The following is a 144,179-nucleotide window of genomic DNA, read 5'->3' on the forward strand; positions in this document are numbered from 1 at the left end:
CAGGGCTCCTCAGGACAAGAGACATGGAGCTCCTGGAGTGAGTCCAGTGGAGGGTACATAGAGGATTAAGGGACTGGAGCCTCTCTCTTATGAGAAAAGGCTGAAGGAGCAGGGCCTGTTCAGCCTCTAAGAGAGATGACTGAGAGGGAACCTCATTTATGTATATAAATATCTATGGGAGGGTGCCAAGAGGATGGACCAGGCTCTTCTCAGTGGTACCAAGCAATAGCACAAAGGCAATGGGCAGGAACTGATGCACAGAAGTTCCACCTGAACATGATGAAGAACTGTTGTGTGGGTGCCCATGCACTGGAACAGACTGCTCAGACAGGATGTGGAGTCTTTCTTAGTGCAGGAATTCCAGAACTGTCTGGATGCAATCCTGTGCTCTGGGATGACCCTGCTTGAGCAGGGGAGTTGGACCAGATGACCCACTGTGGTGCCTTCCAGCCCAACCCATTCTGGTGTTCTGTGACTGGTGCCAACTTCTCTTGGGGCATTTCCACCATGACCAGCATTCAGGACAAGGTGGTGCCACTACTGGGGATGGTGTCCCTGCCACAGGCATGCATCCTCCTGGCTCTGCACAGCTGGTGACAGCTTGTCTGTCATCCATGTGATATGGGGAAATTAAATGTCCCATGGCAGTTTGCTGCTGTCAGCAGGAAAACCAATTGGTCAGTCTTATTTTTAGTGTCTGCTGTGCTCCAGGCTTATGAAGCCTGCTGGGTGTGTGCCAGTCATGTCTGGCAGATGCCTGGAGCTCCCCAAAACACTGAATTTTCCCAAGTTTCATTGAAAATTGGGCAGAGGAAAGAATTTCTTGGCTGTACAAAGAGCCTCAAGATGAGCTTAGACCTTAGCAGACTTGAGAAAACCACAAGTGAACCACAGCATGACCCAGTTTCAGAAAAAGGGTTGGTCTTGAACCTGCTGTGGGGACCAAATCCAGAGGAAGTCAGGTTTCATTTTGTTTGTCATGGTGCTCCTGACCTCTTTTGGACAATGAAGTACTGCACAGGACTTACATTTTACCTGACAATTTAATATGCCTTTATTACTTGGACGATTTTTTTTGTCTTTCTATGCATGCTTCCATATTCTCTGATTACATCATATGTCCTAGATGACCCATGCCTCAGAAATTCAGCTTTCTCAAGGCTGATGCATAATGAATCTTTCATCCTCGCTGACAAAATATGTTGCATTGATTTGTCAAGGCATTCCTTTTGCTACATTTTAAACTATATATTATGTTGTAATTTATTGCCTGGCCACTCTTTATTCATGCACAGACAGCTCACATGCATTTTGCATCCTATTTATAGATTTATTGATAACAGTAATCCAGCAGCATGCCAGAATGCAAGATAAATACAGCCGAATATAATTTGAGAAAATATTAAGTGCTTTTAGAACCCTAAGATTTGCATCTTCCTTGTGTCTCATCATGTAATTTGTTATTCAGGGCAAGAGAGCTTTCCAGTAATGGGAAATTGCATGTATCTTCAAATAGAGAAAATGCCAATATTTGCCTTCTTCAATAGTTCATTTCACAAAGCAAAATGAGAAGAGCATGTATTTTGCTGAACCCCATAATCCCAAATCTGGGTGAAAATGGGCCTCTTACTTTTGCAAAAAATATAGGGATAGAATTATTATTACCTGTTTTTGAAGTAAAATTACTCTCAGAGAATTAAAACAATATTTCAGACAGGATATAAATATCATAGTCAAGAAAATGTAATTTTTAAAGAAATACCAATCTGCTTAATAGACTAATCCAGCATTCAAATCTAGTGATGCTGTATCAAAAGAAATATATTACAACAAATATTTCAGATCCTATCCCAGAATGTTGTGGTTTATTATTTTAAATTTACCAATTTGGCTTCAAGTACCTGGTAAATACAGTCTTCCTAAAGTCTAAAATGTCAATATTTAGAAACTCCTGCCAAGGACTCTTCCAACATTCCTGTGTTGTCTAAATACCAGAAAAGGCAGGAAATCCAGTTTCCATTTCACAAATTTCACTTTTAGATCTCTGCATCATGTGAGCATCACTTACCAAACAGGAATTTGGAATTGAGGGAATATTTTGTAATTGTTCTTTGTTTTGACAGTGATCCCACATCAGAGAACAAGCCACTAGGGCAGGCTTCACATTTGCAATGAAATTGAGCATAACAGCATGATTCACTGGAAATGAAAGTTCATATAGAATTGTTGCTTCCTGCTGAGATAATCTTTGTTAACAGATTTCCTTTCCTATTACTTTATATTCATGGATTATTATTTCCCAGCCTTCAGCAGAATGAGCAGAATACAGTTCCTTTAGCTGTCTGTCTGCTATTGTTTCCTGATCACCTCCCACATGCCATGAAAATGTGCCTTAGTGACTACATAACGCACATAGGTAGATTCTGGCTCTTTTGTAATTTGCAGCTATTGAGAATATTTATCACCACAGGAAATATCAAAGCAGCACCAGAAAGACTTTTAGACTGAGCTCATAAGGGTGGCTCTTTGTTCTCATCAATGGAGAAAACAGCCTGATTAATGTAAGAACATGGCTTTAATACAAAGCCTTTTTTGACTCTACAGAATAAAAACTTCTTGCTGGAATGAATTTATTCCAAGCACTGAGAGTGACTCTGCTATGAGTACCCAGCACAGCATCCGTCTGCTGCAGGTACTGCCTCTCCCTGTGTCATACTGTCACCACTGTAAGCAGCAGAACAGAAATTCGATCTGCTGGGAAAGACTGTGGAGGGAAACTTTTCTTCTGGAAAACATTTTCCAGAGTCTCAGGGCAGTACAAAGTTGCTGGTTTTCAGATGTGTTTCAGTCCCATCTATTGCAGAAGGTGTTGGTAAGTGAAGAAAGAGGTTTCCATAGCGTTTTAGAGATACATCCCTGTTGCTCAGAATCTTGGTGGGCCTTTTTTTTGGTTGCTGGTTTGTTGGGGGGTTGTTTGGTTTTGGGATTTTTGTTTGGTTTTGGTTTTTGGTTTTGTTTTTTTCCCCAGGGTGTATGTGCTAAGCAATTCCTGCAGTCTTGGTCTGTAGACAGCTTAGCCAGGCATGCTGAAATCTGACTACACAAAGAGTCTAGAAAAATATCTGTTCTAGCACTTTCTCCCACATTTCCATTATCTTTGTACCCGACCTTGGGCTGGTCATTTATCTTCTGTCTGCTGCCTTTGTACAAAACAAGCTTCCTTCCATCATTCTGAGACTAAAGCCACCCAAGTGTATCCTTCTGTATCTTCAGGTTTGGCGACTGAGGAAGTTCCACCCACAGTACCTCCCCCTGAGGCATAATTCCTGCCTCTTCTCTGTGTCTGCCCCGACAGATTTGCTGACCAAAAGCTGTTTGCTGAGTTTTTAATCTAAAAACTCTCTTTTAGTCCCTGAAATCAATGTCATTTGAGTCAGTGCTCGCTAGTGATCCTCCTTAAAAGAAATCTACCATTAGTTTAAGCTCATTTAGGCTGTTTGATTGAGAGAAATTAGAAAGTAACCATGAGTATTTCACATAAAGATTTCTGTAGCTTCCCCCCTCCCTTCCAAAAAAGCAGAAGATGGAAGTAGAAACCTCAGCTGACAAAACTCAAGTAGGAAGAAGATGCAAATGCACTGATTTAATCATTAATATCATTTAGTTCATTGGAAGGAAGGAGTGGGTACTAGAGGTTATTATTTAGATAAATGACCCAAAAGACAAGCATAAAAAAGACAGATATTCTGAGTGAAAGCAGAAACCCATTTCCCCAATCCATTAGCATTTTTAGTTTTAAACTATAAGAAGATTATCTAATATGTTGTACAAGGATGACTGAAAAAATGCAATCAGATAACTTTCTTGCTATTAAAAGGAAGAGGTAAATTGCAACTTAAATGAGCTTTTAAATTAATGTTTTGTGCCCATCATAGTTTTAAAAAGACTATTGTAAATCGGAATAGCACCACTGATCAAATTCCCACATTATGGCAATTTGCATTTTTCATACAAAGTTTATATAATCAAAGCTTCTGTGCCAAGAATTGTCTCTGTGGGAGACTTAGTGCTAAACACCAACCTTATCTAATGAACACTTGTATTGTCATTTAGAAGGCAGTTTTCATCAAAAAACTTTAAATACGTACCAAGGGATCCTTCTCCCTCTGTTCTTTCTCCTTTGTTGTTAATTACTTAGCTTTCACATCCCGGTTGGAATTCTGTTCCCTGAAGATCAGTCTTTATTAGCTATTTCTTTAATTCTGACAAGGCAACTTCAAAAAAAAAGAATACTTAGGATTGATGCTCCAGAATAAATACCTGGGAAGGCTTGAATTCAACAAACAAATTTCCTAAACTTCACAGGTAATGTTACTTTGTTAAAGTCACCTTTTACCTGTTTGTTTATTTACTTATGAGAGTGAAGACAGTGACAAGATGTCTTGGATTTTGCAACCAAAAAAATGTTTATTCTATTCCATCTGTTGAAACCCTGTTGGGGAGATTTTTCTTTGTCTGTTGTAACTCCAGAAGGGAGGGGGTAACTGCCTTCTCTGATAATGAGCCAGCTGTTAAAACTGGATGGGGCATTGTTTCTTATCTCTGTTCATTGTTCCACTACCCCCATGGGGATCTCTTCTGTTAATGGGCCATTAAAGCTCACCAATGACACGACACATTACATCATCCCATTGTGAGATGCTCCACCCAGGGAGGAGGAGCCAAACCATTTCCACCTAGATAAAAGGAGCCACAAGTGTCACCAGACATTCAGTGTTCCCATGGGAGTCCCAAAGGAAGACTGGACTCATCTCTGGACCCTTGGCTCCACAAGCACCATCTCTGCTTCCAGCAGGACCACATCTGCCACGCCAGAGGGCTTACTTTTGGACTGTTTCCAACACCCTGACCAACAGGGTGTCAGGTTGAATTTCTCACTGTGTCAGGGTTTTCTAGGATTTCTTGTTTGTTTGCTTGCTTATTCTTTTGTACTGCAACATTTGTATTTTTTAATATCCCTAGTAAAGAACTGCTATACCTATTCCCAAAATCTTTGCCTGACAGCCTTTTAATTGCAAATTTATAATAATTTGGAAAGGGGAGTGGGGGGGCTTACATTCCAAGGGAGACTCCAATCTTCCCTGGCAGATACCTGTCTATCTAAACCAAGACACAAGAGTAGGTGCTGTGCCACTGACACAGGAGCAGTGGCAGCAGTAGCAGTGTTCAGTGCACAGAGTATCTGTCTTTTTTATGTTTGTGTACAGATATTCATCCCCTGTCTCTGGTACATGGTGTAAGGTGATCGTTTCCAGAGACAACCTGCAGCAGCTTTTTCAGCTCAGTGGGGTGCTCCTAGCTTTTAACAAAAGTCTTACCGCATTTTTCTTGAGGCTTTGCTAAACATACAAATTATGATGTGTATCTGAGCCAAAAACAATGAAGCATTTGGAGGTCTCTCCAGGGTGTTAGCAACCTTGTACTGAAACAATGATATCAATTTATACATTTTGGCTGCCATTCTAGATTTTTATCCCAGTTCTTATAAAGCATGATGTTATTATGTATAATATAGTATTGATTTAAGGTACAGTTCCTGATCAGGAGCTCTACTTACAGGACCATAAGTGGAGTGCAGCAGTGGACTGTGCCTGCCACATCTCTGATTACAGACTGTTCTCTCAAAGTACTTTGAAATGATCTAAGCCTGATAGACAACCGAGTTCTCCCTCAGAGAACAGACACCAGACAGACACCTGCAGCTGAACCAGTCTCCTTGCTCTCTGTTTATAGTCGAACGGAGAGAAATAATGGCTTTTAGAGAGAAAAAAAACCCCACCCTGATCTAATTCATCTTAGGCTTCTACATCAGGACAAGATGATCAGCGCCTTAGACTCCCCTAGCCCCAGGTGAAAAGGCTGCCTTCATGGCTTAGCTGCAGGCAGTGGCCTTGGAGATACCTCATGAGGTGACTCATGCAAAGGTCATGGCAGCAAAACAAAACCAGACTCATGTGACCTTAAGTAACCCCTTGTTTGCACAGTTTGTGTCTGGCAGTAGCTAAAACTAGGTACCACCCTAATCTACTGCTTCACTTGATGACTTCCCTTTCAAGTGATTGCCACCTTTCAAACCTGCAGTTTTGCAGCTACTTTAGGTCAACCTCAATCTGCCACGAATTTGTCCAGGTAATGCATTTCCCCATGTTAACAGCAGGAGTCATGGCATAATGCACCAAATTCAAGATCTGATCAGAATAAAACTAAAAAGCTTTAAAATTGGACTGTCCTAATTTTGTGATTCAGCTACACAAAGTGGTGGCTAGCTGTGGTAAAGGGAAGAGAACTTCTTCCAGTAGCAGCACAGAGCAAGATCACTCAAAGTCAGTTATGAAACTACACTATTAGCAGGTTACAGAAATTACTGTGCCAGAGTTATTTGCCATGCTGCTTTAAGGGAGAATTCATTATTCAACACCTACAGCTGGCCCTTCTGTTGCCCAATCTGAATCAGGTTTTGAAACACAGGTGAAAACAAGAACAATTACAAAACCCATTTTTGGAAAGGGTTCATCTTCTTTGCTCTCCTGAATAATTTTCAAAAAGCAAAGCACACTAACAAGTAAGTTAATGTTAAGAAAAAAGCCTACACATCTATGTGTGTGTGTGTCTAGTGAGCTGGCTTAGTCTGTTCAGCTTGAATTTTTGTTTCCTCAGTGGAAATTTCCTCCTTGTTTACTGGTGGCAAAGGTAAGAAATCTATTTTTAGGACAACCCACATTTGTCTCGATGCACTTCCAGAATGGCAGTGTTAAGCTTACTGCATCCTATTCCTCTAAGTAATCATGGGAAAACACACACATAAAATGAGGCACATGTTAGTATCATTTAGAATTTTATGATTACAGAAATCAGCTGAAGAGACAGTTTTATTCTTCATCTTATAATTGCAGTTGTAAATTCTTAAGTGCAGGTGTGTTATTTTCATTAACTGTTTAAATAAATCCTCACAAGGTGGGGCCTTGATCCGTGATGGGAGACTCCTGCAGTCCTGTAATGAAGAAGAAACAAAATAACAACAATTAATAACTGTGCCCTTGCTTCTAAGGCATGTCAAGGTGTTGGTTTGAATTCTGAGCTCTTTAATTAGTCCTGAATCCTGCACATGAGTTGTTCCAGTTCTAAGATCTGTTACCTTTGTGGTGACACTTCTGCCTGGTTTTGAGCTCTGCAGATGAAAGAGGAAGCTTGAAGGGAAGAGAAGCATATCACCAATTTGACCATATATATTTTTTTCCTTTTTCTTTTCCTAGTAGAGAAGATAGTTAATGCACATTAATGCATGGCACTAGTAGTGATGATGATATCTGTCTGTGGATGAGCTGCCCATATGCAGGACTTGTTTTCTTCTCTGTTATTCACAGAAGGAGAACAACACCAGCTATGTGATCTTAATGTTCCCTTTCTTGGTAAATTGATCGTGGCTTGTTCCTGTTTCAACTTGGGCAGTGAAAGAAACTTGATCTACACAGGACCAATGACCAGACATAACTGAGTTTCAGTCCTGATGTACTAACATCCTCTTTGTAGCCTTGGGCAGGTCACTCGATCTTTGAATTTTACAGCTTCACATTTTGTTATGCAAATTAATTATAAAGATGTTGTGGTGTTAACCTGAGCCACATTAGTGGTGGGAGAACTGTTTAGATGTTCCTCATACAGGATGGTGAAGAGGAAGTTGTGCTAGGCAAGAAGTGTTTTTAGAGATACATCTGAGCAGCAAAATTCAGATACTGAACCTAATCTGAGTGTCCTAAAGATGAGAGAGTATCAAGATTTGGGGTTCACTATGGCATTGACTATTTTTTAACTCACAGGATTGAGCAGTTGACCTGTTTTGTTACAGAGTTGAAATTTCTTATTTTCCATATCTTTTACATGCCTAATTTCAATTGCTTTTTCCCATCAGCAAGAAAGGTCATTGTCATTAAGAGACAAATAACGCAAATTGGATGCATTCAATTTGCATGCTTGAATATTCGAATGAACACACTTCCCATTTTTCTTCCCAAGGACTGGCCTCTCAGTCAAACAGAATTTATTCTACTCTTAGCTGAAAGTGAACTTCTATACAATAATGATGGCTGGGAGTCACAGGGCACCTGACATATTTTAGCTAATTGTGATTCCAGATATTTGATGGCAGACAGAAAACCTGTGGCCGGATTTCACAAGAATGAAAAATTAGAAGTCAGCCTAGATTCCAGTTTTTGTGTAGAAACAGAGGTGATTAAGTGGAATTATTATACTTGTTCAAGGCCAACATCAAAAATAGTTTTAAAGACTCGTGTATAAGATTGATGTTATCAGCAGCCTCTTGATGCAGACTGGGAATGTAGCCATGGAACAATCCCAACCTCCAGCAATAAGGAAGCAAATTCAAGGTCACTTGTAAGCTGAGATGCTTTATATAGCACATCTTAATGCTTGCTTACATTCTGGACTGACCAGAGGTTCTTGCAGTACCAGGGATTGTCCTTTTATTAGGTAATCACTATGAGTGATTATCAGATGAGAGAAACCTTGCCATCATTATCTGTGATGGACAATACACCATTATTCTGCAATAGAATTAAAAAGTATCACCACACTTTATTCTTTAGTAACTAGATAGGGTGAGATCCAGTATTGCTCTCCAGTTCCTTCAAAAATAATTACACACTAAAAATTGTAATACATCAAAATTTAATTACACTAAAAGTGCTTACTAATGTTTTGTTATTACTCTGTTTAATCTTGGCATCTGCATGCCATCGATTAATTTATTTCAGTAAAAACTATAGGTCACATTGTGGAATTCTTATTATATTTCTATGTAGTCAAAACTCCCATTTTTTACCAGAGCATAGTTTAAGTGAAGACATTGATTTGAGCTGCATGTTCTTGTGCATCCAGTGATCCATCTAACAGGGGAAGACAATGGAGGTAATGCTTTAGTTCGTGTATATTTCAGATTTGTATATAATATTTTTTTCAGTTTATAACACTCCAGCTTATTAGTTCTTGTATTACATTAAGCTGCTATTTAAATATTTTGTCCATTTTTAAATAAAGAATTTATTTGGGGCACAAACTTTAATGCTCCTCTTAAGGAAATAAAATATAAACTGCAGAATAAAATGATAAACTGAAGAGGCACTGCATAACAAAATGATAAATTAAAGAGGCCCTCCAACAGTAATTAACCGATATTTTTCTTTCTATATATATATACTCACACAAACTCACATGAAAGAACAATATAAGCTGCTGCTTCATTCTAAAGGCAAAAATTCTGTTTTCAGAAAAGTCACTAGATCATGATTTTGTTAAAAAAAAAAAGCTCATACCCATACCTTTCTTGAAGTTAACTCATTTGGCTCTTGTAAAGAAATTCTCTGGAGGACACTACCCAATGATCTCCTCTGTACGAGCTTATTTTCGTACTATAGCAAAGTAACTATATTTTGAAGAATTTTAGATTAAAACAAGCACACACGTCACACATAGATACATAAATACACAGACCCACACTATGTAAGTGTGCATATGATATATAAATTCATTCAATTATTTGAAAATGTACATGTTGAAATCTACTGCATGAGTGAGTCTTTGAAGAAACTCTTAAAAAATGCAATAAACTTGTCCTGCTGGCATTCTGCATACATATTTCTTATTCCATAGCCCAGGGCAGGAAGAATTGTGTGAAAATTATTGGTCTGTAGTTATACCTTGACTCATAAATCCTTTATGAGGATTGTGATTACAGAGCAAAAGGACAATATAGTTTCTCACAACTTCTTTTACTCTCAGTACTACAAATGGCATTGGCCAAGCAGAAAAACATATTTGTGATTGTTTTCCATGTACATTGTAGCCCACAAGCATTTCTCCCTGCAACAGTGATGGGCTGGAGTAGCTCTTTGTGCTCAGTTTACATCACTTCTTCTGATATGTGAACGCAGAATGAACTGGCTCAGAGAATTAATTCTGATAATTTTTTTTATTTTTGCTCAGTTATTTTCCCTAGGTCTGATCAGCCACATATGGCTGTGTCAGTGCTGCTGAGAGGTAGTGGGAATAAACTGAACAAGAACAGTGGACATGATCAATCAGCACTGCAGCCCAAAAAGTACTTGCCTGAGTACTTTTACAAAGTGCTTAAATGAAATGCTAAATTGGGTTTTTCAGAGGCTCTATGGTGATTATTAGCCTGCAGTAATATAAAAATCAATTAGATGTAGGGAACTTGGAGTTGTACAGTGTCTGCTGCAGGATTAATTCACAAGTGCCAAATTATGTGAAAATTTTAGGACTTGAATAGACAAAATAGTTTTTGATTCAGATATTCTATAAGGTGCTTTAAGCCTCAGAGAAGGAATCTGAGACTTCCTGCAGAGCTGTTTGACAGGAAAGGTAATGTTCCTCAAGCCTGGCATGACTCAAGGTCCAATGAAAAAATATGAAGGGCTGCATCAGCAGTTCCTGCTGTGTGGTGATGGTGTTAAATATGGGAGACAGTGGTGAGGATGCAAGACAGAGGAAGGCAAGGAGTATGGCTGGAATTTCATCTCGCAGGGAGCTGCTGCTGTTTTGCTGTGGGCTGTGGGGTGAAGAGAACCTGGAAAGATGATGAGCTCACTTATGTGCTATCTCTGTCACTACAACAAAAAATCCAAATGTATGTCATAGCCCATAGTGTTATTTAGGACAAGAGCAATGTTCAATAATTAATTCCCTAAGAGGTTTGATAGCAGCCTGAATGCATTCCAGACTAAATATCACTTTGGTAACAGAGTTGAAGTAGGGAGAAGATCTGTCTGAGAGAGGCAGGTTGTTTTCTTACTTCATTGATGATACTCAGGTGTTAATACACAATGAGACAGCAAATAGGTCTGAAAGTATATTCTAATTATGCTAATTTAGGGGCAGGTGACTATAAATGGACCAAAGGGTGCTGTGGGCTAAGATTTAAAGGCAGGGATGATATCAGGTTAGCACATGCCCAGAGTCCTGGCACTTGGATACCCCCAGTGATGACAGGACAGAGTGTGGGGTAGGGACATGGGCTGTCAGGCTACAGAAACAGCATAGACATGACTGCATAAATAGCAAAGCTGTAACATGCTATGCAGCATTAATGACACTGCAATGAAAACTACATCCTCTGCCATACTTTACCAGTGACTACAAACTGCAGAGTTATTTCGCATGGCTTGTTGTTTTTAATATTTGGGGTGAAGTGACCCTATTTGTATTCAGGTTTTCCCATGTGCCTTATAGTGACTTCTAATGTACTCTTTTAATTTATGTTTATCTATTGGCAAATTAAAAACAATGCAAAAATATTGTTTCTGTAAAAGTAAGTAAGTTTTGAATTATCAACACACATGATGTAAAACAGTATGAATACATGCTATGAAACTTTGTTCACTTTGTACTATCTCTACAATTTAAATAGGTGATTACTCACAGAGCAAGATGAAATATGTGGACAGTAGTCTTTAGAAAAACCTTGGATTCAGAGATTTTGTAGGACAGCCACATGCTTTTCTGTACGTTGTGTAGATTGACCTTTCTTCTTGCCCAGGCCAAGGGCTACAACTCAATAAAATGGGGGGGGAAAAAAATAAAGGGGCACAGTGTGATAGTGATTTTCAAAGGGGTGAAATGGAATGAGGCTGTGTCAGGGGAAGTTCAGACTGGACTTCAGTTAGGAAAAGGTTCTCCACTGAGAGGGTGGTTGGCCACTGAAACAGGTTTCCCAGAGAAGTGGTCATGGCACTAATCTTGTCAGAGCTGAGAATATCTAGACGTTGCCCTTAGTCACGTGGTTTAGTTCCAGGTAGTCCTACAAGGAGCAGGGAGTTGGGCTTCACAATCCTTATGGGTGCCTTTCAACTCAAGAGATTCTGGCATTCTGTGGAACACACCAAATGTAAAATGTGGTCAGATATCACATATGTGCCTTGTAGCACAGACAGAGATGGAGTATCAGCATGCAGTTTCTCTGCAGTTGCAGTCACTGGCAGGGTATCATTTGAGTTGAATGTATGGCGTACAGGACCTAAAATTAGAAAGATGAAAAAATTTTAAAGAGTTGGATGAATCACAACCTATTCCTTGCTCTGTCCTCCCACCTTCAAGTGAAATGAAATCTCTGGAGTCCTCCATTCAAATACTTACATATACCCAAGTGACTAGAGATGGCTTTTGCTTTTATATGAGGGCCAGAGGACTATATATTATCCCAGGGGCTGAGGATCCTGCCATTTTTTTCTTTCGTACTTGCAGGTGTAATTACTGTAATGTAGTGTCTACTTGAGAAAGGAAATTAAACTCTCAAGAACAAATTAGCTAATTTCACATTAATGGCATGATTTTTTGTTAAAAGGCCTGCTAGAGCTGAGTCCAGTTTCTGAAAATAAGAATTGTCTTATATTAAAAAAATAACTTGCTCCCTTGATGTCAGCATTTTCTGCTAGACCACTGGTGGAATGGATGAGTGCCATGTCTTCTGTGGATCAATTACTGGACACTGGAGCTCTATGAGGAGTGTAGCCTTTGATGAGATAACTGCATAAAAGTCTCTTAGTCAGGAGATGACAGCTGACAGACCTTTTTGGTTTTCCAGCCTTTGGTGGCTTTTACAATGGCAATAATCTTCTACAGCAACGAGTAACTGGCAGATGCTGTAAAAGTGCATTTTATGTATGACTGTTGCAGGAAGGAATACCTGCTGAAATTTATTTGCTGTGTCCTTGAACAACATTGAATTCTCCAGATTAGGTGGTGCCTGTGGAGCAAACCTATTCATTTTGCTAATGAGACAGAGGAGGAAGATAAAGATTTAAAAAATGCCTGGCATCATATTTTATTAGTCACCCAATATAATTATTGACAGGGATCGAGGATGTTAAGTTCCAGAAAAGGACTACTTATTATCTTAACACTCCTGGGATGCATTAAACACATTTGAATTTAATTAGAAAGGAGTATCCATGATTTAAGAATAAATCTTGCACCTATTAATTTAAGAAATTAAGATGATTAATTTCCTTTAAAATTTCTAGCATTTTGGATAAAAGTCCTTCATAAAAGGTGCATGGCTTACTTTCAAAGACTAAATTTATACAATGTGATTTTTGTCACCCAGACTGAAAAACGGTTGTAGTTAATACTGGATAGATTTTTGAAATGCTTTCCATGTGGTATTTAACAGTACAAGCATCTTAGTCATGATGAGTCAGATGCTGAATTTAGAGAGAAAAAATAAAATTATTTAACTAATACCACATCTTTTTTTTACTATTGTTTAGGGATTGCACAGTGCAACCTCTCTTCTCCAAAAATGGTAAAATTCCATTTCTCAAAACTATGTAACTAACAAAAAATAACCTGAGGATAGTTCAGAGTGAGCACAGATGGCCCAGGAGATTAATGATTTAATTTTTTTTAAAGGATGATGATTACAGCCATGTTAAGTAGTCAGGAACTGATCATATGGGTGGATATTTGCAATTTTGTCATTTATAATACAGCTAATGCATGATCACATCTTTTGGAATCAATAGCAGATTGGCAGACTCAGATATCTAATGCGAGATGCTGCCTGGCCCACAAATCAAAGGAGAATATTTTGAAAGTAGAGAGAAACACTGGAAAGTAACAAGGTAAATGATCAGCAAATCTTGTGGGGCAAGCACAGGGGCAGACCCTGCAGCCCATGCTCTGTGTTGTGTAGATGTAATGTGGTGCTGTGTACACAACAAACCAAAATGCAGCAGGGCCTGAGGTCATCTAAAATGGGACCATGTGGGCACTTCAAGTGGGAACTAAACAGAGGCTGAAGAGAAAGCACAGGAGTGAAGAAAGCATCTCTTCTGGAAGAACAGAATTGTTTGTGACACTTGGGTTTCAGAGACACATTTGGTGCTATTATTCAGCCAGTGGTAAAACAACATTAAAGCTTCTAATGATTATTTGCTAACACAAATAATTTTGACTTCACTCTCGGATAACTCTTTTAATCCCCTTATGGTGTTGCCATGGAACCAACCCATGATATTGGCAAGCTCCTCTTACATACGGGCAAACATAATACTTGCAACCAGTAAAATAATTATTTCATGCACTTAGTACATCAGGAACTTTCTAAAGATGAGGAAAAAAAAGTAAGAAAAACTTAAAAAACCCCGACAGAGATGGTAATGATTTTTTTTTCAAAAGCATGTATTTATTGTGGTCAACACATCACTGCTAATGCTCCTGGCAGATAACACAAAAATGCTGGCAAATTCTGGAAATAGGAGTGGTAAATTACAAAGATGAGCTAATCATACAGAGCAATCCGAAATGTTTGGAAAGCAGAAAACAAAAGAGGCTTGAATTCATTTAAAAGCCCATGAATACACCAGGAACAAGGGGCTGAGGTCCTTTCTATAGAACCACGGCTCTGTCTGCAGGGCAGTGATTCAGGAAAAAAATTACAGATTGCTGCTGGTTGGTAGGAGTGAAGTTAAGAGGTAACCACTATTTTCTATGTCAAGAAAATGATTGCTATAGCATTTGGATTAAAATGTCCCTGAAATTGGCTTTACTCTCTGTAAAGGAAGTAAGTGGACATGACAATCAAAACCACAAGGCAGCCTTTTAGGCACAGCCAGGCCTCTGACAGCAAGAAGACAAGAGTAGATACAACTGTCTTCAATTCCACATTCCATTTACTTCTGGGAAGTAATCATGTTATCTTCATAAAGTAATCATCACAGATTCACCTCTGAATTTGTGTGCTGTTTTCCTCTGTAATGATTAAATGGTCTGTAACAAAGAGCATAAAATAAGAAGGTGATTTAACATCTGTTCATAGAATTGCTGAGACTGAGCCTAGGATACTGCATTCAGTTCTTGTGTCTGCATTTTAATAAGTAGGTTAAAAGTTTGGAGACAATTCAGGGATGAAAAAAAAAAGAGTTCACGGTTGAGAAAAATCTTCAAAGGGTAAATTTACTTAGAGTAAATCTTTTTAACTGACTGAAAAGGAGATTTTGAGGAGAATTGTGATTAGCAGGAATTAAATATTGAGCACACCATAAGTAGAAGTAATGAATTTTCACTCTTTTCATCCATCTGCTCTAGCTGAACTCCTTTCAGAGGCTGATTGAGTCTAACACTAATTTCTGGGCTAAAATCAGACATAGACTGGTGAAACGGACACTTTTTAAAAAAATTGGTTTAGTTCTTTGATTTTTCTGTAACAATATTGACCCAGACAGCATTTCCAGAATTTTACCAATAAATACCTATTTGAAGAATCAGCCCAAACAGCCATGGATACACAGCAATGAATAGATGCCCCTGGCCTTGCACATGTCTGCATAGCAGGTGAACTTTGGCATGCAGATGCAGCTGCATATCCTTGAATATTACCTTTCAGTTTATTTAAAATCAAGTTTAAGCTGCAATGTGGTGTGAGTTTTGCTTTGTTTTGATTTGAGGAGTGCTTTGAATGCTCCCAATGGGACACAAAAGGCCCATTAAGGGTGAATGGAGGCAAAATGAGCTTTCAGCCACTTCATGATGCCTAGATATGGAAGAGAAACTGTTCTAGCTTCATGATGTGACTTATGCTTCCTTTACTTGACAGCACTGAACTCCTGCAGAGTTCATGCCTCTCACTGTAATCAACTGCAGGTTTCTGATTCTAGGCTTCTATCAGTGAAGGAAACTTAAGTACTAGAAGGGATTTTATTCATTACTAAATCCAGTTCATTGTTATTGAAAGCAATCTCACTTATTTTTTTTACAAGTGGACCAAGCTTTAAGTCAAAAACATTGCAGATTTTTACTAAAATGATAATTTTAAAAGCTTGTTCAAAATGGTAATAGTTTGGTTGTGCTTTATTCTTCTTTTTGGGGGGAGTATATATTCATCAATACATTTATTACTATATATGTATATCTATATAAATCCAGCACATACCTATGTGAGTCTATACTAAACTAGTTTATATCATCTTTTTTTACACTGACAATGTAACTTTTAATTTAAATTTCTTCCCCCTGGCTGTTTCAAAAATTAAAAATATATCTAGTGCTACATTACAGAATTTAGCTGGGGAGTTTTGATTGCGTTGATGCAATGAAAATACAGGCTGGAAATATTTGGAACCAAAAAAAACCCTTCTTTTTGTTCTTAAAAAAAAAAAAAAAGCAAAGAAGTAAAAAGTATAAGTTATGAATAGAACTGAAATGTCAGTCAGCAACATTTTAAGCTGAATCCAGATCCAAGACTGATTGAGCTGGATTTCTAAAGTTCTAATGCAATTCTTGCTGTGCTTTAGCTTACCAAACTTAAGACACTGAAAAAATCACCCAATAAATAAACTTAATGTACATAATTATAAGAGTATTATGTTTCTTTTATACTGTGATCAAGATATTTTAACTTTTGAATCTTTCTTTTTGTCTTCCATAATTGGCTTCTGAGTATAAATTGCTGGATCTCATCCGTGGCATGTGAGTACCCAAAGTTCTCTTAAAAGTCAGTGGTCATTCTTGGAACCATACTAAAGTGGGCTTTGGGCTTCAATCCGACCAATTCTTAGGTAATATCTTGAATATAAGTATGTAAGTAGTCATATTAACTGAGAGAATAACTTCCTATTTTCTGTTTAGTCCAAGCTTCATTTGCCTGAAGGATGATTTGAAAAGAAAAGAAAGTATCACCTATTCAAATGCTGTAAGATAAATTTAGACTTAAAGGCATGGTGCCAATTTCGCATTTACTGTTGAAGAGTACTTTAAAATCCATTGGAAAATTCTGAGGAAACCTTCCTAGAGAAACAGTTCTAACTTTAGAAACTTCCATCTAAATCAAATTACTTTTATTAGCTTGAATATCCCAACATTTTTATCTGGAAAATCTCAGAGGTAACAGTGTGCACATAAAACCCTCCTTGGGAATTCAGGGTACCAGATACTTACTGGGTCATCCTGAAGCTGAAAAATGGTGTTAAAACTATGCTGAAAAGCAATAAACTGAGCAAAATCCCATAAATCTTCTCAACTTTTACTCTGAGGGGTTAGGCACCACCAAATGTAAGTTTGAAGGAAGTCTGGTTTTTATTATTGCTTTTGTGTGTGTATCTGTCCCTCACCAGTATGAGAAAGTTTTCTATTTACACCTAAATCACACATAGCTTACACCTAGACCACATCCCTTAGGGTTACTGAGGAGGTCCTAAGAATGGCTGAGGACAGTCCCTCCAGCACTGTCTCATTTTGTCTGGGATAAGGATGGAAAACCCCTAGAGGTCTTTTAACCACTCTCTGGTGCAAGGTACCACAGACTTGCTTTGGTAGTTTTATATCTAGTATCCTTCAAACCATTACTTCTGTACTCCCATCAGATCAATGCATGCATCTGTCAGCCTTCTCATCAGTTTGCAAGAGCTGCCTACTTTAGACTGAATTGCTTTTGGTATAAATAGATTTTGCTGTGGTGGCTACTCTGACCTTCCTTTATGATGCAGATACCTCAGAACTGAGCAGTAATTTCTGCAAGAAAGGATTGAAGCTATTTCCACCCCTCCCCTGCCTTTTCAGCAAATGTGTGTTGTTTCTGATGATTCATCTGCTAGAACTGGAAGAAAGAAGTTGACAGTCCACAGTATGAGACAAATTATGTACTATATCTCCTCCTTAGGTTTACTTCAAATTTAGTAGAATAAAAAGAACACATATTGTCCAAGTGGGAGTGGCAGCTTCAGGTCTTCTAATTCTTAATTTCTATAAGCTATAAAAATACAGTTAATTTTCCTTTCAATCTTCCAGTGTTTAATATGTCTGCAGACGAAGTTAGAAATGCTTGAAATGCTGTTTCTTGACAGTGGGTGAGTCATTGCTCAGGTAGCTCAGGAACTAACCCTCACCTCAGACTTGGACTGCTGGCTGAGTCTCTGGTTGTTCCCGTTTTTCCTCTTTGACTGGGCCATCTGGTCTCCCTAGATCTTAGAGCAGGTTTGCTCTGGTGACAGCATTTCTCTCTTCATCACAAATCCAGTGAAGGCCTAACACTCAGTTCCTAACAGCCTGGCTCCAATACCATTGCCATTTATTGTGTGGGTCTTTTATATAAGATGATGAAAGCTGGGGTCCTGTCTGTTCTATTCCAATATTTCTATAAGCAGCTCTAAGAGAATTTAGTTTCCCTGAGGTCAGGTTTGTACATGCCAGACAGTTGTCTTTTCTTGCCAGCTGTGTTTGTTATATTAAAAGATATTTTGTCTACCTATAACCTTCAGTTACACTGTTCAGTTTAGACCAGCTCCTGAGCAGAGAACAGCAGTAGCCTAATTCTAGTCAAAGTTAGAACTAGGCTTGAACTAGAAGCCTAATTCTTTGTCAAATTCATCTTGGAAACTAGGGACACTTTCATCACTTTCAGCATCTGAAGAAGAAAAAGAGACTGAAGTTAAATGGGAGCAGGCGAATAAAAAAACCCCAGACAAGTAATAATATCAGACAGAATCAAGTGCTGTACAGAAAACAGCTTAAAGTAGGACAGCTTTTCCCAAGGAGCAGCTCAAAGACTGTGCTCCGTGCTCCTTCAACTCTGCTTTTATTGGTATTCTGTTGAAGAGCCTCAGTGAACACCTTAAGTCTCCCTCCTTGAGCAGTGAGCTTCAAGACTAGAGCGCACAGGAACATTTCCAGCCTGTCACACCCATGCTACAATTGTGTCTGTGAATACCTTGTCTGTATCTTCACAGATAGCAAAAGAACAAGGGTGGAACTCTGGCCATACTGAAGCTGCAGAAACTTCTGGATCCATTCAGGACTACAAGAAATACATTAGTCAAAGATTACTTTTTCTAACTTTAAAAATTCATAAATACTTTACCATCTGCTTTTAACCAAGAAAATGGGCAGAGGCTGGGGAATTAATATCATCGGAATTATAATTGGCATTGACAACATGTATAATGTATCAGTAGTTGTAAATAAGCCGAAAATGATGATCCTTATTTTTGAAATTTCTTTAGAGTAATGATACATATTTGGATTGAAATATAAGTTTCATTTGCTAAACCACAATTTATAATTTATAGCATGTCCTAGATTAGCAGTCTTTTGTGCATATTTAGACAATTGATATACTCGCAAATTCAGAAAAAAGGAAGATTGCCCATGAATGTAGAGGGAACAGGGAATAATGGGGAGATTGTGCCTTCTCGCCACAGCACTTGGCAAAAACCAGAAAAAGCAGAAATCAGCAATGACAAAAACCTGCTCCAGGGAAATGGAGTACAAGTTATGACTGAAGTTTTAAGTATAGTCTTATAAACTAAAAATTCTGATGGTTTACATTGTTGAGTTTGAGGAGGATCAACTCGAGTCGAACAGCCCCGGCTTCCTCATGTTGCCCTGACGGATTCAGTGGCGGTGGTGGCAGTCCGGCTCCCCGAGGGGGGAGCTGAACCCCCGGCCACACCCGTCTCTGAGGAGTCCCTGGGCTGCTCCAGGTGGCTCTCGCAAGTGACCCCCGGGGCCCAGACTGCTCTGCCGACTCCTCTCACTGGGGAATTCCCTGTGGTCTGCAGCTCTCCCCATGCCCACCACTGCCTCCTGCCCTGCTTTCCCCCAGGAGCCTCCTGTCCCGCCGCTCAGTGTCCCTTCTTCCCCGTCCCCCGCTCCCTGTCCCCCAGGACACACAGGGGCTCTCTGTCCCTGCCAGTCTCCTCAGGGGCACAAACGGCCGGCCTGTTTCCACAGGATAAGAGGACATAGTCTTAAGGTGCGCCACGGGAAGTTCAGGTTGGACATTAGGAGGAAATTCTCCACTGAGAAGAGCGATTAGATAGTGAAACGTGCTGCCCAGGGAGGTGGGGGAGTCGCCGTTCCTGGGACTGTTTAAGGAAAGACGACGTGGTAGTTAGTGCCAGAGTCTAGTTGACGCGGTGGTGTTCGGTCGTAGGCTGGACTCGATGATCTCGGGGGATTCCCCTGCCTGAACAATTCCGTGATTCCGTAACCCCGGCCCTGCCGGTAAACTCAGCCTCGCCCCTCCCCGCTCCCAAGCCCCGCCCCTGCCCCGCCCCACTGCCCTGCCGGCCCTTGCCCCGCCCCATCCCGCCCCCGCCCCTCCCTCTCCTCCTTTAGCCCCGCCCCTGGGCGTGACTTCGCCCGCCGTTCACCTTCTCCTAGGCCACGCCTCCCGCGGTCTGGCCCCGCCCACCCCTTTGCCCGCCCCCGTCGGGGTCGCTGCGCGGTGACGCAGCAGGAGGAGCTGAGGCGGCGCTTCCCGCCCTTCCTCCTCCTCCTCCTCCTCCGCGCCCGCCGGACGGGGACAGAGCGGCGGCGCCGGGGCCCGTCAGCCGCTGTCGGGGGCCCGGGGGAGCAGCCGGGCTGCCTCCGGCCATGGTGGCCCGCTCGTCGCCGGCGGGGCAGGAGCAGGCGCGGCGGCGGCGGCCGCCATTGCTCGCGGGGGCCGCGGTACTATGAAGGATGGAAGCGGACGAGGTGACGATCCGGGAGCAGAACTTCCACAGCCAAGTGCGGGAGTACACGGTAGGTGCCGCCGTGCCCCGCGGACCTTCCCTGACCTGTCACTGCTCTGTGCCCGTCACTGCACTGTGCCCCAGCCTTGTCCCCGGGCACCGGCGCGTTGTCCCGCTCCCTCCCGCTGTCCTTGCCTGCCCCTCTCCCCTGTGTCCGGAGGGACTCGGGGGCCTGTCTCGGGTGGACTGGAAGGTGAGTGCACCTTCTCTGAGGTGCCGCGAGAGCTGGGGGATCCCAGCGCTGACCCCCTGGAGGGTTTTCATCTCCTTTTGCCTTCAGCGAAAGATGGAGATGCTCTGCATGCATGCAGGACATTGGTGTGCTCCATAGGCGTGCTCTCGGAACAGGTACCGGTGCAGCAACCTCGTGAGCAGTGCTCACCTTCAGTAAGAGATGACTGCGAGGGGACACAATTTATGTGTACAAGTATCTACAGGGGAGGTGCCAAGAGGCTGGAGCAGGCTCTTCTCAGTGGTGCCAACCACCAGGAGATGAGGCAATGGGCAGAAACTGATGCGCAGGAAGCTCTACCTGAACATGAGGAAGAACTTCTTTACTGTGCAGGTGACCGTGCACTGGAACACATCGCCCAGAGGAGCTGTGGAGTCTCCGTTCTTGGAGTTATCCAAGAACGTCTGAATCCTGTCCTGTGTGCTTTGGAATGACCCTGTTTGATCAGGGAGGTTGGACCAGATGGCCCACTCTGGTCCCTTCCACCTGTCACACATTCTGGGATTCTATGAACACCTCAGCCCTCAGGTGCAGCCTTGTTACCGTCAGGTGTGCGTGGGATTGCATGGTGTCATTTGTCATGCTGGGATTCTCCTGCCCTGCTGGGCTGTTTGCGGTGCTGTGTGTAACTTTGGTGTTCTCCCTCGTGCCCCGTGCTCTCCCAGCGGAGCACACGGCAGTGCCTGTGCTGTCCCGTCTCCCTCAGCCCTCGGTAGGCAAGTGCAGCACTACACCTTACGTGCAGACAGAGCAGTTGCAGTTTCCTCTCTGACAGCCTCGTAATTGTTCTCAGGACTATTCAAAACTGATGGAGGTGTTTTGATGGGGCTCATGTCTCTCCTACTTAAATTCCAGGAAGGAAATACAGGCTGGACAAGGGAGACGCAGTGCTGTGTCCTGTGTACATGCTGTCCTGGCTCAGCAAGGGAATTGTGTTTTCTTTACCATCCCTGTTGTGTGGGGGGAAAAATCAATTTCTTGATTTAAAATAAGATTTCATAATTTAGCTTTAAGTGTTTTGTAGCCTTGTTGGGAGACTCTAAAATACCACGGTTAAGTGATTTATGTAGTGCTGTGGCTGGGTCAGGTGATAACAGTCTTGCTTGGAATGTGTTAATTACTCTTTTATAGTGTATGAATTCATGTTAAGACCTTTCTTGTGAAATATTCTATTTCTGGGATGTTTTCTTCTGAAGAGTGCAAAATAAGCCTGTATGAGGAGAACAGCTACTTTAAGGGATTTTTTGGAATGTCTTGTCTTTGGGCATGGATATAGTGTATGTCCTGGAAGCCATGACTAGTGTAGGGCCACAAAAAGTAAAATGCTTCTTTGTAAAGAAGGCTCTAAGTATTATCTTAATTGTATTTATGGTATGAAAACATGAATGTGTGTACAAATCTTTCTTTTCCCTCATGTCTGTTTTTCCATTTGTATTCCATTGTGTGCTAATTATTTCCTACTTACTTTCACCAGAGTTGCTCTGATAAATTGGATGCTACATATTGTGGTTTCATTCATTAGGAAACACAGATTTCTGAGTCTGAAGGAATGGCTGTGTGCAGCCTCTCTGGGAACCATTAGAAATAGTGGAGTCTATTAAATTCTTAAAGAACTAGTTCATCTCTTCTCCAAAGTTAGAGGGACTTTTTCAGCCTCTCAAGAGCAATTGGTAAATCTTCCTACTGGTGTAGGTATATGAGAAATCACACAGGACATCAGTAACTCATATTTTAGAGGTGCAGTGTTGTTTTGTTTGGACAGTGGACTCAGAATATTCTTGCTCTTGAAACTTGACTTTGATCTTAATGTTGATCACAGGCCACCTTTGTTATTGTTTAATCAGTGGGAATAATAATAACAATTTTGCCTTTGAAATCATACACTGGTACAGTTGTGATCTTGTCTTTAATTTGTGTTGCAACACCACAAGATTTTATGAGCGCATAAAGTGCTGCCACCCCCAGCTGAGTGTGCAGCCTCCTGTGGCTCCCACGTGGCTGCAGGAGAATATTGCAAGTATGAGTGCATTTGTGGTTAGTCTGAGCATGCTGGAGCACACAGAGTATGTTCCTTACATGTGCAATTATGTTAACATCCTGCCCTTGCTGCTCATGGAGTTAAATGGTGAATAGAATTTCTTAAAATATGCAAGTAGGCAGTTGTTGTGTGGGTAGTGGGTGTAATCATCAGCCCCTCAGCTGGAGCAGGGAACGTGTTCCACTCTGACACATGCATTAAACCTTGATTCTAGCTGCAGGTGGGCTGGGGGCAGCAGAGCAGTTCAAAAAGGCATTTGACATTACAAGACGTAGTGGCTTTAAATTGAGATAGGGTAGGTTTAGATTAGGTATTGGGGAGAAATTCACTACTGTGAGGGTGGTGAGGCACTGGCACAGGTTGCCTAGAGAAGTTGTGGATGCCCCATTCCCTGGTAGTGTTCCAGGCCAGTTTGGATGGGGCTTTGAGGTACTGGTGTAGTGGAAGGTGTCTCTGCCCCTGGGACAGATGGGGGTTAGAAACAGGTGATATTTAAGGTCCCTTCCAACCCAAACCATCCCATTCCAGTTTGTTGTGGAATATTACAGTGGAAGAGACTCTATGTCTGTTAGGAGCAAGAGAAATTTATGTTGTCTTTTAGAAGTGTCTTTGAAGAGCTAGTTGTGTGGCACAGTCTTTACTGGAAGCTAAAATGATACGTTCATGAGAGAAGAGAAATCAAAGTAAGCTGATGTAGTTAAAAAGAAAATCCTTTTCACTTTTCTCTTACAAATTTTCTTTGAATACATACAGAATTCCTATATTGTGCTTTCTGATGGAATCTTAAGGGCACACTGAGTTTAGCTTCAGTGTAATGCTCTATTTCTGTTTCATATGTTCTCTGAACTGGCAAGCTACAAAGTTTTCCATAAATTCAAGGCTTGTTATCCTTTTGCTGGTGGTGCCTGTCTCTTTCTGCAGGTGCCAACTTCTGCTAATTCCATCTTCAAAAAACAAATATTTCTGGCACATGTTTATAGATTGAGCAAGGGTAGTAAAAGATTATTTAAAAAAAAAATGCATCCTTCATCTGCTTTTGAGGTGACTCAGTAGTTTAATGCTTAATTTAACTCAGGCCTGTTTGCTCTTGACCTCATTTGGAGTGTCTGTACAGCACCTGTTTTTCAAGAGGGTGCCTGTTTGCAACAAAATAATCTGCCTTGTGTTTTGTTGCTTCATGAGGATGATCTGTGCTGCTAGAAGGTGGTTAACTCCTTAGTCAGGCATGGCTCTAGTTTTGGCAGGGCCCTTCAAACATGAATCTGCTCTATAGAGGATCTGTTGTTTTGAACAGTTGTTGAAAACAGCAAGACTCAGACTCGGTCTGAGTCTGAACTTTAAAATTCAGATGCAATGAAGTAAATGTGAGACTGTGAACTGGTGACCTAGTGTAAGGGATGTGGCACAGCCAGGAGTTTTTTTGGAGTCACTGAGATCCTTGACTTCAACAAAGCCAGAGCCATCCTCAGTTCTGGCTAAAAGGGACATCATTCTGAAAAGCAGCTTTAATTGATCGCAAAGTACAGAAAAGGGTTTGTGTTCTGTACTTGATCAGTATTCATATGGAAGAGTGGCAAAAGCAGGACAATATTCTGTGTACTTTATCCTTCTTGATCCTTTAGATTCATTTATAATTTGCTGAGATCTTGCACATCCGTGGAAAATATTTGAACTTCTAGGGAACTGCTTTTCCCTTGGGTCCTGTTATTATTCCTGTTTATAAAGTGTTCCATGTTCCACTGATATTGTTGTGAACTGTTTATTTCAAATGTAAATGGAGCAAGTGCAATGGTTGAGCCTCTTTGTCGTCCCCTGGGTTTACTTTTTGAGAATATTAACTTCCTTTTTTTCCAATTTGAGTCTCTAGTCTGCAAATTGTTTTGTGTTTTCCACTTAAAAAATGTAGGCTTTTGAGTATGTAAAAATATACATGTACACCTGGTTATGAGGGTTCCTTGGCAAAATAAATACACTGTGCTTGCATTTTTAGTGTGGGGAAAACTGTGGAAGAACACAACAGAACTACTAGGTTCTACTGTTAGCACCATAGAACTATTAGTTGGAAAGCTTAAGAATAAACATAGTATATTTGGAAATAACTTCATTATATTAAATATGTAATGAAAAAAATCAGTGCTGGTAGAATAAGCTCAAATACAAAAGTGTTATTATAACAAAATTTTAAGTGTTTCATGCAAGTTCAGGCAGATATTGAAACTGGTGTAATGAGAAGTTTTATGTTAAATGTGATATGTGTCTGTTTGAAGGACTAAATGTTTTCAGGGATGTAGGCTTCAGATGCTAAATATTCTGAGAAACTTAGTTTCTTTATTTCTTCTACTATTTCAGTGTGGCTGCTGCTGGTGTTTGTCCTCTGTAAGGCTGTGAAATGAGGGAGCTGGTTTGAGCACTTGGCTTCTATTGGTAGCGGGCTTTGTTTGTGACCCGATGTGCATCCTTAAAAAACTGAGATTTTTCACAGGCCCTTCTTTCTGCCAGCAGTGATGATATTCTGGTAGTGGGCCAGGAAGAAAGTGCTGATTAGAGGCCTGGGTGATCTGTAAGAACAAACTTGTTACAAATACTGATTTTGTTGTTGTTGTTGTTTTGTTTTGTTTTTGTATGCTTATGCAAGTTTATAGTTTATTAAAAAGAATTATGCCTTTCAGTTTTTTTTTACCTGTACACTGAAAACTTGAGGACTACTTTATATCTTAAATGGCTTCTTTTATTTCAGAAAATAACTTTGCCTGGATTTCTCAGTACTGCTTGTTTTTTCTTTTTTCCCTTACATATTTTAGGACAGATTTGTGACTGAATAAATGAGTAAAGTAGCAGTGATGTGAGGCATAAAGCTGAAAGATTGGTGCATATTTAACATAATTAAGTATATAAAATATTGGCATAATTCTGTCATGCTAAAAGTATACCTTTACTTGTAAACATGGGTGCTGTAGTGAACTTTGAGAAGTGATGAATCATCTTCTGGCTGTTGGTCCTAGGGAATCAGCACTGTGCATCCATCTGGAATCAATAAGCATCTCAAAATACTTGGCATAGACAGTGGAGAGAGATACTTATTCCCCAAATAGAAACAGCTTTTGGAGAGTTCCACTATTTCTGTTTACATAAAATAAGCATGGAAGGCTGAAGTGTAAAAATTTGCAATTAGTTACAGTTGAGAATAATTCCTTTTGAGTTACTGGTGTGTTTCTTTGCAGGAGCAGTTGACCAGAAGGGTAGAAAACTTCATGGAGGATACAAGCATATGTTTAAGAAAATTTCGTTACAAGGTGTAATTAGACTTGAGAAAATCTAATGAAAAGCAGAAGAACTGACAGCAAACAAAGCAGCTTTTCTTAATGTGACCAAAACCAAACAAATCCTTGGGTTTTGTTTGAGGGACTGGTAAGATGGCAGGGTGTAACTGGGAGATGGGAGGGCTGTAATAACAGCTCAGTCTTTGCTGTGAGGAGGTTGCCGAATGTTCCTGAGTTTATTAGCACAAGACCCTCTGGAAATAGGTATTTTCAGAGAAATTGAAGAGGGTTGAGAGGTGGGTAAACAGGTGACCAGAGTAGCAGAGGAGATGGTGGTAAAGTCGAAGTGGAGAGGGGATCTGAAGCATGTTACCTGTGACGTTATGATAAAAAATTCAGAGCGCAGTTCTGTAGACATAGATGGAATTTTGGGTTAAGGAAGACAAAAGAAAACATTCTATTCACTGTAAGTTTACTGGTTGTATTTGAAGATTATGCAAGTGTTTTTTTCTTTTCTTTCTTCTAAAATGAATTGCTTTCTCCTTTCCTGTCTTTAAGCCTTTTCTGTTTGGTTTGGTATTTATCCTCATTTAGGATGGCAGTGATAACTTTTGTTGAGAAAGTCTTAACTTCTGCATCACTCTCTACTGCTGTGCTCCGTCCCTTACTTCCAACACCACTGACTCTTTCCTGTGTCCGTGTGCCGTCACATGGCTTGGGGCACTGCCTTCTTAGGAACAATCATCGTCAGGAATTTATACAACTTCTAACACAGGAAGAGGACAGACTTTGAAAGTTGTGACTGGAGTTTGTTTTTATGCATCTAATGACAAACAGCCTTGGTTGTTGCATCACGCTGAAGGGTGAGCACAGAGCCAGGTAGAGGTGACCTGGAACAAGCTGCTGCTCTAACCCCCTGATTAGGAATTCATGTGACTGGTGAGATTGCTTCACGCTTTCAGCAGCTTTGACCTGTGCTCTTTGGGACCCAACTGACTCCCTGAAAGATGGTTTTAAAACTCATGCTGCATGGTGAATATTCATGTACAATAGTGTTGCTCCCCACACAGAAGTTTCTAGCTCTTTGATTAGCTGGCTATGTTAAAAGTTTCTAACTACCATCAACATGATTTCAAGAGAGAGCCCTGTGCTTTCTACTGTTCTAATATTTGAACACTTGGATAATTTTTGATTAACTGGAAAATACTCTACAGAACTATGTTTCAGTTTCTCTATTTCCAAATCATGTGTGCTCTTACAGTAGGTGGTATGTGTATTGATGGCATCAAAGTCTGCATATTGCTGGGTTAATGTACAGAAGCAGTGTATGTGTGTGATATTTTTTCCCCCTTTACCTTCTTTTGTGGTTTCCAGGATAGGCTTCACAACTGTCATCAAAACATGGTGCTTCAGCTTTACGGTTGATTTTAAATGCCTTTTTAGGGCTTGATCATCAGTTTTTCCATTATCTATCTGTGATTTCTATTTTTAATGTATTTAAGGGAAAAAAATGATGCTGAAGAGTTTTAGTTGAATTTGACAATAGGAACAAATCTAAAATACTTGCTGAGTTTCAGACTATTTTAACTTACATCCAGTAAAGAGTCTGCATAATTGCTGAGAATTATGGAAACATACAGCTATTGCAGTTTGTTTGTGTTTGGGGGGGCGGGGGGGTGTGCCACTTAAAAATGCTCCGGGATATATGTGTGAGAAGACAAGGAGGAGTATTTTTATGTGTTGGGATGAGAACGTTTATTAGCTCTGTCTTCTAAGATCTTCTGCATCTTGTGCTGAAAATTAATATTAGTCAAAGAAGCTGCCTTAAATAAATAGTTTACCAAGTCTGTATTAATGAGACTTTTGAGGTTGTTTTTTCAGAAATTAATTTTTAATGTTATGACTCTGGAGGTTTAGTATAACCGGTTATTATAGCCTGACTTTCTGGTATTGAATAATGCCTCGTTCAGGAACAGAATGTTAGAATGATCTAGGTTGGTTGGATCTATTGTGTTAATTCTAGGGAGTGATTTTAAATATCACACCTATGCTGAAACATTTTTGACTGAAGGGCTCTAGAAGCTGGTTTTTATCTTCAGCAGAATTTCTAGCACACAGAATATTTTTTTGAGTGTTTCTTACTTTCTGTTGGATCCTGGATGTTTTTTCTAGATGAACCAGTCTAGGCACCTGCCTCTGAACCATTTATTATCTCTTCATGACTTAGGAATCAAAAAAAAGTCGGTCAACTGCTTGCAAATGTTTTAAGCCAGGGAGGAGTCCTGAGAAGAGTCTGTATATGGGGGGGTAATCATAGGTATGGAGGGCAGTGTTACTGAGCAAAATTAAACTGTAATCATAGACAGTCATAGGACATATTTGATATTTTCTCATAAGATTAAATTTACTGTGTCATGCCAAGTGTATAAGACTGGCTAGTTTAGAGTGAACTAAATCTAACCACAGCAGAGTTAATGTCTTATTTGAGAAAAATGAGATTTCCAGGGCGGATGATACAATGAATGCCAAGGTCAAACTGAGATCATAGATAGAATTTTCAGTTTTCTTTAGTGTGCTTTGTTGGTTGTAGGTCACTTTCTATTGACACATCCAAAACAGGTGGGAGCCTTGTTTGCTTTTTAGATGTCAGTGGGATAATTGAGTTATTAGAAATAGACCAAGCAGAACTGCTTGTCTCCGCCTGTATTTTCCTACTGTTTATTCCTACCATCTTTTCTATGAGTAAACAAAAGCAGTTGCCAAATGGGACAGTAGGAGGAAGCTTTTTACTTGCCTTGGGGTATTTTAATGCACATTAAAATGCTTCAGCATCATTAGAGCAGTAAGAGATGGAAGTATAATGCTGTGTTTGTTGTTTTCTATTACAGAAATTAAAACCAAGAAGTGCAGCACTATTATTTTCTGGAGATAGTAATCACAGGCAAAATACCGGCTGTTTAATTTTCAACACTTAAACATGTAAATAGACCTATTCTACATGGTGATATTACCCAGAGTTATCTCTGCCTTCTTTTTTCTTTGCTCTTTTTTCTGCTTAGGGAAAAGGACACATTCTGTAAGGTAACATCTAGAAGTGGAGATGTTCTTTGTTACATCTGTAGCATTGTTTTGTGTACCATTTGCATAGAAATGCTTGTGGATGTAATAGCAGTAACTTCATTTTAATACTGACACAGCTGCTTCATTTTAAAGTTATTTCCTTTCTTCCCGTACTCTTTGGAGCTACTTTTTAGAGTTTCTTGATCTTTCATTTCATACATGGCATGGTAAAACACTGTTTGCTGCTTGTCTTTTGCTCCTCCAGAGCAAACAGATTTTCCCTGTTCCACATGCTAGTATGCAATCAAGTTGGAGGAAACAATCACTTACTTGCTTTGATGCTTTTTAAGTGGAAATGGATCTGTGTTGAATCTGTGTTTCATGCTTGGAAGCGTGGTAGGTTAAAGAACATTACTAAGGTGTGGGGCTTCTCTCTGTGAAGGAGTTCTGTGGGGGTTCCTTGCTGTTAAAAGTTGTTGTTTGGCTCTTTCACAGTGGGAGGATATCCCTGACACAGTCCTACAGAGGCCTGTACTTACAGTTAATAAACACATTCATAAATGACCTGGAGAAGGGTATAAATTATGAAGTGATTAAGTTTGTAATGGTGCTTATTTAGTCAGGGAAGTAGAAAACAAGGCTGAGTGGACTCCAGGCTCCTGCTCAGGGGAGGCTCAGCTGTGGTATCAGACTGCTTAGGGCTTATAAACCTCCAGGAATGGAGATTGTGCAGCCTTGCTGGGCAACTGGTTCCACTGCTTGGCTCTCCTCATGGAGAGGATTTCTTCTCACCTCCAGTTTCATCCTCCCACTGCCAGCAGGTCAAGAGCTCAGCTGTCTTTTTAACGCCCTCCTCACAGGTGCTGGCAAGCTGCTGTCAGGTCGTCCTGAAGCCTTGTTTGACCTCAGGCTGGACATGCTGAGGTCCTTCAGCCTGTCTGCACCAGGCCATGTTCCAGCCTCTGACTATTAGTGATCATCCTTTCTGCAATTACCAACATGTCTCCTATGCTGGTGGCTCAAAACTAGACACAGCAACTGCGTGTGACAAGGTGACTGCTACTTGGAGAGAGAGAATTACTTCCCATGGTTATTGGCTTTGCTTCAGGTAATACAGCCAGGGATGGTCTTCGAGGTGTGTGCCACCAGGGCACACTGACTGAGAGCTAATGAACAGTTACTGGACAAGGCACCTATGTGCTTTTTTCCTAACAGCTCCCTCACAACAGATGGGAATAATTCCATGCTATATAAATAGAATCCTGTGCATAAAAATGCAGCTTTTAATTTACGCACACACAAAAGTTGTAGAAGGTGGTTGAATCTTGTTTGTAAGAGGGAAAAAAAGAGAAATCTTACACATTTTGAGCATAGTCTTTCTTAGCATGGGAGTGTAGCTCTTACACTTGCAAGAAAAGATGATGCTTTCCCAATCTGAGGCATGAATTTCAGTGCCAGAGTTTTAAGGATCATCCACACGGACAAATTAATGTCAGCTGATCTTTAGTAATTGTCAGTGGGATAACTGCAACGTAATTTGACCTAGTTCAGACTGTTCCTGCTCGTGTTGAATGCCGGACCCTTCAGTGCTGGCCCCTTAGAGGCACATAGTATGCAGATAATCTCTAGCTCCCTTCTCACAGGAGCTGAGAACTGTGTGGTACAGATCCAAAAGGATGATGTGGATTATTCTTGGATGACTTTGGATGAGAGATCCAAAGGTATGACACTGTGGAAGAGTTGATTACAAGAGACCTAAGAATGTAGTGCAGTATGCCTCCAGAAGCAGCCTCTCCTGGTGTGTAATCTAAGCAGGAGCAGAAGGCACTTCTTTTCCTGAATAAAGATTAAGGGCTTCAGGGGAAGACAGGTTTCTTTTTGATTATCCTACCACAGGTTGTAATTAGTCCATGGGAAGAGATGTAAATGAATTATATGCTTCAGATTTGAAGACTTCTTAGCATTTCGTCTGTTAAAAAGGAGTCCCGGGATGTGGCACAGAATCCATGTGTCGTGTTCTCAATTACTGAGTGGTGTGGAGGGGACATGCAGACAAAGACATTAAAAATTATTAAGAATTGCTTCGGTTGACTGTTTGGCTATAACCATAGACAAGTCTCGGACTCCTTGTAATTTCTTTTATATTTTGGTCCACCTGGTCGTACACGGGCTGAGTGCGTTTCCCCTGTAAGGTCAGAATGTACCCAAATTATGTTTAAAGTAGCTTCTCAGTCTAGTTATGGCAACAGATCTACAACTGCTTTGTCCCTCAAATGAATTTGGAAAGAATTTAAGGAAATAAACTTTAAGACTGAAAGGTATTATTTCTTGTGAAGTAGGGGATGTCAGAAATCCTTATTCATCACAGTTGGGTACATTCTCTGCACAGTGTCTTGGTTGTCTCCCCAAGTAAAACCTAGAAAAACTTCATTTGAGCTCTGCTGAAAAACTCCATGCAGAGAACTTGGGGATGTGAGGAATACAGCTTGTCCTAGATTTGCTGTATTTGCAGCATCCATTTGTCAGCTGTTATTGTAGAGATGGATGATGGTATTAATCACTGCTTTTTGGTTGGAAACAACTTGCAATATAATTTGGATTTAATATTGTATTCCAGTGTTGCCTCCAATGCTGACACACACAGTAGTTTCTGAAGGAAAGATGGAATTTACAGAATATAGGCTCTTTTAAATTTTTCTTTTTACTGAAGGCATCAATGTAGTTTAGTGTATGGTGTTCTTTTGTGAGTACTGCCCTATTTCAGTATGACTACCTGTGCTTTTTAGTAAGTGATTAGAAATGGAATTGACAGATGATTGTATGTAGTAGCGTGGCATTAAGGTGTGTTTTTTTCTAAAAAAAGAAAAGATACGGTGACAAGCTTGACCCCTAAACCCAAGTTTGTACTGAAACTTGAGAGCTGCTCTGCTGTAAGAGGTTGGGGAGGACAGTGCTTATGGATCCAGTGACAGGAGGTTAATGCTGAGTTACCAGCCTGATTCTCAGGTGACTGTGGAGAAGCATTTTCAGTGCAGCAAGAAGGGCTGAGTGCTGTTACATACAGCGGTGAATTCTTACCTGGGGTGCTGCGCACAAGCCCAGCCACTCATAATTGAGAAACATGAACTGAAACTACAGCAAATACAAACAAGGCTGAATTTTTTTTTTCCCTAATACAAAAATATCCTGAAACAGACAGCAGTATGAGGAGTAAGAACCCAGGGTTGCAGTGTTGACAGGACAGTGGAGCCTATTCTTCAGCTATCATAGGCAACACATTCCTTTTCCCCAGCTTAACTGAGTTCCACTCTAAAAATAGTTGGGATGCTGACTTGAGCTATTTCCTTTAGAAAGCTATTCAGAATGTATGGTTAGAAACAGTTCAGGGTCAGAGGTTTCACTGAGTGTAAATTGAGACTGCAGTAATATTTCTGAGTTTGCTGTTTAACTTGTTTTGGTCAGTATGAAGGACTTTTAATTTGACTTATTTTTTAAGATCATAAAACTTTCACTTACTAGAATTTATTCATTTTCTTGGCAATAATTTGAAAATTCTGTGAGTTTTCAGTAATAATCAGCTTTATCAAACATTTATGAAGTTGTTCTCAAATCTGATAGAAGTAGGGAGAGAATTACACCAGGATGTAGAGTTACCCCTTATTTCCAGGTTGCAGAGTAGCTGTTACCTAAAACCAGCATTTGACAGTTTGTGTTACTGGACAGCTTTTGTCTGCTCTGCCCTCAAAATACCTCCGATATCTCAGTGGTGCCTTGCAAGTACAGACTCACATTTTCATTGTAGCCTTGCTGTCACGGATAGAATAAAGATCATCTGTTCTATTTGAAGGTGTAAACAAGATTGCAGTAATTTTTATTCATTTTAAATAAAATTAAACCAAAAATGAGCTTAACTATGTTTTTCTTTTATGCAGGTTACACTGTGTTACATGCATCTGACAGATTTCTAAAGAATTCAGTTGCCCTGTATATGTGATACCTGATTTTCAAAAGTGGGTGCCTAAAATTAGATGTCTCTAGCTGTGGCCTTGGTCTAGTTTTCAGAGGAACTAGAAGCTTAGAGAAGGATTCTCTTTCAGCACTGGCATTGCATTTTCCAGTACTGACGGGACAAGCTGTGTCAGAGCACTCTGAAAAATCAAGGCTGTTCTCAGTTTGTTTTGTTCTTCCTGTTTCAAAAATACACCAACTTTTTTTTTTAATTGAATCTCAATAACATTCTTTAGAATTACCTATTTAAAGGACTGAATTCTTTATCCAAACCTTTTCTTTGAGGCATCCTTAAGAAAGTTGGAGCAGTAAGCTCTATTTCAGATTAAAGACTGGAATTCAGAGATCTAGTTATAAAATTTCATTTTCAGTGCCTGTTTTTTGGGTGTTGCTGCTGTGTGTTTCCTGCACAGAGGCACCTGGAAGCCACCCAAATGCTATACTCTGACACTTGGTTATAATTGTTTTTTTTTAAATCTAAAATGTCTGACTACACCAGAAAAATAACCTTTTCAGTTTATCAGAATTTCTTAGGAAGTGAATAATACATTATTCTCCACCGTGATTTGCTGATTTGGATGCAGTATTGTTATTTAGATGCAGATTTATCAGGGCTAGCATCACTACGTTCACTTTCACTTCTCCCTTTCTCTTTGCATAGCCTTTCTACTCTTGATTTTTTTAAGACCGTGAGCCTTAAAGGCTACAAATCTAGGGATGATAGCTTAAAGAAATAGGTCAGCTATTGTCCAGTGAAGTAAATTTCCAAAACAGGATGGCATACTTGCTTCTTGTTCATTTCTGACTGGCTCACGTTTTTAATAGGCATAGGCACTCAGGATTAAGGAAGCAGTGTTGAGCCACTGATGCCTCATTCAGGAGCAAATAAAATGTGTGGGGGTTTTTTTTGTTGTGTGGGTGATTTTTGTTTTGTTTTGTTTTTTTCACCCCGATGAGGCTTGGAGGGTTAAAACTTTCCTGCTGTTTAATTCCTTTCCTGTAAGATTTCCAGCATTTTTGTAGGTGTTTCGGTCTTATTGTATTGTAATTGTGGTGCTAAATCTTATAAAGAACTTGATCCAAGGCACTCTGGGCTGAAGGTGCATCTACCCTAAATAAACCGCCAACCTTATGAGAAGGGAAGTTGTGCCCTTGGCTTCTGACTGTGAAAGAAACATTGTGCTTGATGAGTTCGTCTTGGACATCCACTGTAGGCATGAGTCTCTCTTGTGTGTGTTGTCACCTGGAATTTGTTTGATTCAAGACAGGATGCAAACAGTAAACATGTTTGTTTCTTTCCACGTGTTGAAAGTGTAGTCCAAAATAGATCCTCAAGAGCCCATTATATAAAATACAGTTATCCTTAGGGTACATGTGAAGGGGGTACAAAGCCTGATAACTTTTACAAATCAAGTAGATTCAACCTTAAGGCTTTTCTCTTAATTTTTGAGTAAAACTTGCTGACCGTATAATTGATGCAATACCTATTACTCTAATCAAGATGTTTTAATGTAACTTTCTGTTAATAAGATATAAAAGATATATATATATATATATATATATATAAAGATATAAATATAAATATATATATAAATATATATAAATATATATATATAAATATATATATATATAAATATATATATAAAAAGATATAAAACATAAGTCTTGAAATTTACATAAAATATGCTCCTGTTGATCTGAATTAAATTTTGAATTGTTAAGACTAGATTTACTGCTTATTATAATCCAGGCATTTCTTCATAACCTAATAAATGCAATTTTTTTTTCCAGATCTGTTTTCTCCTGTTTGCTGTTCTCTACATAGTTTCCTACTTTATAATCACAAGATACAAAAGGAAAGCAGGTAAGGAAATAATTTTTAATATGTCAAAAAAATTTTTGTTCTTCAGATAAATAGATGACTCTTTTCCTATCCATCTCCACGTGGAAAGTGGAAGAAACAAAACTGTTTGATAGGCTACTGGTCTATGGCAGCTTGGATTGACCTGATTGTGTATGGCAGCCTGTGTTAACTATTTTGAGATGGAAGAAGGGGCTTAATGTCAAAGGAGATGCTTCTGCCTCCCTTGCCTTGAGATCCTGTTGTTGTCCTTTCACATCAGCTTTTCCAGAATAAGTATCTTCATCTGTATCTTAGCAGCAAAATCAGGTTCTGAGCTTTTGCTAGTAAAGTGAAAGGTTGCCAGTGCTACAGAAGGGAAGTAGCATTATTTCTTCAAAAAGTCTTGCCCTGATCAGGTACAATTATTATTTCAGTTGTCTTAACGTGTTTCTTATGACTTCACCACTGAAGTTTAGAAAATACCTTGAGGTAATACTCTATTTTTTTCCCTTTGGAAACATTGTGTGTTTCCATTCTAAAACTAGTCTGTAGGAAGCCCTGTCATTTTCTTTGATATTTTTTCTGATGACAAATAGTGTCAAAATCGGTATAAAAGCACAGAATCCTTGACTCTTGACAGTTTATCTGGGACCTTGGTGCTTGATAATAGGCTCTAGAAACATTCTTGTGAATGGTGATCTTGGTGCTTTGAACTTAATTGGAAACTGTTTATTGAGTGACCTGTGTTATGATAGATCTGCTTTCATGGATGGATTCAAGTTTTAAAAAGGAAACTCTTTGTGAAATTTGATTCCTTGAAAGAAAGGTACATCCCTGTAAACATAGGAAGTAAGACAGATACTATCTTGTGAGCCTGATGTCTATTTTGGACATTACAAGGCTGCTACCATATGGAGATGGAGAAGAACAGGGAGGGGAAACTGATTTGGTGAACACTGTTGGATGCAAAGATGCTTTTATTACCTTTTGTTGGTAGTTATCTCCTCAGCTAGGAAGAGGAACTGCTCTGCAGCTGTCCTGGCTTTTTGAAAGCTTTGTGAGCACGTACTTAGGCACACTTTGTAGCCTGCTATGATCTTCCTGGTGAGAAATGTTGGAAGAGTTAACACATCTGGAACTCTTTCAGGACAAATTGTTCGCTGCTTTTCCAAGAAGCTTTCTCGCCAAAATGATTCATAAGTGACCTTGACTTAGCCTTTCAAAACACCATGAGGTATCCATCAAAAACACAATAACTTGAGATTCTTCCACAGACAAATTTCAAAATAGCATGAGATTATTGGCTGTGTGTTTATTTCAATTGTGTGCATGACTCTTAAGAATTTAAATTTATTTTAAAATTCAAGAATAAATCAAGTCAGGTGTTCTGTCTCCTATGGAAAATAGGAAAAACTTTAGAACACTGAGTATAAAATTATTTGAAACTCAGAAATTTTTATTTAAAAATGCCTACATTATTTAAAATTTAGAAATGCTTACATTTGTGTATTGATGTGCATAGAGAAGGGAGTAAAGAATAATTGAAGTATGTGTTAGTGATTCATCTGAGTTAAATGTTGATATTGTTTCAAAAAATTGTTTTAGTGAAATATTAAGTGAGGAGTAAGTGAGTAAAAATGGTGTAAAATGTGAAGTATCAGAAGGAAATAATCATATCTTAAATCCAAAACAATTAACAAGAATATAACCACCTCTCCTTCCTCCCCTCCCCCAAATCCCCAGGAGCTGGGAAGAGGGGTAAGTAAAGGGAAGCAACTGAGTAGTCATCACTATTGTTCTGGGTATGCTGTCTTGTTCTGAAAAGACATTTATACTGCAAATTATTTCTAGCAGTAGTTAGTTAGTATGGACTCTTAGACTTTGCTGTAGCTTGCCTGCTCTCTGTGGTTCCAGAGATGCCCAAAGGGACAGTTTGTAGCAGTAGCTGTGGCTGTAGTAGTCTGAAAGCATGTTTGCTATAGAGCCCTCTGGAAGAGCTCTCCAAGAAGTTTTGATCTGTATATTTAAGTATAGTGAAATAACTTTGTTGTTACATTGAGTGAAAAGATTTTGACCAGCAAAAAAACAGGGTGAGAGTATTCATTTTTGGAAGCAACTTTCTTAAAATATTGATGCTCATAAATCGTATCAGTACATCTGAATTTTAATTGTAAATTAAAATTATTCCTATCTATATACATTTTAGCCTGAAGAAAGACAAGTGAGTATTGAATGTAACCTGATGTAATTTAATTTTCAGATGAGCAAGAGGATGAAGATGCCATCGTTAACAGAATATCGTATGTATAGCTCTTCTTGGCAGAACTTCTTTTCCTGAATGTGTTATGATAGGAATCTTCTGTGCTTCCAAATAAGAATCTATTCGAAATATTTAAACGTATTTTAAACAGATTGCTGGAGGGTCAGGGAAAAAGATTTGGTCTAGTGGCACCTTAAGTTATGAAAAAGGCTGTGAAAGTTTGGTCTAGGCTTTTTTCACCTGTGGTTCTGCAGGTGGGTGTGAAGTTGGGCAGAATATTGCATGAAGACCTGATGCAAGAGGTGGAATTGAGTGCAAGACCTGCATTTAGGTCTCTGAAACAGGTGTTTAGATGGGAGGTGTTGTAAGTTGCTGCAGCAGTCAGTGGAAGGCCTGTGAAGGGAGGCAGTGGATCCTGCAAAGAAAGTTAGCTCTCTCTGAAGAAGATATCTTTGATCATTGTGAAAAAGCTGCAGAAAGGTAACAAGTGGAAGACAAGCACTTGCCAGACCTACTGGTCTGCCAGCAAGTCTCTCCTTTATCCTCTTCCTGTGTGAAGTTGAATGTGAATATCTCCTATTTGAATATGCTTCAGGATGCACAGAACCTCCGTGGCTGTTGCTGCCCTCAATTACACGATTGGCTGAACTATGTGAATTGGCTCCTTTTGTGTTACAGTGTTCTTGGCTCTTCCCTGGTGGTGCTATCATCCCCTTGGAAGGAGAGCTTGGAGAAGTATTGTTGTAAATATAAAATGTTCTTCTTTCTTTCAGCCTAAGCTTCTTTAAATGTGCATGTTATTTTCCTAAAAGCAGTAACTCTCAAACACATGTAAATAGGTTTTTCTTCACATGGTGTAATTGTCAGGACTTGAGGTGTGGAGGTATGAGAAAACAAAGCCAAAGTGCTGTAGCACTTTGCTGTAGTTTGTTAGGTTTCCCAGCTCTGGCTTAGAATACTTAAATATCCTTAAATAAAAGAAAAAATCTCAGAAGCCAGCAATAATAACATAAGAATATTGTTAAAGTTAAAATTAGTCACTCATACTTTCTTTTCACAGCATTGTATGAAAGAAAAATGGATTTGTAGACTATTTGGGAAAATAAAATTTCTGTAAGCAGCTTACAAACACTTCTGTTGTAGGGATGTTCTATTTATTTTGTCATGCAATTTTGAATTGAAATTATTTCTAATTTTATTATAGTGTTAGATTAGTTCTGTAAGAATGTTTTCTTGATCTTACTTTTTTTAAGGACAGTTCTTTTTAATGCCACAAGATGGCATTTGGTATAAGTTGTACTTGGGATCTTAAAAGAATAAACTTAAGTATTTGAAACATTTCTGACAATTTCTGTATATTGACTTTGCATCTATGAGATGATAACTTTATTAACTTCTTTGTGAAAAAAACCCAACTTTTTTTTTCAGTTTGGTGTTCAGATATTTGTGTAATAGTATTCTTTATTTGTTAGAATGTTGCTCTGCTTTTAAAAATTGTACTAGGACTATAGAAATTGAATCTTTTTTCTTGTGTATGTGTCTGTGGGAAATTAAAACTGACAGAGGAGACTTGTGAAAAGATACGTAATGAGCTCCAGTAGTTTAACCTTTGAATTATGATGGAATTGAATGTATGCGTGTGCGAAGAGAGTACTCATGGTAGTTGGTGAAAACTAATTATTTATACTGGGTTCTGTAAACTATTTTCAATTTGCTTTTTGAAAGTCAAGTATGTTGGAAATCCCAGTTTCTCCTGCCTGTTTACAGTATAAGAATGTGTTCCCTTTAGACACTGATTAACAGGTAGTTTAATTACTTTTATTCCTGCTGTTCAGAGCATGTTGGTGGTAACAGTGGTACATTTCTTTAAATTTCAGGCTGTTCTTGAGCACCTTCACTCTAGCAGTTTCAGCTGGTGCAGTCCTGCTTCTGCCTTTCTCAATAATCAGCAATGAGATCCTGCTTTCTTTTCCACAAAACTACTATATTCAGTGGTTAAATGGCTCACTAATTCATGGTTAGTACTCAGCATAATGTAATTAAAATGGATGTCTTCATTATACGTGCACAGATACGTTCTTATTTTCAAACTGATAACTCATTTCCATTTAATATGCTAATTGTTAATGTGCTGTTAGCTAGTTGGTTTTACTGCTGTGTGATATATCACAAAAGGCTGTCATAACTGTTCTGTTCTTTTTTAAAAGAATTATGCAGACTTGATGGAATTAAACTAAATTCACTGCTTTGAGTATTAATGTAAATAAGAGCTACTAGAAGCTAACTTGAAACACGCTGTTCACAATTCTTTATGTTAATACAAGATTCATATGCCTTTCTCCCTATGGTTATACCTCTACATTTATTCTCAAAATAAAAACTTGTTTCAAGACACTTGCTAACTGTGGGCAGCTTGGACTAGATAGTTAAAATCAGCTGTTAGTGATTTATGTGCAAACAAGGAAAATTGTGGAACTTAAGTATTGTGATAAAGATGTGCAGTAAAATAACTGGTGAAAACAGGATATTCTTTTCTAGGTCTGTCTGCAGAAAGTATGTTCGCTATGTGAAACAATTTGTTTAATCTGGTACAAATAATTTACTTTAGGTTAACTGTGGTGTCCTCTTTAGTCTTGTGAAGAGAGCAGTTTGGCTTTGGTGGATTTGTCTCTGAAAAGTGCATGGTTTTTACTAAATGTCTGATGAAATTCACACGTAGCAAACTTGTGAGTTTCCAGTTCCCTGACTTGCAAGGATTTTTTTCTTTTTTTTTGTTTGGGTTTTTGTTTTGTTTGGTTTTTTGGTGAAGTGAGAAGTGATGTTTGTAGGACATAAAGGACTAATTCTTCACAGAGGGATGGTTGAGCAGTGAAAAAGGTTGTCCGAAGACACTGGGAGATCTTGAAAGTTTTCCAAAACTCAGGTGGCCAAAGCCCTGAGCAGCCCCGTGGCACCTGCAGTTTGGCTAAGGGCAGATGAGACTATGACTTAACAGGCTCTTTCTAGTTGAGTCACTTTATGATGTGACATGTCATGGAGTATTGCTAATTTGGTGTGTCTCCTACATGGGAGGAAAAAACCCAAGCTAAACCAATTTTTCACATGCATTTAGCTGCTCAGACATTTATATTCTTTACTCCCAAACAAGAGAAAAAAATTATTGGAAGATAATCCTTCCTTCTGTGTCTGAACTGTATTTGGAAAAAGGCAATAAAATCCATCAGAGACTGAAAATCACATAATAAACCAGTTCAGAAATTTTTACTGTCACTTATTGCTTCAGAAAATTTGGGTTACTAAGAAATCTGCTGGAATAGTTGCTGTTCGGTAGGAAAGCCTTTGAATTTGCCAGTGACCATCTTTTAATGTGATGCTGTTTGAAAATACCGCTTTATGGCTACACAGTATAATTTATATTTCGTAAGTCTAACAACAGTGGTTAACAGGGACGGGAATTCAGCATCTTGGTGTTTCCAGGTGTGTGTTTAAGGGGGAGGTGCGATCGCGGTGAACTTCGGGTGGGTTCAGGCGGGTTTTGGGTCCCGGAGATTTTGGGTTTTGGGTCGGAGCCGTTCCCCGGGCCGAGGGCTCCCCCGCGTGGCACTCGCCGGGATCGCCCCGCCCGGGGAGTCGGTTCCCGGCCCGGCGCGCTCGGCGGAGAAACCTGCGCGGCTTTGAGAGCTCCCAGCACCAGCACCCGAGCTCAGAAATGCTCACGGCCCCCTAACACTCTGCCTACACAGCCTTCACGTGTGGTTTGGGTACTGCTTTGCAAACGTTGTCAAATCGGAGCACTTGGGTTGCTTTAAAACGCTTTATTTTTTCTAGACTTATGATTTACAGCTATCATCTGATGCACTTGAACCTGACACTGAGGGGTTTTATTCTGTAGATTGTTGCATTACAACATCTGGAAAATAAAAAAGCAGAAAATATATGCCTCAAAGTTTTGAAACTAGGCAGAAAGGCCATACCTGGATCCAGTATAAACAGTTTTACCTAATTAATACGTGCTGAACTAATCCACAACTAGTTCTGACAGCAGTGTTCCGTTCTGCTGCTTTTGGGTACAACCACCAGGTGGGGGTAAAACGTAATGAAACTGCCATGAGTAAGAAAAATGGGAAATTGCTCAGGGTCCAGTCTGTTTGCCAAAGACTGGGAAATTTTTAATTTTTATGTTTTATTGACTTGTTTTATGGAAGACAGTCTTATTTCACTACAAATGCAAAGTAAAAAAAAAATTCTAGTTGACTGCCTAAAGCTTTTCTATATGTTGATGTCTGCAAGTGTCTTATGCAATTTTATGATGCAGTCGGTATAGTAGAAAATAATTATTTTTCCGGGTCTATTTTAATTTGATTTCTGAACTGTCAAATTAGGATAAGAAATAGAGAAGATCCTTACTTTGAAGAAAGGGCATATGTCTGTCAGCAGCAGAACAGAACTGTCCTTGCTTCCTAACTTTATGTGCATATTGTAGCTCTGTAGTTTAATATTCTGTAAATGTGGTTCCTTTATGCTACTCATGTAAATTTCTGGATTTTGACTTTTTAAAAATCACCCTGGATGTGCACCAGTCTCCCCTTCCTTATAATGCTCAATGTACTCTGCAGCTCCTAAGTGCTGTTTTATGCTGTAAGATACTCATGTGATAGAGTTGCTGAAATTAAGACAAACAGGTATTCAGCTTTGCATTAGGTAACTGAATGCACTCTGTCTTCAGTTGGAGAAAACTGCTGAAATAGGACTCCTACTCCCATCGAGTTGTATTTCTACTCTTCCTCTGGTGTCTTCTTTGGGGGGAAAGAAAAAAAGTGCAGACTGCTGGAGTTAATGTCCCCTTGTAAGGGCTGCTAATGACATTCCTGCTGATGTTGCTATGCCTGAATGTTTCTCGAATGGTAACAGGAGCTTCCTGGCAAAGCAAATTCAAAAGGAAAAATCCCCCTCTTTGTTAACTGGAGTTTAGCCACCTTTAGGCAGTCTGTTTTCTTTAGCAAATGAGTGTTATATTTCACGCATCTTTTGGAATTTTCTTGTTTTGTTTTCTGTAGCCTATTTGACTTGAGTTTGGTTGCTGGTGTCCTGCTGCTGTCAATTGCTGAAGAAGTTCTCTTGGCCCCCTGTCCCCCTCCTCCTCTTCAGCTTTTATTTCTCCTTCAAATTTAAAGGCTTTCACTTAAGGAAAAATAAAGTACACGGTAGAAGGATTTTTTTAGAGGGTCCAGGCAAAAATCACTGCTAACTTTCTTACATTTGTATCTAATTCAGAAATTTCTCTTGATAATGAATACATTTACTTCCAGTAAATGTTTTTTCCCCTTCCCTATTCTTTACAAAATGGCCAGGTTCAAAGAGGAAAAGGGACAAGCCTGTACATCGGAAGAGGGAAACAAACAAAGCTGTTAGTTCAAATCTTTTTATCATGGGCGAATAGTCTTTTTTGAGTGATACTTAGGTTATATAATACTGTCCTGAAGAATTATGGAAACGTGTGTGCTTTGGGGAAGGTGGGGGAACAAAACCTGTTTTTCTCTACAGATTTTTTCTTTTAGGATGCAGAACATGTGATAGTAGTTAGACCTGTTAGCTACTAAATTGCAGATAAGCTTCTTGTTTTATGAAGAAGAAACATTCCATCCTGCACAACTTCTCATAGGATGTTGAGGAGTCATGTTTAGGCACCAGAAACGGGCTGTTCAGAAAGTGTTCAGCTTGGAAAATCTTAATAGAGCAGATACCCTAATAGAGATTAGTTATCACTTCAGGTTGTTTTCTAAATCCTTTCCCTTCCTGTGGATGTCACATTTGTCTTACAGATGTCCTTGTTGTAGTCAGTTGATTTTTCACATAGATCACAGAATGGTTGAGGTTGGAAAGACCTTTGGAAATAACCTGCTCCAAGCAGGGTCAGTCAGAGAAGGCTGCTCAAAGCACTCCTCTTTTCGGTTTGTGTGTTGAAGGATGGAGATTCCGAAACTTGTGGGCAACCTGTTGCACTGCTTGGGTACAGTGGCAATGAAACATGTTTGGGATTTTTAGTTTGGTTGGTTTTTTTCTTTCTTTTTATAAGTAAGTAAATTTTCCATTTTTTCAATTCATGCTCATTGCCTCTCCTTAATTCAGTGGATACCACTGTGAAGATCTGACTCTGTTTCCCTTTCTTTCTCCCTCACCAGATATTTATATACATTGATAAAATTTCCCTAAGTCCTCTCTTCTCTGCTCTCTGTCCATTTGTCCTGCCTGTTGAGGTTCATCAGAGTTGCAGGACACTGCTGCTCCCCATTTTGTCTCTTGAGCAGATTTGCTGGGTATTTGCCCTCTGCCATCACCCAGGTCACTAATGAAGGTGTTTAACCCACCATCAACCCCCTGAGGTATCCATAGCACTGGTGGCGTAACCCCGGGAGCCCAGAAGCTCAGCCAGTGTTCAGTCCACCTCAGAGTCCACTTACCTTGCCCATTCCTCATTAATTAAGCTGTAAGGGGGTTCATGGGAGATTATGTTGAAAGCCTTATAAAGTTGAGATAAAATTACCTGCTGCTCTCCTCTTGCCTACTGAACCAGTTACCCCATTGTGGAAGGCTGCTGTTGCCATCACCTCCAAATCAGAAGAAGTTATTAAGGTATTTTTGTACTGCTTGTGCTAAAATCCATGGCTTGCTTGAAAAAATGTGGGAGAAAGGGAGTATACAGAAGAGAATTTTTTGAGATTCACTGAGAGTAGTAAAATACTTTTGTCCTGAGAACTTCAGTGGTTCTCTAAAGAACCTTCAGTGAGATTGTGGAAGTGGTACGCCTGAGCTTGCAGTCTGTCTCCCAAGGCTTCAGACATTTGCTGTTGAAAGGTAAGTTGTACTCAGGTTTTGTTTGAAGATTGTTATGCAGAGAAATGGATTATTTTCAGCCAAGACCTGTAAATAACTATATCCATAACCCCCGGCACTTGTACATATATTATATTGTTCTATGTAGGGGAGGAAAATATTATATATTTAACTGTGAAACTTATAATGTAAACTTCTTGTTTGTTGCAGGTTTGTGGAATCTTGCCTCTCTCTTTTCAAATCTATGTTTGTTTGTGTTGATGCCCTTTGCGTTTTTCTTCCTGGAATCAGAAGGATTTGCTGGCTTAAAAAAGGTAGGAAAACACTTTTAAAAACAGAGTAATTGCAGTGTATTTATACATTTAATTTTCAGCCCTTGTATAATTTTATTTATACATTTAATTTTCAGCCCTTGTTTCTGGTGAAACTGAAATTACAGACTGGGGAGGATTTGGTGCTGGCATGTGTGTGCTAATGTGAAGGTGTATATACAGCTGCACACTCTGGCACAGGCCAGATATACAGGGGAAAAAGGATTCCTTAAAGGCCATGTGTAAAGAAATAAAGAAAATTATTAAAAAAAAATTGAAGTGATTCAATCAAGGTTTTAGTGATTCTGTTGGGATGTTAAAAAAGAAGGTTCAAGAAATGCACTAGATATAACAAGTAAAAGGACAGGTTTCTTGCTAATGGAAAGGGTGATTAAATAACAGATGACCCTGAGAAAATAAGCTTGATTTGTCAATTTTAAAGGTTACAGATGTTACAAAAAAGATTCAAATATGGTCGATATTAAAAATAATATGTTAAGAAACCATGTCTTAAAATATTAACTTACCTGAATATATTCAGGTTGAGAGGGTTGAGTATTTCAGTGAAGCAGGGAATTTGGCAAAGCAGTTCTTGAACAATAAGATGATAATGATTGTACAAATATGTGAGCTAAGAAATACAGTAAAAAACTACTATAATGGGAGGAACATCAAAATTAATTTTGAATCATAAATACCAAATAGATTAAACTGTCTGGGGACCAGTTGTAGCACTTTTCCATTTATCTTTATCATCCAAATGATTACACTTTTGGTTTTAATGATACTACGCTTGAGGGAATTCTTCTCTCTTTGGATGACAATTGTCAGAGAGCAAAAGGTCTTGAAAAATGATCTTGAAATCTGGAGAATTAAAATGAATTAAATATGGATGCAAAAGACTGAGTCATTGAAGCATGGCCTGTAATGTAAAGTCACAAGTGGATAATTGTGTTTGGAAGGAGAACATCATTCCTGGTTGCATTGACAGGAACTGGTTTGAAGACAGTGAAGTTGCCATTTTGCTTCTTTGGTGGGATTTTAGGGAAAATTCAGTGGAAGTGCTGCATTCAAGTTGGGATTTTTGGGCTCACTTGAGAAGAAACAGAGGACAGCAAAACAGACAAAAAACAACTTAGGAACTACTGTATGAAGGAAGATTTTTATTCAGAGAGGAGAAACAGAGACTTTATTCCAGAAGGTGCTGGTGGATTACAGCAGTGCAGCTATGTTAGAAAACACCTGCAGGGTCTGGCCCAGGTGGGGTGTAAATGTTGTCTGGTGTCACCTGTGCTGAGTTGATGCTGCTGCAGCATTGCTGTGCACTGACCAAACTGTAGAAGTAGCAAGGTCACTTCAGTTATGGGTTTGGGGGACCAGACTGGTGCATTCAGCTTCCAAGGAGTTTGGGGATGGGCTACTGTGTTTAACTCATCCATCTTGGCTGGAAAACACTTTCCATTCTTCTTCATTGACTTCAGGTATCTACAGGGCTGAGAGCTTTTAGCAACTCTGTTTGTCCTTCCAGTTTTCATGTGGAGGCCACTCCATTTTCCTTTTGACACTGAAGTATCTAGACGCAGCTAATATTTATCTTCTAAAAAATATTTCAGTGGGGTTTGTGTTTCCTTCAACAAAACTAAGGGTTCACTCCATTAGCATACTGGGTAAGGTGCTTCTGCTGGTAGAGTTCTGTTGGCTCCAATAGATGCTTTATGTATCCCAGCTACATGAAACTTGCCCTTTACATGAAACTTTTAATAGTGAATGTGTAATTTTCTTATGGTGGTGGCTATCAATAAATCCTATCCAAGATGAATCAGATCACCATTGCACATTATGTTTGAAAGCATTTGTGAGAGGAGATGTGATGAGATGGATAAGATAGAACCATAATCTTCTGCAGATGCCAGGGAAAAGATGTTTATTAGTGCTTCAGAGTTTGCTTCTTCATGGGGGCAGATGAGATCAGATTTTAATATCAAAACTTACCTATTGGAGGGCAGGAAATTCCATTTTGAATTTTTGCGGTTTTTTTTTTTTTACTTTGAGCTCTGGATGTTTTTGGAACATCCCAGAAGCCAAGCGTGATTCTTGGTACAAATACTCCAGGGCTTTATGCAATGTCTGTTCTACCTTACTGCTCTGTTTAAAATTATCCAAGATGGATGGAATTGTTTTGCCGGTTTGGAGTGAGCCTTAAAGTTGCTGGTCAATATTCAGGATTTGTTGGATTTTATGATATGAACATACCCTGTCTTTGATGGCTTTTCTTGGAAAGTCAGTGGCAGATGGCACTTCTGGACTGAGGTGATAGTTAAAATTAAATGTGCTGTTCTTTTCAGATGCTGATGTAGATAAAGGATTCTATTTGTAATAATTGCTATATATGTTTTAAAGAATGACATCATATAATTGGGTGATTAGAATCTGGAAAAATTTGTAATTAATCACACTCATGATTACATGTAAGGTTTTCAGTTCTAGCATCTGTGAAGGAAGGGTATTTTCCATCAATTTTTACTTTCTGTAGTTTTTTGCCATGTTTCTTACCTCTTTTCCAAGAAGATTTTGAGACCATGATTACTTTGTAGAGTTTTGGTATTTGAACAAATGATTTAGTGTAAAATTTTTTTTAAAAAGTAGTATTTTGTCATTCATCACATTAAACAAATGGACCAGAGAGATAAAGCATTGTTCAAATGCTATTACTGTTTGCTGGAAGAAACAGATTTTAGTGATCTCAATTTAAAAGAACATTTCATACATTTGGCAAAACTTGTAGCATTTAAGAGAAGAATGATCTACTGTAAATGCGAAGACCTTCAGTAAAGGGGTTTGGCATGGATCTTTAATCTTTCAGTTGGGAGTTGGGAAAGCAGTTGGTTCTAGATACCCAGTTCAGGTCAAGATTTGGATAAAAAAACTGTTCCAGTGGAAGCTTTTATGCAGGTCATTTTGTCATTGAATTATGACATTTAGTCATCATAATGACTAAATAGGTCACTTGGGATATAGGTGTGTGCAGTGAAGATGTCTCTTTGAAGGTCTTCATATATTAATTACTTGTTGGACTTTAATAGAAGTTCTGAAAATGCATAATTAAAAGAGGTTCATTCCTGAAATTGAAATGATTTTTTTTTTTTAATGGATGTCTTTGTTCAGATTGAATAGCAACAGTAATTTTAGTCATTATCATGTATGGGTCTGACTCCTGAAGATTTTAGCTGTCTGTTTGTTCATCACAGACTGTGCTGTAAAAGGTGATTTTATGTATTGGCTGTAACGTGATTTTGTTTTTTTTTTTTGCAAGCTCTGATATTTCAGATAGTTCATAAATTACTATTGTGAACTTTGTATAACTTCTCATTCTGTGTTCCTGAATGATAGCATTGGTCCCTTAACTGTTCTGAATCAGAATGAGTTTGATTAACCATCTTCCAATTTCCTATGGCCCTTTTCCCTGGCTGCTGGTATACTTTCTAAATGGCATGCAGCCCCTTTTGGAGACTGACTTGGCTTCCCCAGGGCAGCTCTTTAGAACAATCAAGGGCTTGCATATTGTGCAGAGGAGAGAAATAGGGAAATGAGTCACTGGCCATGGATGGATGCAGCGCTGCACTGCAATTCAGACTGATCCTCTGCTAGTTTTTAGTGAAATCCACTGTGTGAATTCAGAAAGGGGATTTTGGGCCTGAGTGGTCTGACCATGCCCTTCTAAAGATCTTAAATGATGCTCTTTGCTCTTGTTCATTTCCATTGAATGGCACTTGAGCAATTCTGATATCAGGACAATAATAATAATCCAGCCAATAATGGCGGTATCTAATATACCTATATATATATATGTGTGTGTGTGTGTATGTGTGTTTTTGTGTATCTGCCATGTATGTATGCACACATGTATTTTTGTGTGCACATGTGAATTGAATTTTTCAAGACTTTGAGTTGTAATACATTGCAACTTAGCCAGTGCTGTTCACTGAGCTGGTGGCATACCTGATATCACTTTAATCTGTTGCATCAGTATTAAAAACTGTTTTACATCATTCTCTATTCTTATCTTCCTTTGTAGATACTGTGCATAAAGTTATGTTTCTTGTTTAGATAATCTTCTAGTCCTTTGTCACTGATGTGCTCAGACTGTAGTTACGCAACAAAGTTGTCAACAGTGTTTCTTAATGTCAGAATTAACCTCATTCTTCATTATGCTCTCCAAAAATGAAAAGTTAGGCTATTTGCAGTTGAGTAGGTCGCAGTGCTGATGTTTCCATGTGTAGTAACAGACTGCAGAGAAAATAACATGTGTACTGCTTTGTGAAGGAGGCAAACATTTTTGAGGAGATAATTGCTATACCTTTCCTTGACTTTTAAAATATGACCTTTCTCTTAATGTAACTTCAATGGAAATTTGTATTTATTTGAAGTTGACAAAGAGAAGGACATTTTGGAGTAATTTTCTTGTAAGAAAATACAAATAGTGCAATTTACTACTGCGAGAAACTGGAAAAACTAGGTATTGCATAATCACAAGTGTAGAGTTTTAAAAAGGCTTTATGAAGTATATTACCTTAATACTGATCTTTGAACTTGTAGTCATAGCATAAAGTTTAACATGAGCGACAGCAACATCCTGACCAATTATCCAAATTATCCAGACATCCCAAAATGTTCAGAACACAACACACAGAGTCTGTGGATTAAGAGGTTAACTCCTGGAACATCAAAAGAAGTGCATGATAATAAAAACAAATAGTACAAAAATTTGAGGTAACTTCCTTGCTTAATTAATTAGGTAGACCAGGTGGAAGCGAAGAGGCCAGAGCTGGTGCTCAGAATGTCTATAAAGCTGAGCAACATGACAGCACAATGGAGGAGGAACAAAGATTTTTTTAATATACTTCTATCCTGTGTCACAGTTTGAAATTGTCCTGGTTTATGTCCCTTTTGGCAAAGTTACATAAAAGTGACCCTGTACTGTATTTTATGACCAGATGACTTTTTTCCCAGTGGCTAATTTGTATCAGACCCCCATCTTAAAGAGACACAGAAATGAGTAGGAAGTCCAAGCCGGTTTGTCTCAATGAGCTTTCATTGCATGCTTTCATTATTTTTGCTCGTTTTTGCCACTGATCATCCATAAATTGTTGGAAATGAGTGATTAAGGAAGTGCTGCTTAGTGTTAGTGGCACATGCACATTCTTGGTATGTTTTTTGTGGGTGAGAGGAAATCGCGTACTGCACAAACAAAAAGGAAAACTCCTGCTGGGAACCTTTCAAGGAAATTTAACTTGCGTAATGTTTTGATCTTGGTGTTTATTACAGAAAATAAGAGTAATATTTCACCAGCTATTGTTATGTGTCAGCTAGTCTCTCCATCTGCTTGCCTTTCCTTGATGGCTCTTCCCAAATTCTCAGTTTGTTTTAATAAAATCACCACTTAAAAATGTAGCAGTTTATTCATATGCTGAAGGCAGGTGTGCTGGGCCAGTAGTCTGAACATTTATTGTGTTGTGCTTGCTACTGTATAAAGATTTGGCTGTTGTGGCTGCAAAGCCCTGCCTGTTAGCAGCTGCAGCTTAACCCATGCAAGTAAAACATGGGGTGTAGTTTCCTCACAAAATAGTGAAATACAGGGGTTTATGCTTTTGAAGGCAGATTCCTTCCCTTAATCACTTTTAAAAAGATGGTTTACAAGTAAAATTACTTATTTGGGGAGAGGGTGAAAGTTGAAGCTTTGCAAAAATACTATTATTAACGAATTTGAAATGGCTTTTTTTGCTGCACTCTCTTGTTAGCTTGCTGAACAACCATAGTGTGTCTTCCATTTCCTCAGTATTTTATTTTATCCACTTTATTAATAGCAATGACTTTTCCTAGTCATTGCACTATGAAATAGGACTGAACTAAGCTTAAGTTTCTCATGCATTGTATTGCAGTGCATTGTATCTCCAAATTCCAAGTAATTAAACACAGTAATAAATACAGTGAAAAGTGAATCTGCTGCTTTATTTCGTGGTGTGTATGGGAATTCTAATTTCTGTATTTTTCCTTGTAGAAAATCTGTACTCCCAGCTTTGCTGTTTGTACCAGTAGAACTCTGGTACAGCCAAAGGTGTTGACTACTGTAAAAGGCATTTTACAGTGTGTGATGACAATGTAGGAAGTATGTTCAAAGTTAGCTTTGAAGTATTTACTTTTAGAAACTTTTTCACTTATCTTGAGCAGAAGGAATTTCTTTCCATGGGAAGAAATTGTTCCTATATTGCAAAATACTGGCAAATAATTGGCTTGGAAATCTTTTCTGATATGAAATGTTCTCTAATTAAGATCACTTTTTAAAATTTGCCTTGATTTTTCTGTAAAATGGATTTGGAGAGTTCAAGAATCTTGAGCATTGTTTGCAAACAGCATTTGACTGTGCTTTATGCATACTTCTACCCCTGACTGCAATACCCACAGGCCACTGTGTGTATGGCTCACCAAATAGTCTTGAGGTGCCCTGTTAACAGTGTATGTTTATTTGGCATTTAAGCTCATATTTATTTGTCTATAAAATCATTTAGCATGAACTGAGACCTAGTGCTCTGATCCCTATGAAATGTTTACTAGTATGCAACTGAATTATTGTACATTATATTACAACCCATTTACTCATTCCATTAGTAATACCAGAGACAAAAGTTGTTTAATCAGTCACATCAAAGGCAGCTGTTTGGGTTCGTATTTTTGATATAAACTAACATGTTAAGTTCAGATATGAAGTCCAGTTTTTAAACTGGAATCTTTTAAAATGACACCACCTAAAATCTATTAGTGTTTTTTGTTTAGAAGCAGATCCTGATGGTTCTGGAATTTTGATTTGGCAAGTAGCTTGATTATGATTTTTCCTTCTCCCAAGTAAAATACAAGTATACTTAGCTGACACTTGTACAAACCCATAACATAATCGGTAGGATGCGAGGTTCAGAGTTAAGGTATTTAACTGTAAATCTTGTTGTAAGGATGGTGCTTATCCTGAACCTTTGTGAGGTTGCTTCTTCCACCAAAGTCTCAGAAACAGCTTGTACATCGCTAAATGTAGAATGTGTTTGTAATTTGTAATGTAGAAGGTGGCCCCATCTAATACTATGAGAAGAGCTTATAAAATGGCTGCAAAGGGAAGATGAGAAGGTTTAATATAACTTGTCAGCATGTAACATTGACAAGTGTTACACTAAACTCTGAAAACATGTTAAAATTACAGCTTTACGGTACCAAGTCCTTCACTTGCACTTCTGCTAGGAAAAAAAAATATCCTTACCTTACAGGTGTATATATTAACAAATTAGAGTTTGGTGAGTGTTTTGCCTGCTCTTGTGAATCTGTGACTGGAATCTGTAACTCTGCTGTAGGTTAGTGTGATATGAAAATACCTTTGTAAAAGTAATGTCTGCTGTCCTTTCACAATGACAGTAAGAGCATGAAAATTACTACAGGTATGTCAAAAGACGTTGGAAATCCTGGTTGTATTATTATTTTTTTTGTATTTCAAAATCTTGACGTCAAAACACTTAATTTTTTTTGGCCTATATGTCTGTATTTAGACATTTAGGATCAAAGGCTGTGCAGGACAGGTAAATAACATCCATATATTTGTGGGCTTAAACCCATACCATGTTTCACTGAGATTGAGATAAAAAGAAATTCAAGAATCAGTGGCCAGGAGAGAGGAACTTGCCAGATGAAAAATAATGGCTTAATGTGAATTTGGTTTTGTAGATATATAAAGTATTTTATCAGGTTTTTATGAGACTTCTTGCTAAAGTCAATTGGGGACATTATATGCAAAAATCTGCCTTTTTTATTAGCATAAGGAGATCTGTGGTTTGTTGAATATTAGTAGCAGTTCTGTATCTGGGAAAGCTGAGGGGGAAAAAAGGGCATGTTGGTTGTTGCACACATTGGATCAAGATGTGATGAGATGTGATCTGTGCTCCGTTTCATTGAAGCAGTTAAATGTCAGTTGGTTGCTTCCATAAATTAGATGGTACTTCGTTTAAAGAGGCCTCAGTGTAAGGTATGAAAAGGTAGGCTACCAGGAGATAAGCTGATGGTAAGGTTTATTGGGTACAGCTTTTCTGCACTGCCTGCCTCACTGCCACTTCGTTATCTGAGCAGGGGTTCAGCCTTTCTGCAGCTGTGTATGGAGTTGAGGTTATAATTACTTTTTGTGACCAGTTCTGTGATGTAGATAGAAAATCAAAATGTGTCAAGTTAGTTTGTGTTCTTGCAGTGTTTTAACGTATTTGAGCTATTGAAATTTGTAGAGTAACAAGATGAACTGAGTGTTAGTAATATTGGGGTAAAAATACTGCACAAAGAAAATGGAGTTATTTTGAAATGTGATTTTCTGACTGACTTCTCTAGTATGCTGTGGGAAACTGCTTTAGGTGACGCAGTATGACTTGGTAGAGGCATCTGTAAAACTACTCAGTTTTGGAAGCTAGCACTGGAGCATTAGTTATTCCACCTCACCCCGGCCAGGAATGGGCTGCATTGCTGAACTTTTGTGCTTTCCCCACGCCTACGTTGCCCTGAACTTGCATGTTTGTGCTGTATGTAGCATGCTTGTGCTTTGTAGAATTTCCACAGTTTCTGCTAAGAGCCTTAACATGTAGCTGGAAGTCTGCAAATGGAATAACAGGAGAATATTTTCCTCTGCTGCTCCCTTAGTGGATAAATTTAGTGGTTTTTTTGTTTGTGTTTTTTTAAAGTTTTTTTTTTACAGTTTTTATTTTGTTTTAGGATAGCCTACAGAGTTCTGCATGAGAAAGTGTTAAAACATCTTTAAACATGTTAAATACTTCTACTGCTTATAAAGCGTACAGATGGTACAACTACCAATGCTAAGCTTGAATCTCTTAGTTTATCACTGATGTAAACAGAAGCACTGGCTTCTAAAATAGTTTTTCTTCCTGAGACACATATTTTTAGGCAGAAATAAGTAACTTTTAAATTTTGCTTGGATGGAAAGTTCTTAATGCCCTCTGTAGGCCCTTCTGTTCGTGGTCGATGATAGATATGTGTCTAAAAACCCTGAGATTTTTTTTCCTTTTTTTTTTTTTTTTTCCTTGTCAGTTTATAATAGAACTCTTTAATGATTTCATTTAAAACTGAAGTTTTTAATGGAAAAATTCATCCCTTCCTTTGGGAAGGATGTGTGCATCTTCACACATGCAAGATCCCTGAAATGGCTGTGATTCAGACCCCTTTCTTAGCCAATGGAAACAGGCAGATATCTGTAAGAATTTGGCATATCTGAGTTAGAGGCTTCAAGAGGCAATGTGAGCATCTTCCCATCTCAGTGTGTTTGGATTTATTTCAATAAATGGTCAGAAATATTAAATTGATTTGCTGTTAGTTTTATTTGGAGGATGGGATTCTTTAATAAAAATGGCTGGTTTATGCATGAAGAATATCTTAAGATTTGAATATTTAAATATTTCCACATTAGTCAGTGTCTTCATTTGAGTCTCCATTGACATCAAGTAGTGACTGTTGAGAACAAGCAAAACTTTGTCTCTATTTTAAGTCTATTTATGTGCTTTTGTTGCTTCATAATAAAATTGGAAAATACATTACAGATTTACTATAATTGTAATTTCAATTCAAAGGGAAGAAAATTTCCATAGAATTTTATCTTGATAGTGGAAAGGTTTAATATAATTGTCATAATCATAGAAAGGCAATAAACATTTTCCTAATGGGTTTTCATTTATTAAATGAAACTTAACTAGGCAGACACCACTTCTCATTCCTTCTCTGAAAGCAGTGGGCTTTTGATACTGATAACCATGTGATATTTAGATCTGTACTCTATATCACTTATGTAGGATTACTAGAAGTACTTCACATTATGGATTGCTCTATATTAGGAGTCACTTATTCTGAACTGACAAGGAGCTTACAGTTCTCTAATGAAAATTTGTGAGGCTAACAACAATTTTATTTACAAAGCAGGGGAGGAGGGAGAACCAAAGATTTTCTCCCATCCCTGTCCATTTTTTTTTGGTACCTTTTTCAAGAGTTTTCCAGTTTATTAATAGGAACTTCCAGCATTCTGGTGCTTTGACCAGTTCCTAGAAGTGTGCTTTCTTCTTGGGCTTATTCACCCTATCAGGGCATTAGTAATAGACATGACTTCAGGGGATTTACTTTTGTTTTCTTTACTTACTTTAGAACTTAAAAAGTGACCTGTGTGCTTGTACATGTCATTTGCTTTTGGTAACTGTTTTCAGGGTTTCATTCTGCCAGAAACACAATCACAAATTCCAAGTCCTTCTTTATGCTTAGCATTACTTATCTTAATGCTCTGCCAAGCTACAAAGAAGTTGGAAAAACATCTATTTATCTTCCTAGCAGGGCAGTCTAGCAGGAAAGATTCTTTCTGATCCAAAAGTAAATGACTAGAGGAAGACTCATAGTATCAGAAATCCCACAGCTCCCATGTTGTTGTTGCAGGTGGCATTACAAAGTCTGGGAAACTTGGTAGGTGGAGAGAGTGGATCATCTGAGAGCTAATTAGTGAGAGCTGGGCTAGTGAACAGAACAACAGCAAACTTGTGGGGGAAAGGGGTAACACTGGGACAGTTACCGTTTTACTGTGATTATCCTTTCTTTTCTCCTCTCCCCAGAAGCTTTGGGTTGGATGTGTACAGATCTGCATCCATCTCTTTTAGGGTGAGCTGCAGCAGGGTAGTCATGTGCATCTGACAGCTGTAGGCTGTAATTGTTTTATTCCAGTTAGTGTGTGCTTGCATTTTGTCTGCTATTCTGTCCAGCTTTTCCTTATTTTAAGAATACATTGGTATGTATTCTGTATTCTGGTATGTATTCTGATACAAAATTTTTAAGGAATAATACTGCTAATGTACTATTTCTATGTTAAATTTACAAGATTGATACCTAATGTGGAAGAGCCATGGGTATGCGTTTTGCTTGAGTAATTTCAGTCCATGTATTTGAAACAGTGCCTTAACTGCTAGGCAATAAATGAATCCCACCTTGTCATTCTCACTGGAGTCCATCTTGCATTGGATAATTAAATAGATCCTGGGGAAAAAAGTGAGAAAGAAGTAGTTTTTATCCTGGTTGCAAGGACTCAAGTCCGCAAGGAGTCCATCTTGGTTCTCAGGTTATTTCACTAAGTTACTTCTGTGCAGTGGCGTCAACAGGAAGGTTTGATGGGTATAGACCCCAGACTATGCTATAACATTGTGGTTTGGATGCTCCTCTGGGATGCGGAAGAAGGGAGCATAAGTTTCCTTTGGCAGAGGAGTAACTCCAGTGGCTGTACTGCATCCTGAATAGATGGCCTCCTCACCAGGCTATTAAGTAAAGAAATCTTTTTTTTTTTTGAGCTCTGCTTGAGGGATTTTGGTCCTTCGCTTCCAACTTGACAGGCATAACTCTAATGCTTATTGTTACATGTGTTTTGCCAGTACCCAAAGAAACAATTTTGATTTTTTCCCAACAAAACTTCCATTTTTCTGGATTTCCAGAATTTTTTGGATTTTGTTACTTACCCTGTGTGGCTGTTAAGTTTGATACAGTTCAGTATTTTGGCTGCCTGCTCTTGCTCCATTGACAGCATGGTAACAACTGTGAAACCATTTGAGAAAAGATACTAGCAGAAAAATCAGCTGAAAGTTGCTGGGAATGTGTTACAACTGATTTTTTTCATGTTTGTATTGCGTGGAAAATAAATATAAACTTTAAAATATATTTGTGATGAAAAGTGCTCATTTTAATCTTAAAATCCCTAAAGGGTGTGAAGATTCTGTGAGGCAAGAGGTGGTGTGGGAGAAGACACAGTCAATGCTAGTTATAGTCTGAAGTATTTGATTCTTGTACAGGCAAGGAAATTTTTTTTTTATTTTTTCCCTACTTACTTGAATCTCATGCCTGAATATATTACTACTTGATGAAAATTTTCTTAGCTTGCTTCATGAGGGTTCTGAGTCATTAGCAGCTACATTTTTAAAATGAACTGAGTTTTCCTAAAACTGCAGCATCTGTTTTTGACTTAGTAATTTGTGTAGTCTCATGAGGTAATAACCCCTTGACTAAATATCAGTGTGCTAAATGTAGTATGTGTTTAGTGTTGCCTGATGCTAAATTGTTCTCCTTATTAAAAACTTGTTTGTGGACTGCCTTGAATAGGTCACAGCAAGGATTGCTCCAAGTCCGGTGTCAAACCATAGAAGTGGGTGAAATGCTTGACACTCACCTCTTCACTAATGCTAACAAATTGAGAAAGAAGGGGTGTCACATGCTAAAAATGTAATTGGGGTTAATATATAACATCCCCAACCTCATACCCAGTGTAATTCTCCCTTTTTTAGTGCCTCCACTTCTCCTGCACATGTTATCATGTGTGTTTGTTGCCACCAGCCCCTCACTGAACAAATCTTGAGGTTACTAAGACTCCTTTCTATCACGTGAGAACAATGGGCTTCATGTGTACTTTAAATGTGCCATGATTGCAGAAATGTTTCCCAGGCTTTCCCCATGGGTCAGGGCATGGTGTAAAAAGTGGTGTTTACCTACCTTGCAAGAGGTCAAGATGTCCAAGCAGAACTGTGTTCACATATTCAGCACCATAGAAACTTAGTTAGCACTCTGGTTTTGTGTGTAACATGTAATTTTTATTTCATTGATGATGGGGTGTTCTATTATGTTTTTTTCTGCACAATTTGTAACCAGATTAAATGTGAAATTAGTAAGAGCCATTCCATGTCCTGCATTGGCAATATAGCTCCAAAAATGTCCCTTTTATATAAAATGAATAATATCTTTGTCAAAATCTCTATAGCCAGGTAATGTTCCAACAAAGAAATGCTTTTTCTTTAGGTAAGGATGGGGCTGTAGTTCTTTTACTTTACCAGGAATTTTGCCTCTTGCAAAAAGAGATAACATACTGAAAGGTTTTCTCATTATTCATTTGCATTAAAACAAAAGAACTCTTGGTAAATATCTCTACATGAATGTTAAAATCCATATAGCATTAGACAGCATTAAAAACTATGCATAAATTTCTGAAGAATAATATTTGTGTTTCTCATCACAACTGGCAGAGCAAAATCAGCAACAAATGGCTTGATTGCTTTCATTTATTTAATAATTCTTCCCCAAAAAATGACAAACTGTGATTTTCTGGCCCCAGGTTGTGCCATTGCTCAGAAGATAACATTATCTTCCACAATCTTTCCTGGAATATGGTACACGTCTTACCTTAGAATTGCTAGAATGGCAGTTGACAGAGATTTCCTTTTAAACTTTCCAGAGTTTACATGCAGCTCTTAATGGAGAGAGGAGCAGGCAGGAGGTTCCTTTCCTATGCACTGTCCTTGTGAGTCAGGAGAGATCCCGGTGCCAAGTGCTGGTTATGTGAGAGGCCTGAAACCTGGTGGACAACCAGTGTCCAGAGCAAGATCTTTACTTGTTACTGGTGCCAGATTTTAATGGCAAAGCATTTTGTGTTGTTACATTTGTATAGTTCAAAGTAGTTACAGAATTTTAAATGAGAAAAACAAAAACAATACCAAACAAAAAACTCAAAAAAAAAAACAAAATGAAAAACCCCCAAGACTTCTGTCTCCATTATCAAGAAATTTTCCTTTCCCTTATTATAGCTGTAAGGACCTATCACCACATGCTATCTTCTAAAGCAAAACCAGTCTCTGGCTGTTACATGTGAACACACATAGCAGGAAAAGTCTTAAAGGGTTCTAAGTGTCTTAATAGTCATCTCTCAACACAGAGGTACTGCAGGGGAGAGGTGGTTTCCTTGGTAATTATGCTGAGTTTCTTGTATGACATTTGTTATCCCTTCAGGACTGTTGCCATTTGGACTTCATCGGGTTTTTCAGATGAAGAATTACCTTTTTTGGCCATGTGCTGTTTTTTAATATCTTTTGGCTATTTGTCATCTGGGATGACTTATCTGTGTTACTCATAATAGAAAAGAAACATGGTAAGATTTTGATGATGCCTTCCAGAGTAGCAATTAAAAATTTGTCAGAACACTTCTAAAATAATTAAAACCTTTCCTGCTAAAATTAGGCATTTCTGGAAACATGAACCCTTAGGCCTGGTGCTCCAGGCAGCAAAAGTAGCTCAAGATTAAGCTATAAAAACTTCTGAATGTCTTGACAATTGAATTTTAAAGAATTAGAAGTCTGAGAGTCAGCCATGTCTAAGGCTGTACAAACCACAAGATCTTTAGAATGTGTTTCTAGGACAGCTTTTATTTGTAGGCAGGCCTTGAGAGCTTCAAATGCTCTTTCTTTTTTCTATTTCCCCCATTAGTGCAGAGAGAAGATGACAGGTATTACTGGGCTTCTGGCAAGTTGCAGTCTGCTGGGATTGATGTGTTAAATATCTTTCCTTTAATAAAATACTTCACTTGGTTAAGTGCTCATGTTAAAGAACTAGGTGGATTTTGAAAATATGCTGTGAGTGAAAGTGTAGGTGAGCTGTGGACTCACAAGCTGTGAAACTTTGAAGTTTAAAAAAATAAGGTGGGGGGTTTGAGGGTATAATCTGTCAGTTCTTTTCCCCAGATTTCTTGATAAACAGTTAAATTACAGTTTCTATTGGATTATAGCAATTTGCTCCCAAAAGTTTTTGTTCATTACATTTTTTTTTCATCTTTCACAAGAGACTCCTTTAATGTCTCAGTCAGCCTGTAAGATGTCAGACTTCTGCTTAGAGACAGTGGGGAACCACACAGGGCATTGACTTTCAGGAGTGGCTTTTGCTTTATGGATCGATCATCTGAAACTCAGCTGGAAGAATTTGTAAGGTGTTGGATGTGTTTTGTGTTCCTGTTCAGCAGTTACCAGAGATGTTGTTACGGGCTTGTAGTACAATGACAGTTGATGTTTTATTCTAGATACCTTCATGGAAAAAGACCGCAAAGTGGAGAACTACTAAAACCAAAATCACTCTTGAGAAAGAGAAGTAACTGGTGGGTGTTCATGCTTCCTAAACACTGATCCTGAGTCCGTTTTGGGAACATGTCCCTCTCATTTACTGACATGCAGGGAAGTTTAGGCATGAATTGAAGACCAAAGATCAGACTTGTTTCAACACTTCTGCCTTTCTTTTTACCTTGCATTAGTATTATCATGTTGCTCTTTGTGTTCCAGTTTCATCTTTTTCTCCTTCTTGGTGTACACAGCCTTCCCTCTTCTCTTTATGTTTCCAGAGAGTAGGAATAAGCCGGGTGTTTACAAAAGTGAGGGTGCTTTCTGAGCCTCTTCTCTCTAGTTGTCTTCTTTTTTTTTTTTTTTTTTTCCTTTTTTCTGGTATCTTCAGGCAGTTTGAAGAACCAACCATGCTTTACATGGCTTCATCTGTTTCCATGGATGAAAATGTGTCCTGGTTACAGATTCAAATTTTCTAATCATTGAGTGGCAAATAGTCTTTCTAATCGCAGGCTTTGTGTTAGACAAGATTTTTTTAAAAGGAATATATTTTTCCAGGTCTTCCTACTTCCCTTATTTCTTTCTCACCCCTTTGTTCTCTTGCACAGAAATCATAGCAATACTGAAGTCATAGCAATACTCTTAGTGTATAGCAGCGAGTGTATGAAAGCCCACCACCTTAATATGCATTTCAGTTGTCCACTTAATTTTATAATGTCAAGCTTAATTACATTTTGTGTATTTTGTGGCTTTTTTTTTTTTTACTCCTCCAACCTAACCAGGATCCCAGCATTATTTGGCCAATGAAATGTAAATGTCAAATGAAAATTTGACTGCCTTAAAATAGTAGTGCTCCAGAGGGCAGCTTGTCCTACTGAAAATGAAGCCAGAAGTTGTCCAGAGAGGCTTTGAAGTCTCCAAGCTTGGTGATTCTCAAAAGATTCCTGGGCACCCAGCTCTAGGTGTCCCTGCTTGAGCAGAGGGTGGACCAAGTGACCTTTGGAGGTCCTTGCCAGCCTCAATCATTCTCTGATTCTCCAGAGGTTTTCTCTGTGTGCACAGGGGGAAAATTCTGTACCTTTCATTTCTTTCAAATAGCTGCTATTTGGCAGGTACTCTAATGTATGTAGGTATGAACTAATGTGCCTGGAACATTAATGTTTTCATAGGGCACAGTCTTATGGGTGCCTAATTGAGATTAAGTATTTACCTATGTGCTTTAAGTGTCTTAATTTCTTTTTTATCCTGGACCATTACCAAGTATTCATTAGTGTCTGTGATGGAGTATTTCTATCTATCACTTCACCAAAGTTCTTAAAAATATTATGATTTCACTGTATTTAAATAAGAGTTAATCCTAATCTGTGTGTGCTGTGCAATATAAAAACTTTTCTGCCCTGAGCAGAATGAAGTGAGTTGTCAGTGGTAGTCTTCCTGTTCTGCAGAGGACTGGTGGAGGAGAGGAACTGGTGTGCTTAGAGATCAGTGCTTCTGGTTAGGATGCCTGGGGTCCTCATTCATGGCTGGGCCGCAGTGATTATGTAGGGAGCATTATTTTCAGGGTAAATGTCTCATAAAGATTACCCTTAAGTAACCCCCTAGTTAAATAGTGAGGGAAGATGTGATAAAAATAGAAAAAATAATAAAGTAAAACAGATTTTCTGCTTTTACCTATCAAGTAGTCTTTGCAATGAAATACCCCCAGGCTGGGGTGAACCTGTTTGAGAGACAAGTTAGGTTTACTTTTGGAGATGTATACTGGCAAACAAAGAAAAATAAAAGTAAAATTGTTATTTGAATATCAGTCTGATGGTTCCTTAATGGCCTGAACGCCTGAAGGAAACATCCCAATCACACTATTGCTCAAAATTAGCTAAATTAGTGATACCAATAAAAAGTAAATCTGATATTTTGTGTTCTTTGGGGTATATATGTTCGCGAATGTAGCTCTGAGCTGTCGGAGCGTTGTTCCGTGCTCAGGCTGGAGCAGACGCCGCGGTCCGTGACCTTGCGGATCCCACCTTGTGCTCGCTGTGCTCTCGGCGTGCGCTCGGCGCGGCCGCGGCGCGGTGCCCGAGCCGGAGCAGCAGTTCCGCAGCCGAGCGCTGGAGGGCTCCGCAGACTGACGGCTGCCCGGGGATTTTAAGGGAATTGCTGCATTGTACCTGCGCAGGGTTTAATGCTTGCCGGGCCATTTGGCTATTTGCCATAATTGGCTTTCCATTCCCTTGATTGGAATCATAGATAAAAATTTGCTAATCCACTTTCTTTGCTGAAAGTATTAGAAAAGTAATCCATCTTTTAAAAATGCTCGAACAAAATCATGTGGTATAAAGAGTACTTTATGGAATAATGAGATTAATGAGAACTGTAAGGCATATGCAATTTTAAAACGTTTTTCTATGGGTTTAAGGGGAAAAATGCAATCTGGGCACTATAAAGCCATAAGTACTTCCTTTTTTTATGCATTACCTTTTAAATGTGCATTACATGTTATGCTTTTGTCTACATGATGAAATGTGAGTATGTATTTAGGAAGAAGGATCTGCTATTTATTTGTAATTTTAAAAACGTTTGAAAATACCTGATTCAAACTTCTTGGCTGTGTTTTTTCCCTCCCTCTCCCCTCTTCTGCCCACAGGGCATCAGAGCACGGATTTTGGAAACCCTTGTAATGCTCATTCTTCTTGCACTGCTTATCCTTGGAATCGTATGGGTGGCTTCAGCACTCATAGACAACGATGCTGCCAGTATGGAGTCTTTATATGGTATGGAATGCAAAAGAAGCTTCACCCAGTTTCATTGTAAATACAGAAATGCCGGTTTCCAGTTAAATGTATTTCTAGTACATGGTGTGTGAGTATTGCACAGGTTGTGAAGAGGTGTCTTAATTCAGTCAGCACCATTTTGATGTTAAGTTCTGTGACATAAGTAGCCTCTTGGTAATAAGCTAAAGCTGTGCTCAATGTTTTCTTTCCAGACCTCTGGGAATTCTACCTCCCGTATTTATATTCCTGTATATCACTGATGGGATGCTTGTTACTTCTGTGTAAGTGTTTACCTCGTTATTCCAAAAGATGAATGATATTATGGTGGGGGATTTTTTGTGTATTGTGTTCATTTTTTTTAAGGTTAAAGGAAGCTTTTTGATTGTGAAAGTTGAGTGGGATTTCTTTTTCTGCTTAAATTTAGGTGTGAATTTGTTAGTTTTGTGTTCTGAAGTTTAAATAAATGGTACCTTACATTTTCAACTTTTGAGAAACTTTACATCTCACAGTTTCAACTTCTAACTTGTTAAAACAGATAGTAGAAAAATAGGGACTCCATTCTGCAAAGAAAAGCACAATTTTTAAGTGAAATGTCTGCAGGAGGCCAGTAGTATGGTGAGAAAATGATTTTGGAACATTTTGTCCTATATTCAGTAAATTACCATTCTTCCTTTTGTAATTGAAAATGTTGCTGTATAGGCAGAAGTTGTAAGACAGTGCAGCCAGCTTTCATAATCACACAGCTGGTCTCTGGCCAGTCTGCAGGTCAGTTACACAATTGCATTTGAACCAAATGCAGTAAAAACCCAACCTTACATCGACTGCTCCTAACCAGAGTTCAGTCATCCACATTTAGGGGAATAAAGAAACACTATGGAAGGCTCCAAATCCCATTTATAATCTCAGCCCCCTCCTGGAATAGTTTCTAGAAAATTGCTGAGGGGGACAGAACATCTCCCTTTCTAGATTACTATGGTTTCATCTCTTCGCCAAGCTTGACATGGGGATGTCACTGTGGAAAAAGGGTGGGGAATGGTCATTTGTGATATCCTTTAAACAGAGCTATGAAAGAGACCTCGGTGAGTCTCCTTAGGTTCTCTGTATGTGCAGATTTTCAAATCCACTTTGGAGGAAGGTGGGAGGATTAAACAATGTGCTTTTCAACGTCTCATGCAGGCTGTTCCAGAGTGGCATTCACAGAGGTGTTGAACATTTTCATGGGAAGTTGGTTTACAGAACTTCAAATCTGCCCTGCAGTTTGCTTCAGCATAGCTGAAAACTCTGCCTCTGTACTGGGACTGTTGCAAACCAGTTCACTGAAATTGTTGCAACTAAGTGCCAGATTTTGAAAATGTGTAGCTTAAGCAAAACACTGAGGTGAGGCTCCTCCAAACTGTTAGATCTGTGTAGCTGGAAGGGCAGTATACAGCAGTGGGGCAGCTTCTAGGGTAGAGCTTTAGATCTTCAACTGGTTTAATTGCTGAAACAGTGTTTGAGTAAAGCTTATTGCAGTGGTGATTTGGAGCATCACTTCATTTTTCTTTTCTCCTTTTCCTGCAGGATTCTTCTGCGTTAAAGGCAGACTAGCTTAAGTTAGATTTTTCAATACTCTTGTATTTTTTTTCTAATATGCAATAGCTACAGTGAAACACTAGTTAATAAAAATAAATGCAATCCTCACAATTAAGTATCGTCTCAATTTTTTGGCAACAATGTTTTATTATAATGGAAAATATAGATGTACATGCTCATCCATATTGTTATAAATTCCTTCATCTCTGACACATTTCAGTATTTGAAGGCTGTTTTCCCTAAACTGTTGTTTTCTGCTACTAATTTTCAATTATCATGGTAAAAGAATGGTTCAAGAAACATACATGCATCATTCCTGGAAACCATCACAGGCTAGGATCAGAAAGGCCTGCTGTTATTTCATAGAAAATAACCTAAAGTCTGGTAGCTGAGACTACTGTCAGTGGAAGGTGAAGGATAACTTTCAGAGCAAAGCAGCTTCAGGATCTCTTGTGCTAAAAGATGAAATGTGCCCGAGATGTTCTCCAGTGCTATGGCCAGCCAGTGTCACTCCATCCAGGATATTGCAGTTGGCAGGTGTTTTTGCAGCTTTGGCTCATGATAATGGTCCCTGGGCTTCCTGAACTTCAGAACTGCACTGAGAATCATTTGGGAAAGTGTTAACTGGCCCCAGGCAAGTCATGCCAGGAATAGTTCTAAGAATTTACTGGTATAGGCAATCCAATCTTAAACCCCAGGAATGCATCCTGGCACTGCTGAATTTACTAGTGAAGACAAAGCCTCTGGTGCTGCATACTTTAAATAAATAATTAGTTGAGCAAGTTTAAGATCTCTGATTATATGGTATTCCTTGTTGACAAAAGAAAAAAAAAATCACAGTTAAGCTCGTGGAAGGGAGAAATACTTGTCTTCTTCAAAATCTGTGTGATTGCCATGTGCTTAAAAGTTTATATTGGAGCTTTAAGATCTTGCTGTTCTTTTCAAAACCGAAAGAATGATTATATGTGGAATAGCACACTAAGCATCCAAATAAAAAACTGGTCTTTGGCTTACAAATGACTGTTCTGCATGCTCTTCCTTCCCCTGCAGTGTGCACGCCAGTGGGGCTCTCACGGATGTTTACAGTAATGGGGCAGTTGCTGGTGAAGCCGACAGTAAGTGCTACACAATTCTGTCCTCCTGTGCTACCTGTGAGAAGGTAGAATGATGGTACATGGGTACTTTCTTCTAGAATGCTTACACTTCTGCAGAACTCTTCAGTTCATTGGTGTTTCTATAACCACTATAGATGTACTTGTTTCACGTTTTTCATACAGCACAAAAGTCTGTTTTTTCCCAAAGTTTTTCCTAAAATAATGCAGACTTCCTCTGATTTTTCAATTTATGTCAGTGCTTCTAATAGTATTTATTACCAGTATTTCCTGCTGTGTTTTACCAATGCCTGAAAAGCGTGAGCATTTCTAAGTTCAGGAGCAAAGAATACAAGTGCAAACGAAGTCTGGAAACAAGGATACCTGGGGGTACACACAGATGGGTGAAATGTGGGTAGTTGTCATCTTTAAGAGCTTGGTACACACAGATGCTCTTTGGTTCATGTTCTGAATGCTGTGAGGGAAGGGAGAAGTTTGTACCACATACAAGTGCTCTAATGAGTTCAGTGTCACGTGTCCTAGTTCGTATTTACTAAAATTTGGGTGCACTTACATCTTGCATTCCTTTTCATTAATCAGTTCAACCCTGGAACTACGAAGAAAATACCTACTATTTTTATCTTTCATCTCAAAGCACCTGGTAGCTGAGGCAGACTGACTTCATTTATTTGGTTTTAGCTACCAATAGCAATTTGTATTTGCATGAAATACTGGCTTATGTGAAAAGTTGCTTTTTAATACAGTTTTTCAAAATCTTTAGTTATTTTTGTTTAAATTGGGTGTGAAGGTTGATATGATTTGAATGTGGGTCAGACACACTGTTCTGTCTCTTTAGATTGAAACTGAACATTAAAGCCTTAACTTGAAAAAAAACTTTGCTTACAGTAAAGATACAACTGTATAACACAATGGAATAATCTTCTGTGAAGTTCTTACTTGTGTCACTATTGTAAAATTGTAGATGGTGTATTTAAAGTACAGGTTACAGGAGCAAAGTGAATTTGATTATGTAAGTGCAGTCAGGGAAACAAGTGTCTCTGAGACTCAGTTCATGTTTCTGTTTCCAAATACAGATCCTGGAAGACCTAGATGAGCAGATGTATATCATCACTTTAGAGGAAGAAGCAATTCAGAGGAAGCTCAATGGTATGTATGCTATACCTGTAATGGTACTGCTTCACATACAGCATTTAGAGTAGAGTGGTTCTGGTCAGGAGTATTGGTCTCACTGTGCAGTCTCTTCTCTCAAAACAGAAAATTTCAACATCTTAGCCTGTAACAAATGTTACAGGTTTACATTTCCTCACTGGGTTTTCCAAGATTAACTCTTGTGTTATGTGTGTTTTCCTTTGGGGGTTTTTTTTTTTTTTTAAATTGTTTGTCAGCTCTCTGATATGGGAATGTTCTGACCCTGAGCACAATTGAGTAGTTGTCTAGACCCTCCACCCTTACTGCAAAATAGCTTGGATTGGTAAATTACTCTATTTTACAAAAAATGTTTTTAGACTTACTGTGTTTAGTCTTACAATTTTGCATTTCTTGATGAGGTGTTTCTGTTATGAATTATTTAAAAAGCAACATGAAGCTTTGGCTTAGAATAGAAAGGAGTGTTGCAACATGGCAGGCACCAATTATGGAAAACGTATTGGTTCTATAAACCTGGAAATCATGTTGTACAAATCTTCTGACTTGCTTTTAACTGCATGGATAAACCATCCGTTCATAACTTATACAATTACTGCAGTTTTGAAAACCAAGGAATTTTCATGTAAGACAGCACAACAGTGTATGTGTCATGATGACTTATTTTAGCCTTAATTGTTTTCAATTTCCTGCCTTTTCTCTCCTGCTTTTCAGTCTTCTGTTATATATCTGAATCTTTACTTCTCTGAGGTCTCAGTCTCCTTTTGAAGTTGTTTGGTCAGGGGAAGTGCCGTTGATTGCAGAGGTGGTGGTCATCTTTATTCCAGTGCTTAAAATCTGTGGAGGAGTAGTGACTTCTTTGTGCTAAAATCAGCCATCACTTCAGTTTAAAAGTAACATTCACCTTTCCAGGTGTTTATAGTGACACATGTATGTGTGTGCATTCACACACAGGCACACAAAAAGGTGCATGCAGTGAGTGTCTTTGAAGCTGTGTTGGGGTAATGATAATAATTCTGTGTGTTTGATGTTAGCTGGGAACTGTAAAATATTAGTTACTGAATATTTTATGTTGTCATGGTTATTCTGCTTGTGTACAACACAGAGCAATAACCCAATAGTTATTCAGGAATCTATTGAAAGTAGTGCAGAGAGGGGGAATGTGATTTTTTAGGTGATGCTTGGCTGCTATTTTTCTTACAGAAGTCTCTCAACAGTTGCTTATATTGCAGTTTCATTACACTTGTGGAGTGGACCTAGGCTGTTTGTAGGTGTCTAGTAACTGGATGTGGATTTGGGGTGTGTGCTGGGAGCTCCCCTAACACCAGCTAAGAGACTGGATTTGCTTTCAGCACACGGCTTGGTATTCAGGGAAAAATGGAACTGCAGCCCACCCATGTTCCATGGAGAACTCACCAGCCTGCTCTTGAGCGGTGAAAGACACGGGGCTTAAATGTGCTGAGACAGGAGAGGAACTAAATTCCCTCTGTTTCCAATGCTGAGGGAATGGCATTGTATTTTAAAATGTGTATATAAATGCGCATGGTGCTCATTACATCAATAAATGTCATGCTGTGATCTTAGAGGCCATAATCTGTGTTTTAGTACACAAATTGTGTCTCTGTTGCTGTATCACAGCAGATATATTCACATACACACTTCCTCTGCCATTGCTCTTGCAACTCTTCCACAGTGTTGGTGGTGGAAATCCATGGTGCTTAAGTAACCCTGCTGGGCTGGTTTGCAGTAAAGTGCTCTGAAATATATACTTTATTTATATGTATAACTAAAGAATTGAATTTTTATTAAAATGAAGAAGACCAGAGCAGAGGCTTAAGTGATACTTGATGATTGTAAAGCTTTTCATATTTGAAAATAAATCTATCTGTGAAACTGTAGATCTTCTTTGTGGGATCTAATTTTCTTCCTCCTCAGGTATTTGCAGTGTCTAACTGAAAATTGGAGGAGAAGGGAGGGGAAAGTTTGATTGTGTTATCTACCCTAGTATTTTTATCTATTGAAGAGATACTGGGCTTTGGGAAAATGTTTGTTTCCAGTGTATTATATTTCAGTACCCACATCACTCCTACAGTCGAAGAATAAAGCTGGGACTTTTTTATATTAAAAGAAAAAAGTTGCCTTCAGCTATTAGTTTTCCTGAATCCAAAGAGACGGGTGGGGTAGGATCAAAAATACTTACTTGATCAAAGTTATTGGCTCTGAAGGTATCCTTACCTATGTAAGAAAGATGAAAGGTGTTGTTTTTATTGCACACTAGTAACAGTGTAATTTTGAACTAATTGGTGGTGAACTGCCAATCACCTTGGGGGAATGCAAATAGATACTCTTACAATTTCCTTTGAGGTACTGAAATCTTATGTCGGGGCTGGAAGAAAAACAGAATAATACCGTTAAATTGACCTTAAATGAGCTGCTTTGTGGCTTTCTTGGAGAATCCCTTCTAACTTTTCATTGCTAGTCCAAACAAGTCTCGTCTACCAATTTGATTTATTGGCTAGACAGCGCTGACATTGAACTTTGTGCGTGTTTGAAATAAAGCTAATGTTAGAAAGCTTTTAAGAATTTAGCTGCATCCTTTTCAAATACTCTTTTGAGTGATCTGAAACTTTGCCTCTCTCGTAAAATATCCTTTTGTATAGCAACCTGTTTGCAGCTATTTTTAAGGAGGAACTACAACAGCACTTAGATATGATTCAGAAATTCTACTGATCTGTGTCTTAGGGACCTACTGTGATGACGCTGATTTGTTGGATAGACTCCCATGAAATCAGTCTTTTGAGCTCTGGATTTTTATATTGAGGGAAGAAAAAAGAATATATATATATTGAACGGAGCTTTTCCTCAGAGACTCCTAAATCAGTTACAGAGAAGAAGAAAACGTCAGACGCTGACTTGAGTTTTCCTTCTTGTTCAATTGCTTTCGTGAAAGTTCTTTTCCCACTGAGCTCTATAGCTCTCCTTTTCCCCACCTAACAGTAATTAGTCGTTCCATAAAACAGATGATTTAGACTCTTTTTGGGGGAATGCATCATCACAAAAGCGAATTTTTATAGTGATAATTAGCTTGGGCTTTTTAAAGGATTTTTTTCTGAAAACTTGTGTATTATGATTAATTTTTTAGAAAACACCAAGAAATGAAACTGACATGTATATTTCAGGCACTTCTAGTGATAAGATGTTGTAATGGAACAGTGTCTGTAGGTCTTATTGGACAGAAATATTTATATATTTGAAGCCCTGTAAATATTACCCCATACTCCTTATGTCACTGTCAAGATAAATGTTTACACATAGCACAGAAGTTATGTGTTTTATGCAGAAACGTGTGGAAGAGACATTCAGTTAATTTGATTAAATATTTAAAATTTTAAACAGTTGGATGTTTCATTGGTGATTTGACTGCATTGAACAAATCAGTATTTAATAATCTGCAATAAAAAGAATCACCTTTTTTCTTGTATTGAAGTTGTTAGGTGGATGAGGAGACAACAGAAAATAAGGAAATAATGAGTCTGGACTACAAAGTAGTGTTGCTCTGCCAGCAGCCTAAGTGCTGTTTTGATTTTGTAGGCAAGTGATCAAGATATGAGATAAAAGCCTGGACAAGAATATTAATCTCATATAAGTTTATTAGAGACTGTTTAAAAAAAGTATGTGGTAGAGAATGGCCAGCAGGTGAAGGGTGTGAATGTAAATCAGCAAAACAACTACAGAAAGGACTTTGGGTTTAAGACCTTGAACTGTCACTGCCATGGTGTGTTATTGCAGAGTGAAATTGGCCTGGAATAGACAGGGAGAAAATGAGCCCTTAACTTATTCTCAGATAAGATTGCCCCACTTTCATCCCTTTTATTTCTGAACGAAGGTGAGTGGAGAGTGTTTCTAACTTATCCCAGGCAGAGTATTTCCATGTTGTGATTGCAGAGAGTGAAAGCTAAAGCAGAAATATTGGGATGGGAACTGAAGCAACAGATCTCTAGTCAGCATTGCAGAGCTGTGTCAGTGCCTGAACACTGTGCAGGGTTTGTAAAGGAACTGGCATCAAGGTGGGAAACCCTAGTGTGCTTGCACTGGGAAAGAGGAGTGGTTGGAAGAGAATGAAAGGTTGAAGAGAAAAAGGGTGGAGAGAGAAAATGGGCTGGGTTTCCTCATGGATGCGTAGAGATAGGAAGAAAAGTTGATGAGCAACTTTTAGTAGGAACTTACTAGGAAGAAAAGAATTAATATTTTGGTTGTCAGGGCTAAGCTGATGTACAGGAGAAAGTGTGAGGAGTTGCACAACAGTGATGTGTATGTTGTAAACTGGGAAGAGGAAGAGGTTGGTCTCGTGTGGTTGTGGGAGTATCTGATTGTGGCACAGAGGGTTGGAACAGGAAAACTGGTATGAGCAGAAGATCCATCAGCAAGCAGGTCAGCAGTATGGAAACTGAGCTTACTGAGGAAACGGAGGAAGGAGCAGAAGCTGAATCTGGAGCTTTGGCCACTTTAAAGGCAAAGGTCCACTTTTGCTAAATAACAGCACTCCTGAAGAGCATCCAGGGATTCTTTATATCTTGGTACAAGAGTCATGTAGGGATTTAAGAATGAGCCATTTGAGACATCCGGTCTGTCACACTGTGACTGGTCATTGGACTTGTGTGAAAGTTCAGCATCGGCAGACCAGGCTGGGATCACAGGAGATGGTGCTGAAACCTCTGTGCTGTGCTCTTCTGGGTAGACTCTGCTATTTCTGAAAAGTACTTGAAGAGTCTCAAAAAAGCACCTGCAGTTTAAAGTCACAAGTGCTAATGTGATGCTTTCTAAATCCAAACTGTCACTGTGTGCCTTGCAGTCACCTCCAAAAGAAAATCATGTCCTTTGTTTTAAAAGGTGTATCTTCCACAGTGGAATACCAGACTGTAGAGTTGGAACGTGAACTTGAAAAAGTGAAAAGCAAGAAAACAAATCTAGGTAATGAACCTTCTAGTGTTTCATGTAGATTATAGTTTACTAAATGACTTTAAGGTGCTGTGTTTAGTTTGGAGCAGTTGCTTGATTGATTCCAGTTTGTTCTTAACCAAACTCGTGCATTTGCAAATACATCACATGAAATTGTTGCACCCCTCCCACAAAAAGATTTAGTAAGGAGTCTGATTTGGATCTTATTTTTAACATCATTTTAGAGAAATTGTAACACTTCTTTGCATGGTGCTTTTAATGTATAATATGGTTATGAATATTTGGGCTAATTTAGGACATTCCTTTTTGTGTTTGAATTGCTTCTGTAAAATTCAAGCAGTGCTTTCTTTTCTTACACATGCTAAATGATGTGCAGTGAAGTTAGTTCTGTCTTTCCTACCTTACAAGAGGAAAATACTATTTAAATATATGAAATTCTGTTCTGTCTCTTTAAGTCATGCTAAAATATCCATGTAAACAGTGTATGTGTAAATTCAGCAGATTTTAAACTTCGTGGAACTGCTGTGTGCTTGGGGAAGAAAAACGTTACGAGGAACCATGCCTCTAAGAAAAATCTGCTTGTCGCTGTCTCCCCAGCATTCCTCTAGAGAGGCTTCATATTTTTGCCATTGCTTTGTACAGCTGTACAGGGTGGATGTTCTTAGGAACTGGTTGATGTTTGTTCCAGATCAGGATACTGTTGTGACTTATAGGGAGCTTATAGATAGCTGAATGATTCTTACTTGTTTTATTCGAAGGTGATCTATGGTATTAGGATTATGTTTTTTCTCTTCTGAACAGAACGGAGGAAAAAAGCTTCTGCTTGGGAAAGGAATTTAGTTTATCCTGCTGTCATGATATTGCTCCTGATTCAGACAGTAAGAATTTTCTTTTTTTTCCCCCAGCAAAAAGCATGAAGAGTTCTTTGGTTATTTGAGGGAATAGTTTTAAATTTTTTGAGTAATGAGTGTTTAAGCAATGATCTTTATATTCTTTTCTTGGCCATTTTAAAAAAACCTTGACGTTATGGAGTCTGGTGAGGATAAATGTGTAGATTTTTAAAATGTGGAATATTTTTCAATAACAAGACTGTTTCTGCTTTCTTATAGTCCTTTTCAGTTCTTTTAGTCGTTTTCAACATTCTTTACCTGTTGGTTGACGAGACTGCAATGCCAAAGGGATCAGGGGTAAAGTAATCTTCTCTTACAATTTTTATAATTTTAGTAAAGCTTTGGAGGCCTTGCAGAAGTGCAAGTGAGAGCTTTTGCCTTAATAATATGGAAACTAATGAGCATTGACCTTGACTTTGTTTCTAGGTTTCATTCCTGTGCCCACACAAACATCTATTGTATGTCATGTTGTAGTGAGTTCTTACTAAAGTGTAGATACAATGGTGCAGTAAAACAGATCAGTAATCTGGAGTTTGCAGTTCTGTCTTTGCAATGCATTTCACTGCAGTTTGAAGGCTGCTGGTGCCATTGCATGGAGTGGGGGAGCTTGGCGGGTGGGACATCAGAGTACCCTATAACACTGAATTGAGAAAAGGCTGTATTTCATGTAGGATGTTGCATGTTTTGTTCTTGGTAGAAGTTAACATGATGAACTGTTGCATGTATCTCATTTAATTATTCAAAATACCTTTTTCCTTGTAGGGACCTGGAATAGGAAATGCCTCCTTATCCACCTTTGGCTTTGTGGGAGCAGCACTTGAAATAATTTTGATTTTGTATCCTTTCTGTAAGAATTCTGTCTTTTAACAAGTATTCTGTCTAGTTTTCTGGGACACTGGTAATACACAAGACACTAGCCTGGAAAGAAGAAAGATAGGTCAGTCCTTCTCAAACACTTGAAGTGTTTTTGTTTCTTTTTTCTTTAGTTCTTAAGACTTCTAGGAGACTGCTGAGAACTTGAGTGAAACTTTCATTCCTTGGAGGTTCCTTTTTTCCTTGATTCTCACAGCTATCTTATGGTATCTTCTGTCGTCGGCTTCTACAGTCTTCGTTTTTTTGAGAATTTCACTCCCAGGAAGGATGACACAACTATGACAAAGGTAAGGTACAGTCTGGGATGGGGATGGCCCCCTCCTGTCTTTCTTGCCACCCAAGACAAACTGACTCTCTTAGTAATTGCCCTGAATGGCTCATTTGCAGTGATCAGTATTTGTTTGTAAGCTTCGTAAACACAAACTGGAAGGTTGTCAAAATGCTGAATGAGTGGGAAAAAGGATGTGCTGTGTTTAGTTTGGATGGCATCCATTCACTTGTAAAAAGCCAGGAATGTCAGAGCTTGTTAACTGGCTATAGAAAAGCAAGTGAAAGAACTTCCTTCAAAGGGAACTTATTGCTAATGAGTAACTTTGATTGTGTTAACTGTACTTCAGGGAGCTTGTTTGAGATCTGAACAACGTGGTTGCTAGAAGTAATACAGACAAAGTAATTCAAATTTGAATAATGAAACTAAGACTGAGGACGGCTTTTCAGCAACGTCTTGCAATCTGAAGCTAATTTGACTTTCTGTATTTCAGCACTGGCTTTAGAATTACCAGTGCTGTTACCTAATTTGGAGGAATATGCCTAGGTTTTTGGCAAAATATTCCCACAGCTGACATGGGGAAGTGATCAGTAACCGAGGAACAGATGTTGAATTTAATTGTCTTTTCAGTATGTTTCATTGTTTCTATATATATATTATTTTTAAGTAATGGATTAAGATACTTTACAGCAAGTTGTTGGAAGTGAGAAATTGGGTATGCACACAGAACAGTTAGAGTAGGGAGCTGGAATGTTCTTAGTATTTCCTATTGATTGTTTACAGTACACCAGGAATAGTGTGGAAATAAACAGTAAATGTACAAATGTCTACCTAGTTTCAAGTTTTCTTTTTTTTTTCTTTTGGCTTCTGATAGAAGTAGACCTGAAGAAAATGATCCCTTGTGAAAGAAATTTTCAATTACTCTTTTTAAAGGCTTTACAAGAACAAGAGTAAAATCTAACAGCTGTGAATTTTTTTTGTATTATTTAAAGTAGACAACAGGCATTGAATTGAAAGGAAGCTCTTTGTTGTAATTTTTTAAATAGTGCTAATCCTGCAAGCAGTTGCATCCAAGGCTTAAGCTGATACATCAGTCATCCATTCTAAGCCCATGGAATTGTTCTTTTATAAAACATTCACAGGAAGTAAGTAAACAGTTGATGCTTTGCAACATGGTTGTTTTGAATAGTTTTGAATCTGAGCATACATAACACTTTGATTAAAAGCACATGAATACATATTTGATTTTTTTTTCTTGGATCATCTTCATCTTGTTTAACACCATGTGGAGAGGAGTGACAAAGTCAGCAAGACTAACAATATGTTACTGTAAATTGCTTTAGGTTCAATTTGAAGAATGTGCCTTTTAAGAATTCTTCTTTTTCATCTTGACCACTGTTTTTCTTTGTGTTCCCTTCAGCAATCTCATTTATCATTTAAATGCTGTGTGTCATTTTCCAACAGATAATTGGAAACTGTGTCTCAATCTTGGTGCTGAGCTCTGCTTTGCCAGTGATGTCAAGGACACTGGGTAAGTGAAATGCAAGTAGCATCACAATAAAGGTTGTTTAATTGAATTAAAAAAAGAAAAAAGAAGAGCCTGTAGCTGTATTTCCCATAGTATGCATGTAATTTGCTATCACTTTCAGTGGAAAGAGCATGTATCTGTGACCTTCATTTCTACACGAACATGAACTGTTGAATATCCATCTATGTACATGAACTGCAGAACATACTTTTTGAGCATTTTTAAGAGAATATATTATTTTAAAAAGGTCAGATTTTGAACATCTTAAAACAGGAGATTGTGAGATGAAAAGATAGGAAAACTGATTGTCCAGAGAAGTATGAAATAGTTTCATGTTGACTGTGAAATTAGTGCTTAGTTTCTGTCAAAAAATACATTTGGGGTTTGGTGTCTGAAATATGAGGTAAACTGAGTGCAAATGGCTTTTTAAAAACAGTTAATGACTCTTCATTTTTTAAGCTTTTACTCAGCAGTAATACCAGGCTACTTTCACTTTCCCTACAATAATATGCTTGTATTTTTTGTTAACTTCATTTTTCAAATTTAACAGTTTGGAGTCTACTGTAGCAGAACTAAAAACCTGATTGCTAAGGATTGTCAGTAGCATTTGAAATAGTTTAGCTGTTTTAACCAGTTGGAAAGACGTGTTGTATCTTCACTTTAATTAGATAATCTTCAGCTTGAATTCTTGTAGTTAAATTGCAAGGCTGTTACATGTTTTAAGTAGTACAGAATCCTTGTAGCTAATGTGAATTTCATTGGGAACATTAAATAGAACAAAACAAAAATCTTCACCTCGGGCTGTACAAGTCTTAAGTACAAGCTTAGAAGTTTGAGCTCAGACCCACAGACCAGCAGTGTGTGCTCAATAGTTCTGTAGCTGGTTTTCCTTTCAGGGAGAATACTCTTGAATCAAGAGTAGTTCATAGTTTTCCAGTAAATTATACTGTATGTTTTTATACTGTGTATATCTACAGATGAGGCATTTTAATAAATTATAAATAATTTCTATAGCAAATGAAAAATCTTCTGTAATGCATTTTGGAGTGTTGAATCTTATAACAGGCATTCTAGAACTTTAAAAAAAATCTGTAGTAAAACTCTGCAAAAATGCAAGAGAGTCATTCAAGTACTTAAAGCGGTGCAGTTTTAAAATATGACCAGTATGATAAAGGTCTAAGAAGTGAAATGGTGCTAGCATGTGGAGCCAGATGTTGCACAGAGAAATCACTGTTTTAGAATAGAATTGTAACATAAGTTTGTGTCCACTAAATTACTGCATTCAAGACTTGTTTAAAAGAAAATAAAATTAATTGTTAATGATCCATGAGATTACCAGTTGATAATGACCAGATTCTGTGGCAGTCAGTGTACACGCTGGGTCCATTGTTGTCTCATAGGAAACAGATTAATGGTAAAACTCACTTAAAAACCAGACTAACAAGTGAAATTCCTGAATAGTTTGCCATAGAGATAAATAAAAGAAGAAAAAAGATGGAACAATTAACACACTGCTAACAAATGCACAGTCACAGCTGTCCAAACAGGATTAATAGAGTGTGTTAGAGTACAGTGAGTCATGTGGTGCTTTGCAGAAATATCAATGTGTGTTGCACTACATGCCACTACCCTGTGGCACTGAATAGATGAAAAGAAATAAATATGTTAAGCAGATTCATAGTCTTTTCACTTTATTAAGAAAGCGAGATTCTAGACTATACAGAAAAGACTAGACTTTATCCTTATGGGAAAGGTGAAAAAGCAAAAGTTATCTAATACATGTGCTGACCTTTTTCAGCTTTTCAAAATGGAAATAGTTTCTTACATGTTTCATAGCATTCTAATTGGATATGTAGGGGGTGGATATGTCTAATCTGTCATTCTTCTAGAATTCCAGGAAAGTTTTAATCTAAAATAAGTTAACTCATATTTTCCCAGAAGTTTTCAGCCTTATAGTAGCCCTTTAGAAATGTTTCCCACCAGCACCATATTGCTAATCACAGAGAAACAAATTGAGAGCAAGGCATTTAATAGTCAAGAATACAAAATCAAAGAATTCCAGAGAAAATTTAACATACTAGTATGTGGAAGTTTTCCTAGAATTCTACACTTGAGTATTACATGCAAGTAAATGGGGATTTTAAGTTTATTTGTGTGTACTGGCCAAAACCTACTATTTGTTTTTAACCTGGAGAATTCTTTAATAGTTTGTTTGGTAAAATTCCATCAGCTTTTTTGTGTGTGTATTTGTGCCACTAGATACGCAAGTTTTTATTCAATTACTGAAGAGTTTATTAAAAATCTTGGGTTTTTTCTCTGTGGCTGAGTAGATACTGCTTCTGTAAGTCATCAAAACCTTTTTAACCTTTTTCTGCCATGTGTTTACAGACTGTTACTGTGTCACTTTTCTGATGAGCAGTGACTTTTTCTGTTTGTAAGAAGAAATTGGGTGTAATTTATGGACAATAATTTTCCCACCTACTCTGAGAGAAGTGTCAGGGTTCACTTCTGTTTGTCCTTGTAACACTGCTCCATGGCTCACTGTTCTTCTGGACAAAGAATGTTATTCCTTTTCCGGAGAATTCCAGTGCTCTGCCTGTTTTGTTCCTTTTTCCTTTAAAGTTTTGGAAACCTGTACATTCAAACCTGACTTAACTTCCTTAATTTTCATGTGGCTCCAGAGTCTGACTAAAACACTGCTGCTCTGGAAATGTTAAGGACACTGTTTTCCTTCAAGTGGGAAAGCCGCTCTGTGTTTATTGTGCTTCATCTCTTTACCAGTTAATTCAGACAGCCAGTTTCTTCTTTCTGTGCTATGACCTTCCGTGCTTTTTTAGTATTTCTCCCTGCCTCTTTTGCTGTTTTGATCAATGATTGTTTTGTTTAATCCTTTGAAACTTCTTTTCATTTCAGTGTTTTTTCCTTGGATACCAAATTCAATTCCTATGTTTTAATTTAAGTGACTGATGCTGCATAAAAGAAGTGTGTGTATCTTTTAATGTTGTGATAGCTGGTTTACAGGTGTTAGGTATCCAGGTACAGTGAGATTCCTAAGTGTCAGGTCTTCCTTGGGCGAAGTGTAACTGACCCTTAATTCTGTCTCTTCATTTATTATCACTTTTGAAGTCTGTTTTTAAGTGTCCCAAAACACTTTCAAGATAAGATGATAGAAAATCAGGAGCTTCCAGGAGTTTCAGAGACAGGGCTACTTTGTGATTGCCTTGTTTGCTGCTGCCGTTTCAGTTCTGGGACAGGGTCAGCTTCCTGCTTTTGCACTGTTGTGAGGGCACACTTCCTTCTGACACCATCTGTGCCAAAGGTTTTTTGGGAATACAATGGCTTTTGAATCAGAGCCAATGGTCGTGTGGCTGTCATCTCAATGTTCTGCCATGTGTTCAGTGCGGTACTCATGACACCTGGCAAAGGAATAACCTGTGGTTCTTCCTCTTCTGCCTTTTGCAATGGGCCCTACACCTTGGAGATGTTTCCATGTTTCAGAAAAATGTTGTTCACTTAGTTAGTGATTGTTCAGCGCAAAGACCAAGTGTCAGGGCTGGAGGTGCCCTGTGAAGATGACCTGTCAGCACTGTCTTTCAGCCTCTTTTCCTTCTGTGCAAATGCTCTATGGCTGTAGTGGTGGGCGTATATCCAGAAGAAAAACTGCAATTGGAAAGATGTCTTTAAACTTTGGTTTCAAAGCTCTGGAAGAACACTTAAAGGTTTAGTGTTTACCATAAGATGTTGTGACTCTCATAGGCTGTTTTCTACCTGTATTTTTTTAGAAAAAGCTCAAGGTGCATTTCATTATTTTCTAGAATCATGAAGGATTTTATAGAAACTGAGGTTTCAGGCAGTTTTCATACTAAAGCTGACATTTTCCCAGTTACATTTACTGAAATTATAAAGAGTTCTTACCTAGAATATACAATTCATTTCAACTCCCATTATTCAAGCATTTTACTATGAAATTAAAAAAAACATTTTGATAAAGGTGTCTTACAGTTGTATAGTGACCAACAAACATTATCTTGTTTGTTTAACCATGTGTCTTCTGGTGTGCTGTCTGTAAGAATTTTGCATCCAAATGTAAATGTAATAGAAGGAAATTTTGCATTTCCTAAAGAAAATGTTATGAATGTTTTGATCTAAATCTTGCATGCAATTTAACAGGAATCACCAGATTCGATCTCCTTGGAGACTTTGGAAGGTTCAACTGGCTGGGGAACTTCTATATTGTGTTATCTTACAACTTGCTCTTTGCTATCATGACGACATTGTGTCTGGTCAGAAAGTTCACTTCTGCTGTGCGAGAAGAGCTCCTGAAGGCATTAGGTAACACAGCCCTGAAAATTCACTGTGCTTGACCATTCCCTTTCTCCACCTTTGACACCTTGATATGCTACTGGTAGAGTTCTGTCACAGCTCTCAGAACACTGTTTTTGGGGTGGGAATTTCTCTAAGTTAAGGTGTAAGGGTGAATAATGTTCTGTTGTTTTTTGATGAGTCCAGAGCTAAGGTACAATGTTGATTTTAATGATATGCCTGTGGTACTTATTCATCTCCAGTTAGATTTTCAGTCTTTGGAGAGCACAGAAACATTCTCATTGCTGTGAGCAATTAGTCCTAATCAAAACTTCAGCTCGTTTATGGGTTGGCTTTTTTCTTTCTTGTTTAAAGCAACTTATTAATTCCCTAAAAATAGTTAGCAGAGATCTAAATGGCTTTGTTGTCGTACTTTTTTATCGAATATCTATTCAGAAAATCTTTGTACAGAATGTACAGAACCTTAGCAAGTGGCTGAGTAAAACCTGTACCTGATATAATCAAAAATTTGATCAAATTTTTCATTGATATTTCCTGACCATAGAAGAAAGCATTGAAACATATTTGATACTAAGAGGATAATTTTTTTAAATTGTTGTTGCCTTATATTATCTTTAGTAATTAACAAAGCTCCTCTCTCTTTAGATCCCTAAAGTAGTATTCGCTTAAGTTGAGAGGATTAATGGTGAAACTTTAGTGCTTATTTGTAACTGAGGATTCAGTTTGCATCATCTAGAAGTTACTCTTGTTAGTTTTCACTACTTTTAGAGTTGTGGTGCTGAAACAAAATCCAAGCACTTCCCAGAGTGCCGGTGGAAGATTAGTTTAAAATGCTGTAGAATAATTAGAATTGAAGTGTTTAATAAAAAATTACAGATGTTGAAGGCAGATTAGCAAGCATAAAAATGCAGGCATAGTAGGGTAATGGTAACTGGATTTGACACAAGTAGGGAGTCACAAACCCTGAAATGTGCAGATTCCTGACACAAACTGGGTTTGTTTTCAGTGCCGAACAACACAGTGTCTGTTAAAAACTGTCCCATAGAATTCAAAGAATGATGACAAAATTGGCCTATGACCAAAAAATTCACGTATTAGGACTACAAATAAGACAATATTAAGGAGATTTTGGTTTTTTGGTAGTGCGGTCAGTTTTGGAATTGCAGTTCTAACAACTCAAGAAATTTAACTTTGTGCATCATGGTGCTTCCGTGAAACATTCAGTGTAGTCTACACAGAATGTATAAGAAACTCTTTCCTTGTTTGATCCTTAATTTTAGCGACTTGATAGGAGACTTCAGAGACAAACTGTAGCAAACAAGGAAGGACTGACATCATGCCTCTTTTGAATAAAATATGGCTAAATTTGCCATTTTTCCTCATCTCTCCCCTCCAAAAAAAGAGTAATAACTGCTTGCCTGGGGCAGGATGTGAGACTTGAATTAGCACTCACAATAGAGAATTGTGCGATAAGAACAAATGGCTGGAAACAGAGAAAAATCAGTGATAGTGTAGTCCTAAAAATGTGGTTAGATATATAAATAGTTTAGATAAATGATCTGGTCATCACCGGTGACATTAAGATCAGCAGTGTATGATTTACCAAAAGATGTTATAGTTTAAAGGAAATATTTTAGGTAATTATTTAGGTCTTTGTAGGTGACAGGGTAAATTATTGCAAGACTTTCTTGGTTCTTCACATCACATGAGTCTGTGATTTAAGCAGTGGAAAGTTAGGATTCTCTGTCTTCCATGCTTGTCCACTGTAATGGATTTTCTCACTTAAACAACACTAGGGAGTGTCCCAAAAGAAATTCTTACAGGAGGTAGAACACCAGTTCTGGTCTTCAGCAAATGTGAAGTCCGCAGTCATGAAGTAGAATTTGGATTGTCTCTGTTCTTTTGAATACCTGTGTGCATGAAACAAGGGGGAGTCTTAGTTTTTCCTTATTCTGTAATGTTTTGCAGGATTAGATAAACTACATCTGTCAAACAATCCAAGAGACTCGGAGACAAAGCCTTCTGCAAATGGCCATCAGAAAACACTGTGATAACAATCACCTGCAATCAACAGAGCTGAAAGCGTCAACCTCATGGCATTCCTGTCATCTCATCAGCATTTTTATATTGTTTTTGGTTGTTAGTTTGGTTTGAGCCTTGTCTCATTTTGATGCTGTGTGCTTCTGAGGAAGTTGGGTCTCTCAGATTCTTCTCTTTCCAGTGAACTTTTGGTCTGCTTGTTTATTTCTCAGTAAGTTAATGCAGGAGGTGCCTTGAAGACTGGAAGCTGAAGAGAAAAATGCATTCCTTTTTATTTGTTGATAGTCTCACATCTTTATTTTTAAACTTTCTACCATTTGAATGCACAGTATCTCCTGTGTTATACAAACACAGCTATAAAGAATAACTTTGGAACTTGATTAAAAAAAAAAAAGAAAGAAGAAAACATACACTTGAAGGCCAATATAACCCTTACTGGAAATGTAAAGTACCTGGAGTAGGTATCCGTGACAGGAGATAAACAGTTCTACTGATAGTGAGTTGAAAAGGACAGGAGAGATCACAGTTCCTTTGGTACTGGATGCAGTTGGCTGTGTCATGGAGCTTTCTTGGAAGGCCAGTGCTTTCAGCTCTCTGTCCTTAGCTCTGAATGCCAGCTTGCTTTACTGGTGGTCAAGTGATGTCTTACAGAAGTCCACGATGAAGATTAACTTCAAGGTTAAATCTGAGCCTAGTATGCTTTGTAAAAAGCTGTGTCACAGCTCTCACAGTTCTGTGAGCTGTTGTGCCGTGGAGGTCCCTTCCCCTAGCCAGTACCCCCTGTGAAATTCTTGATGAACTACTGTGTGTAAGCAGTACCTGGAATCAATGCAAGGAGCATAGGCCTAGGAGGCTGCAGTTGCAGTTTTCTACAATCTTTAATTTGAAGTAAATTTCTTTGAATTTATACTTCAGTTACCAGGCTTTCTGTTCAGCGGCATAATCCAGTTATCTGTCACTATCCTGTTTTTTAATGTACACATGAACATGTATATAGGCCTATATGTGTAGATATCGTAAATTAAATTCTGAGGTTATAGAGGTGACAGTAGGTGGTTTGGTATGTGAAACTTGTGTGTTCAGTCTTGGTAGTTTGAATTTCTGCAGTGTTACAGTTTAACTGCTCAGAGGCCTTAGATTCAAGATGGCATCAGTGGGTGATAATGTCCTTTCTTGTAGCATTTCCTTGCAGCCTTAGGAATTAAGCAGTTTATAGTACAGAAAAACACCAAGTTAAGTATTCAAAATCTGGTTGCACTTTTGTCCTGCTTGGCCACAAGTAATCTTCAAACAGACTGGAATGGGGATGCCTTCAGTGAGTGTCCATCATGTAGGGAGCCAGAAAATTTTCCTGTTTGTTTCCTGTTTCTGTAAAACAAGTCTGCCTATCTGTAGTTTTAGGTCTCATATTGGTGACGACTTGGTTTCCAGTGTGGTTCCAAAATACGGTAAACCTTGTGTCAGAAACTCTTTGGCTGTTCTCCTTAGATGACTGCTCTGGGCTGTAGACCTTATTGCTGCGTGTGTGAATGTCTGCTTTTTTTTTTTTCCCCTGAAGTGCTTCAAAAATCAAGCTCCAGTACACATGAGGATTTATCTTTTTTGCAGCTGCCTTTTCTGACTTGAACTGGGGCATAATGTAAATATTTCTGTAGTAAATATGATGCTAGAAAATTACTTTTTTTTTGGTGTGTGTGATTAGTATAAATTCAAGGTTTATTGAACTTGACTGTTGATGTGTTGTATCAAGTCTTGGAAGAAAAAGTAAAATTACTTGATTTCACTAAGATTTACAAGTATTTTTTCTCTTTAATGGTGACACTTTAGTGAGAAACCTTTATCTGAGTCAAAAGTTCTGCAACCAATAACAGAGAGCTATAATTATAAGTTGTTCTAAAATGAGTTTATATTTAAAATATTGGGAGGTATATTATTAGGGGCAACAGTCAGGTATTCTCAGAGCTTGTAGCCTTATGTATTGGCATCATAGTTAAAAACTGAAATATGTCCACTTTTTCATGCAAGTCATTGTATGACCAAAATTGTCCTCATATCTTAATGGGGCTGCTGAATTGTGGTGTGTGAGGCCAGTTAGCTTTATAGAAATATTTCTCTTAGAATGCTAAGACAGTTAATACACTCTGAAGAAATTAATATTAGGAGTAAACCTAGAAGTATCAACCAGCATAGGTCTTGCTCTTCGTGCCTTTGGAGAGATGTTTATTGTGGCATCAGTGACCCAAGAACACAGAAAAAAGGTGGATTATAATGTATGTGTGGCTTCTGCAAGTGAGTTGGGCAATTACTTCAACTGAGCACAGGCTGTTCCTGCCAAGAAGCACCCAAGCTTCAGGCAAGACTTTGAAACACTTTTTCAAAACAAATGTTTGAGCCTCGACTGTCCCCACCCCTTCTGCTGGATTCTGCAGGCAGATGTGTTGGTTAAGGCTGTGTTAGGGAAGACTTTACACTGGACTCTGGGATGGTTGAGGTTACTGTGTGGTTTCCTAGATGGGTGAGAAATTGAGAACTACCCTGTGCAACTACTGACAGTGTTTTGTTTTAAAATCAACTGCTGATATTGTGACACTGTCTACATTAAAATATGCCTTTGGCCTTGAAAATGACGTGCTTATGCAAAGCTTTGTCACTGCATGCAAGATACAGGTCACTGTATACTTTTCACAGAAGCATATGGTCACTTAAGTACAAGCAACTGGTAATTCATTAATGGATATTGACAATACATTCCTAGTATTTTGACTCATGTAGAGTCAGGTGGTCTATACCTTCAAGGTATATACAGCTGATCTTAGTAACATTAACATCTGCCTCACTTCTTACGAGGCAAAAAGCACATCAATGCTTTCATCTTCAACTAGATACCACACAAGACCAAAAAATAGATGTAAACTGAGTGTTTTAAGTTAGCTGTTTTTTGGCTTTTTTTCTGTGTTGGTAGCACAATATTAAATGCAATTGCAGAATTGTAAAAATGTGGGGTTTCTAAGCATAAAGCACACATGCTTATCACTTTAAGCTAAAAAATAATAGTATTGGTTACTGTACAAGTAACTGTTTTGCATTCGTAGGGAACTTTGTTTACTATCTGTAATGTGCTGTTTATCTTTGTCCCTGTTCTTCCGATACCTTTGACCCTGTTGGCTGTTTTAGTGTCATAGAAATTAAAAGATTTGATAAATTGTTTTCCTTGTCTGGTTCCCAAGTACCACCTGGAGCACCAGTGGAGGGAGAGCTGGGCTGCCTGTGCAGGCAGGAGCTCCTGCAGCAGGTGCTTGGCAGGAGGGACATGGGAGCAGATCCTGGGGCCACGTCCTCCCGTGTGTCACCAGGAGTGGCACATCCTCCCGTGTCACCAGGAGTGATGGGTGCCAAGGGGCTGCAGCCCCTGTCCATCCCACCATGTCTCTGCCACTTAACCGTGAGTCTGTGCAGCAGCTGATGCTACTTGAGGTGCTCACATGTGCCCAGTGCTGTGTAGTGAGGACATGGTGGCCCTTTTCTTAAAGAATTTGCAGTCTAAATTAGAAAGGAATAAGGTAGAAATAGAAAGCGGTTGGCCTCTTCCTCCATATGTCTTTTCTTGAGTTCTTGAGGTATGCTCTAGGTTATTTCCCATCTCTTCTTCCTCTTCCAGAAGTGGGGTGGTAGTGTATCTACAGCAGGTGAGCCTTACCCCTAGTGGACTGGGGTCTAAATTTTTGAAATAACAAATACAGGAAAAGAGCTAAATCCTGTTTAACATATTCTCTCATCTTTAAAATAGCATTTTTTAAAATCGAGATGAAATAATCTAAACAGAGACAGGACATTAAGGCCACATAAATAACCTCTTCAAAAAGAAATGTGCTTAGTTTTGTTTAAAAAAAGTGTTGATGTGAACTGTGAAGCTTTAATTGCTTTAATGAAATAAGATTCCCTACCTCCTAGTATTAGGATTTTTGTTGTTATTTTAGTACTGAGTTGAGACAATATTGCCTACACTGACTTCCCTCCCCGACCCACGAACGCTGAATTTGCTACTGGTAAGCTGCCAGGTTATTTCAATCACATTGTCAGGATTTGAACTTTACAAAAATGCTACTTTTGAATTTATCCCATTCAGCAAGAGCAAGCTAAGGCCACAGCCACCAGCCACATGGTGATACAACTTCTGCCCCATTTTCTAGCTTGCCCCCTTGAGATAGACAAAACATGAAATAGCAGAAGAATCCACATAGATTTGATTTATGCACTGTAAGAAAACATACCAGAAGGCAACTTAAATGGAAGGCTTTTGAAGTATTTTACAATTGAAGCACCTAAAACTCTTTCAAAGAAAGAAGATATGTGGATCATTAGTATACAAATGTCAATTGTTGTTCTCTAAATAAGCCAGTAATTCACTGACACTGAAAAAAAATTCACTTCTTAAAATCTCTTTTGTGATTCACAGTGAAACAGTATGTTGGACTTTTATAGAAGCCTGTGAACTTTTGAAGGTATCTCTGTCTTGGCAACAGAAACCTGAGGATGCTTGTTAGTTTTGTGTTAATTATCATATTTTATCAGTAACTTTTTAGTTTCATTTATTGCTCATAATTTTTTAATATGCATAGCATTAAATGTTTTAACAGATATAGAAGGTGACTCCAAACAATCAAAGAGAGAGTGTGAGACATATCCTGTAAATGCTGATATTCATGACATACTGAATTCCAAGCTATTTAGAAATTGTATCTGTATGGAGGCCTTACATCAACATAGAAATTAGGAAATCCTAATTCTTAAAGGCTTTTAGGTATCTGAATGTTGACATGTACCTACCTGAGCACTTTGGAATGCTGCTTCTAGATGTTTGTTGATCACCAACACCAAGCGTTGCTGTTGCTTTTCTCCCTACCCCCATTACATTAAGTTTTATAGTCAGCATCACTGGATGAAGCTCCTTTCCTGAACAGGGCTTTATTTTGCATTCTTCATCTATACCCTGCTTCCATAGATACCAGCTATTGAAGTATTGGGCACTTGCTTTAATTTTAATGTATTTCTTTTCCCATGTAGTTAGAACTGTTCTTCCACTACAAAAATGTTCACTTTTATTAATTTTTTTTTACCACTAGACTCCATTTAAGCAATCCTGTCACTAGAGGGTCCTCTAACAAATTGCCAGGAGCTCAAGTCAGTTTGACTCATGAGTGAGGGGGTTTAGTCATTGCATATATTTGTGCTTTTAGCTTTCAGTGGTATGAGGGTACAGCCCCCCTTCTCAGTGAGGGGAATGAGCTGGTTGGGCCACTGGGAGCCCCTGGGGTGACTGTCACTGCAGGGTGGCTCCTGTTGTGGACCTGCTCTGCGGCTCATCTGCTGTGGGATGTACAGAGAGACCTCAGCTCTCACTGCCTTGCTCAGTGGGAGGTGGACACACTTTGTGTCAGCTCTCATGTTTTCATCAGGGTCAGGCTTTGCAAGGTGGTGAGGGTGAGGCTCTTCACCTGTTCTCTGGATTTTTGTATTTCACGTGTATGAGCATATTTTGGGCCTTCTCTCCCCGTGTGAGTTGATCACCCAGAGTAGTGGCATGATGGTGATACCTGTGCAGTGGATTCAAATGGGTGTGTTTAAATGCTTAAAAAAATAAGCTAGTGCATGTTTTCCCTTTTCCCCATAACCATGAGTTTTTTTCCAGTCTGGACCAAAATTCTTAGGAGTCACAAAATCTCTGTGAGTAGTTTCTCCTCCTTGGCTTTATATAACAAAAAAAATTTAGTCACTTTTACTTTCTTAAAGTTAGGTTCCGAAGTATTTTTGTCTTATTTGGTGTGATTTCTGTTGCTTTAAAGAGGATAGAAAAAGAAGATACTTTAGTGTAATGGTATTTGAAGTCTTGATGTGTTTGTGTGTATGAAACACATGTACACAACAAAAGGGTGCATTTCCTTTCCTGTGGGGTTTGGGACCCAACCCTACATTTCCTAAATAGAAATCATTTGCTGCTCTTGTCTCCACTAAATTTTGTCTTTAAAATTCCCAGTGAGGAGACTGAGGATGTTCTCAGGGTGCTGCTGGAACCCTGATTCCTGTCATGTGAAATTGGCTTCATGTGTGCTTGGGTGGCATGACCATAAAAACACAATTCTGAGCTGGCTTTTCCATGGCTGTTGGTGCTGCTGGCTGGGCTGTGATGACGGCAGCAGGTACCTGCACTGTGCACATTCAGGTTTGTCACTGCAGTGTTAGTGGTTAATATCACAGTTTACAAAAAAACGCACAATCTCTAAACTGTGTGAGGCTGGGAGGTGCTGAATGGAGCTGGTGGTCCCCTCTTGGTCTGATTTGTGCTTTAGGTTTTGTAAACTCCACAGTCTTGAGCAGCTGACTTTTCTTTCACATGGATGTGTCTGACCAAGGTAGAACACAGCTGAAAAATTGTGCTTCGAGTGTTACTTTAATCACAACAGTTTTCGGTGTAGATGCCTTGTCCCCACAAAACCCTTCTGGTTCATTTGAGGTCATCCAGAATTATTATTTATAATGTTCTCTCTTGTGGGTATTTTGTTGTGTTACAAAAAAAAAAAAAAAAAGAAAATATTTGCTGCCTTAGCTAGGCTGATTTTTTTTGTTGTTTTGTTTTGTGGAAAGCAGTGGTAATTTTTTTTTCCTTTGTTTGAAATGTTACACTGAATGTTTTGTAGGAATTTTTTTTTTACTGTGTTTTCAATAAAGGTAAAGTGTGATTTATAGCAGAGTTTTGTGCCTTTTTTGTTATAAGCAATGAAAAAATAAGAATCTTTGTCCTTCTAAATTATCCTGCCAGTAATTGGTATGAATAGCTGTGTTCCTCTCTCATCTTCCTCCTCCCAATTTAACCTGCTTTTGAGATTCTCAAATGGTCGCATTTCCAAAATAGCTGAGATAGAGAATGTGATGGAGATTCCTCTACATTAGAGGCACCACAGCCCTGTGTTTTAAGACAGGTGTGCAATTAATTTGAACCCTCTGCTTTAGGCCAGTGGGGATTGTCTATAACAAAGTATGCTCATTATGTAATTTGTAAGTAATTTTCAAGCGCTTAATAGTTTGGCTGAAGGGCAATTTTTACATCTTGAACCCCTGACCACCATGCTTCCTAAACTATCTGTAACTTAAACAGCTTCAGACTTTAAATTCCATTTCACAGGAGAGTTTAGGCTGTTTTTAAAGTTCAAGAATCATGTGGCTGGAAGGGACCTGGAGATGTTTGATCCATCCAGCTGCACAGGATCAAACATAGCTGTGTTTTTTCTGGTATTTAACCAGCCTGGCAGGGGCTATCTGTGATGGGATTGCTGTGCTGTCTCTAGGCAGTATATTCCAGTTTTTAATTGTCCAAGATTTTATAAATGTCAAATGTGAAGGGCCTTTGCCATGCTTTAAGCTTTAATTTTGTTCTCAAACATCCATAGTAAAACAAGCCTTTCTGCTTGCACCGGCTATTTCCACACCTGAAAGGTTACATTTCCTTTTATTTTCTCTATGAGAAGTGACCCCAGATTCCCTCAACGGTTTTATGGAGGTCTCTTATCATCCTTTTTGCTGTCTGTGGGGATGCTTATGTATTTTTAGAAATACAGAGCTCAAGTGGACATGGAAACCTCCAAGCTTGAGCTCTGGCACTACATCATGTCTTCAGCTCTTTCTTTGTATTAGTTGGGGGTTGGTTGGTTGGGTTGGTTTTTGGACAGACAGTAGGAGAAGAGGCATCTCAGGTGGTGTCCACGGTATAGATTTTTGTGCCTTTTTACTGCCTTGAGTATGTTTCTATATTACATATGGGCCTGGGAAATCTCGTCCTCATGTCTGAAGATGCTCCCACAGGGGCTCAACAAAATAAATACCTAAAAGGATTGCTTTTCTTGAATTTAATCATCTTGAATGCAATCCCAGCTCGCTGTGGCCACTTGCTCCTAATGTACCCCTATATCTGAAAGCTCTTCAGAGACTCACACAAGTCTTAGACTTGTCTGTGTGTCTCTGCCCGTAAAAGTGTGCAGCAGTTTTAAGGGACATTTTGACATCTGTATCAAGACCAGGTAATGTGAACCTTTCTCTCCATGCATTTTCTGTGAGAGAAAACGTGCTAGGAAAAGAAGGAGCCATATTTTCAGGGAGTGTGGGTTGGGAAGTGGGAGGCGAGGTGGCAGAAGGGTTGAGCTCAAGGTCAGAGAGCTTCATGGCACCTGAACACTTTCCTATAGTTTCATTTCACTTTTTTTTTTTTTTTTAAGTAGCTTTTCTCTACCAGCACATCTCCTCCCTTCCAACAGCAAAAGTGACCCTTCATAGCATATATCAGAGTATTTAAAATGAACTTTTCTAGACCCAAAGAAATCAAGACCCCAAATCCCACAGAATTCCCTCAGAAATTATGTGGAAAACTCACTAAGAATTATATAAAACTTTGAATTTCCTAAATTTTCTGCTAACATGATCTCATATTCTTTTTATTCTATGGTCTGATTCACTGCTAACTGAGGACTGTTATGACTTACTGTGTTCCCAAATGATCCCTAACACAACGGGGTATTGAAAGGATGTATCCATTTGTCAGTAGGAACTGGATTAGTGTACTTGTTAGTAAATGCTGATTTAGCAATGTAACATTAAAGAAAGAAGTTCCCTGAGAGCCTTTGTATTGTGGATGTATTTAAAGCCCAAAGTGATGGGAAAAGCAGCAGCCCCTCCTGTACTTTGTTAGAGAATTCTGTGTAGCAAAGAGCAGGTGGGGAACCTGGTGCCTTCCCCTCATGACTGCTCAGTGTCAAGGAAGAAACATCCTGGTCTCTCCCACACAGACACGTTCACACTGACCTTCAGTGGTATGTGTAAAACAAAAAACAAATAAACAACACTCCCACCACAGGCCTCTTCCAATATTTACGTTTTGTGGTCTCCAAACAATCCCGGCCGGTGAAACCCTGCTTATATCTTTAATATTTTGATGTGATTAAGTATTTAATCAATAACAACCCTGGTAAGTTGTACCTGATTCTTGTTACCTGAGTTGTAGAACTGAATCTCTGCCTTGCAATTTTAGCTGCCCTTACTGATTCCATATTGAAATCTGGCTTCAGGAAGAAGAAGGTAAGATTACACCCAACTCTTACATAACTTGGGATTTCTGTTCACCGTCAAGTAAAGGTTGATCAATTTGAAAACACTTCTGGCCCTGAGGTATGCTTGGTCTTCATTTATGGTGATATCAGATTTGACCAGACCTGACCTGGTTTTGTAAGCAAGTGAGCGTACTTGAGCTGGAACTGTAAAAACAAAAAAAAAAAAAACGAGGAAAACTCTTTTCCTGTATGAGAGAAGGGTCTATGCAGTTCCTCTGCTGCTAAGATACTATCTTCTTTGAGCTACTCCTGGATTTTTTGTAGCATGACCTGACCCAACTCATATCCATCAATCAGTAAATAAAGTCTAAGGTTGGAAAGAAAAAGAAGTGTAACTGAAATTTAACCTAGATTTTTTGCTAACTGATAAATCAGCGTGAACTATCAATGTGAACAGAAAGGAAATCAGCATTTTGAATAATTTGTTATTGTTGTGTTCTAGGATGTAAAAATGAAATTCTGCTCTGTTTTAATGCATAATGCTGAATAACTTTTTTTTTTTTTTTTTTTTTTTTTTTTTTTTTTTTTTTTTTTTATCCTAGAATAACTGAAACAGACCAACTGAATTTATTTCTAAAATAATACCATACACCATATCCTGTACATTGTATGTCTGGGACTTCCTAAAGCTTGGACAGAGTGGCATAAAGTGACTGTGAAATCCCCCATTGGTATGCAAAGCTGCATCAGTCATCTGTACAGCAGCACAAGACTATGATAAAATGAAACGATGAAACAAAGCGCCGAGGTGAACTTTGTCCATGGGGAAGCCTTTTTAAGTGATCCCATGTCAGCAAATTGCTTACTAATGTGTTGACTTATGGCAGCCCTCAAAAGTAAAATGAAAAGGCTGGAATTTACAGCATATCAATGAATCAGTTGATAAGCTTTTACTGGTTTAATATCCTCTTCGTTTTGCTGCTTGGAGCCACTTCAGGTTAGCAACAGAATGTTTACCATCTCTGTGTGATAAAGGAAGTCAAACGACTAAACAAATTCCAGGACCATTATACTGTTTGGTGAGATTTAAATTAAAATCGTTGGGAGAAATCATGTGGAGGGGGGGAGGAAGAAACTGAAGTCAACTGCATCATTTCACAATGACTTACCTCACTTCCTAAACAATGGCAGGATTTTTAGCAGAGCTGGAGATAATGTAATGCATTAGAAAAGATTTAATTGCACCAATAAAAGGCTATACCACAATTAAATGACATACAGAGTGACATTTATAGGTAGGATCAAAGAAATTCACTACCTAACATGCTGAAGCAACACCCTGCTCTCTGTGTATAGGAGTGCTAAAAAGTAGCCTACTTTGGTTTCAGTGACCTTTCTTATCTCCTTTGATCTAGATTATTAAAAATTTTAATGCCAGGTGTAATAATGGCTACTGTAGCACCCTGAAACAAGCAATATGTGTCTTTCCTAGTACTAATATTTCAGACCTTGTTTTTTATTTTGTGATATTTATTTAAGCATATGAAACTTGCCATTTAACCTTTGTGATCCTTCCAGAGGTGGCAGGGTTATTAAAAAAATAGTTGGGTGGTTTTTTTTGCTATTGTGATGCCATTTGATTATGCTAATGTTTAGGGAGTGACATTTTAAAAGCACGGTTCAATTTTGAGAAGCAAATTTTATTTTAAAAAAGCTTTTTAGAGTCTGGAAATGGATAGCTCCTTGTGAAAACTTTCTTTAATGTTTTCATTAACAACACTTAAAAGTGTAAGAGTGAACAGCAGGAAAACTCATCTACAGTTCCCACTTGAAAGCCACTAAGAAAAATAAGTGCAGGTCCTTAAATTATGACTTGCACTGAATTTATTCAAACGTGGCTAATCATTATAAGAAGGCTTTATGAATTTATTCCTAGTAGGAGATGGAAAAGTGGTGCCCATTTTGTTCCCTGCAAAATCCTCAACTTTTACGTGGGAGAATGAGTTCCTACTGCTGACGCCTCTCTGTGGACACTGTATTGGATGAAGACCTTCCCATGACTTTTAGAACCATGGGCTGAAATGTGGGCAGCCAGCTACCAGAGACAGAGACCCTGAAGCTAACCCAGGGGAGGTAGCTCGGAGGGTTTCTGCTGTAGCCATCTGAAGTTCAGTGAAATTTTCGCCAACGACATTCGGCTGCAGCTTTCAGTGCATTTAGGAGCCTTTCTTCAACCTCCTGTTGCTGAGGCCTTGTTTCATGGCTTAGCATGGGCCCATGGGAAACTGGCAGCCTTCTTGGGGAAGAGGCCTACTTCTGCTTCCGCAGACTTTCAAACAGCAGGAAAATTGAAGCGTTGCTGGTGTCTGTTCCAGTCATGTTTTTTGAGGACAATCACAATCTGCTGACATTGTTAATTTATTCCAAACCTAAGGGCTTGAGCACTTTTGAGTGTAACATCAATGTTCTTCAGTCACCTTTGTATTCTTTTTCTCTGCTACAGGGAAGGATTTTGCATTGATTCTAAAGAGGTTGGAATGAGCAGACTGACAGAGCAAATGAGTGGGTCCAGTGCTGCCTGTTTAGTACAGATCAGAAGGAAGAAGTGGAAAGGGAAGGAGCTGATATTCAGGAGTTCTGGTTTAAGGAAGCTGAATTGCCTCAGGGAAACAGACCAAGGAAGCAAATACAACATAACTTTTTGTCAAATAATTGCTTTCTGAATTTTTTATCCTTAGGAGTCACTGCTTCTCTCAAGTCGTTATACTCTTTCTAACAATATACCCCCTCCAGGAAGCTTGAATTCTCTGACACAATTCTGCTCAAGAAGAGGAAACTTGAATTTATATAGTTTCATTATTTATATGAAACAATGATTTAATGTGTTTTTGTTTTTTTTTTTGGGTTTTTTTTTTTTTTTTGGTTTTTTTTTTTTTAGCTTTAACTTTTGTAGTGCATTCATTCTGCCTAGTTTCTTACTAAAAGTGTAATCTATTTGGAACATTATTAAGAAATAAATATTGTCTGGTGACACACCTGTAGCAGAAGTAAGGCTTACCTAATTCATTCAATTTAAGTAAGCATGTCCCATCATGTATTCCTCTGGTTTGATAGGACAACTTTTTACCTGTAAATTTTTTGAAGGTTTTCAGGCATGACTGAAAAAAATTATAATTACAATTACTTACAATATATTTCATCTCGTTGGTACAGATGAAACAGGCTAGATTACAGAATGTAAAAACAGTTTATTAATCAAACCATGAACACTTTACAACATGTTTATTTTTAAAATTAAAGTGTTAAGAGAATTTTGTAAGTCTCCACGTATTCACATGAAATTTCATGGATTGAATTATTCCAGGTTAGTACACTCCTGTATAGCTCAGTTACAAACTATGTTTTCCCATATGCTTTTAAAAAAGGTTATAAAAAGAATAAAGTGCTTCATCATAAAATAGCTTTAAATTATATTTCTTACCATAAAAATCTGGAATCAAAATTGCTTTTCAAGATGATTACCCTTAATTCATTAAGATATGCGCTTAGGTAGTTTAATTAAAAGACTCATGTATTATGTGCTTGAATAGTCATATAAAAATGTACTCCCTTAATGGACTCCATGGGAACATGAATGCAGCACCTGTTTTTTCAAAGAAAAAAAAAAACAACCCCAGAACCAAACCTGACTTTAAAGCATTCTAACAGCTGAAAAGGAAAAAAAAATGCTGACAAGAAAAATTCTGAAAGGTCATCAGTTTCCTTCTGTGATTACTGCAATCTTTTGAGTGAAAATAAAACTGGTTTGTGAAATTGTGAATTTTGTGTTACCAGCACATAGGGTGGTAGAAAGCAAGAAATGCCAACTGCTACTGCCTGGAGGAAAAAAAATTATAAAATAAACATTTTAAATGAAATCTGATTAATTTTTCTCCTCTTTCCCACTAGAGACATTATGTTTCAAGGGGTGATACACATCAAATGCAGCGTTTCTCACATACAATAAAACAAAAGGGAAAGTAAATTGACAGGCTACAAGAAAACTTCACCTTTATCTGACCTAAATTCCCACCAAATGCTGATGATCTCCGTCCTGACAAAAGATACAGATTTGGACAAAAAAAAGCAGTTGGCTCTCAGAGGAAGGAGAAACTGGGAAAGGAGTGAAGCCCAGGACAAGTAGTGAGCACTCTTGAGCTGGCAAACACAAGGGGATTAATGGCCAGCAGCCAGCTGGAGGGAAAGCTTTCAGATACAGTGGCTTTTTCCCTTGAGGGAGGAAAGCTAACGAAACACCGAGGACAAAAAGAATTCCAGAGACATTTGCCTTTTTGTGCCAAATCCAAAGTAGCCTTTTTAATGAGCGCTGTCTTTTGCTCTCTCTTGTGAAGTTTGAGTTTCAGGGTAGCCAGAAATTGGCAGATCTTTCCAGACCTCTCCCACCTGTCTGTGGATAGTTGTTCACCTCCAGCTTATGTTGATGTAAAAAGCAAAAGCCCTGTATCTAAGGTTATTCAAAGACTTTGATTTCCAACACAGTCTTGGCTGTGGAAAGTCTTTTAAAAAAAGTTTAAAAGGGGAACAGGCAGAAAAGCTACCTGAAAATGCACTGTGGAAAGAAACTTGTTGGCAGTTGGGATAATTCTTCTAATTACCATCATCACCTCTCCGAAGCAGATCTCTGTTCCATTGGGCACTTGTCTCTTTTCCTTAATATTTTCAAGATGTAATAAAGCAGGATGTATTTATACCCATGCTATGCATGTGCATTGAGGAAGCCATCAAAGTAAAATGCAGGCATTTCATCAGATAACCTGAGGAAGTGACTGTCTGGCATTGGGTGTACACCAAACAGAAATAACTGTTGTACTAAACTGAAATTAACAAAACTTTTGAGAAGACAAAAAAAATCTTGAACCATACAAAAAGCAAATGTTTACCTGATGAATAAAGGCCAGAATCACATCTAACAGGAGTTTATTTGAAGCAGGTAATAGCCTATACCTGCTTTGCTAGAACAGTTATAAGACTTCTCTACAGTCATAACCTCAAAAGTGCACAAATACTACCAATCTTCCTCCACCCTGTCATGTTCAAAATAGTATCAGAGTTGGCCACTGAGTTGGTCAACTTACTCAAAGCTGAATGGTGTCTAAAAGTAGAATCTTACCTTCGTTTCTTCCTCCAGCTGATGACTTTCAGCAGTACCTCAGGAAAATAAATAAGTACAATTGTGAGTCCAATTGCTCAGTTGTATTTGTACCGTAGGTTGAATTGCAAATTCTTTCTTGAATATTGAACAACGTTGTATGGATTTTCCATGATGTGTGAATCCCTTTCTTTTTACCCATTCTTCAGCTGGAAGCAAAAAGGAAGGGTGCTCAACTACTCCTGATTTCTGAACAACGATAACAACAAAGCACTGAATAAACCCCATTGGCGTTTACAGACAATGGATTTTCTACATATGAAATTCATTAATAATGCATTTGCTCAGAAATACTTTATGCAGATACTTCCTATAAATCTATCATCAGACAAGGCACCATCAAGCAATGTATTTCTTACTATTAAGTAGCTAAAGGGGCTACAAGAGAGCTGGAGAGGGGCTTCTGACAAGGGCGTGGAGAGACAGGACAAGGGGGCAATGGCTTCAAACTCTAAGAGGGTAGGTTTGGATTAAATATTGGGAAGAAATTCTTCCGTGGGAGGGTGGCGAGGCACTGGCACAGGTTGCCCAGAGAAGCTGTGGCTGCCCCATCCCTGGAAGTGCTCAAGGCCAGGTTGGATGGGGCTCTAAGCAACCTGGGATAGTGGGAGGTGTCCCTGTCCATTTCAGGGAGTTGGAACTGAATGATCTTTAAGGTCCCTTCCAACTTAAGGCATTAATGGATTAGCTAGTCAGTAATTATCAGAACCTCTTTTACATACAGGATTTATACAGGATTTTTTAATGTACATTTTCATTTGCTGAGTAATTTGAATTTATTTTGTTACTTTTCAGAGCCTTTAAAATAGGATTAGCTAAGGAATGTAACAACAACATAATTTCAAATAATTGGTATAAATAAAATCTCAGAATTGTGAAGTTTTCCTCCACATTGCATTTATGCATTCTTAAAAATAAAATTTAATCAAATAGTATAATAAAGAACCGTGGCTGCTGCTGCAAAATTCTGAACTTTAATGAAGCTGTGACATAAGAAAAAGAAATAAAGAGCATGATGAGACAAAGAGATGGTCCCAAGAGGCCAGTGATACTGTCACTGTTACAGCTGAGCTTGTCCATCTCCAGCAGTGAATGTGAGATGCCTTGCTGCATGTACATGTGAAATCTCTGCTTCCTTAAAGAAGGAAACAGTGAAAATACTTACAGTATTCCTGCCTGCCCCCACAAGTGGCAGATAAATTCTGGTGTCAGTACCTCAGCAGTAAGAACCATATACTAGCAGAATATAGATATTTGTCATCTTTGAAGACCAGAAGAATCTGCTTGTTGATTGATCAGAATCCATGGAGAAATGTCCAAGGTTTGTGTAACAAGCCAGGAACTTGAGTCCATGATGAGACCTTAATGGTATTTGACAAAACAAGAAAGGAAGAGCGACATACAATAATTACAATAATTACAATTCAAGCTGATGACACCTAGAGGAGAGTTCCAGTCGTAGATGGGAAGGAAAGGGTAAACTCTTCTTCATACCAGAATCTTTGCATAAATCTGACATTACTATGCAGCACATATTTGTTCTGTGTAAGCTTTCAAAACCCCCATCAGGCAGCTTGTGCATCCAAACCCATTTCTCATGAAGAAAAAAGGAACCCTACCAGATCATGGGGTTTTGGTGATCCCCTTGCTCAAGTATCTCATTATTCTAGGGCAGGATATGTTAATTTTTGAGGCAAAAATTCTCATTCTGAGCTCATCCATCTACAGATGTATATCGTTAATCATCTAAAATTTGTACAAACTGTCTTTGATCTTTTAAAAGAACTTTTGAGAGGTACTAAAGGATCTATCAGGAATACTGTCTTCCCTTTAGTTGAACTATCTGCCTAACCTACTTCGTTGTGAGGTCATGACATTCTTCAAACATAAATCAATTTGAATCCATGTTTTAGAGCAACAGCTTTGAGGTTTCAGCTGGGTCTGTTTGTGCTTTTGAAACAATGTGCGGAGTGATTTCCCTACATGTGGTTTGGTTCACCTAGACGCCACCTTGTTACTTTTGTTATCCCATTTTGATAGCCCAATATATCGAGTGATGGCCTCTGTGATGAGAAAATCTGGGTACAGGGGGGTGAACAAGAAAGCAAAGGAGTGACAGCATGAAAGGCAGTATCACAACCTAAAAAATGCCTGCTCTTGATTTCTTTCCAAGCACTGTGGTCAGAGACTGTTTTAAGGAAGAAAATAAGATGGCCTTGTGGAAAGCCTTCTGCATACCCCCAGGATAAGAGAAAAATGCTTATTTAAAGCCTTCACAAATGGATTATTTAAAGTGCCAAACAAGAAAAGATTGACAGCAAAGCTGAACTTCTAAATAACACAAACCAGATGGGACACTTGTGAGAGACAGGTTGTATAGGTGTTTAGAAGGAAAACTTTTATACAACAGTTTCTGAAGGAAAACTGGCAGCAGGACACACAAGGAGGGATGTGTGGTCAAAGCAAAAGGCTCTGTGGAGATATTCTCAAAGCAACACTTTGAAAGCAATGAAACCTACATTTGTCACAGCTCAACACATCCAAGAATTTTCATCCTTATGCATCAAGTTTAAAAGCCCAACCCATTTACTGACACACCCATTTACAACTAAGTTATTTATCCTAAAATGAACCTTATCGGAGTGTTTACATGCACAAACCTTTGAACTATCACTGCTGGATTTTAGGAATCAAACCCCTATTGCAAAAATGAAGGACACAGACCTGTGAAACTTTGTTTGATTGACCATAAACTTAAGAAGAAAATGTTGCATTGAATTACATTTTCAAAGTTGTTTTGCAGTTTTAATGTTTAAACCACACAATCCTTATAGAGGAAGAGAAAGTTTGACAGATGCATTTGAAATAATATGAGAATATTGGTGAAAATACTACAAAATAAAACCCAGGAACAATTAAAATTTCAAAAAATATTTCAGCACAGCCTTTTGAATCCCTTGCACAAACACTTGTGTGCGAAAATTCAGTCAGTGCTGTGATTTAAAAAGAAAACACTTAGTCTCTCTAATAATGGCAGAAAACATGCTCACACCTGGGCTGCATTTTTTCACCTCAGCCTTTAGCTTCCATAATTACTCATTACTGATGTTCATTTTAACCTCAATACCTCTTTTCTGTTTTTCCCCCTGCTATCCTCGCTTCAAAACATACCAAAGAAAAAACCCTCCCATCTTTAGAACTATAACCATGTAAATATAGTGCTAATTACATCATCTTGTTACCTTTGTCCTGTCACTGGTTACACTCACTTGTGCACTGTCTGAAGTTTCCCTCTGGTTCCAAAGGTAGATGTGCTTGGATGGAGCATCCCTGGTTCGATGGGTTTCCTCTGGAGCTGGGACTACTGTGACAGTTCCTGTGGCAAGGCCAACCTGATCTTCAGGGAGGCCAAAGGGCATTTCCATGAAAAAGAAAAAATAAAACAGTTATGAACAATGATGAATGTTTATTATGCTCAAAACTGCAAATTTTGGAGCCAGAAGGTTCTTTAAGTAGTGCCTAATCAAGGCAACAGAAAGGATGGACACAAGAAGAGGTTCATGGCAAAAATACTGTTGAAATCTTTAGAAAAAGGGAAATACAGGGCTGAAACTGAGAGGCGAGAAGCACATTTGGTCTCCTGGTCTGTTAAGATGCTTCCTGGCTTTGTTTTTCTAGGCAATATCATCTGTCACTGCTCCACCACTGTATTATTATAACACTATTTAAAAGTGAGTTTTCTCACCAGGCATCATTCCAAGCCCTCACATCTGTGACTTTTATCTTGCTGCATGTTTGCTTCTAAATTTGAAAAAGGTATTTAGCTACAGGTGTTAATTCCTCCCTGGTTTAGCCCCAGGACCATTGTAAAATCAAACCTTTTTAACTTTGAGCAAAGCTGGGTATATATTAACAAAGAATACATTTCATGCAGCATTATTAAATGTCTTTTTGCAGAATAAGGAATAAACCAGACCATTTCAAATAATCTTAAAAAAAAAATCTTAATGCTAGAACCTTTCCCCAACTAAATACAGTAAGAAAATCACTGTATTGTTTTTTTGAGAATAAAATGTAAAGAAAGTTATGACATTCAATAGATATTAAAAGTACTTCTTGCTTCTAATGAAGAATATGTCTTAATGAGGATGCACTATAGTTTCACCTTTTTACCTTCATTGTCACAAGAATAATGTTTTAAATGCATTTCAGATATGAAAAGACACATGTAAGACACTGATGGCAATTCCATTTTTTACCTTAGGGCTGAAACTGCTGAATTTTGATAAATTTTAAAACAAGACACCGTGCCGTTTAGCATTAAATCATCTTCTGAACAGAAAGCTTAGCTTCCATATTTTAGTTTATTTTAAATAAAAACAAAAATTACAAATCAGAATGGTTTACCTGTCAGCTGTGGAGCACTGGGGTCAAGAAGATACTCCTTTTCTGCATCTTCCTTGCTTTTGTACTCCTTTTTCGTAGTCCAGTATCTACTATTATTCTGCCTGTTTCTTTTATTCATGGGATTTGTAAAAGTTCTTGGTATTCCTTGTCCTTGGCCTAGAAGAATCTGTTAGTAAAAGATCCTGTAGCTGATGCCTGTGTGTTGTATGATTCTGTAGAGGATCATATAATACACAGTCATCACAGAACAGAAACTGCTCTTGTCTCTTGTTTGGAGGAGCAGCCCTAAAAAGCAAAAAAACCCCAACCAATCTTGAATAATTATTGTTAAAAATGATTTAAAACCATACATATTAGAGTAAATTAAAAGAAACTCTGCACTTAGCCATTACTTTTGAATTGTAAAATGCTTTTATACACATACAACTCCAGTAGTTGAAGCCTAACATGCAATTACCGTAATATGAAATATAAGATTGATGTTTCTGACACGTGCTAGTTTTAACTTATAAAAAGTCAAATGAAATCTTTGATTTATCATTTATATTAAATAAAATAACAGTAATTTTAAAGTTTTAATTACTGAGCTCATAATTATTATATTCAATAAACTCATTATGAACTATAAAAGTTTGGCATGCCCAAACACATTTTAATTTCATATAATTAAAAACAATCCCAAAGGCTAAATTTGCCTTCCTGAACACTGAATATAAACAAGAATGTATTATTTTTATACAGGGAATGGGCTTATCTACCTGTTCCTCCATTTCTCCCCATACTTATGTTTTATTTTAGGAGTTGTAAAATAGTACTAGGTAAAATCGGGATGTTCCATTGATAATCTTTAGCTGATTTGACAAGTATAGAGTTCCTTTACAAGCAAACATGCACAAGGACTTCAATAAGATTTCTCAGGAGAAACAGCCTCATCAATAGCAGATAAGAAAGCTACAATTTCTGTTGTTTTCTCCTCAGGATCCCGTGGAAAACAGCTTAACATCTGTTCCATGCGCAGAAGTTAACTTCGGATCCATAAATCACCAAGTCTGTTCCTCTCCTGTCAACCTCATTTCACCCTCACTGGGCTGCCTGCAATGAACAGTGAATGGATTTTAAAAAAATGGCAGGAATCACAAATTTCAAGCTGAATTGAGGAAAAGATGTGGCTGTAGCAGTGAACCCCACAGAACTGTTTTGCAAGATTAGCTCGTTGTAGCCAGAGAAGCCTGTGATACACAGAGCAGGGATGATGTTGGCAGCACCTGAGGCTGCTCTGCTGTGATCCCAACATCCCCACTGGTACAGCAGAAGGATGTGACTTGGTACCAGAGTGGAGGCTGCAGGGAATGAAGTGACACCCCTTAGCTGTGACAAACAGGAGCCACTGCTTACAGGGCTGTTCTGACTCACACTCACAGCAAGGTTTGGGTTGGAAGGGGCCTTAAAGATCACCTTATTCTACCCTGCCCCTGCTACGGCTGGAGGCACTTTCCATTAGACCAGGCTGCTCCAAGCCCATCCACCCTGACCTGGAACACTTCCAGGGATGGGGCATCCACAGCTTCCCTGAGCAACCTGTGCCAGGGCCTCACCACCCTCTCAGGGGAGAATTTCTTCCTAAACTAATCTAAATCTACCCTTTTTCAGTTTAAAGCCATTCCTCCTAGTCCTATCCCTCTGTTTCCTCTCCCGCTGTCCCTTAAGGCACTTGAAGCCTCTCTAATCTAAGGTCTCCCTGAAGCCTTCCCTTCTCTAGGCTGAACAGCTTCAACTCAGCCTGCCTCCACAGCAGAGGTGCTCCAGCCTCCTCATCCTCCTGTGCCATCCTCTGGACTCGCTTCTCCCGGTCTATGTCCTTCCTACACTTGGGAGCCCAGATCTGGACACTTCAGTGTGAGGTTGCTCCTTTGCCCACAGCCAACCGTGCACTTCTCCACTCACAGCTTGAGGTGGGGTGACCAGAGGGGCTGTGTCTGTGCTGCAGAGAAGCTGCAGACAAGGCACTTGGGGACATGGTTTCATGGTGGACCTGGCAGTTGTTAATGGGTTAATGGCTCATTGCTCTTACAGGTCTTTTCCAGTCATGATGATTCTTTTTAGCCTCTTGTCCCTTTTTCCCACACAGCCCCAGCCCCACAGCCCTGCACAGGCTCTGAGGGAAGGGTGACAGTGGGAGGTGTCGCTCCCATCTCAGAGGGTGGAATGGAGCCCCTGATATCAGTGATATCAATGCAGCTTGATACTGGTCACTGCCCATAGGGAAGCCCCTGGGAATGATTGCTTTCTGATTTTCCCTACCACTTCCTGTATCCCACTGTCCCTAGGCAGTGTTTTCCCCTTTAGCTCCATGTCTGTGTGGCACGGTGGGGATTAGTGAGCATTAATTGTGTCCCTCCATGTGCATTTGGATTTGAAGACTTTTTGCTGTGTTTTTCAATTTTTAATGCCACGTTCCAATTTTTTAACCTGGCAGGTAGTAAGACGGGAGGCAGGCCTTGTGATTTTCATAGATTTATAGAATTGTTTAAGTTTGAAATGTCTTGAAAAGTCCAGCCATTAACCCAGCACTACCAATCCACCAGTAAACTGTGTCTCTAACTGCCACGTCTACACGTTTTTTTAAACACTTCCAGGGGTGGTGATTCCACCACTTCCTTGGGCAGCCTATTCCAGTGCTTGACAACCCTTGACCCAGCTTGAGGCTGTTTTCTCTCATCCATACTGCCGGAAGAAGAGGCTGGCCCTCGCCTGGCTACAACTTCCTTTTAGGTACTTGTGGAGAGCAATAAGGTCCCCCCGGGCCCCCGTTTCTCCAGGTCCTCCATCCCCAGCTGCCTCAACTGCTCCTCACAGGATTTGTGCTCCACAGACTTCACCAGCTTCCTCACAGCCATTTTGGGTGACCTCTGTCTTTGGCAACTCCACAACAGAGTCACCACTAAAAGGAAAAGAAATCTTTATAAAGAGGACAGATGAAGAGTAGCCACTTGGATCAAACAAAGATCTTTGCCCCCTGATGTCCCATTTTTGTCCAAGGCAAGAAAGAAAATGGCTCAGGGATGTGGTAAGAATGTGTTTAGTACAGCCTCAGCTTCTCCAAGGACTTCCAACATTTTAAAGTGTGGTTTCCTGGGCCAGAAGCACTGCCCATGTCTTTGATTAGCACTGATGTGTTTCTTTCTGATCCAGAATTTTGTGAAACTCCTTCTAGTAGTAGTGTGGGCTTCCTCTGGCTATTTTCCTGGTTATTCTCACTTGGTGGCCCTTATTTTTTCACAAGGAGAACAGGCACAGATGGTGCCTCAAATCCAGGTGTGCAATTTCTTTGATTTTTTGGGTTTAAATACTTGTCAGAGTCCTTCTCAGCTGCTGCTGACTTGAGAGATTTGTTTTCCTGTGGAAGTGACATTTTCTGAGCAAAAGCAGTGAGGTTGTCCTGAGAGTAATCTTTTGAGCAGCATATAAATGGAGTGATTAATCCACTGGATGCACTTCTCTGTAATTACAAGTAATTACCTTAAAGTCAAATCTGCAAATTAGAATACCTCTCGGTACGGTAGGGGAAGATGTAAAAAGCAGCTGAAGTGGCTATCTTTAAAATGACATTAAATCACTGATTGTTTCCAAAGGCAGGAATAAAAAGATAAAATAACGGTTTTTAAAGCGAACTTGCTAGTTATCCTGAGACCAAGTATGATGAAGGGGTATTTTACTGTATAAACTTTTAAAGGTTTTCAGTACTAAATTTTAATTAGAAAATAAAGTAGAAAACTCAATTTTTTGCTATGATTTAAATGAAAGGGTAAATGCTGAAATATTTTCAAAACCCAACCCATGATGTGTAGAAAAATTGCTAACGTGTTTCCATATGGATATAAAGATACTGAAAATTACCTCTCTTGTGCCTATTTCAGTTTCAGTTTTATGCCCGAACACGATTCATCATTCTAGTGTCTTTTCAGTATTGCATGCCCTTTTTTTTAGAATCTATGACTGACTTTCCTAAAGTTTGTAATAAGCCTCCTTTCAAATAATGCTTGCCATCTCTTCTATTTCTGTCATACCTCATTAAGGTGATCCTGTACACATGTATGGTTAATTAAGGCTTTTCCTTAAAATAAGCCTTTAATCCAGAGGTGCTGGGCCTTAATTGAAACTCAGAGAAGATTAGTGTCGTCTCTTATTTTGGTTTTCACTTTTCCTGTACTTCCTACTGCTTCTAAGTGAAAATGCCTGTGTTAGCCTTAGCTGATACATGGCCAGGAAGAAATTAAAATTCATACTGCAGTCTTCTGGAGAGTAACCTGCCTTAGTAATTGCCATTTCTTATTAAGTGCCACCTTTTTACCAAGAGCCTCCACTTCAAATGCAAAAGGTTGCTTTAAACACTCCAAGGACATTAGCATAATGAACACGCTGCCTGTTTTGAAGGTAACTAGTAAGTGACTAATGATACATGGTTTTATCCATGTGTATGATTTTTAAATGTTAATTGTACATTTAAATAGTGCTGAAATCTTGGATTTGTCTCGAGTGATTGACTTTTACAGAATCCTTTTTAAGAAAACTTAGGAAAAATGAGGATTTTTAGCCACAGGTTAGCTGCACTCAGCTGAGGAACTGTATGTTGCGGTAAATTTTAAAACATTTTTGGAGGAGTAAGACATTCAACAGCTTCTGATCTTCTAGAAATGAAATAAAATGCATCAGCCAAAGAGCCAATCTATTTTCTTCTTGTAGAGCTGCAACTGGGCATGGTACTGCTAATTAGCAGAGGCCGGTGGCCTGCTGTCATCAATGGAAAGAGAATAACTTTTCAGGAAGAGCCATTAAATTGTGTGGGCTGAATAAATCTGATACAGAAACAGCAATACTGGGGCAAGGGCTTGAAACAAACTTTTCAGTAAAGCAACTGTAGTGGGCTTCACTGATACCGTGTCTTTACATCATGAAACTTGCTGCCTGTAATGTGTTTTTACACACGTGAAGTAGTCATGTTAAAAAAGTGTGATAAAAAATTGAATATAAGTGAAAGGAAAGCAGTACTATTGTGCAGGTTGGCCCAAACTGAGTGGTGGTTTCTAAAAGGATGTATTATAAAAGTGTTTATTGACTTAGTAAGTAAAGCCTGTACCTGCCCTGAGCTTATCCCTGAAAGGGTTGTTAGGTAGGATTGTCCCAGGGATGCTGGGCTGTCTCACTGCCCAGATATTGAGTAGGATGGGCAAACCTTTGCCTGTGTAAACATACAGATTTTTTTCTCCCACTGGAAATCAGGACATTTATGCTACTGGAAGCCTACAAGCCAGTATTCCTTCTGAGAACCAAGTGCACTGCTGCCATGAACAATGAGAGCCGAGTCCGAATGCATTAAAGAGGAATTCCAGCCTGAAATACTTCTGCTGACTGAGGAGGGCAGGTCTTGGCAAATCTGCACATATGAGCCTTGCCTTTGACTCAGCAAGGAACACTGTGCCACAGACCTTTGTAGTTGCCCTGTTAAAGGTTGTGTTAAGAGAACTGAGTCAGACATCCTTAATTATAAAAATACAGTGTCTGCTCTTTCTTCTCAGGAGCTTGAAAATGTTTTACCTCATTTGCTCTTTGTTCACATATATGAAATATGCATTTGCATTATGTATTTGCCATTGTTGTGTTATTTGCTTACTGTTTGCATTTTCTGTGAATTTCTCTTAACTGTCAGGCGTGTGCTTCCAACTCAGTAGGAAACCTGAGCAATTTTAGTTTGTAAGGGTAGTAGAGATGTTATTGGGTCTCGTTTAAAGCCCTTACAAGTCAGTGAAAGGGTTGCCACTTGTTTGTAGTTGAATTAAAAATCTGTTCTGTTAGTAAATATTACTTCCTGCTCAGGGAGAAAAAGCTTAATTTAAGGACGAATTTGTACATATACATTATTGGATCAAATTAGATTCCGACCAAAATGTGATTTCACATATGACCATTGATTTTTATTGAGCATATGTCTCAGTGAAAATCCTGTAACTCCAATTGTGCGCATTTAGTAAGGATTTATAGCTCTAATGTGCTTTTTATTTGTGAAAATGTTAAAATATTTTATGATAATGCATTGGCAATTGCTTAGGTAATGTTGCTGTAGAAAGAACAAAACATCGTGTTTGCAATATTTCTGATGCCATGTGTGGTACGAGGCTGGGCAATGTGGTAGACGTAGGAATGTTTAGTTTGGGATCTGTTTATGAAGTGCTGAGAATGTTCTGATCTGTAATTTCCGATCAGATTAATATTTGCTTAATGGAGACATTTTTCACTTTGTGGGAAATCTGTTTAATTGTGTAAAGGGTGAATTTTCTGCAAAAGTATAGAGTGCAAGCCTCGAATTCATACCATTGTCAGCATTTAATGCATTGATTTTGTTTCTTCCTTTCTGTTTGTCTTTGGAGGGGTCCTCATTCCTTGGGGATGAAGTAAAGCTCTGGTTCCATCACTGCAGCCTTCAGAATTAGCACTGAAAACACAAGATTCTTTCCCTGGGTTGATGAAAGTAATTTCTTGTTTGCTGTGTCAAACAAAGCATGCTATTTGTCACATTGTGGTTTGTGTATCTTTTAAGAAGCTTTCAACTTTGATCTGAGCCAAGGTACACTCAGTAGCACAGATGACAGAAGTAACAAACCAGTGATGTGCATTGTCATTCATACAAACTCTTTAAGTCAACAAATACTGAGACTTAGATGTAGAAAACCATACTGCTTTTGAGGGGGCTTGTGCATTCTTGTGAGAAAATGAAGACCTTTGCTTTTCTTGTTTCAGACAAAGGTGTGGAACAATTTATTAGTTAAGGATTCAGTTCAGTGTCTGCAATCAAAAGGTGCCTCATCTAGTCCAGATTTCTGGCCCTTGCTGATATTTTCTGGGTAAACAGTTGCATTTAAAAGACATTGTGGAGATAGGCTCAGTAGCACATAAAAGCTGCTTTCTTCAAACTGTCATCACAGAGGTTTTCAGAGCATGCTTTTAATACTTCCAGAGCTGGTGTTTGTGTCTTTTTCTCCCTCTTCCCCTCTCTCTCTTTATGTTAAATGCTATTTGAAACAGGAGTGTTTTTTAAAATGCAACTTTCACCTGCTTTTTACCTGATATGTCTGAAGGGAAATTAACCTTTTGTGCAACAAGGCTGAGGGCTAGAAAACTGTTTCACAAATGTAGCATTTTAAGAAAATGAAGAAAAAAAAGAAAATTACAAAAAAACAGCAGTAGTTATGAATGGTTGTGCAGTTCTGGAAGCTGCCACACGTTAAAACTTTCAGGTTTGATTGCCCACTTTGGCCTTCTAAGATTGTGCAAGGAATTTTATGCAGTTGTTTAGAACTTAAACCATTTGTTTAAATAATGTATTTCAGAAAGCCATCCAGTTTTCATCTAAAAATTTCATAACTTGGAGGAGGTTGTTTGTTCAAGTGATTAATCATCGTGACTGTTACTCTTTATTATATCTCATTTGAATTTGTCTGGCATCAGCTTCTCACCATTTGCTCTTTTTATGCCTCTCTCATCTAGGCTGAAGAGCTCTTTATTAACTGGTATTATTTTCTCCTTGAAAAGATACATTAACGATGTCATCAAGTCATCCCTCAATTTCTGCTGTTAATCTGAATAGATTGGGTTTGTCAGATCACTCTTGAGACATTTGCCTTGGCCTAGAATATTTTCCTGTCTTTTTTGCACCCTGTGCATTACACAGATTGTCAACTTAAGAAAATTAGGATACTTGGAAAATATAGTATTCTGTTCTTTGTTTCATCAACTTATGTAAAGCAAAAATATATCTTATTCTTGCTTTGTGTTACACCTTTCCTCATAGAGCAAAAATATGCAGAAAAAAAATATTTACAAGAAAGGGTGTTTTCCTATAATTTTGCTTTTCTCCTCTTGTATTTGCAGATGAAAATGTTCCATTCCTTAGAGGCTGCTCAGACTTCTCATCTTTGCAAAATACACCCAAGAATGATAAACAACCTCATCTGTGGAGCAGCAAGAGGGAAAAGATGCCTCTAAAGAGGAACATTTCAGTAAAATAATAAAACTTGCAAATACTGATATAAGGAGCTTAAAGGAAACTCTGAGTAGAGCTTAATGTCTGGCATCAGGATAATGTAGGTATAATTTATCACTTGTGAAATATGGTGCTAAGTTAAAAAATCAATGAGGTAAAATAATTCATTTCTCTATACTGTGTAGGAAAGAGATTGGGATGTGGAAGTGAGAGGTTGTTCTATAAATCCCATAGGGTTTTTTTAGACAAGAAAAGTGAAGAGTTCATAGGACCAGGAGAAAATACATGGGCTAAATCCTACCTTGAATAGGTTGTGAGTGACAGTAAAGACCACAAAGCAAAGACTCTTTTCTTCTCTGATGGGGTTTTAAGGCAAACATGAGTAAAGCTAGATGACAGCATCGGTGTGTATTGTCAAAAAATAGGGGCTTATTATTATTTCGAAGCCATTTGCTTGTAACACAAGTGTAGTTAACCTCAAATACTTTAGAGGAAATTTGAAGAATGTTTATAGTGATAACATGCTGAAAATACATGGGGAGTCACCAAGGCACAGAGGGAACACAGTGAGAAGACAAAGAGCTTAGGCAGAGACAAAGTGTTTTGGTAGCTTAGAACTCCAGCAGAGCAGATCATAAGGAACCACTTGCCTCAGTATTTGCTATTTACAAAGAGCAAGTGTTGCCAAAAGCAGTGATGTTTATACACGGTTTGCACAACCCATGGAATTAAATGACAGTGAAAGTCAGAACATGTGGCATTTGTCCAAGGAATCTGAAGGAGCTGAAGAATTGCTAACTGAATTCCTATTAAAACTTAGGTAATTAATCAGGAAAATGTGTTACAATAGAGGAAAACTGGAGGTAGCCAGCTTCATACAAAACCATGTTGGCATAAGTGGTTCTGAGAATGCTTCCAGGAATTACAATGGTAAACTTATTTGGTGTCAGGAAACTTAATTGATAAAGTCATTGAAGGTAAAAGACCCAAAACTACCAAGAGCCTGGATGGAGTATAATGCTAAGGAAATATAACCCTGATTGTTGCAGTAGTATATCTTGCTGCTCCAGCCTTGTAGCATATTTCAAAGATTAACAATTTAATGGAGAAGTTTACAAGTACATATGTAGTTTTATCAAAAAGACCTGAGTTCCACAAAAGATAATAGACAAAGTTTTTCTAGAGAGGCTAGTAGCACAGCTCAGCAAAAAACCCCAGAACTTAATAGTTAAGGTGAGACTAATAAAGCCAATGAGGGGGAAAACTAGGTTGGTGGCAGAAAACAAAAGATCTCCTTAGAAAAATAGATCAGCGGGCTATCCAAGGATCATTGTAGAAGTGTTTAGATGGGTTTAAACTGCCACAGAGACAGAGCACATGCCACCTCTTTTTCTGACAGGTGTTACTCCCTGAGTTGCACTGTCTGTCCCTTCCTGTACCTTCCCAAACCATGGAGGTGTCACAGACCTTCCTGTGCTGTACCTATTTTGAATCTGATTTTTGAGGAGAGGCTAGAAGTGGTGACTAAGAACATCCCAGTTTGCAGATGAAACAAAATAAAGCATTTTCTCACCATGTTTCTAGGATAAAAACCCAACCTCAAACACAGGAAGGTTCAAGGGGGAAAATGGAAATGATTAGAGGCATGTGGGGAGCTTCTTTCCAAGTAAATTAGCAAGAATGGTCCAGATTTGCAGCTGATGAAAACTGGCACAGTTCCATGGGAGTCAGGGCACTTTGCCAGTTTCCACCAGCAGAGAACCTACCCCAATGTGTTTTTAATATGAAAACCAGGGCGATTATAGTAGAGACCTGGAGCAAAAGACTGACATAATTATGAAAGCAAGGCTGTGCAAAGGCTAGAGGGTGTGTATTTAGAGATGTGGGGTGTTTTGAGTGCTGGATAGGATCAGTTTTTACAGTCAATGCAAAGTTGCGTTCTAGTTTTTGCTGCAGGATGCGGATTTCTTCTGTCATATCCCACTCTGCTCCAGTCTAGTCCTTTCTCCTACCTTCTCCCAGTTCCAGTTCTGGCATCAGGGAGGGTTTTTATCTATTTTGCCTAGGCACACAGAGCAGAAGGGGAGGACTGAGAGTGCAGTAGGCAGTTCAAAAGTCCATACAGCTGTCAGAGTGTTTCTGCTCCTTTGCCATCTGCCCAAATTAGCTTCAAGGTGGGGTACTTGCCTTCTGCCTCTAACTCTCTGCAACACACAGATGTAGCAGGAGCTAGAAAATCTTTCTGGAAAACCAAGTTAATGCTTGTGTGGGTGGCCCACACTGAGCTCAAGGCAGGCTTGGTGATGTGGACAAACTGCCCGGGTTCACCAGGCTGTGGATCCACAGCTCTCAGGCTGTGTTAAAGCCACGGTTTTTCTGTTCTAAGTGCCTGTGTTTTCCTACACTGGTGCAGAAAACATTCTGTGTAGACTACTAGGACAAGAATGGTCAACTTCTGGGGGTAATATATGGTCAGTGGTTCCATTTTCAGAGCTCTGGGAAGATGGAACATATTAGCCAAGACAGAGGTTTTAAATCTGCCAACTCCAACAAGACTCCCTTGAGCACATGCAGAAGGACGTCCTCCAATTTTATCTCTTTTTCTGCAATTACCACACCAGCAATATCTGAGAAAGGCGTGTCTTGAATGTAGACAAAACAGTTTTTCCACTCACATAGAAGATTTTCACAGAAATTTTCCAGAGAAGTTTCTTCCCAAGACTGAAACCTGGCATGGAAAACAACTCAAGTTTGGCAAGGTTGTGAGCAACTGAAAATACATAATAAAGTGGTGTTAAACCACTTAATTATAAACACAGTTACCAGCTAAATAATTTGTGTAGTGATGTGCTTGATGCAGCTAATTGCACTTCCTGATACTACCTGAAATGAAAGGTGAATTAATGAGAGGGAAACACAAAGTTAATGAGAGTTAATGAGGAAAAGATCCGTGCAAATAGTTACATCCACATGGGGGAGAGAGAGAGGGAATCCCCGTTGCTTCTGTAGGGCAAGCCACTGCATGGAACAGTAACACCTTCTGTAATTCAGGGATAGGTGTTACTGAAGAACAATTTCAGATGACATCATTAATATCCAAAATTATTTTTTCCAAGTCATAGTGACTACAGTTGCCATACAACTTAGGATAAACCCAAGTTTTTCTCCTAACATTATATTGCACAATATCAGGTCTTTAAAGGGACTATTTCTTCTTCTAAACCACAAGTCATGTAATATTTTAGATATTGGTCACTGGGCTATTTGTGCATGTTGATGCCTGAGTATTTCTCATTTAAAATTGATTTTTCTCCCTTTTTTTTTTATTTTAAATGACTGTGAAATGCCTGTTTAAATGTGTATTTATTTTCTAGTTTAATTTTTTATTAGCAGAGAATAAAATTTCTTAATAACCCTCATATTTCTAATTAGAATTTTTCTCAGAAATGAAAGAACCAGCATAATATTTGTTGACTAGGAGACACAAATGCTGTTGCTAATGTGATGTAGCTATTGTGCCTGTGTGAGGCTTATGTGCCTAAGAGAAAATAAATATTTATTGCAAGTATATCTGTTAATTTGACAAGTATTATTGAATCTCTTTACATATATCATCTCTCTTGAGTAGAGCTTTGCATATTTTTTTATAAAATTATACTTTGCATTTGGAAGAATGAGTAAAATCAGACATTCTGTCAAAAATATGCTAACTTTTATGGTAGTCCATACAATTAAAAAAAGTAAATTGCCATTCAGGTTTAGCCTTGTCAATACTGATGGAAAGGTTGCTGAGTAGTTCTTGTTGAATGAGATTTTCTCTAATGTTTAAGCCACCAATAAAACCTTCAGTTAAGCCCTTCATAGGAAACTTAAGAATTGACTGATGGGAGTCACATGGTTAAATCAGTGCTTGTTATTCATAATTTATTCAATGGTTGATGGAAAAAAATTGTCCAATTATTTGACAAATACTGCTTGGCAAGATGATTTACAGAGAATAATGCAAGTATTTGTTGAAGAATTTAAAGTGACAAAAACTGCTAAAATTACGGCCTTTATTCTCAATGCAGTGATTAGAGCTGATTGAATGATATTCAGACAGTTTGACTAATTTTGAATAGTCCTTACACAGGCAATATTCCCATTGACTTCAGCTGGAATTTTGCCAGAGTAAAGACTGCAGGATTGGACCTTTGAGTGTAATGTCTTGAAAGGGTCCCTTTATAAAGCAGCAGCTTAAATTCTGAACTGCAATGAAAACCCATTTTCACTTTCCTCTGTTACTTTGCCTGTTCTGTGGAATTGCTCTGGATGAATGTTAATCCCATTCCCTCTTTATCAGCAGAGGGTGCTATGGGAGTTTTGTGCTCTCCAGTAGCCTTTTGTTTATGCACAGTTCAATCTAATTTAAGTTGAACTGACCATTTCAATGGGAGTCAAGTGTGTATTTAAATGGTGTGTGGGAGAGCCATAGTTTAATGGCAAACCATTTCCCTAATTGATCCAACTTAAAAAAGGGAGACATTTTAAAGTGGATATTTTCAGATTCCTGGCCTCTACCCCCATACCCTCCTAAATGGGTCACTGAACATGGTCTTGCACCTTTGCTTGATAAATGATAGCATTTGTACGTGTTTAAGAAAGGCAGGTTCAGTATTCCAAAACTAATACTTCTGAATATAATCTTCTGTGACTTTTAAAAGTTCCTGATTTTTCTAGATGTTAGTAGGACTGCAATACAAAAAACCCCAGTGTTTACAAAACCCTGATATGGAAGTGCTCAAAAGTGGGAAAATGTTTTTTTGGTAAGTCAGTATATCACACACTTTGTTACAAGAGTGTTAAGGTTGTAAAGTCAAGTGTAGAGAAAACAGAAAATACATAGACAATCTCAGTTCTGGTTATTTTTTCAATCGTACACCATCATCCTGACAGGGATATTAAATTACATGATTGCATAGCTACTTTTTTCTGTGAGATGTCTCTGCCTTTAACATATACAAAAGAGATCACTGAATAGGAGCCTTATGAAATGTTTCTTTTTATCTGAATTGCTCAGTGTGCACCACTGAGTTATTTGCTGCACACCATTCTGTCTAGCATTGAGTGCATGATTATCAACTTCCTCAAGTATCTTTCTGCATAGTGCTATCATAAGACGGTAGTTTATTAATCTTTTTGTAAATCATTGTTTAAATGTATTTTCGCTATTTAATGCACAAGGAAAAAAGAAATGGTGAAATGCAAAGTAAAAGAAATTAACTTTATGAATTTGAGATGCCTTAAACCTCTTACATTTCACAATACTTTACACTTCTTATCGGGAAAGCAGGTCTGTGGCCAACTTCTGCAGTTCTGGATTCTCAGCTCTTTCATAAATCAGAGCTGTGATTTCAGGCAATCTGGATTTTCAGAAAGCCAGGCCCAGACAGTCAGAGTTCAGCAGTCCAAAGTTTGGGGTGATCTTTTCAGTGTCATATAGGTTGTGGGCAAAACTGACCTGGTTGCAATACTTGAGGATTATATTCTTTAATTTTATGACCACATCTGCAACTTTCCTCATGCACTGCCTGTCTTTCAACTCCTGCTGTATGTGAGAAAGGGTCTTAAAGATAGCATTCTCATTTCCTGTACATTTCCAGCTGGGATGGGTTCCCAGCCTGCTGGCCTTTTGGTACATGGAATGAAACGGCTTAATGTAGATGAACATCTAAAGGTCCAAAACTACTGAGGTGCAGGAGCAAAGTTACGGAGGGATTCCAGAGTGCTGGGTTTTTTCCAGCCTTATTTTTCATAATGCCATTCTGTGGAAGGAAGTGAGACTTCAAATGTGTTGGAAAGGTGGCTGTAAAACTGCACATGCTGATTGCTTGAGACACTGGCAAAGACAAAATCCTTGGATGCACTGGACAATCTGCTGCCATTTGTTGTTCTTCATTATGTGGCCCAGTTTCCACTCTGAGCTTTGTAATTGAGCTTCTTTATCCAGTCATCCTTAAACTTTTCTGCCTACTTCTTATTCTACTGGGATGATTTGCAGTATTCCTTTCTAACCATGATGGAGGAGAGGGGGGATAGCAGACAGAGACAATATAAGGCACAAGAAGGAGAAAATGTACAGCTTTCATTGCTAGTGGGCCTGGTGGGTGCACACAGAGAGAAAGGCTCACCAAGCCCTGCAAGGGGATGGACCTGCGACTCAGGAGGACGAGGTAGACACACTCCAACAGGCTTCAAGTGGGTCCAGCTGTGCTTCTTGTTTTCTCTACAGTCGAATTTTCCACTCAGTCTCCGTGGGCAGATGTGCAGAAACCCAGAACTTGGCTGAATTTGTGGACATTTTCACAAGAACAACAGAATATCAATGCTATGGCAACTGCTGTGCCGTGTTTCCAAATCCTGATCTGAGTCATGGAGGGAGCAGTAGCATCTCCACCAAGCAGCTGTAAAAGGTATTTTTTACTTAAAATGTAAGGAGGAGGGAATAGGGAAAGAAATGTGTTCATCCTCCCAGCCCTGAGAAAGAGCAGACTACTTTAAGGTCAACATTTCCCAAAAATTTCAGCCTTAGCAATTTTCAAGTCTCTCAGCCCAAATCATTACACTTTGGGGAAGATGTGAACTCCTGTAAACAGTTACAAAGAGTTATTTTAGTGGGAAGTCTGAGACAGCCTTGTCTAAGAGCACTACCTGCTGTAAACAGTATCTTCTCTACTGTAAACTGTAGTCTTCTGCTGGTGAGAAAGTTTTGTTCCTTGCTTTTGGAGTGCCTCCTAAGCACCTTAGAAATACCTATTTTGATTAACCCCAGACCTTGCACAGATAATTTCTGTTTCCTCTGGAATCATCAAAAACATTTTAATGTTTTTTTGTTTTTGTTTTAAATAGCACTTTGAAATCCAAAGGTGATGCCTTTATTGTTTGAGGCTATTGCCAAACAGGTGTAAGATAATGAGTTCCCTGAAAATGGTTGTAATAATAGAAACATACATTGGATTCCTAAATTGAAGACTGCCCATTTTTCTTTTGTTCTTGATTGACCCTATAGCTAACCAGTGTGCTTCACTTCTGAATGTGTTTATCTGGAAATTTTGCTTATTCCTCATTTTCACAGTTGTGCTCTTAGCAGTCCCAGTAGTAGAATTTTCTTGTAGGTCAAATTAATGTAATTCTTCCTTACTGATCTCTAGAAGGTGGTTTTGCTCTCTAACTGCTAAGGAATAAGGATTCTATTGTTAAGGATATTTTTACTGTGGTATGTCTCTTCAGTAAAAAAATCAAATTTTTTTGGTTTTCGGTGGCTATTTAAGAAAAGTGATATAATACTCTTCTTAAACCTATTGCTGGAGGAAAGTATTTGACTTGCTCTTTCTTTGCTTATATTCAGTCATTGAAGGAGTATTTTAAGGAGTGATCTCTACTAGAACAAAACAGATTCAGAAAAAGTTTTTCTTATGCCCACTGAGAAGGTTAAGTGTAGCTGGAGATTTTTCTTTGTATGTAAATATTAGGATGTGTATGTGTTTTTACTACTGCTCTAACTCTCTTAAAGAGAATGTTGCTGAGCACTGAGACCTAAGCAGCCAGGAGAGACTAAACAGATGAAACTACTTGTTCATCAGGGGGAGCTTTCTTGCCAAGTTTTCCAGCACATAATGTGTGTGTTTCATTTGTTTTTACTGTTGTAAAAGTCTCTTTAACCTGCTTTTATGCTGGTTACAATAAGGAAGCTAAATGCTTTCCTAGTTTGTTCAGATCACTTGTAAAATTATTGGTGCCAAACTTAATATGGCTTTATTTTAATGACTGCTAAGCTCTCCTGCCATGCTGTGTGCTCTTATTTTATGTTACATCAGTAACATTTGAGTGAAACTGTCCTTGTATTGATTCTTGTGGTGACCTGCCAATCACTTCACTTCGCCTACACTCCTCCATGTGCGGTGGCCTTCTTTCTTTGATATCCTCCCTGTCAAATCAACAGCTCTTCCCAGTTCCTGGGATGTTTAACTTTTAGATTAGGCTACCAAAAGGCCTTAAATCTCAGGCAAATTGCATCCAAGTATGTTTAGTATAGATGTTTATCAAATCCACACTGTTTTTTTTCCATTCTTTGTCTCAATTATTTCTCATTGCATCCCACTTCTTGCATCTTCATTGCATCCCTTCTTCAGCCCACCAGCAAAGAAGATCCCCTATTTTAAAGGATTTTCATTAATTTTGTATTGTATTCTTGTGTTGAAAGCTTTAGAGCATTCTTTCCAAGAGGGATGGAAAAAGGAGGCGTTACAGAAGGAAAGACATGGGAGAAGGAACTGAAAGAATGAAAGAAGGAAAGAGAAAGCAGAGAACTCTATTGATCTCCCACAGAAATATGATTTATAACTAGAAGAGCTCCATGTGGAAGGAGTCCTTATTCCTTCATTACATAGTAAATGCAATGTGATATCCTTTTTCCAGGAGAGGGTACTATATCTAAAGTATACCTGTGAAGTATTTATCAGGTATAATACATTTGGATTCAGGCTTAAGCACCAAAGTGACCTAGAATATTTTGTTCATGATGATCCAGAACTTGCAGGAGGAGAAACCTTCCCAGTCTGAGTCTGGGATAGACTTAGATAACACAAGAAAATCAAAAGCCTTGGGTGTGCAGAGGGCAGAGCACCTACAGTGTGAACTGGAACAGTGCAAAAGTGAGCCTTCCCCTTCTGATAAATCTTCGTGAAGAAACTCTTTGCAAACGAAACAAAACAAATTAGAAAAATATTTTGGAGAAAACAAATTGGAAAATTTCATGTTTCTGCATATGGTTTAGTGTGTTCTTTAGTTAACTGGTCAGGAGGAACCAGGAGACACATGCAAGTGTGATTGTTCCTTATTTGCAATAAAGCCCCATAAGAACCAGGACTTAAAATTCCAAATCTCACTGATCTGCTGTTTCTATGACGCTAAAGGCAGACTCATTGGGAACTACAAAAATATGCCCCGTTCAATAAACAGTGTAGGAAATTCAATTTCTCCTGCTTATGGAAGCTTAGTCTAAAGACCACCTGAGGTCTTTAGGTATTGCATTATCTCTCAGTGCCTTTATCCAGGGAATCCCAGGAAGTAATTTATCTCATGATACAATAGCCTTCAGTCAGCAGCTTGTACCCTTTGTGCAAAAAGTAGATAATGGCCAGTACTAATGATATTGTCCTGGGAGTATGGGCTGTAAATCCCTTCCAGGAAGCCTGGCAAATACTTGGGTATTTGGCATGAAGAGTATCTGAGCAAATTTCATTCAGGTTATGGATGGCTTTGTGCATGGCAGTGACTGTGTGTAGATACTGTGGCAAAGCAGATTATTTTGAGCGGCAAACTCCATTAGTTTGCCAGCATAAACTCCGTTCATTTTGGTTACTGACCATGTTTCTCTGGTGTGCAGAAGTGTGGTGGTGAAGATTTTCCATGGTGCATTAGCAATTCCATTACTATTCCTGACTGATAATCAAGGACAGCTGACACCTTGTCATTGTGAATAGTATTCCATGATGCTGATGTTATCAGGTGGCTGCTTAATTCCTCATCAGTCACCTTCAGCCTTATCCTACTACTGGCAGAATAAATACACACCCTCCCCTAGGAAGCATTTTTGGTGCAAAGAATTTTCCGGTTTTCCATTTTTCTTTGCCCACTATCGTTCTTTAAAGGGCCCGTTGATGTCATGGCTGTATCATCCATGTAAGTGAGAGAACATAGCTGAGATTTGAAGTTTAAAAGTATGGAGTGTTTTGTTGCTCACTTTTCCTTGTTCTTACTATATCTAAAACCCCAAACCGGTTTAGTTTCTGTTACTTTTTATTTATGCTTGTAGACCTGTTGGGAATTACTTTCCTGGAGGTGTCAGTCTCAGCTGAAGGAACTGGGGAGGAAAATGCTGTGTGTTGCTCTGCACTATCCCTTCCCTCTTCCTCCAAGGCTTTATGTTAAAAAAGGCCTGGGGAGACATAGCATGGGTCTGGACATGGAGACCCTTGATTCACACAGTCTAATCTCCACTTATTTGATGCTTTCTGTTGCTTGAGATCCCTTGAAGGCTCAAAGGCAACATACAGCAGGTCAGCTTCAGATGGAGTTTGGGCTGTAAGAATCTGGACCATGAGATCTTAGGAGCTGAGGAATGACCACCAGAGTGTTTCCTAGAGATGTTGGTATGAATAGTCAGGAGCAGAGAAGCTGGGGTTTTTTTGTTAATAACTTGAGGCATGTAAAATACTTGAATAGTAAGATGGTAACAGCACTTCCCAGCATCTTGTGACTTACTTTAGATTGGAATGGCCACCTTAGAAGAAAAGCTCTCTATTCCTTCAGACTATTGACACAGTCTGCTCTTTATCAGATCTTTGCCACTATGTTTCTGTTTATCTGCTGTAATCGAGCTTGTAAATGAATTGAATAAACTGGAAGCCACCTCTGAATAACATAACAATTTTTCTTGAGTATCTGAATCTATGACTCCATGGGTGGGAAAATGCTTTCTTATGTTGTCATTAGGAAGTGGTGAAAATCTGTGCAGTAGAAGAACTTGGGTACAGTGTTTCATGGCAGTTACATTCTTTAATGAAAAAAAAAAAAATGATGTCTTTGCAACCTGCCCAGCACCTTTAGATGGATTTTTTTTTTCAGGTAATAAATATTTTCTATATCCAACCTTTAAGCAATGACATGATGTTTCATAATGTTGCATTTTATTGGCAGCCCTAAAACTTTTCTCTTCTGGGAAGGAACTTCCCAGACCATATTCCCACAAGAAGTAAATTTTAATATGTATCTCCCTGATCCTTTTTTTCTTCTGTTCAAAGAAAATGTCAGGTCTCTTTACAATTGGCCAGGAAGCACTTGCAAGAGGTTAAGTGATACAACAAATATTCCTTAATTGAGTTTAGATGCATTCCATGCATTTTTGCACCAGCATCAAAGAAAACATCTTTCCAAAGATAAGCAGCTTCTTCTCATATTTCAAAAAATCATCACGTATTTTCATCAAGCTTTCAGGAATGAAAGCTGCTGGACTGCAGTGTTGTCATAATAAAAAAGAAAGGTGCACACAGAGGTTCTGTGATCCAGAGGTGACAAGTGCTGAACAAACAGTGTGTGAAGACATCTTCCCACCCGACAGCATCCGTCTCCATCAGTTATTGCTCTTGTACAGGCTCAGATATGTTTGATCAACTTTCAGATGATTATCCTGGCAGGAGCAGGTGAAAGCAGTCACGATACTTTGATTCAGAGTAAAGTACAAGGCAGTTTGAAGGAACCTTTCATTAGCAGTTGATACTCTGTTGACAGTGAGATTCATATGAGGAAGTGGGGATGAAAACAGTTTTCCATTTCCCTCCTTTATGAGAGGTTTGGTTAGGGTAGTATGTGTAAGGAATTACTGCTCTCTGACTTACATATTAATTCATCTGGTATTCAGATTTATCACTGCAAGATATGAGTCTGGTTTGTCTGCACCTGATATTTCCAATTAAGTGACAGAGCTATTCTTTCACTTGGGTTTAGTTTTTTAAAAGCTGCCTTGAAACACACCTATTCCTGTGGCAGAACCAACGCAGTTCACTGTGAGAAATTTGTAATCACTCCAATGTGAAGCAGCTCAAACTAAAACCTGACCTGAACTTGTCCAACAAGGAGTCGATTATATTTGTAGCAAATATTTATATTTTGGGATTGGTTACTTGATGATGGTTTTGCTCTCTGAATAGACTACACTGAATTGTTGATACACATCCCAGAGTGTTCACATCAAGAATGGCTCTGAAGTATTCTCCCCTCATGCAACTGAAAATGAGCTCAGGTAAATAATGCACGAATGAAGAATAAAAAATTAGAAATCTAGTTAGTCTGAACAGATTTTGGAATATGAATACTACTTTTTTTTCTTTTCTTTTCTGTATTTAACCAGTTCTAGTGTTAAATAATTTAATTTTATTGAAGAATGAGATTTAAATTCTTGTCAGTACTGAAGCAGATGAAGTCATGCTAGTGAGTCGAGTGGGGTTATGGATTTTTAATTTTCTTTCATTCAAAGCCACATTAAACAAACAGAGAGGCATGAAGACTCCATAGTACAAATGAGAATCAGGCCAGCGATGTATTTTCATATTCCTAATATCTGTGCCTCTTTTCAGCATTCTTCTTGTACCTCACATCCTACCATTTTTGTCTTTTAATCTGTGTCTATCTCTTCATCATCCCTGATACTTCGTAACATTATTTGACCCTAAACTTTGAATGCCGCGACCTGGCTTAATTAGACATTAATTAAACATTATCTACAAATGTTATCTGCTGACTGTTGTTATCCTGTACACATTTGATAAAAGAAATGCCTTTTGGGTTATAGGTTTTTGCATTTCACTTTGGTGTCTAATCAAATACTCATATTTTGTCACTAATATAACCTCTTAAAATTCTCTCCTCTATACAAGGTACCATGATTTAAAAAAGTAAATAGATGGTTATGGAGACATTGGTGATTGCAATCTTTGCATTTCTTCCTCCCAGTTTCCTCAATGAGACAAACTCTCCAGTTAGTCTTAATCTTCCCTGAGCCGTGAAGTGTCAAGGGTGAGGTGAGATGGAACCACACTGGTGCATCGTGAGAGTTGAAGGTTGGTTGGAGAAATTGAACTGTGAAACAGAGTAAGAAGGGTACAAATGGCAACCAAAACCATTGAATGGATTTTTTCCTGTGCCAGATTTACAGAGTTCCATCAAAATCAGATTAACTCCTCACATGAATAAAAGATAATGAGGTAATGGAATAAGATTCTGCTTGGCTAGATTCTACAGGGGCTCTTCTGCATTTTTATAATAAAACCAGGAAGTCACGTGAATAATTTACCTATTCTGCAATACTTTCTCAGTTCTTACTGCAATTGAACAAAACCTACCATAAATCAATGTTTAATTACTTATAAAATTGTAAAAGGATTCCATACTTTATTCTGGATGCCTTTCCATCACATTCTTCAATAGGCATGTGAAAGTGGAGTCCTCTCTGGCATCAATAGATAGTTGCAGTGAGCACAATTAAATAAAATGTGTTTCTGCACACAACACCTTCAACCAACCATTCCTTTAGAGACAGAATCAGGGGCTGAGAGGCCTCAGTATCCTTGTGAGTGTTTTGGGCTTTCACACCCAAGTTCACGGTGACTGTGAGCCCTGATATGTTCGAAGTTTATTTTCTTTGTCATCCGTTTTTATGGTCTTTGTTCAGTGCACATGGAAATATCCTCCTGCGTTCTGACAGACTCCTTTAGCAAAAAGAGAAGAGTACAAGAAAAAAATCTTAAGCAATTTGTCTTTTATTTGCTTTAATTACAAGCTGCATTTTTTACTTTCCATTGTATTTCAGTGGAGAAAATTTGTTCTTACATTGCCTAGTTGTACCGTGATGCTCAGGCCAGCTGCTGAAAATTAAGCATTAGTCTCATGGGGGATACCTGGTTCATGATGCAAAGGGCATGAATAAATGAATAATCTTTACCCTAACTCTTGATACTGGTATTTTCTGACTACCCTGACAATGATTTTGAAAGTAATGAAAAGATTCTTAAAAACAAGAATCATTTGTGAGACACATTTTGTGAAGATATTTTAAATGTGAAATTAAAAGAAGGTATGCACTGAAAGTGGAAATTTTCAAATTCCAACCCAGACAATCCCACCAAACGCCTGATCCTTTTTACATGTCACAGGGTTGGGCAGTTTTAATTTTTCCTTTACAGACTCATTAGAGAAAAATTGAGAGTCTTTGATCCATAAATTGTCCGTATTCATTCTCAATGCTAAATAAAGAAATAATATAAAGTCCAAAGGCAATGAAAAATGCATCCATAAAACTTCCAGGTGCTATAACAGCTGAAGAAGATGGGTGTCCTCAAAGAAGCAGGACTTTTCATTCCCACAACGGATTTACTGGTTGCCTTGCAGGTTGTATCATTTCAGATGAAATTGAAGCAGCGCAAATGCATCACAGATTTGGGAACCCTGGATGTAAGGAGGGTTTTTGTTATGGTGAGATCCTTTACCATGCAGAAGCCTGCCCAATTTCAACTGATTTTGGATAATGGAGAGACATTACAGTGAGCGTGTGGGCATAGAAGATTCTTGCTCTAAAAATTTGTAGCAAAAAGCTGTTTTCTTTCACCTGCACTTGCTTCTGGCATATTCTTTTGCCTGCACAGCTGAAGTGATCATTCTTAATTAAAACCCAATAAAACATGTCCCTTTTTTCAGTGTGACATCCAGCGCTTCCCTGACTTTGGGAGAGGTCATGTTTGGAAAATGCCTGGTTGCTCCCATGCCTTTAGGATAGTTACACACTGTAGAATTCTTCATGTTTAACCTCATTTTTTTCTTTATTTTATTATATCTATTTTCCTTAACTGAGTTTGCATCCAAGGAACTTTTTTGGCCATCCTCTGAAAAACGAGGACACTCAAGGCTTTTCTTACTGTTTATATGTGTGGAAGTGTGAAGAGAGATAAGGCAGAAAATTTAAATGCCACCACTTGCATAGTCTTAAACTGTAAATCCCCACAAAGTAAGGTTAATTAAAGTCCCTCTCTTCACCAACAGACCATGCATACTCTGTCTTACTCCAAAAATGCCATGTACGTGGGGGATTAGTGAGTGTCTGCATTATCAGATACCTGGCATCAAGTATCCAAGCAAGATGTCCAAAGTTCTGTGATTCCCTGGAGCTGTTTATATTTTTCCAGCTGGAGTAGGCATTCACCAGCTCCGGGAAAGCAGGAGGGAAGTACACCACACCTCCAAATCCCGTTTACTTTCTCCTTTCCCACAGGGGGGAATCACTTTGTTGAGAGACAAGGTGGTTAGAAGTTAATTGCAATTTAATTACCCCCTGTGTATACTTTTGCAGCTAAAGAGAAAGACAACCTCTCGCTTAGTATCTCCATGCTTTCAAAAATAGCCCAGTGAGGCTTTTCAAAGAGGTCTGTAAAGCTGGGATGCACATTTTACACCTATAGCCAAGTGGATCCCTCAGTCCTGCCCTCGCAAATGCCTTGAGGCAGCAGGTTTTAGTTTGTTTTTTAAAGATGTTGTATCTCTGATTAAAATGGTAAGATTTCTGAGACCAAGCTAGAGGCGTCCATCAATCAATGAGCACAATATTAATGAAAATATTGCCAGGATTTTTTTCATTATTTCTAGGATTTTGACAGATAGGGTACAGTACTATAAAAACATGAAATAAAAAAGACAGCCTTCCTCCAAAACCACTTAAAATCTTAAATGCTAACTTAAGGGGAAATTTTCAGATAAACCTTCAGATCTAACCTATTCTGTGGCCATGGTCTATTTAAAATATGGCATAGTGGTTAGGCTGATAAAGACTACTTTCTAGCAACTCTTTATTTTATCATTAACATGAATATACAATTATTGTCATATGGTTTTTATTATTGCTATCAAAGACTGTTTTTCCAGGATGGTGTGTAATTGGGTTTTATAAAAGCCTTCACAGTGAAATTCAAATATTTGTCTGATTTCAAAAGCATTCATGTTGGTATAAAATTGCAGTTTACTCAGCATACCTGATACAGAGACAGAGTGAAAATATGTGTAACAAAGCAAATGTTAAACCCAACATTTTCTGGAGAAGATCCATGTGTAGTAGATGTGGCAGAAGGCTGAGCTTCAGGAATCAACTGCTGCTTTTTTTGTTGTTGTTTTCTTTTTTAAAATGTTTTAAATTCTTGTGTGAAAAGGCCTGTGTAAATGCTTGGCACTGGCTTGTTCCCATTTCTTCCACGAGCTCCTTGTTTAACCAGGACTAATAATCACTTAGCTTTTGTATGGCTGTGTTTACTCATGAAGGTAGTCACTATGAGTATTTTGACAGAGGTGTTTTTACGTTACATTCCTTTTTGAATCTGAAGATAAAAGGCTTTATTTTAATAACTGTCTAATTCCTGAAGCAACACTGATGTATTAAGTAACACCGTACACAAATTTTATACTGCCTTCTTTTAAAGATGCTAAGCCCTGAATGCATTTTACAAATATATATTTTCTCCTTCATATCTAAAGAAGAGGAAAGATGGATGCCGCTAGTATTTTTGAAATACAAGGAGAGTTGATGGTAACATGATACATCTACAGTGTTCTGCACGGCTCTGAACCCTGTGAGCTAATAATTTTAAATGCAAACCACAGAATTTAATCTTTGGCACCTTACAGGATAGTTTGACACTACCTGAACAAAGTTCTCAGGCAAAGTGACAAGAATATTATTTTGCATTTGCAATACCTTTTTGCTGGAATCGCTCTTAGTACATTGTGCAGATGGAGAAATTGAAATGCAGAGGAGAGGCAAGGCTTCAATGCAATGAGACAATAAAGTGCATCTTTAGGATGAATGATTTTTCCTAAATATATGCCCACATGTTATGCTGGCTTAGGGCTGAATTTTTTATTTGAAGTACAGCAGACAGTTCCAGAACTGAGACTTTTGGAATCTGTAGGTTTTCATTACTTTTTTTTTTCCACTGGATTGTGATTAACATCAACAGCAAAGACAAGAAAATGCAATCAGAAAAGAATAAACCTGAACAGCAGGTGGTTAACACTTCTACAGAATATGACATTTTCCATCTTTATTAGCGTTAAACTACCGAGTGACACCAGTGGTGATGGAAGAGAATATACTAGAAAAAGAGGCATTCCATATGCAGTTCAAGCCTATATGTGCATTGAAAAAAGAACATTGAACTCTCCCGAGTAGTTTTTAAAAATAGTGTGACATTGAGGGATGTTGTGGTGATTATGCTCTTTGACATTAATCTTCATGGATGCTAACTAAAGTTTTCTGCATGCAGCTCTGTGAAATAAATGTGCACTCTATGTGTATTTGCCATAGAATTCCTGCAGATTAACAGCTTTTTTTCACAAAAAAGCATATAGTGTTCAACAGGCACTTTAAAAATAGTATCTTTTTTCCTGCTTTTTATAAAGAAGATTTAAATTGTTCAGTGTGTTTGTACAGTCAAGATATTTTATTGATATCACATTCCACAGAGTCCAGCTTTGGGCTTTGGAAGGGACCAAATGGTTTCTGAATGTTTGTTTTGTTTTTTTTTTTTTTTTTGTTTTTTTTTTTTTTTTTTTTGTTCTTGTATTTTTTTTGACAAGATTAAAGAATGTAAAAGACTATTTGTATTAAACAGATTAGGCTGTTAGTAAACATGTCCCCTTTAAATTAAGTGGTGGTGAAGACAAAGAAAGTGCTTTGTTGTTGTCATATGGATTTGTCTTAAGTCAAATGGGCAAACAAGTTAAACATCAGTCCTCTTTAAATGCCTAATGGCTGTGCAGATTAAATCTCAAAAGGTCTGTAAAATGAGTAAAAAAATTAAATTGCTTTACTTCTTCCTGTCATTTACTTCGGCTAAAGCATTTTTTCTTCTTCCTTTTCTTTCTTCTTGTCTCTTTTTCATCTCATCCAGCTTTTGAGAACTTTGTTTTCAAACTGCATTAGCATACAGACACATATTAAACAAGAATTTCACTTCTCTGCAGTCTTGTCACTTGTGATGAATACATCCTTGCTTGGTAAGTGCTGGTGACACATCATTGTGGCAGTTTCTGCCTCTCAACAGAAGTATAATTAATCTTGCTATCAACACTCCTGAACTGGGGTAGCTGGTTCAAAATTTTTATTCCCTACAGCTGCTTTGTGTGGGGTGGGATTCCTTCATTTGAAATGGCTGCCTGTGAATTGTGGGGTTTCTGTGATTAGCTTTTCTTTAGTGCTGGGGGTGTTGATCTGTGTGGGAACAATAAAATGAGCAGGTTTTGTGCTGTTCTGACCTGGCACTTCTATGCCTTAATAAAGTGGGAGGGTGCAGCATATGATTCAGAAAATACTTCAAGTCCTAAGGTGGCCTCACAGGAGTGTAAAAGAGAATTCAAGGTATCCTTCTACAGATTCTTCTTCCATCCCACTGACTTCAGTGGGAATTTGGGTGGTTAAGTTCCTGCCAGGAAGACATCCAAAGCATGTTGCTTAAACACTCCAGATATGAGAGTGAAAATATTTTCTGTGCACGTCCAACAGCTGTCAAGCATCAGAAGGAGAGGGGACAGAATGCTAGCTTGCTATGCATTTAAAACTGACTGTTCACCAATATTCCCCCCAAGAATTTCATCATCCCAGCAGCTCTGTAATGATGAAAATCAACCAACAGAGTATTTGCTCCAATTGGATTTTCATTCAGTATATTAATGATAAAGAAACTCAACTTCATGCATATTAAAAGAGCCTTGATTGAAGGTCACAGAGGTGTTAGCTGTGGTGTCCTGGCTAAATTCCAGTTGGCTAATTACAATCTGCCTTCCTAAAACTCCCTTGTAGTTTCATTATTTAGATCATTATCTTTTTGTATTTAGTTCCAAACTCCTGGTAGCAGAGCTGTATTTTTGTTAAAGGGCTCTCACTCTTGAGCGTGTTGGGTTCTGGGAAGGCAAATGCTGAAGCCAACTTTAGTGCAGTATTGGTGATATGGATATGGGATTTTAATAGGAATATATCTAGCTCCAGAACAAAGGAACTGAGGCATGTTTTACAATGTCATGTTCCACTCTGTGACTGTCAATTGTTCTAGAATCAGAGGGCGCCCATATGGAAAGGTGTATCTTATAGCTGTTGACTTCTGGTTACCCAAACACATAATTTGACGTGATTTCTATCCCCAGTCTTTAATTTTTGAATTGTGTGCTACTCACTCCTGCTTACCTGATAGTTTGTACCTTTCTGGAAGGCAGCCTTTATTTTTTTGCAAAGGTTTGTTGAATCAAGAAGGTCAGATGGAACAATATTTTTTTTTTTTCTGACTGTCTTACATTAGGTGTTTTTTCCTAAGACATGTGAGCTGTCTGTGGCCCTTCTAAAGGGGTTGTGCTGGGAAACACAGGAATATATTTTCTGTTTTGTGGTGCAGAACTCGACTGCCCTCCACTCCCAGACAAGCTCTTGTTTGGTCAGGCCTCCCAAAGCTGTCTGTAGGAAAGAGAGAGGTTCTGTACTCCGTTACCCATTTGGTTCTGTACTCAAGGATCCATGTTGCAGCTCGCAGAGCTGATCCATAGAGTTAGGGGCTCATTTGGTTTCATCAGTATTGTTTTCACATTTAACAGGGGTCACACATCAATGGCGCTGTCTAGTAGCATCAGGCTGAGGTCAAATTTGGCTGTGGTCTGTACTGGCTTTACCACTACACTCTATTCATGGTCTTTGATTGCTGGAGGTCCAGCGTGAACACTGAGGAGAAGCAGTGAAGCAGCGATTTAGAAATGGGTTCAAATGCAGTTGAACTAATTTGCTCTGGAGATTAGGCCCATGCTCTTAATTGAAAAAGGGAAGGAAAATGATTTATCAATTATTCAGTATGTTTTCTTTGTGTGAAACACCGAGGGTTTTTGTAAGTATGTGTGTCTCAATATAGTGTTTTTATTGAACTATTAAATGTAATTAGAAACCAAAGGTAAATGGTGTCTCAGTGAGTCAAGAAAGCCACAGAGGAGCTGAGTGGTGTCTGTAGCTTTTTGAGCATTGTCAGTTCCCCAGGAAACCTACCTAAGGGTGATTAGCTCTTTACCCAGGCTTACTTCAGCTTGTTTCTAACTAATGATGATTTACCATTTAGCTAAATGCTAAGCAGCGTTTGTTTGACAGAGTGCAAAGTGCGGGCTCAGAGAAAAGCAGGTAAAGATTCACTACAAAGGGCCTGTCAAAATACTTCTAACATAGACTGTCACAGCATTAAACAATTTATTAATAAGCCTATTAATACCCAAGGATTTTTTCTGTGTGTGTCTTGAGGTTCTGTTAAAAACATCAGTGTTTAAGATGCTATCCACACAGGCTTAATGCCAGAGAAAGCAATCCCATTAAATTGGACCTCATAAATATTTCATGAGGTCCAATTTAAAATTAATCTTGGCATGAAGCCAAACCAGGCAGTATATTTGTTACTGTATTAAAAAGAAGCAGCAGATGAGGTACTTTTTCACAATAGTAATCTGACTGGATTTTTTGCAGCATCCTATCAATATTTTTAATAATACAGCTGTTAGCGTTGGCAGGAAGAAAAGCATTTCTTTCTTCACCCATTCATGCACAAATCATACTGCAACTAGTGTATTTTAAATGTTGTCATTCTAGAAAATTATTTTATTTTCCTGGTGATGAAATCTCTCTTTTTTTTTAAAAAAATGTCACCTTGTTACTTGAAAGTAAATAAAGAGTCAGATCTGTAAATTAACAGGGAGAGTGTGGGTTTCTTTGGGAAAAGGTTACGAAGCAATCAGTTTTCAAAAGGGATTTAGGCAGGTAGGAGGTTTTCAATGTGATTTGAATCTGAAGTATCTTGGTCATCTGGGAAATGAAGTTTAGGTTTTTAAAGTCATTTTGGTTGTGAAATTCACCTCTTAGTAGGCAAATTGGAAGAACTGTAATTTGACAGCTGTTGAGACTCAGTAAAAATATATTCCCAGGTATGCTAGAAATCTTCTAGGGAAGCCTTTATATATTTTTTTGAGACAATGTGTCCAGATTTTAATGCCTCTTTGAGTCATTCAGGACACTGAATCTGAACACATAAGACACAGGCTAAGAAAATAGAACTCATTTACTTTGCTCATTTAAGGGATCAGATGGTTCTTGGGGACTGACTGATGGGAAAAGAATTCAGGCTGCAAAAAATTACTGCAGAAAGAAAAAGTCTCCTACTCTTGGCAATAAACATCAGATGAGGTCTCTAAATATTTACCAATTTTGACAAGAATATTAGAGACTTTCTTTTCTGTCTTTCATATATTGCTTATTTTCCTAGTCTTTGTCCAAATTCTAGTCTCGAGAATTTCCTTTATATATTTGCAAAACACTTATAAATGTGTGTGTGAGAAAAGGGAATAAATAATAAATACAATGACAATATAAAAGCTTGTGTAACACTTCGTGTTTTATGGCTTTAAAGCTGGTGTGAGAATGGAGAAGAAAGCCTTTTATGCTGGAATAATTTCTGGGAGACACTGATAAGAAACAAGATTACAGGGTGTTTAGAGATGTGCGTTTCAATAAGGAGCAATCACCATTCATATGCATACGTTTCATTTAAATGCATTATATACACTGGCAGATTGGGAGGCAATCCTGAAACACTGAACATAATTTATTTGGATTTGAAGAAAGCCTTTGCTTTTGTGCCTTACAATGGATTTGATTTACTAAGTCGGGAGACAAAGTGGAAGCAAATTCAAATGGACCTGCCTTTGACTGAGGAGAGGGGAATAGTGGTTATGTGAATGTGGAAATGGACAAGGGTAGTGTGGAGGGAATGCCATGGGGTTCAGCACACCTGACTTGCTGCCTGAAATTCTTGTTTGGGGGTAATAGAGTGGAGGGGGAAGGGGACAGTTCTTCGGTGTGTGACTGTGCCTCCTGTCTTAGAGATGAATTGAATCCTCTTGTGAAGTCCTGCTCTGCCCCATTTACCACAGATGGAGCCTACAGACCCATCTTGGACAAGATGCCTCGTGTAAAAGTAGAGGAGGTGAATTCCAAATTGGTTTTTGTCTATAGGTGCGACTTGTCTCTTTGCTTGATTGCAAAGAGTGAGAGGCTTAAGTGGCCGTTTGACTTATCTGGACTGAGCCCTGTAGAAAGGAAGGAAATGAAATGCTTCCTGTAAGGAAAGGTGACTTTGATTGCACACTACTTAGTGTGGCAAAACTGGATGGGTTATGCAGGGCAGGAGCAAACAGCTCTGGAAACCAGCAGGGATTCCCTGAGAAAGGGTCACCTCCAGCTGACAGTGAGAGCTAAACCCAGCTCAGGAGTGAGATGTATGTGCCAATGCTGCAGCTACATGCAATAGTGTCTCAGATCTGCATTTCAGAGTCTGTGACATACAAATAAAAGGGCACTTAAGAAACAAGATGGGTTTGATCCTGCCAAAGACAGGCTTTTCAGGATGGGGAAGTGAAAGATGCAGGCTTTTGAGAAGTAGGGATTTCACTACTTCAGGGAACTCTGGCCATGAGATTTCTATTGTGTAGCAAAATTTGGCCAAAAATTTTGTCCTGGTTGTAGCTTTCAATTTACTTTCACAATTTTAGAGGATCAGAGAATGACTGAGGTTGGGAGGCACTTCTGGAATTTGTTTAGTCCAGCCCCTCCTGCTCAAAGCAGGGTCAGCCACAGCAAGTTACTCAGAACCATGTCAAGTTGGGTTTTGAATACATCCAAGGAGGGAGACTCCACACCCTCTTGGGCAACGTATTGCAGAGTTCAGTAATCCCTAAAGGTAAAAGCTTCTTCTTATGTATAAATGTAATTCCTTGCTTGTATTCCTTGTTTTCTTGGATACCACTGAGAAGAGTCTGGAACTGCCTTGTGTTCCAGCAAGTAGTACACCTCAGCAGTAGTACATGCAAGGCCAAGGTAACTCAAATTTTGAGTCTCATCATTGCTTTAGGCATTCTTTCCTGCCCAATCAACATGCAGTTCACAGTATCTTTCTCCAGATACCAGATTTAAGTCCCCAAATACAAGAATTACGTTGTCTGTCTGAAGATAATCAGCTTTTTCATATGCTTTTTCCGGCTTCTCTCTTTCTCATATCATCTCAGCAGAAAGAAATCCTGTTTCCTTTTTGTCCCAGGATGTAAATTCTGAATTAATAATGAACTTCCTCAGTTATGCCAAAGAATGAAGGGCTTCCAGTGATTAAGAGTGAAGGTGAAAGCTCATGCCTTATAAAAGAAAGGATATAATGGATTGAGATATAGATATCTTAGTTGGGTATGTAAGAAGGAAGAGAAGAAAATTAAATAAAACATCATGATATGAAAGCAGTTAATAAAAAGACAAATGGCTGTAATCTGGAAGCTCACCCACACAAAATGACAAAGAGGGTAGAAAGTCTGGAGTCTAGTAGCTAACAACAGGATGACTGTGATTCACCCAAGTGACTGCCGAGAAGGCAAATAGAAAGTCTCAGACACAGTGTTTCCAGTAGTGATAAAGGCTATTAATGTCATCCCAAAAAGCACTGATAAAGCCTAGGGTTGTTTAGCATAGTAAACACCGTGGTGTAAATGCATATGTCTTCTCTGTACACCCAGGAAGGGAGGAAAAACACTGGTGCTGATGAAACTGGAAGATGTTGGCATTAAAGCTAATGGGCTTAACCATCCATGACTAAGGCTGGCAACATGAACAATATTTGTATCAGAAAGAGCAGGTAAAGTTCTGGAGCCACCTCCCATCAGAAACTGTGAGGAAATGAGAGTGGAGTGTGCTCAGTCTATAAAGGAGTGTAATGCAGTAGATTATGACAGCTCACACTGCGTCCCAAGAGCTTTCTGCTCATCATACCGCTAAAATCACGACGGGGCATTCAGTTGCCCAGACATAGATATCTACTGCCTTTTGGGATACCTTAGGATGTCCTGGCTGTCCTTCAGCTGCCACTCCTATGTCACATCTGATGGGTGTCAGGTGGATGCTGCAGCATCTCTGGAATATCTCAAATGGCATTAGATCCTTATGTCTGGGCAGCTGAGCCGAGCCTTGACAGTCAATAGAGAAGTTAGGAAAGTTAAACTCAGCTGTGCTGATCTCTGCTTTGTAGGGCTGGTGAAACATGAGCACATGATGCTGATATATTGTGCTCCTCCATCAGTAGCTTTGATACATGTTTAAGGGATTTTTTATTAACTCATTAGAAATGAACGAATTAAAACTATATGAAGCATAGTTTGTGAGTTATGAAAGAAATATCTGCTGCTGCTGACTATTAAACCATGCTGAAGAAGACAATTTAGGAGCAGATGATTCTATACAACACAATTATTTTTATCATGGTCTGTAGTCTATGTTTTCCCCTTGTCTTCTGCAAATGTCTCTTCAGTAACCAGTGTTCTCCCACATTTTAAATTGATGAGTAAACAGTGACATCTCCAATCTAAGTTATAAGTGCCAACTTCCTGAGATGTCATTATAAATCATTTGTAGCAGTAGTTTTTTATGATATAAGCCTATTTTAGATCTTTGGTAACAGTGAATTTGCCTAAAAATATATAAAATATATGATGACTCCAAAGCCTACTGAATGAACAAAATTTGTTGAATATTATGTTGTTTCGCTGCGACTTAGAAAAAGCTATGCATATGAAAAAAGAGTTAATAAATTTCTGTTGACTGCAACATAACCAGAGTAAATTCTCCAAGAAGAGGTAGAGGTGCTCTTAGAAGTGGGACTGGCTGATATTTAGTGAAACTCTGGAGCTGATAGTAGATAAGTTTGGCACTCTATGAAAGGAGATCAGCATTCCATTCACATTGTCATATTCCCTGTTCAAAAGCAGACTTTCATCTTTTGCCATCAGAAGGAAAGTATGTGATTTTTGCAACCAGGTGTATCTCACCGTACGCCAATATTATTAATATCAACACATTAATAATATTACTAGATTATCTGCTGTGCACATGGAGCTACATAACATTTGCAATTTGATATGGTAATGAGTGTTTGGTATAAGTTGGAAGTTGAAGTAGATTTGTATCTACAATTGTGAGCAGTATCCTGACAACATGCCACTGATTCTCCATTATATGGACTAAGATTTATACCAGACTACCAGCACGCAAGGTTGCAAGCATTATCTTTGGCTATGTATTTTATAGAGGATTTTTGTTGAATAGAAGGAAGTTGCTTGATTCTAGATAAGATTTTCTGTGGAAATTATGGCGCCACAACTCAGGTAATTCCATTTGTAAGCTACACATGGAAAAAGAAAAAGAATTTGACTAGATGGCATGATGATGTCTACCTATGATATTTCAAGAATGTGTTCAAGACATAGATGATGTACCTATAATATCAGAACTTTTGTTTTTGGAAGAGATTTGGTGTCAGTTCCGGCAACGCTTTACTGTTGCTTCGATTCATTCTGTGGAGTTTCAGGGATGAGGCCATTGCAGAGTTGCAGGTTCACGGCTTTGCTAATCTCTGTCTACACTAGTGATCCAGATCTTTAATCCACTCATCAACTAAAGATATTTTCAATTTTTCATGGCACATTCAGATTCAGTTAACCTTTTTATTTTGACTGATTTTACGGTGTGGAATTTTCTGTGCCTTTGAAATTGGTTTCATTCCCCTCCTCCTTCCCCCCTTTAAAATACAGAAATAAACCACATTGGCTTTAATCTTATTTCCTCTGCAGATATGTTTTAGGATTGAGTGGTGTTACCCTATTATTCCTTAACTTGCAGTCCCCTATTTTTCCTTTAGTAGTTAGAGCATTCTAATATGTTTTACTCTACGTACATTTTCATATGCTCTTCTTCCGTTCTTATAAATACCAGGATGTGTCTTAAGAGATGAAGATTGTAACTCAAGTACTTACCTTCTAAAATACATTATTTATTTAATTAAAAAAGTAGAAGTTCTCTTGCACAAAATCCACAGTTTAGTCTGGGCTGAGTAATCATGAAATGTTAAAGCACAACAGTAGGAAAAGCCAATTTAGACCCATATTTTGCAGAGAGATTAAACCTACAATGTGATTACAATTAGGATTAATAGAAAACAAAACATTGCTTACATAGACAGGCTTAGGTTACAGCAGAGGAGCTGTTTTTTACCCTAATTTTATGGAGTTTATGTACTAGAGATAAATAAGTATTCTTAAGTGGAGTGAAAGATCTTTTGAACTCTCTCTGGAATCTCAGAATTGAAATTACATTGTTTTTCTGGTGTAGATGGGTATAGACAGGTAATGCAAGGCCAGGTGAATTGTATCAAGGAGGCATTTTATTAATTTGGCATGCTTACAAAATGCTTTTAATCTGGATGGCAATCAAAGCCCTGAGATCTGAACCAACGTCAAACCCTTAGGACAACCTTTGGTATTACCACATATCATGATGCTTGCAGAAAGCTGAAGAAATCTAGCAAGTATTGTGTGTTCAATGAGTTTAGCATACCAGAAACATTTTTTGGTTCCCCAAGAGTAAATTTCTGGGGAGAATTAGACATCCATTTTTACAAACACGTATTGGTACCATGTTTGGTTGCGATAAAGGATTATCTGTGGAAGAAAATTTTAAATGTTTCGGGTTTTAAATGTTGCAGGGACTATGAGGGACTCCATTCATGTGCTAAGAGGTAGGATTGATTACTTCTTAGACATGGTTTTATTATGAAGATCAAGATTTCTTGAAACAGGACTTTGTGATTTACCTTCTTTAAAGCCACATCAGCCATAGATACTTTCCCAAACATCAATTGCATGTTATAAGATGTGATGTCCATGAATTTATGCACTCATGCCAACCCAAGTGGCTTATATATCTACTGAAGGTGAAGTTTTTATTCCACAGTTGAAAAAGGAGAGGGAGAGAATTTGATAAATAATTGAGTTTGTTCCAGACAAATTGGGTGGTGCAAAGTAAGGAATATACATGAAAGGTGATGAAGGGGATGGGTTTGCCAGAGCTAAAGAGTGTAGGAGGAGATGAAAGTTGAGATGTGGCTTTGAAAGAAAGCTTTGAAAGAAAGAAGAAACATGGATGTGGGAGATTGGGGGAGATACACTGAGAGAGAGGGGCTATAGAGAGCTGAGTTTCAAGTGCAGCTGAGCTGGAAGGGAGAGTGAGAATGTGCTGTGGAAAATAAGAAATTGAGTCTTAGCAGTGAGGATGACAACAGAGGACACAAATGGAGATGTAGAAAGTGGAGAAACTCCTAATCTCATTTTATCAACACTTTGGGATCTTGGAAAAGAACCCCTGATTTTGCCTCAACTCCATTTTGAACCAGCATGCATATTGAGAAACCCTTATAGCTAGGCAGAGAGGGTTGCATTTTTGTTTTGTTTTACAAAGTGTGTGTGTTTGTTTGTGGTAGATACATTCAATTAATCTTTTAAACCACCACACTTCAGGAAGTGATCTAGTGTAAACCCCATAATTTTTATTCTTCTCTGTATTTTATGAATATGAAATCACTGACCGCAATTTCTTATGAAAAGAATATATTGATTTCTTAAAAATAGCTAGAGAGTGAAGATACTTAAAGAAGGGTTGGTGTTTGGTACCTTTTGAGATTCTTGGGGTGTTCTGCACACAGGCAGGAGCTGGGCTCAATGATCCTGGGGAGTCTCTTCCAACTCAGTATATTCTATGACTCTTTGATTCTAACTCACAGAGTAGAGCCTGTGAGTTCTATGCCTCTTGCACAGGTTTCATTTACATTTTTCTTTTTCAGGATTAAAAAAAGTGTTGGGAGAAAGCTGATGATTTTTTGAGCACTTCACTGTATTGCCTGCCTTCCATAATTACATTGATTTAAATCAACTGATTTACTCCACTCTGAAGCTGAGTAACCCTTACTCAGTCTTATCACACATATTTATCAGCACAGTTCTGTTTTGAAAAGTTATTGGCTGTAGCAATTACAGTCTTCATAATTTATGATATTATAATATAAGCTCTTTTTTTTTTGCCTGGAGCACTAGAATTTATTTGTGTTTTTATTTACATAACATTTATTACTTATGGAAGAGGCTCCAGGGGTAATGCTGAAGAGTAACACACGGAATGCATTCACAGATGAGGGGTTTTAAGGTATGTGCCATCTTCTTTGAGATCCTCTTGTGAAGCTGGCAGTTCTGAGTGGCACCCAGAAATTATTCATTCCTTTCTTCTTTTTCAGTGTATTCCTATTTCAGTCAACTCTTATATGAATAGCATGTTTCCAGCGTGCTTTTTCTGTGTGTATGTAGCATTTGGACTTCTGTGGACATCAATAGGGCTCTATGGCTCAACTTTAGTGTATGCATCCAGAAATACTCACCCAAAAAAATGGAACCATGTAGAAGTGTGTCTTGTGTTTGTGAACAGACTGTCTTTCTGTTTGCTGCTTTATAAACATTCCAAGGCTGACCATTTAGAGCTGTAAATCCTGAAAATTGAACCAATGATTGTTGATTCATTGCTTAATGCCTCCAGACTGCTGATTTGATTGTGATCAGTGCCCCTTCTTGCTTAACCTTTCTGTGTTATGAGACCTTCACTGTCATATCTGGAATCTCTAAGCTGTTGGTGCTCCATGTATCTTATCCTTTATTAGCCAACTAGACCAACATTAAGTGCCAAAGAGGAAAACAAAGGGTCTGGTCTTGCTCTGAGGAGCTTAACTGCTATAAAGGCGAAAAATTGTAACTGAATTTAGTAAAATGGCTCCCAGAAAAGTAGCTGATTTCTGCAGGCTTGTAATATGAGACTTTGTGTGATGTGAACCTCGTGCAAGTCCACTCCCAGTTTTTAGGATCTTCTCCTTGCATGTAGGGATACTTTCAATGTGTACGTGTGGTCCCAGGGAAAACAGCAGGAACACTAAAATGGATAACGGTTCTCAGGTTGAGCCTCTGCTCATAGTAAGAGAAGTGGGTGGATCCCAATGCAAACAAAAGCATGTCAGTACAAAACAGTGTGATTTCCATGGACACATCATCAAAATGAAAATCTTACTCTGTATCTTAAATTCCAATGGAATATCATGAGTTCTCAAAATGTGATCAATAAGGTTGCCTTAAAATATGACATATTGAAATACAACAGAGTGTCTTGCTTTTAAAAATGAATGGGATCAATACATTTTGTTTAGATGTCCACAGTCATGGAATTTATTAATCTTTAATTCTGAAAGGTAAGTGAAAGTGCCTGAGATGTTTAATATAATAATACATTAAGACATTCACTATAAACACAGTGAGCCCTATGCCCTTTGGATGCCAGGAAGGAACGTGGTTTCCATAGGCAATGTGTGCCCATCAATAGAACACTTGAACAGCTTTTAGCAGGATTTTTTTTTCTTTCTTTCTTTTTTTCTTTTTCTTTTTTTCTTTTCTTTTTTTCATTTTTTTTCTCTTTTTTTTTTTTTTTTTTTTTTTTTTTTTTTTTTTTTTTCCCAGTCAGCTGTTAGGAGACCCAAGACCAACTCTGTCATTGTCTACACTGACATGAACTTCTATCACACACGAGGGATGCACGAGTGATGTAAAATATTTCATTCGTCCGACTTGGATAATGGAAGAAGATGGTCCCACTTCACAAGCAAACTTTCCTTGGATGTAAATGTTTCTGGAACACTTTTTGTGTTAAAGTTAGTGTTCTATCTTCAGTTGTAGGTTGTACAAGATGATTTGTACCACTCTGAAGCAAAGCTGGTTAAAACCAACCAGCTAACATTAGTAATAAAAGTGATATCCCAGCAAAGTATGTCTTTAATATAACCTTAATAATCCTTCCATTGCCTTCTAAACACTATACTTGTTTTGAAAAATGTAATTTTGAGTGAGTCGGAGCAATTTGTGAATATAGGTTAGAGTGAATATGTTTTCCTGAAGAAACTATCATAAAAAGAATCACGCTTCATTGTAATTATGCATCCATGCCTTATACAATTTACAGTACCCATGCCAAGATTTGAGAGCTTATTTGCTAATTGCAGATGAATATGCCAGTTAATTAATTAGGAACTCTACACCCTCAATTGTATGTATCTATCATACTGATATAATTTATAGTGATACATTTGTCTGGTTAATTTATTGCCCATGAAGGGAGGTAACCCATGCTGTTTATTTAAAGCATCTAATTTAGGTGTGATTTACCACACCATAAGTTAAGAAATTCAGTTTCCATGTTAGGGAAGGGGAACAGGTACCTTTGAGGGCAATTCAAATCAAGCACATCTGGACACATGAATGTGCTTCTGGTGAGCACCAGCAATGAAATGAAAGAGTTTACCTTATGAGACAGGATGAGCACTAATCACTAAGCAGTCTCATGAGTTTCCAGGGCCTTGGATGCAATTCCTCCTCATCCTAGGTTTTTTATGTGTCCATGGAGCACCTCAGCTCATTCTTTCTTTCTGCTTCTTGCTTGTACTACTGAAGAGACTGCCCTCTGTCCTACAAGGTGACTGTCATCTGCATTTTGAAAATCTGATTCTTGCTTGCTGAAACTTGGTTGTAATTTTGTACTTCTTGGGATAGTGGTCAGTTTGTTTATTTTCTCTCCTGTATCATTATCTACATGCCACGGGAAAACAGGACTCATCTGTGCTTTAGGAATGACTGTAATTGGAACATAGCAATGGTTTGGTAAGTGTGTATATATCTCTATGTACATAGTTGATCATCTAGGTCTAAGTTTAAATATATGGTCCAGGACACTGCAAAGGCAAAGTGAAGTACATAGGGTCACTGGTTTTAATACGAGGCTTTTAAGAGTTAGCAGTTTATGAAGGAAGCAGGCAGGATCTTAACTTTTTTTCCTATGACATGTCTATGACTTAATAAAGATTTTTAAATTAAATTTTTTGCTAAGCTTTGGAGGAGATTCTCACTTAAAAAGTATTGCCCCAAACAAAACTAAAAGTAGGCAAACATTAGGTAACTATAAAGGAAAAGTATATATCCTGTTCTATAGCGCTGTTCAAAGCTCACTAGGAATGCTTGTGGTGTGCTTGTCAGAATATATTGCTGCCCAATGACATACAAATAAATAACAAATCATGTCAATACATTTGAGAGATCTTAATAATGTTAAATAATTGATTACTAAATACATAATTTGATGGTTTTAATTAATAATATGCTGTAGTGTGGAACTCTGTCACGGTGACCCCAAGGTCAAGACCTGTAGTTTATGGACTATTAATTAGCCATTAAGTAATTCACTCATCTGACCTGCAAATCTATCAGATTGATGGATAGCAGAGACCTTTATGTTCCTAATAGTTATTCTATTTAACTTTCAAAATTTTCAAGCAAAGTTTGATGTCTGAGTAAAATGAAGTGAGAAGAGAGCTTAACAATTTTTAAAGGCTATTTCATCACCTTTCACTTGAAAGCAGATAACAGCTTGAAGAATGCCATTGCTGTCTTCAGAGTTCTCCCAGGACTACTGACTGAAAGGTACAACTAGTACCTTAATTTTGTTCCTTTAAAAAGAGGAAATCAAAATGATTTTTACAGATCTTTTGAATGTGTAATATCAAGCATAAATTTTAATTGCACTTCATTTACTAAGTGGTGCATTACCTCATCCTTTGGTTTTAACAATGGATTTTCTATAAATCTTCATATGGTTAAACATGATAAACTGCTCAACATATCATGGAACATGGCAGTGCTTATTAGCACTTGAGAAGTTATTGATTGCTTATCTTGATTAATCTTTTATGGGTCTCTGTAGTATTAATTCCACAGAAAAGGCTTTGGAAGTTCTGTAGCATTAGTCTCCTCATTCATACATTCGCTTTCAATTACATGGATTTCTTTGACTGCTCTTGCTAGATTAATTATAACCTCTTTGTCACCAGATCTTGATTTCAGTTTATCAAGAATTAGAATTTTAATGAAAAATACATATTTAAAATATTCTAAGAAAGAGTGGCATTAATGAGATGAGATGTTTCCTGCAATTCGGTAAAAGGAAGGAATTCTTATGTTTCTGACATATAGGGAAGAGAAGTGAATATCAGTTTTAGAGGCACAGTTTATGATGCATGAGTTTTGCCAGATATTCAGCTACTTCATTTCAGATGCAGTCTGGGAAGTTTTCTCTCATTTTTAACTTAATGACAAAGCTTTTCTATAACAAGCAGTATCAGCTTTGTCATAAGGCAGAGACAGGCTGCCTTTTGCTCACCAGTTTTATCTTCGGGAAGGCACATTTCCTGTGTCCCAGAGAAGTACCTGCTCTGCTCAGCTTTAGGCTATTAAACCGAAATCTTGGTATGTTTGCATCTTCTTTCTGTTGAAGACTGAAAATATATTCTGGGATTCAAAATTTCATGATGTCTTTGGTCTTGGACAATCCTAAAATCGAAGACGATAACATTATACAAAATTCACTGGTAGGTAAAAGGATGGGACAAACAGAGGTCAATCTAACAAAAAACATCCTAAGAAACTGCTTCAACCACAAGATCTGAGAACTTAGTATTTCTGTTCTAATTTGATAGGATGTCATAATTTCATGGTCAACTACTGATGAATACTTTGGGCCCTGTGGCTTTGCCTTTACCATCCCAATGTATTTTGGATCTCACTTTCTGTCCTCCTCATACTCCAGTTTTCTGTTCTGGATTGTTCATAACCCTAAAATATACATTAAATGAACATTGGGATTCATGGAGGAGGGGAATACAAGGCTTTGTAGTACAAGGCTAAGTGTCCAGCCTGGACTGCTGTGTGGCAGCATTTTGGACTTTGCATTTAGGACGTTTGAAGACATGAAAGAAGTTTACACTTATCATATATGTGTATTAAAACCTAAAAGGATTGCACAGTTATGGAAGAGTCTTAATCTGATGCTGCAAAATGGCAACAGGAGGGTGTGGAAGTTTCCAGTGATTTACAGTGGTGTTGATCCTACTCCAATTCAGAAGAATGGAAAAGCTGTCACTCCCTGGAATGGACAGAGGTCAAACCGGTGTCACTGCAGCAGCATTGGTAATGATCTCACTTTCTTACAAATCTAAACCATTGGCAAAAGCAACAGAGCTCTGAAGTAAACAAACAAAACTCCCATAGCAATAAAAGGCTGGCTTTAGTCTGAGTTAACATCATATCGAAGGAGTAATGAGTCATCTGCCTTATTAATAATAGGCAGATTTTCAATACCAGCATATTTTATTATTATCAATCCCTGTTGCATGTGTAGGAGCTGGAGTACAGCCAAAAGGAGAGGAGGAGTAGAAAGGTCCCTTGGTTTCATAGGTTAAAAGAAAAAAAAATAAGAAAGCAGATGAGCTCAATTCCTGTTTCTATTTAAGCTGAAATAAAAACGTCTTTTGACCTTGAAAAGGCTAATATTCCACCCTGCATGAAGACTTTTCCTTTTTCTGCAACATGTTTTTATATGCAGTGCTAGTCCCTGAGAGCTCTGCCATCCTCACAGATGTGCTGTGGGAGAGGCTTGACTAATCCTGGTCAAGGTCTTCACATGGTAGGTTCCATAAGAATGCAAATCATAGACACTATTGATGACTGAGTATGCATGGACATCTGTGAAGGAATTTAGACATAAATGGTATTTAGGCATCCACTGCATTTCAAGGAACATTTTGTATTTTGTTAGTTCTGAAAGCTGTTGAGTGTTAGCAATTGAATATTAAATTTGCAAGGTTGCTCCATAGGCAAAACAGGTCCCTTCTCCAGAGTCACTGAGAGAAGAAATGGACCTGTGGTGTCTTCCTGTCCCTAGCAGTTTTGTGAATCACATCGTGAGGACAAAGATTTCACTACACAAATCCCTTGGATTTCATGCAGTGTCAGAAAGGGCTTAAATGCAAATATTTTATTGTATGGGAATGTGCAGGATGCACAGATAGAAAGCAACCTGCTATGAAATTATCAGTAAGCTGGCATAAAATAGGATTTATACTTGGGTTGTAAACTAAATGGATACATTAACCACAAGATCCCTACAGGGAAAGGAAGTGGGCCATGACTCTAGTGTAGCCTGAGGGTCATGGCAGCAGCTGCAGAGCAATTGTTCTTTGTGTCATGCAAAATGTTCATCTTGTCTTGTTTCCACATGGGTCTCTACAGAGGAAGAAAGATTTTATTTTCTAATAATATTGAGGAATTTGTACCAGTAATTTTCAAAGAGTAAACACATGATGTTTCAAATTAGGATATACTGTCAATGAAAAAAAAAATGGTCTGGAAGAATCCTCAAGTTGGTTTAATTTTATTTTGAAATAGTAGATCAGAGAAATGCCTTCTAAAATCAGGATGGTCATGTTATGTCTCTAAATTAGTCTCAGTATCAAGGTTATATGAAAAGAGTTCTATTTTTCAAATTGGCTCTCTGAACTTAGTAAGCAAATTTGATAAATAGGAAACTAAAGTGAATTGCTGCAAATGCATGGCATGTCCATGTGAAAAATGTGGAATTTGCCCAGGGAAGAGTTTCATTTCAAGTTTGGTGAGTTGGTTTAAAGTTTTACTCTTTATGATATTTTGAGGTAAGACCCTTCAACTTCTACTTTGACTGATACAAAAATGTGCATGTGCAACACCAGTAGGTTTCTTGTGGTGGACATCACTTGTGCTTTCTCACAGCTCTTTACCATCTGCATGCTCAGAAAAACTGCAGCATATTCCAGCTTATATCCTCTAGCTTATGGTGCAAGTTCCCTTTAAAATCAGTCAGGGAAGTCATGTGAAATATTTTACAATATTTGCTGTTTGAGTTACATGGTTTTACTGCACTGCACTGTGTTTTATTCTTTAATGAAAGGTGATTTTACTAGAAAAACAATTATTTTCTTGGGAAGCTTTTTTCCCCCTCAAAAACATGCTACACAACATCAGAAATGAACATGGTTAAAAATTAATTTTCACTTACAATATCTTCACTTAAAGGGTAACCCATAATTCTCATAATACTCACTTGAACTTAATGTTTTCCTGTCTTCTAATGGACAGTAATTGAGAGGGATCTATCATCTAAATTATACTCTAGTGCAGAGAATCACTTAGAAAAATGGTGCTATAAACTGGAATCTCTATGGTAAAAATCAATCCGTGGAAGCTGGTTAGTTTTAAGGAAAGATATTACCCGTCTGTAAGACTTACATGTAGCTTTATTATGTTTATATTAAGTTTGCATATGGAGTATAAGTCCATTGTCTTTCTAATATGAATTACAGTGATGGCCCTCATACTAATTTTTTCTGTTGTTTCCACATGCTTCCATGGAGGTCTGTGTCTTATTCACTGGCATAACTGGGTAGAGTTTGCAAGATTTTAAGGATGTCCTCACAACATTGCTTGCACTTTTTTCCTGTTTTCTGGATTTCAAGAAGGGATCTTTCTTATTCACATTGACTCTGTAATGTATTTTAGGTGACTTCATTTACTAAAATGAAAATCCAAGGAAGTAAATCCTGAGATAAGAGCACTACTGCTCTTCGTTGCTGCACAAAGGCATCCTCTCCAGCTTGAATTTGTCTGTTTTAGCAGGGTTTGATCCCTTTCTAGTGAGAGATCACCAAAATGACTGTGGAAAAAGCCTGCAGGACGCCTGGAGGAAGCCCCTAACTCACGGGTTGTCAGAAGTTTGAGAGTGTGTTTTTGGAAAGGAATAATTTTGTAACAGCCCTGTCCTTAGTCCTCCTCTTAATTCCTACTCAGGACCTGATACCAAGGATATACGGATGTCGCCCTGCCAACCTGCCTATTCCTCACCTGTAGTTTAATGGGAGACAGAGGGAGATGCATTCCCCCTTTGCCCAGAAGGGCACTGCCTCCCTAAATTCAGCCTCCAAACTCTCCTTTTCCAGATATTTGGTGCGTTCCTTCCAGCTATCATCAAAGTCCAAAAGCTTTGTTTCCCAAGTGGCTAAGAGCAGCCCTAGGAAATCTGTGGGAAGACCCAGAGATAAATGTAGTACTGAATCCCAGTCCAATAATTCAACTGGGAAATATCTGTGTATTGTCTCCCTAGCCTCTACCAAACTCCAAACTCCAAGGGCCAATAGGGCTAGGTGAAAATTTAGCAATATGAACTGGATGCCATATTTGAAAATTATTAAGAAATTCATCATAAAAGACAGAAATGAGTCTCCTCTGACCAGCTCTGACCTTGAAATATCCTTCTCCCCTGACACATCAGTTTTTGCTTTCAATAGCTGTGAAGCATCTTTCTCTGAGAAACTGTGGCGATTCTTTTTGCCAGTTTGTAAGCAAGACACAAAGCAATTTTAAAAGCTGTCAGTTTTTAATGACTTCTTCAGGTTAAAAACTACTCTTTGTTTTTCCAGTAACCACTAATATTTCAAAGCACCTTCATAAAAATCTTCTGCACTTCAGGGAAAGGGCTAGTTTTATATATCTTTATTGGAAAAACCCCTACAACAAAACCCCGCAAATCCAAGAGTCTTGATATACGAGGGGTTTCCTTTTTCCTTTAAAGAAACTAGTACTGCAACCTCTATTTTTTTTTTTACTTTTTTCTCCTCCTAGATTTAGACAGAAGCAGCCTGATGATGTCTGGTGCTATTCTTCTCCTTGCCACTTATGTATTCCTGCTCACAGACTATGATATCACAGCTCATTAATCAGGCAGCAGGTTGGCTCTGAGTGAGATCAGAGCGTGGGCCAATGCCAGTGCTCCTTTCCTCTGATTCATCAGGTGATTTTTTTTCCTACTTAGTTTGGTCACAGAAGTGTAGAAATAGGAACAGTATTCAATATTTTATCTTCAGGCTAATTTTAAAGGTTTCGCTGAGATGAGGTATGTAAGATGGGCTGAGTATCTAAAGCAAGGTTCATCAAGAAGGTAAATGAGGTGACAGTGCTAAGATACTGTTTAGCTAGAGAGATTTTAATTAAGAGCATGATAAGGGAGTCTATGC

The 144,179-nt window shown here is 38.4% G+C and overlaps 1 protein-coding gene across 3 annotated transcripts; it reads left to right on the forward strand.

The window, feature by feature from the left end:
* Nucleotides 1–20,367: 20,367 nt before the first annotated feature.
* LMBR1 (limb development membrane protein 1) lies at nt 20,368–87,645 on the forward strand. Of its 3 annotated transcripts, XM_066200813.1 has the most exons (17): nt 20,368–20,613; nt 34,993–35,065; nt 37,305–37,344; nt 39,182–39,321; nt 44,349–44,452; nt 62,063–62,189; nt 62,402–62,470; nt 64,812–64,876; nt 65,947–66,019; nt 70,907–70,987; nt 71,777–71,853; nt 72,085–72,162; nt 72,628–72,701; nt 72,935–73,025; nt 74,471–74,537; nt 78,705–78,866; nt 80,826–87,645. In XM_066200813.1, the coding sequence occupies exons 1-17, from the start codon at nt 20,551–20,553 to the stop codon at nt 80,906–80,908; spliced, it is 1,467 nt and encodes a 488-aa protein (XP_066056910.1). In that variant the 5' UTR covers nt 20,368–20,550; the 3' UTR covers nt 80,909–87,645. The 3 variants fall into 3 exon arrangements, with proteins under 3 accessions (XP_066056910.1, XP_066056919.1, XP_066056928.1); XM_066200822.1 differs by lacking the exon at nt 39,182–39,321 and having other exon boundaries at nt 20,599–20,613; XM_066200831.1 differs by lacking the exons at nt 20,368–20,613; nt 34,993–35,065; nt 37,305–37,344; nt 39,182–39,321; nt 44,349–44,452 and adding an exon at nt 59,394–59,462.
* Nucleotides 87,646–144,179: the final 56,534 nt, after the last annotated feature.

Source organism: Chamaea fasciata, unplaced genomic scaffold (assembly GCF_029207755.1).
Source record: "Chamaea fasciata isolate MVZ Bird 193981 ecotype frontalis unplaced genomic scaffold, bChaFas1.0.hap1 SCAF_1, whole genome shotgun sequence".
Classification (NCBI taxonomy): domain Eukaryota; kingdom Metazoa; phylum Chordata; class Aves; order Passeriformes; family Sylviidae; genus Chamaea; species Chamaea fasciata.

Coding starts and splice junctions, on each gene's coding strand:
- LMBR1 (XM_066200813.1), top strand. CDS start 20,551: ATGGAAGCGGACGAGGTGACGATCCGGGAGCAGAACTTCCACAGCCAA. Junction 62,471..64,811: donor GGGATGCTTGTTACTTCTGT/GTAAGTGTTTAC, acceptor CTTCCCCTGCAG/TGTGCACGCCAGTGGGGCTC. Junction 73,026..74,470: donor ATGACACAACTATGACAAAG/GTAAGGTACAGT, acceptor ATTTTCCAACAG/ATAATTGGAAACTGTGTCTC.